Genomic DNA, 144,179 nt, shown 5'->3' on the forward strand with positions numbered 1-144,179 from the left:
ATGGAGAACTTAAAGGGTGAACCCTGCTCACACTTTGAGCATTCTAATACTGGGAATTCTTTTAATTCTCTAATACACCAGCTAGACCTGGGGTACACAAATGAACTATGTAGCCCACAGCCCCCTTTTTTACCCACTTTCATCGGCAGGGGTTGCAGCTCGGTGATTGATTATGCCCTAGTTTCAAATAGTCATTCACGTTATTATTATTATTATTATTAATAATGGAAATTTGTATACAGAGAGCGCAACTAAACCCGAAGGCATCAAGGCGCTGGAGATGGTAACCAGAGAGCTCAAATATCAACCAGAGGGGGAATTAAAGATAGGCTTCTTGGAATAGCCAAGTCTTGAGTGCCTTACGAAACTGAATGTGAGAGGAAATCACCTTGAGGTCATTAGGGAGCGTATTCCAGAGTCTGGGCGCAAGGAAACGAAAGAACCTTCCTCCCCATCTGACCTTGGCAAAACGGGGGACAGCGAGCAAGTTTTGCTGGATGAGCGGAGTGTTCTCCCGGGGACATAATGGGCCACCAGGGCACGAATAGCCTCCGGTCCAGATTCATTTAGGGCACGATGAGTAAGGCATAAAGCCTTAAAATTGATCCTTGCCTGCATGGGAAGCCAATGCAGGTCTTTTCTGATGGTGGTGCCCGAGGAACGTTTGGGAGCACCTACAACAAACCGGGCTGCTGCATTCTGCACGGTCTGGAGGCGCTGGATGAGACCACTGCTAATGCCAAGATATAGGGCATTGCAGTAGTCCAGTATGGAGGCAATGACTGCTATTGCTACCTGTTTGCGTGACTCAGGGGAGAGGTAATGAGTAATCTTTCTTAAAATCCTCAGGGCATTGCAACAGGTGGACACAGTCCTACTGACCTGCTTATCCAGAGAAAGGGAGGTGTCTAATATGATCCCAAGGTTGCGAGCAGAAAACGTCGGCATAGGACAAGCCCAAGAACAGACGGCCACCAATCCATAGACCAGATCTCACTTTTGCCCCCAAAAATGAGGACCTCCGTTTTCTCGCCATTCAACTTAAGGACGTTCTTGACCATCCATCCGGCGACCGCCTCCATGCAGATTTTAAAATTATACGCAGTTGAGCTCACAGATTGGGAGATGGAAGCCATAATCTGCGTGTCGTCGGCATAGGAGAGAACTTCCAGCCCAAAGGATCTTATAAGCCTGGCGAGAGGGGCGACGTAAATGTTAAAAAGCGTCGGGCTCAGTGAGGAGCCCTGGGGGACCCCACACTTCACGGCCTTAACAGGTGACATGTACTCGCCTAGCTTGACCCTTTGCTTCCGTTGATCAAGAAAGGAAGCAAGAAGATTGAGTGCAGAACCCTTGACTCCCAGCTCACTGAGTCGGTTAACAAGAATAGAGGGGGACAGGGTGTTGAAAGCCGCCGTAAGGTCAAGTAACACCAGTAAGGTGGTATGACCGGTGTCGACCTTAGAGCGGATACTATCGACCACTACTGTAAGTGCCGACTCAGTGCTGTGGGTCCTCCGGAACCCATGCTGTGAGGGATCAAGAGAGTTGGTACTGTCAAGGAAGGCACTCAAGTGGAGGTTGAGATGAGTCTCCAAAAGTTTAGCAGGGGCAGAGAGAAGGGAGATGGGACGAAAGTTCTTTAATGTCCCGGGGTCCAGGGTAGGTTTTTTCAGAAGGGGCTTGACGGTGGCCAATTTCCAGGAGAGGGGATAAATCCCCTCTGAAATGGCCAGGTTCATCACCTCCATCAAAGGGGGAAGGATAGTCTGTCTACAGTCTTTGAGGACCTTTAGAGGACATGGGTCCAAAGGTGATCCGGACTTAAGCTTGTCCAGCAGAGAGTTCAAATGAGTAGAGGTGATGGCGGGGAACTGGGAAAGAGAATAGGAAGGGGTGGGGACAGAGATATCCGGGAGGATCGAAGAGGAAGCAGAGAGGGGACTGGAGTTATGTAGTTCCAAGTCTGTGTAGATATCCATGATCTTCTCATGGAAGAAAGTGGAGATTTGGTCACATAGAACCTGTGAAGCTGTTATGGGGTCAGGCATCTGAATGAGGGAAAGGTTATCCACTATCTTAAATAGATCACTAGATGATTTAAGGGAGGACGTGAGTTTGGAATTGTGAGCCTGTTTATCTCTAAGTAAGGCCGCTTTATAGTCTTTGAGAAGGGCTCTATGTTTTTCCCTCTCTGTAGGATCAAGATGTGTCCTCCAAAGCCTTTCCTGCCTTCTGCATCCTTGTCTAAGAATCCTAAGAGATTCGGAGTACCAGGGAGCCGAGGGACGTTTCCTGGCAGAATAGTGGGTTCTGGCCGGGGCGAGTGGGGTGACAGCCTCCGTCAAGGAATTGGAGAGGTCAAGAGCCGCCGTGTGGACATCCCCAGTGGAAGAAAGCTTGAGTGTGGCCAGATAAGAGGCAAGGGAGTTATTAGTAATCTCCCCAAAATTCCTTCTCAAGACCCACTTGGTGTGATGGGGCTGGAGGCCACTGGGAAGAGGAGGGGAAAAACGAAAAGGGACTGCAAAATGATCTGACCACGACAGAGGGAAAGGGGTACCGATAGAGAGTCGAGAATCATTGCTGAAGATTCCATCCAGAGTGTGGCCGGCTAAATGGGTAGGCCCAGTCCTTAACAGAGGAAGATCATAGGAGGATAGGGCGTCCAACAAATGGGAAGTGTCAGGGGAAGTATGCTTTTCCAAATGGAAATTAAAATCTCCTAAAATGGTTAGGCAGGGCCCATCAATGTAGGGCTCTAGAATATTAAGGAATTCAGAGCAGAACGCCGACCTAGGACCAGGAGGTCTGTAGACCAATATCCCAGTAAAGGAGATAGTGGGGGAGGGGATAAGGGTGAAATGCATTGCCTGTAAGTGCTCGGATGGGGAGGACAGATGGACAGTCCGGCATTTTATAGAACTGAGGTAAAGTATCCCCAGGCCTCCTCCCACACGGCCCACTCTGTCCATCCTAGCCAGCGAGTACCATTCAGGAATAGCATTTATCACATCAGGCTGAGAAGATTCTGAGGCCCAAGTTTCTGTAATGAAGGCCCTGGTGGGCTTTTCCTGTGAAATAAAGTCTCTGAAGGAGATATTATTTTTGACCAATGAGCGGGTGTTCAGAAGAAGACCCGTGTAAACAGTGAGAGAAGGGGAAGGCCTCGTAGGGGGGGAGCGATGGATAGCCTTATCCAGCGGAGTAGACATAATGGGCTTCTTAATACAGCCACATACAGGAGTCTTGGCAAGAATTTCAGGAGTAAGGGAGTAATGGCAGGGCAGCCCAGGGGGTTTTAAGGCTCGCAGGACAGTAGATAGATATAAAGGATCACCTGAGACATTATGGCTGGCCCCTGGCGCATCCTTGTCGCTGAAGGACGCAGACGGGCTGGACTCTGGCTCGACTCCGGCGCGAATGCGGCGCGGCCACTGATCGCGTCCGCTGCGCGGAGTCATAACCAATTGATTAAATACTGGCGACATGAGCGCCTGAAGCACGAGTGCCCAATCAAAGATGGCCGCTGCCGAAATGCAGCGCCCGGGAGCCTCAGCCCGTAAATCGGCCGATAGCCGCCCTGGGTGCTAGGCAGTAATTATCAAGTGTTGTCTGTGAATCAAAGTGCAAATTCTGCAGAGTCCCTCACAGCGCACAAGTAAGTATTAAAATATAGGAAGCGCCACGATAAGCTCCGTGGACGCTAGGAGGAGGGAGGGAGCGGACACAAAGGGCAAAGAGCAATGACACAGTAAAATAATGACAGAGTAAGAATACGTTTTAAAACGCTGTCATAACAATGCCTCCCGGCTTCCACCTCAGGAGATAAACGAGCAGCAATCACTCAGATGCTCTCGTAGGCTGCTTAAATACTGGCGACTAGAGCGCCTGAAGCACGAGTGCCCAATCAAAGATGGCCGCTGCCGAAATGCGGCGCCCGGGAGCCTCAGCCCGTAAATCGGCCGATAGCCGCCCTGGGTGCTAGGCAGTAATTATCAAGTGTTGTCTGTGAATCAAAGTGCAAATTCTGCAGAGTCCCTCACAGCGCACAAGTAAGTATTAAAATATAGGAAGCGCCACGATAAGCTCCGTGGACGCTAGGAGGAGGGAGGGAGCGGACACAAAGGGCAAAGAGCAATGACACAGTAAAATAATGACAGAGTCGGAATAAGTTTTAAAACGCTGTCAAAACAATGCCTCCCGGCTTCCGCTTCAGGAGATAAACGAGCAGCAATCACTCAGATGCTCTCGTAGGCTGCTTAAATACTGGCGACTAGAGTGCCTGAAGCACGAGTGCCCAATCAAAGATGGCCGCTGCCGAAATGCGGCGCCCGGGAGCCTCAGCCCGTAAATCGTCCGATAGCCGCCCTGGGTGCTAGGCAGTAATTATCAAGTGTTGTCTGTGAATCAAAGTGCAAATTCTGCAGAGTCCCTCACAGCGCACAAGTAAGTATTAAAATATAGGAAGCGCCACGATAAGCTCCGTGGACGCTAGGAGGAGGGAGGGAGCGGACACAAAGGGCAAAGAGCAATGACACAGTAAAATATTGACAGAGTAAGAATACGTTTTAAAATGCTGTCAAAACAATGCCTCCCAGCTTCCGCCTCAGGAGATAAACGAGCAGCAATCACTCAGATGCTCTCGTAGGCTGCTTAAATACTGGCGACTAGAGCACCTGAAGCACAAGTGCCCAATCAAAGATGGCCGCTGCCGAAATGCGGCGCCCGGGAGCCTCAGCCCGTAAATCGGCCGATAGCCGCCCTGGGTGCTAGGCAGTAATTATCAAGTGTTGTCTGTGAATCAAAGTGCAAATTCTGCAGAGTCCCTCACAGCGCACAAGTAAGTATTAAAATATAGGAAGCGCCACGATAAGCTCCGTGGACGCTAGGAGGAGGGAGGGAGCGGACACAAAGGGCAAAGAGCAATGACACAGTAAAATAATGACAGAGTAAGAATAAGTTTTAAAACGCTGTCAAAACAATGCCTCCCGGCTTCCGCCTCAGGAGATAAACGAGCAAACGTTATGTTCTTGGTTGTAATACAGGCGACATTGCCTTAAGTGTCCATTTTCCTATTAGTCTCTCTATAGAAACTACCGAAAAAAATAGTAAGAATGGCGATGTAATTGACAACCTTCATAACTATGGAATATCTCTAGCAAAAATTAATGGTTATACCATAAAATGGAATAGAATTGATCCCACGGCGTTTTTTGCAACCTTGATAACGAAACAGTATAATGATTTTATGATTTGCCTTTCAGATAGTGCTGACTGCGCCTCAGTAGTTGTAGCCTTTCAGATGATCTCAGATGAAATCTGTAAAGCCTTAACTAGGACAATAAGGAAGGGCTCGAAAACAGAGGGAGAGGGTTGGTTTGACTCAGCTTGCAGTAAAGCGCATGCAGTCTTAAAAATAACCCTTAAGAAAGAATCAAAAAACGTACTTGAGATTAGAAAGGCGCAAGCCTCCTATTATTCCATAATTAAGATTCGGAAAAAGGAAATAAAGCAGGAAGCATGGCGAGTATTACATCAAGCATGCATTCTGAGAGATAACGTTGGATTTTGGAAGGCGGTCAATGCCCCTTTTTTCATTGAAAGGAAAACAGATTCTATAGAGATGGCCATAGATGAAGTAACCTGGGTCAATCACTTCACTGCATTATATAAGAAAGATGAACAGGTAGGAATTGGGCATGGCAATAGCTCAGGCATGGAGGGGACCGAGCCGCAGAGTTTGTTTCTTTGGGTATTGAATTCACACTATCTGAAATTGAATCAGCAATAGCAGAGAGCGCGGTGGGAAAAGCCCCAGGGCCGGACCAGATCCCAGTAGATATCTATAAGTCAAATAGTAATCTATGCGCACCCCTCCTGACCAATGTTCTTAATAGTTGTAATAAAATGGGGTTTATTCGCACCTGGCAAGAGGCGGTCGTGGTCCCAATATTTAAAAAAGACCTATTTCCTTGTTAGATGCCCTAATGAAAGTGGCAGGAAGAGCCATTTTAAATAGGCTACAATTATGGGCTCAAGAGACAGGCGTTCTTTCTAAATTCGAGTATGGCTTCAAGGCGGGACTAGGTACCGTGGAGCAAGGGTTGAACCTAGCAATAATAGTAGGAAAATAGGTGGTGGCAAAAAAAGGCAACTTATTTCTAACATTTGTCCACCTGAGTTCGGCATTTGATTGTTTGAGCCATGAAGTATTGTGGGATACTTTGGTACGACTTGGTATTGAACCCAACTTGTTACATTTTATTAAAGAATTATATCGGGGCGGAGGCTAAAGTGCACTTTGGTACTAAGGGTGAATGTACATCTGTGTTCCCCATAAAGAAGGAGTCCAACAGGGCTGCATTCTTGAGCCTTTTTTATTTAACCTTTATATCAATAGTGTGGCTAAGCACCTAACATTGGATAAAACGGATTTCCCCCAAATTAAAGGCAGCCCTGCCCCGATATTGTTGTACGCAGATAATGCGGTTATCATGGCCAGAACTCAGGTGGGTTTACAGAGTGCGCTAACTAATTTTTCGAACTACATGGGAGCTAGAGGCCTAAAAATCAATATTGGAAAAACTTTTAACATGTGTTGGTCGACAAAAACAAATGTTCAATGCAACACCTTTTTAGAGAAGTCAAAGATAGAATCGACAAATTTTTTCTCCTATTTAGGGATAATTTTTAATAAGAAGGGAACTTGGGCATCAGCGGCAAATGCGAGGAAATTGTCCTTTTCTATTGCAATCGGAGCTGTGAGACAATTTGCAAATAAAGTGGGAGGGCGTCCAGTACACATTTTGGTAGACATCTATAAGTCGAAATGTGTGTCCACTGCAATATACGGTGCAGGTATATGGGGGATTGTCGATACCCGAGACATCCAACTGTGTGAAAATGCCTTCCTTCGCTTTCTATTAGCCGTTCCTAACTCGACATCAACTTATGTATGTCACAGAGAATTAGGCTTGCCCTATGTTTCCGACCTTATTAATGTAAGCCCTGTGCTATTGTGGCATAAGGTTTGGACATCTGAAGAAACTGGATTTTACATGGAAAAATTACAGGACTGTCTTGTACTTCAGGAGGCGTACAAAATCAGGTGGCTTATGTATGTGAAGGATTGTCTAACAGAGATTGGTCATCTTGATTACTTTGAGTCCCCCACAACTTTAACTTCTATCACTAGGAAAAAGCTGAAAGAAATTTGCCTCGAACTGCTGGAGAAAAAATCGCTGGCAGGTAGAGGGAAGAAAGGGGTCCGTAGTACAGAATAAACTAATCTCGCAGGGACACGAAATACAGCAACATTTAATTTCTACACAGAGCTGTTATTCTAGGATGCTCCTAACACGCTTCCGGGGAGACAGCTTTTTTAGACTTGTTACCTTTCCGTACAAATATATGGTCAAAAAATTTGATCTTGTGCCCCTGTGATGATGTGTCACAACAGTCTACAATTCACTGTGTTTTATTCTGTAAATTCTATTCGCTCCCCGGAAAAAGATATTTATTGAAGAAATGGGGATTGAGACAGTGTAGACCTGCTTTATTGAAACCTCAGATGTTAGAAGATGAAATGTCTATGCACTTATGGGCCCTTGCATCAAACAGAATTGCATTCGCAAACGGTGCGAATCGCAAAATTCGGCCGTTTGCGAATGCAATTTCTGTTTTTGAGATGCATCATGTAAAAATACACTTTTCGCAATTTTAGAATTCGCAATTGGATTAGCGATTTCTTAAAAATTCGCTCATTTAAGGAATCGCTATATTTTATCAAAAACAGTGCCTGCATCAAAAATCTCAAATTGCGATTCTCTAAGAAATCGCATTTAAGAATTCTTAAATTTAGAAGTACTGAGAGCAGGTGGTAAATTTTTTGCCTAAAACATGTGAAACAAATTAGGAGGGTACTTAAGGGGTTCCATAGTTGAGCAAGAACTCTTTGAGGATGGCAGCAGTCATTGTCCTGGCACGTAGGTGGAGGTTGAGAGCAGCAGGAAGGAGAAGTAGGATGCTTAGTGAAAGAATATTCAGATTACGAATCACTTTGTTTGGTCAGACACAGGCTGAAATATATGATAAGTATAGGCTTAATGCTGACTCCATTTTAGATCTCATTGCTGAATTAGACCCTATTTTGCATAGACAAACACGTAGGACCCTAGCCATACACACGCATGTGCAGGTGTTATGTTTTCTACACCTTCTAGCTTCAGGGTCCTTCCAGGGAGTCATAGCTGTTGCTGGGGGGGGGGGGGTTTCACAGAGTGCACTATCTAGATTTTTTAATGATTTCCTAAATGCAATGCTGCAAAGGATACAGCATCACATTTTGTTTCCAAAAACACAGCAGGAATTGCTGGAAACAAAGTTAGACTTCTATAACATGGCTAATTTTCCGCATGTCATAGGCTGTGTAGATGGCACACATGTTCCCATTTGTCCCCCATCTGTGAATGAGTAAATTTTTCGCAACAGAAAGAGTTATCATTCTTTGAACATCCAAGCAATTTGTAATTCAAAATCACTCATCACAGATTTAGTTGCAAGTTACCCTGGGAGTGCCCATGACTCCTACATTTTCAAACATAGTGCCATCCATGCTCGACTGCTGTCAGGAGAATTTGGAGATGGATATTTGCTTGGTAAATACTGTTATTTTTGCAAAACATTTCATTTTGTACCATGCAGTGGCATGATATGTTAACTGCATGTCTACCATTTTACCACCCCATAGGTGATAGTGCATATGCTGTGAGATCATATATACTCACACCATATCTTACTCCAGCAACCAGCAAAGAACAGCACTACAACCATGCCCATATATCCACCCGCAATGTGATAGAGAGGACCTTTGGTGTCATGAAGTCTAGGTTTCGAATACTGCACAAAACTGGTGGAGCATTGCAATATCGTCCTGAGGTGTGCTGTAAAATAGTTGCAACATGTGCCATTCTGCACAACATAGCCACCAGGAGAGGCTTAGAACTGGATTCTGAGGATATGCTACCAAACATTGACAACCAGCCACAACAACCACATGCAAGACTTCATGGACCAGATGCAGCTGAAGGAAGGAGAAGGAGGGCAGAAATCACTGAACATTATTTTTAAAAGAGGTAAGAAGCATGTCAATTTTGAGCAAATCTCAGTTAAATTTATTTTGTAATATACATTGAAGTAATGAGAAACACAGGACACATTAATGCATGTTGAGTTAAAGGATAGAAATATGTTGCTTTGACTTTCTGCAGTCTCTGGGCTACATTTTCATTTTGTCAATCCTTCTAAAGGCAGTCCATTTATTTTATTTTTTATTTATTTGAACTTTTACCGCGCACAGCTACCCACAGTGGGTTTCCCGGCGCTAGGGACAGACTGGAGAAGAAGATGTCAAATAAGCCAGCATACTGGTACCAGCTACTTATGTGAACAACAGCGTTTTCAGTGCTCTACGAAAGCGAAGAAGACTGGTCTCTAATTTAATGGCTGTGGGCAAGGCATTCCAATATTTGGGACCAAGGTAGGAAAAAGAACGTCCCCCCATCCTTACCAACTTAAATCTTGGTATGATGAAGTTCCCAATTTCCGAAGATCTTAAGGTACGTTTGGGCCTGTAAGGTTGCACCAGCTTTTGTAGGTATGTGGGTGCAATGCCTTGCTTGATTCTAAACATGTAGCACAGTGTCTTAAACTTTATGCGGCTAGAGATCTTAAGCCAATGAAGATCATGCAAGGCAGATAATGCCGAAGTTCTTCTAGGAACATTCTTCAGAAGTCGCGCAGCTGCATTTTGAACAACCTGCAATACTTTAACAGTGGCTACATCAGCACCCAGATATAGTATATTGCCATAGTCCAGGCGAGATGTTATCAATGCCTGGACAACCGTCCTACGGGAGGAAATGGGAAGCATCCATAAGATCTTTTGTAGCCACCTAAGAGTAGAAAAACAGGTTGCTGTGACCTTAGTGGCTTGCTGCTTCATTGTTAGCTTGTCGTCAATTTGGACACTCAAATTACGTACAGCATGTGTGGGTGCAGGGAGTGAACCCATCTCATTTGGCCAGTGCTGAGGGCCCCAGAGGTTCTTATTTTTACCCAGAATGACCACCTCTGTCTTCTCCCCATTCAGTTTGAGACAGTTCCTCTGCATCCAGTCAGCCACAAGAGTGAGGCCCGACTTTAGTGCAGAGGGGTTATTCTCGTCTCGCCCTGATAGGGAAAAGACGATCTGGGTGTCATCCGCGTAAGAGAACAGAGTCAGCCCCGCCTGCTCTACGATGTTAGCCAAGGGTTTTACATAAAGATTGAACAATAGGGGGCTGAGTATTGACCCTTGGGGGACACCCCGCGCTGATGGACAGACCGCTGATGCAGCCTTAGGGGAGAACACTTGAAAAGTTCGCTCACCAAGGAAGGAGGCCACCCAGGCTAAGGCCATACCAGTCACACCAAGAGACCGCAGAGAGTCAAGAAGGATGGAATGTGACACGGTGTCGAAAGCTGCGCTCAAATCCAACAGGATGAGCGCCATAGTTTCACCCTGATCGACACCGTGTCGGAGACTCTCTGTTACCCCAAGAAGGGCAGTCTCGGTCGAGTGGCGGGACCGGAAACCCGACTGGGATGAGTGTAAGAAGCCAGAACTTTCCACCAGTTCAGTAAGCTGGGTATTAATGTGTCTCTCTAACACTTTAGAAAAGATGGGTAACAAGGATATGGGGCGAAAGTTAGCAGGATTCAAAATATCAGCACCAGTCTTCTTTAACAGGGGCACTACCATAGCGTGTTTCCATGGCTAGGGGACATATGCCTCAGTAAGTGAGGTATTTAACAATTTAACAAAGATCTGATGGATGGAGGAATCTAGTTGTTTCAGTATTTTCACTGGAAGTGCATCGCACGGAGAACCAGAGCGCACACTATTTAGACAAGAAGAAAAAGAAACATTGTCTAGTGGCTGCCATACAGAGAGTTTGGCGCCGTCATCGACACTAGCAGATGACTGAACAGAGCCAGATGCAGAAGATGTTACCACCGATGACGGGGTGAAAAGATCATAAATCATATCGACTTTCTTGATGAAAAAGTCAGCTAAGGATTGACATTGAACCGCATCAAGCGCGGGGGGCGCAATAATAGAGTCTGCTCCTGTCAGTTTTTTTACAACTGAGAAGAGCACCTTAGGGCAGTTTTGTGCATCTGCAACTATTTTTTTAGTAAAATCTGCTCTGGCTGTTTTGCAGCTTTTATGATAGCCCTTCAGAGCTTCTCTATATGCTACTTTGCGAGTAGGGGAATAATTATACCTCCACTTTCTTTCTAGAGTCTTACATTGAGTGCGAAGGCACTCAAGCTTGTCGGAAAACCATGGTGCAGGAGGATGATGAGGCATAGTTTTCTTGGATGTCAAAGGAAGCGTGAGATCAACAGCATTATTTAACCACTGACCAACTGCGCAGTTTAGTGCAGAGAGAGGTAGGTCAGTGTTAGGAAGTGTCCTCAATAATTGTTTATTAAGTTCTGGCATATTAATTTTCCCCCAACTGCGTGACCGTTTATCTGTACCCTTTCTGGTCTGTGATACCATCCTGGTAGTATCTAGTGAAAAAGGAACAGCAAAGTGGTCGGACCATTCTATTGGACGTGGTTTCTGAGAGCAGTCCAACTGCATGTTTGACAGGATGGGATCTAATAAATGACCAGCATGGTGTGTAGGGGCAGAGTTCAGTAGCTGAATGTTAAAGACTTCAAGAATAGAAATAAGCTGTTTACTAGACGTACAATCAGAATCTTCAAGATGGATATTTAAATCCCCAAGAATCGTGAAGTTGGCTGCTCTAAGCAGCAAAGGGGCAAGGAAATCTGGCAGAGAAGAAACCCAGGAATTAGCATTCCCAAGAGGGCGATAGATTAATAAACCTGTCATTGTAAACTGAGGACTAATAGTTAACCTAAACAGGGCTGCCTCGCAACCTTTAAGAGGAATGTCTTCAAATTTGCAGGTGTACTTAGATTTAAAGATCATGGCTATCCCCCCCCCCTTTGCCTGAAACCCTATCCTTTCTTACGATGACATAATTAGGGGGAATTGCAGCGGCAATATCGGGGCCAGAACTGTCATGTAGCCAGGTTTCCGTAAGAAACACCGCATCCGGTTGCTCATCAGTGATGAAGTCAAAGATATTATACTTGTGTTGTGGGAGAGATCTGCAATTAACACTCCAGAACTGTAAAGAGTAGTGTGAAGGGACAGTTTTTAATGAGACAGGCCTACTGCGTCTGCAGTGACGCTTGAGAGATCTGCAGCTCGCTGGCATTCCCAGAGCAAATCCGCATTGGTGACATTTGAATTTGGGGAAGGGCAGTGTACATACAGTGCAGTTCTTATTAGAAGTACGGCGCCATAAATATAGTTCCTCTGCAGAATAGGAGAGGGCCATAGTGTGAAAAGAAAAACAAAACACAAGTTACTCACAAATGTAAATAGGGGACTGGCCATTCATTTCCAAAAACTTTATTTTCTTCCTCTCACACCTAAAGCTTTGCCTATTACATTGCTCACAACTGTAGATGTGTTTGATTTTTGTTCAAGATGTCTTGGGCTGTGGCGTTCAACTACTGGAGTAGGTTTTGAATTACAACTGGGTTTAGCACTCTCATCACTATTGCCCCCTTGTACTGACTGAAGCACACTTCTGTCTGGTTGCATGACATCCTCAGTATTTTTGAGGGACATCATCCCTTCAGAAAGCTTAGTACAACATTTACTTAATTCCTTCTGCATGCAGACTGTATGTTTCATTATTTTAGCATTGCTATTGCACAAACGATTTATTGCTCTGGTGTAAGTGTGCATGCTAGACATTAATCTCAAGTGCCTATTGCAATTGGCAATGTTCTGTGCCTGTATAGCTTCACACATGGTTTCCATGGCTGTTGCCATGCGGTCCAGTTTATTAGTTGACGCCATATGTGCACTTTCAATCACATTTGTCAATTTACTTAGACTGTTACTCATTGTACTGATGTCTTGACTGATACAATTGAGTTTGCCCTTCATTACCCTTACATCTTTCCCTTGCAGCCTTTGGACTTTGAGAAGCTTCATTTCTACTACACTGGCATGGCACTCATCTTGTGAGGATGACCTCTGGTTTGCTGAACGTGCCCTTCTTCTATAAAATTGTTGCAGTCTAGAACGATGACTTCTCTGTGTCTTTTCATTTGCAGTTATTTCAACAGTTTGCTGCTTATGTGCATGTGCATTGGGCTCTTCTTCAGTGTCTGAGTCTTGCAGTTGCTTCACTCTTTTCGTAGTTTTTTTTTTGGAACAGTGGATGATGAAGTCATATCATTTTGTGCTGTTGTGTTCTCCAAATCAGTATTGATAGTGTTGTCCAGATCAATTGTTTCACCCACATTTTCTTTTTCTAAGAATAAAAAATGTATGTAATGTTTACTTTCCAATTTAAGCAAATGTTGGTCTATTCTGAAAATTTACATTTCATTTCAAATAAACCTCCATTATGCTTCCAATCGTACACTGACAATTGTGATGTTTGATTTTGCTTTTGAAAAACATGTTTCTAAGGATGTACCTATTCATATGTTGAAAAAACTACATCTCCCTTAATGCATTGCTTCATTGCCTTATAATGAGTATTTGACCACCCGCTTTATATGTACTTAAGGTTACATGCTGGGGAATGTTTAAATCCTTCTTTGAAGATTAAAAAGGCAGCTACACTCTAACACAAATTTACTAGAACAAATGATGAATCTTACACACTTACCTTGCGATGTGCCAGCATGCTCAGAGGTGTCTATTAAGCATGGGCGTAAAATCCGCTCCGCTCGCGGATTTTTCGGATTTTCGGCAAATTCGCAATCCGCGAACGCTCGCGAATTTGTCGTGAATCCGCTCGCGGCAAATTTTTTGCTTGGTTGCGGCGCGCGGCGTGGTGCACGGCGTTCACTTTCCGTCATTTTAGCGTTTGCCGAGTTGTTTTTCTTTGCGAGTGACGCGCCATTTTAGATCTTGCTGCGTGTTCCCGCGGGAGTTTGTCGCCCGCGAATACGTACTCGCGGCTTGCCACCTTGCACAGCACACCTCGCGAGAGTTCGCAATTGCGAACACGTAGTTGCGGCGGAAAGGAACAATCTCGCACTTGCGAAATAGAGATTTTGCAATTTCGCACAAGAAAATCACCAGCAAACAGGATAAACCTTCAGAAAATTATGATTTTTATCAGAATCACTCCTCAGGTTGACATTTGCATGGCCTTTTTTTTTGCAAGGTGTCCATTTTGGGGGGGGGAGGAAGGAAGTGCCCCACAGTCTCCAACTTCCTGTTCCTGTCCAGCAGGCTCCTCCCAGTGCTTTGTCCATCTCCTGGTCACTTTCATTTGGATCTGGAGCTGGAAGGATTACTTTTTGTGGGTGCTGCTGGATATTTGGATTTGAGGCCTTTTTGACTGTCTTTGGATCACTTTTGGATTAGAAATCAACTTTCACAAGTAAGTTTGTTTGGGGCATTACAGTTGCTGCAAGTACAATTTTGGAACTTTTTCAGAAAATTAAATAAATTATATTGTGGGTAGCCACAGTATCCAGTAGGACCAGGGTTGGTTATGGGTGCATGATACAACTGTTTTGTTGAATTTAAACACCATTGAGGCCATGGATGGGCTGGGATTGTGCAGATTTTATTGTTTTTTTGTCGTTTTTTTGGGCCTGCTGGTGTGGCCCTTTGCCCAGGGGTGGTGAGTGTTGCATGGGCCTAGTCTTTCTGTGGGGTGTCTTCTTGAATTTAAACATAATTGAGGCCATGGATGGGCTGGGATTGTGCTTATTTTATTGTTTTTTGTCGTTTTTGGGGGGCTGCTGGTGTGGCCTTTTGCTTGCCCAGGGGTGGTGGTGGTGCATGGACTGAGTGTGCCTGTGGTGTGGTCTCACTCTCTTTGATGTAAACATCATGGATGGCATTGGATTGTGGTGATTTCTGGCTGTTTTTCTGTTTTTTGGGGGTGTACTGTTGATGTGGACTGGCCATGTGGGTGGTGGTGGTGGCCATCTTGAGTGCTGGCTGGTACAGGCAACATGTGCTTGGGGTGTAAGGGGGCCATTTTGAGGAGAGGCAGTGTCTGAGGCCTGCACTTATTTTGCCTACTTTTCATCCCTTATGCCCAGGGGTAGTGAGTGTTGCATGGGCCTAGTGTTTCTGAGGGGTGTCTTCTTGAATTTAAACACCATTGAGGCCATGGATGGGCTGGGATTGTGCAGATTTTATTGTTTTTTTGTCGTTTTTTTGGGCCTGCTGGTGTGGCCCTTTGCCCAGGGGTGGTGAGTGTTGCATGGGCCTAGTCTTTCTGTGGGGTGTCTTCTTGAATTTAAACATAATTGAGGCCATGGATGGGCTGGGATTGTGCTTATTTTATTGTTTTTTGTCGTTTTTGGGGGGCTGCTGGTATGGCCTTTTGCTTGCCCAGGGGTGGTGGTGGTGCATGGACTGAGTGTGCCTGTGGTGTGGTCTCACTCTCTTTGATGTAAACATCATGGATGGCATTGGATTGTGGTGATTTCTGGCTGGTTTTCTGTTTTTTGGGGGTGTACTGTTGATGTGGACTGGCCATGTGGGTGGTGGTGGTGGCCATCTTGAGTGCTGGCTGGTACAGGCAACATGTGCTTGGGGTGTAAGGGGGCCATTTTGAGGAGAGGCAGTGTCTGAGGCCTGCACTTATTTTGCCTACTTTTCATCCCTTATGCCCAGGGGTAGTGAGTGTTGCATGGGCCTAGTGTTTCTGAGGGGTGTCTTCTTGAATTTAAACACCATTGAGGCCATGGATGGGCTGGGATTGTGCAGATTTTATTGTTTTTTTGTCGTTTTTTTGGGCCTGCTGGTGTGGCCCTTTGCCCAGGGGTGGTGAGTGTTGCATGGGCCTAGTCTTTCTGTGGGGTGTCTTCTTGAATTTAAACATAATTGAGGCCATGGATGGGCTGGGATTGTGCTTATTTTATTGTTTTTTGTCGTTTTTGGGGGGCTGCTGGTGTGGCCTTTTGCTTGCCCAGGGGTGGTGGTGGTGCATGGACTGAGTGTGCCTGTGGTGTGGTCTCACTCTCTTTGATGTAAACATCATGGATGGCATTGGATTGTGGTGATTTCTGGCTGGTTTTCTGTTTTTTGGGGGTGTACTGTTGATGTGGACTGGCCATGTGGGTGGTGGTGGTGGCCATCTTGAGTGCTGGCTGGTACAGGCAACATGTGCTTGGGGTGTAAGGGGGCCATTTTGAGGAGAGGCAGTGTCTGAGGCCTGCACTTATTTTGCCTACTTTTCATCCCTTATGCCCAGGGGTAGTGAGTGTTGCATGGGCCTAGTGTTTCTGAGGGGTGTCTTCTTGAATTTAAACACCATTGAGGCCATGGATGGGCTGGGATTGTGCAGATTTTATTGTTTTTTGTCGTTTTTTTGGGCCTGCTGGTGTGGCCCTTTGCCCAGGGGTGGTGAGTGTTGCATGGGCCTAGTCTTTCTGTGGGGTGTCTTCTTGAATTTAAACATAATTGAGGCCATGGATGGGCTGGGATTGTGCTTATTTTATTGTTTTTTGTCGTTTTTGGGGGGCTGCTGGTGTGGCCTTTTGCTTGCCCAGGGGTGGTGGTGGTGCATGGACTGAGTGTGCCTGTGGTGTGGTCTCACTCTCTTTGATGTAAACATCATGGATGGCATTGGATTGTGGTGATTTCTGGCTGTTTTTCTGTTTTTTGGGGGTGTACTGTTGATGTGGACTGGCCATGTGGGTGGTGGTGGTGGCCATCTTGAGTGCTGGCTGGTACAGGCAACATGTGCTTGGGGTGTAAGGGGGCCATTTTGAGGAGAGGCAGTGTCTTAGGCCTGCACTTATTTTGCCTACTTTTCATCCCTTATGCCCAGGGGTAGTGAGTGTTGCATACTTGCATGTCCCTAGTCTTTCTGTGGGGTGTCTTCAATGTAAACATCATGGATGGCATGGGATTATGCTCATTTTTCTGTGTTTTGTCGATTTTTTGGGGTGTATAACTGAACTGATGTTCCTCTGTCTTCCATTGCTTTTAGGTGCACAAGAAGACTCAATAGAACCACCAGTGCCAGGAAGAAGTCCTGCAGTGGTGTGTGCAGCATAACGTCACGCGACGTCACGTCTGGACACAGAACCCTCTGCAACTCGTGCAACTGCTGCCTGCTGACCTGCTCTGAAGAAGATGGCCCCAAAAAAAGTAACCCGTAGCTCCTCTAGCAAGAAAGGTGCCAGTAAGGAGCAGAAGAAGCAAGTTACCAAGGACACTGGTGTGCCGCCCGCCCCTTTTTTTGGGAGTAAAAAAAAAAGTATGCCTGCAGCAGCTGCAGCGGGATCTGCTGGGGACCAAGCTGGCAGCAGCACCCCCGCTCCATTGGGCTCAGTGCCACCACCACCACCACGCCAACTTAAGTCCAAGCCCTAGAGTGCTGCAGAGGCAGCCAGTATACTTCTTCAATCACCATCGACCAGTGATGTTGGCTCATCGCAAGAAAGAAGCAGCAATGTCCCTCAATCAACACAGGTTGTTGTAGCTCATCTGACGAGTGTTGAACAACCACAGCCGCAACAACAATCACATGTGCAAGTACAAGCCCAAGTACATGTGGAAGGAGAGGCAGCGCAAGGAGATGCGCAAGCAGAGGTGCATGGAGGGTCACAACAAGTGCCCACAATAGTTGTTCCTCCCGAAGTAGGGGCACATCAGGAAATCGACAATCAAGGCGAGGTATCATTTGAGGAAGCCACTCCTCCTGATGATCCTTCATTGTCTTCCACACCCCTAGCAAGGAAGAGATCAAGGGTGGTGTCTACATCCTCTTCAAGCACACCTCCTTCTGATGATACGGATCAAACTTGGGAACAAACAAAGGTAGTTAAGCGTAAAAGGAAGCTCGTCCAAAGTCTCAGAGTTATGGAGTGTGATGAGTCTCAACAAGAAGTGGCGGATACTGCTGCTGATGAAGACTCTGCCAACGACGACCCAGTCATCATAAAGGTCACTGCAGCCCCAGCGGGCATGCAGCAAACAGACATTTTGACCCTAGCCCGAAGAGCTGCTGAGCGTGATGATGATGTTGTCGATGAGGAGGCAGTGGAAACACCACAATCATTGGAGTTAAGTAGTACACCAACTCGTCCCGCTTCCATATTTCTTTCTGGCAAGAAGAGACCTCCGTCAACCTCGACCTTAATTAGTGGCGGTGAAAGTGCAAAACGTACAAAAGTTGGGCAATCCACATCCTCCACTTCATCTGGCATTAGCTTCATGACCACCACCACCAGTATCGCCGCCTCCTCCATGTCCCACAGACACTTCAAGTCCCCAGTTTGGGACTTCTTTACTGTTTGTCCAAAAAATCCAAAGTTTGCCATTTGTACCCTTTGTAAGCTTGCAGTTAGTCGTGGTAAGTCAGGTACCAACTATGGTACCGGCGGCCAGAGAGGTCATCTTGAGAGAAAGCACACTGTCAAATGGTTTGCGCACCTAGATGCGATCAAGAAAGGCCAAATTGAAGGAAACGTTGATGTTTCATCTGATGATGACGAGCAGGAAGAAGACGTGTCAAACACTTCCCTTACACCCAGTACCCCTGTCAGCAGCACACCCAATGTGAGGCACACTAAGAGTGTTGGAGCGAGTGAGACACCAACGCACAAAAGTTCACCAGCGAGCAAAATTGGGTCAACGAAGTCATTATCAGCCCGTAAATGCTTGGTCCAGGGCAACATTAGAACAATGCTTACTTCAGACGTGCCATATGAACGCAACCACCCACTGACGCGTCTGTATAACACTAAGCTGGCTAAAATGCTAGCTGTGGACCTTCTACCTTTTTCTTTTGTAGAAGCGGTAGGTTTTCTTGAATTAGTGGCAACGCTCTGCCCTAAATGGAAGGTTCCGAGCCGGTTCTATTTTGCCAGAGTTGCGGTTCCAGCACTACATGAAGATGTGCTGCAGGCGATTGGGGCAGCTTTGCAGAAGAGTGCTGTTCACACAATACATCTGACAACAGACATGTGGACCAGTGGCCCAGGCGATGATTACATGTGCATCACTGCACACTGGGTCTCTTTTTCAGGTGTTAAAGCAAAGCTAAACGCAGGTGTTGACCCGGACCAAGTTTTCAAAGCTGCTCGGAAACATGCAACACTAGCCATGTTTGGCTTGGATAAAAGTCACACAGCAGAAAACCTTTTGGAAGAGTTTAACAAAAAGGTCTTGACAATGCTATCCCCCCTAAAACGCAAGATTGGTTATGTTTCCACGGATAATGGCGCCAATGTAGTTAAGGCCATGTTCATGGGTGACCATGTTAGAGTGCCGTGTTTGGCGCACTGTATCAACCTGGTAGTTCAAAAATTCTTGAGTGATAAACAGAGTCCAGCGTTCGAGGTAATGGCCACCTGCCGCAAAATGTGCAACCATTTCAGCCATTCTTTTAAGGCCTGGAAGCATCTGCGGAGACTGCTACTTCAACGTAGAATGCCAGTGAAAGCACTCATCCAGGAGGTGGCAACACGTTGGAACTCAACCTTCTACATGCTTGAGCGTCTGTATGAGCAGTATACGGTACTCGATCACTATTTCTTCACAGAGGCTACATCTCAGAAGGAGGACCTGCGGATGAGTGCGGCGCAATGGGACATAGTTAAAAGCCTGACAGACATGCTTCGTCCTTTTGAGTTCTTCACGCGTGCAGTCAGCCAGGAGGACTGTAATTTGGGAAAAGCTATCCCATTGTTGTGCATGCTGGAGCACCAACTGATGGCGGTGTCTTCTGAGTTTGAAAAAGATGAAAAAAAAAAAAACATTTCATTTTGTCTGAGAAATTATTACATCGCCTACGTGGTGATGAACGTCTTCAAAAGATCAAGTCAGATCAGCATTACATTTGTGCTACTATTCTGGATCCACGCTACAAAAAGGCGCTGGCAGGCGAAGCATTCTTTCCTTTTGCTGATGCAGATGTTGAAAAGTACAAACATTGGTTAGCCTGGTCAGCCAAGAGGTTTGAAAAAGAACGGCAGGTTATTGAAGGAGAAGCCAGTACATCAGCATCAGCATCAGCAGGCCATCCCCAGTCACAAGAATCCACTTCTGAATCTGCACCGGTGGCTGGGGCACAAGTGACCTCTCAGCCGTTAAAGACACCGGCAACTGGATCATCTGCACCACACACAACAAAAACAGTGGCTGTTGTAGAGGATTGGCTAAGTTTGCTTGGGTATGGTTCTCGAAAAAATGTCACAGCCACAGCAAAAAGTAAGCAAAGTGGAGGAACCGTTGATGACCTTGAGTCGATGGTGCAGGACTATATGAATGACTCAACAGTGGTCTTTCTTAATGATGAGCCATTGCAGTATTGGCATGGCAAAAAACAATTGTGGCCACAGCTCTACAACCTGGCTATAAACTATTTGTCTTGCCCACTCGCAAGTGTGTCTTCTGAACGTGTTTTCAGTGCTGCTGGTGGCATTGTAACTCCCAAACGGAGCCGCCTCTCGCCCAAAAATGTGGAGCGGCTGACAATGATCAAGATGAATCAGCACCTCATACCACCAGATTACAAAGTACGAGAAAGCACGCCGCATGAAGACGAGGAGGACAGCAACGTAGATGAGGGGATTTTTTCTCTGTTCGGTGCCACTGACCTCATCCAGCCTGAATTCGCAGAGTATGATGACGAAATCTTGTTCTTATTCCCTGACACCGAGCCCTGAAAATGAGACAATCAATCAAGAACTTTCTTTTTCGTCCTTATTCACTTTTATTCCTGTGTGCTTTGTGTCTCTCTTTCTTTGTTTTGCACAGTTAATTTAATTCAAACTTTAATCACCTAATCCCAAAAACAAGACCATCATCAGAACTGTCTTCACTTGTTTGCTTATTGATTTGAAGGTGCCGCAGTCTACATTCCTCAGGTTCACAAGTTCTGAAGAACATGCTCCTCTATCCTCCTCCTCCAGACTGCGATTTCCCTCCAAGCAGAGTGCTGGATTACGCCCAATGAAGAAAGACTCAGCACTTGTGGGGGTGTTGTACTTCTTTGCGGGTGAGTTGACGGATTTGGGCCCATTGCTGTGAAGCTCTAATAATGGACAAAAGTGTTTTGGACCAAATATGAGGTGGAAATTTCTTGCCGTTTTTGCTGACTTGCTTGCCTTTGAGGTGCTCTTTGGCGGGGTTCCGGGGGTTTGTGGGTAATTTTTGGTGTCTGTCGAAGCACTGCTGCGACAGTCTAATCTTGATTGCATTTGCTTTTCAGGAAATCCGTGGTGGAAAACAGGAGTTATGATGATTGATGATGATGACCTAGCTGAACAGCGCCGCATTTGGAACGAAGGCCGAGAGATATTGTAAGTATGAGATTTAGCTTTTTCGCTGTTTGGGGGTGTTGTCGGGTGGTTTTTTGCGGGTGGGTTGGCAGGTCTTGCCTGGGGCATTCCTGGGAAGGTCTAATACCGGATAGAAGTGTTTTGGACAAAATCCATAAGGAACAGCCTTTTTTTTGCTATTTCTTCTGACATCTTGCTCAATGTAGCGTTTTGGGGGGCTTCCTGCTGTTCGTGGGTGGGTTGCGGCCGGGGTCTCTGTCGAAGCACTGCTGCGACAGTCTAATCTTGATTGCATTTGCTTTTCAGGAAATCCGTGGTGGAAAACAGGAGTTATGATGATTGATGATGATGACCTAGCTGAACAGCGCCGCATTTGGAACGAAGGCCGAGAGATATTGTAAGTATGAGATTTAGCTTTTTCGCTGTTTGGGGGTGTTGTCGGGTGGTTTTTTGCGGGTGGGTTGGCGGCTCTTGCCTGGGGCATTCCTGGGAAGGTCTAATACCGGATAGAAGTGTTTTGGACAAAATCCATAAGGAACAGCCTTTTTTTTGCTATTTCTTCTGACATCTTGCTCAATGTAGCGTTTTGGGGGGCTTCCTGCTGTTCGTGGGTGGGTTGCGGCCGGGGTCTCTGTCGAAGCACTGCTACGACAGTCTAATCTTGATTGCATTTGCTTTTCAGGAAATCCGTGGTGGAAAACAGGAGTTATGATGATTGATGATGATGATGACCTAGCTGCACAGCGCCGCGTTTGGACCGAAGGCCGAGAGACATTGTAAGTATGAGATTTAGCTTTTTCGCTGTTTGGGGGTGTTGTGTCGGGTGTTTTTTTGCGGGTGGGTTGGCGGGTCTTGCCTGGGGCATTCCTGGGAAGGTCTAATACCGGCTAGAAGTTTGTTGGACAAAATCCATAAGGAAACACCAGTTTTGGCACTTTTTGTAAGTTAGGGTTCGTTAGGGTTAGCCCTAGCAGCAGGATTGCATGTGTTTCGGGGGGTTCTATTGCAACGCGGTTCTGTTGTTGTAGAGCACTGTTGGAGCGATGCTGGCTATGGATACTTTTGCTTGCTTGCAAGTGGTTTGAATACAATCCACGGTCTGTATTTGGGCCTACTGTTACTTTCAAAGTACGTTTTGTAACCATTTTTCTGCTAGGCATCGTTTTTGGAGATATGATTGGGGTTCTTCTACATTTTTGCGACTGGCTTTAGTAAGGGTCTTGGTGGGAGCATTGCTGGGAAGGTCAAATTTTGTTCTAAAACACAGTAGTACACCTACCTTGAGGGGAAAGATCCGCTATAATATTTTGGCCATACTTATTGATCCTTAAAAAGGTGACTCAGACAGAGCACGCAATTTCAAAAATATTGTACTGTCTATTAGGGAAATCAAAGTGTCACTTTTTGAACCACACAGCGTACATACCTTTTATTTATTTATCAGTGGTATTGTAATAGCACTTCCTGTTTTCCGTTCAATAATTACAGGCCGGGTTTCAGTCAACATCCGCCAGGCATGCAGTGGACAGGGTGTCTTCTGTCAGTGGTCACCACATTGATGGACGAAGCGTCAGCTGGAATGGAGGAGTTGTTTGCTGCATGCAACTTACTTACCAAATTCAACAGGGCAACTCCAACAACATACGCAATACAGATACAGTATCCATTGTTGTCTTTTATTCTATGAGTGTGACTGCATGTGCTTACCTTTAGTTTGTAACCAAAGATTGTCTGTATCTTCAATTATTGTTTGTCCATGCTCTGCTTTTTTTTTCTTCTCTCAACAAAACCTACCCAAAAAGAAACCCCCATTCCCATCCATTTTACAAACCCTAACCCTCTTCCCCCGGGCTGTGTTGTTTTGCTTGATGTCTGACTAAAATGACATCAATAATTCCACACACTTGCTGGGGAGGATAAGGTCATAGCAGCAACAGGCTGGTGAAGGAATACGAGGATATCTTCTAGACTTACTCAGCTTCAGTACTATATCTTCTAGTAGTAGTAGCCAATGTCAAATAAATTCAACGCAAGTACTAGTTATACTTGCAAGCAAATACTTTACCATTTGTTAGGCTACATTATGGCACTGTTCTAGTGTACTGTCACCTGCTATTTTCTCGATCGTACCGTAACCGTTGTAATGCTACAGTAAGGAGGACAAACAAGGTTTCGTTTTCTTTTTTTCCATAGGCATGCAACTGCCACTGTGTCACACCACTAGTACCACCGCAATGAGGAAATGTCACCCGCCCAGGATTGACAACGTTAATCCCCATTTCACCTGGAGCCAGCCCTGGGCCTAGCACTAATTTCTAACACAAATTACAGGTAAGATAAGCGTTTGGTGGGAGGTAGTATAATGGAGTATTATTTCGGAGTAGACAAGAGATTGACGGTTGTACTACTAAAGTCCTACGACTGTTCAGGAAAACAAAGTTACTGTTACACCCCCGCCCCCCACCCACCAGACTGAAAAGCAGTAAAAAACAGGTATGGTCAGATAAAGTTTAAAAATATATTTATTTAGCCCTAACAAAATAATCTCCCTCACCCACCCTAACCCCAACGATTGTCTTTGAAACGTCCCAAAACGATCCCAACTCCCAAATCCCACCCCCCAAAAGTCTATAAAAAAAGGGCAAGGGACACTCCACTACTGGAGGGTGCTGGTGCTGGTGCATGATGCGGCATGGGCATCATACTCCTTGCGGAGGGTGGCAAGCTCGGAGCGGAGGCCCTTAACCAAGTTCTTATACTTTAGGACCTCCTGCTCCAGGTTGGACATGCGGACTCGTAGGCGGCGTTGGCGGTCCTTGCAGCTCCTGTGGGGGGCAGCTGGTATTTCGGTTGCTTGGCGGTGGCGGTCGTCTTTCTTAGCCCGGCTCGGTCCCGCTGGCTTAGTCACGGAGGAGGATGCAGTGGTCACAGTCGAGGATGTCGTTGTTGCCCCGCTCGACTGCGTGTCCTCCTCCTCCTCCAGGGCCACCAGCCGCCGATATTCGGCGACTGTGGCCTCCAGCCTCCGTTGCCGGGCCAATCTAGCCTGCTCCCTCCTTGTTGTTGATTTGGAAGGAGCAACTATATGAAGAAAGAAAGACATAGTCTGTAACCAATGCTCCTTATTAATAACACAAAGTGATTGAGCCGAAAGTTGGGTCACAGAGTACAAGTAGCAAATTGAAAGCACAGTACATAACTATTGAGGACAGTATCTATGTAACCTCCCACTTCTGCATCCTTGCTCTAACATTAGTGGTAGTTTAATGAACAAATTCTACGACCACTATGGACTTCCATTACAGTCGACTATGACAGTACACCAGTCTTATTCTTCTTCTTCTCTCTTGTTTAGGGAAATTGGTACGTTATCTTATGCAAGCCGGCAGAATGACATGGACAGCACAGTGAACTTGCACCCGAGAAAAAAAGTTGCACACCATGATGAGTGAGACAGACTTGCGTTACTGTACCGGTCCAGTACATGCAGGTGGTGAAGCTATTACTTTTCTATTACGGGTGGCACTGAGAATACTCTGTTACAAGGGCTACTGCTTAATTAATTTACCTTTCACCCTACAGTGCAAATGAGTACTAGAAAAGGAAAATGAAGAAGCTAACTAATTTGATTATCTATCACTTCACATGGGACGTATTTAATGACAGATGAGATGACTTTAGGTGCTTTGCTTAATATTGAGTGAACAGTGATACACCCACACATGAATGACGTACTACAAGTAAACTAAAGTTATTAAGAGAGGTACGGAGTGTCCACCGTAATAACCAGATATATGCTGTGATTGCAAACGCAATACAAAGTACTGCTACTATTCATGGTAGTATTGGACACATTTACAATTTCTTTTCCTTGCCTTCCCTGCACTGGAACGGACGTGCGGGTGCGGTGGTACATGCTCTTCAAGGTAACACTTACTTCACCTGGCGACCATCTACTCTCTCTAGATACACATGTGCTATGTAAGAGTCAGAGAATACCATGCTCCAGGCATCCATTCAGTCAAAGTATACGCACACATACAGTTTCTGTTTCACCCACCCAGGCTGCTGTCCTTCCACCCATCCTTGCCTCATCATTGACCCAGCCATGCACCATACCATATTCTTTCCTTCCCAGCCACCTCGGGGGCCAAGCAAACACATATCGTTCTTCTTTGCCAGCCATCATACAAGTTCGCGTCCCACTTACTTACACCCTTCTTTCGCTTTTCGTTCATCCCATCCATCACGTTCGTCTAAGAACTTATTGGGATTCTTCTCACCAAAGACTTCACAGCTAAGTCGAAGTACATTTCGAGGAGGCTACTACTACCTGGTTGATTTGTAATTGTAATACACCCGTGCAGAAAGCACACTATGCAGTCTTCAATCTCAATAAGTAAGGAATATATAGCTTACCTGTTTCCGCCACCACCGTTTGATCCCCCACAGGACCGTCCGCCGGCTCTTGCACCGCCTCCTCCCCAGAGGCCTCCGAGTCCTGGTCCAACACAGCCACCTCCGCGCTGGCCCCGTCACCAGATGTTACACCTACAAAGTACATTTAAGAATGTTAGAATACACCACTCACTACTATATAATATTTGGTCTAGGAGAAATGTTAAAAAAACAGAATACAATGTAATAATTTGTGACTGTCTACTCCATAGTAAAAATGTCCCATTTTCCAGGGAAGGCTGTTGTCTTGCTGCACTTTTATGCACAACTGATGAATGCTTGCTTTTGATTTTTAACACGCACCACTTTTTCTCCTAACAGACAGAAGCTTGACTCCTAAGAACACGACCAGGATCAAGTTCAAACCAGGTGAGAGCTCGGCTCGACCACAAGAAATGTGTCCAATTAATCGTCAGCACTAACCACTTTTCCGTTTTCAGTTAAATAGTTTTATGACAAAGTAGATTTTAATAAATGTGTTTACTTTTAATAAAGCTTTTAAACTTAAATAGACTCTGTGGTTTTTGTTCCTCTAGACTAGAGTGGATGAGCTAAAGGTTTTGGAATTTTTGCAAGCATGAGTGCCTCTGACACTTCTTGACTGTGCTGTGACTCCGTACTACTCTCTTGTCCTGCGTACGATAATCTAGAGATCATTGGGGATCTATAATCGGTGACTTCGGGAGCTGAATGACTCTGCCACACTATCTAGTCAGTAAGGAGACAGTGCATAGAGGTATTGCTGAATATAATGGGAGTCCAATGGAATTGCCAAATGTCCAATCTTAGTTAGCTACACAGACAGACTAATAAGAATAGTCTAGTAATACCACAGGGAGTCATATTCGAGGCAGGATAAGAATTTATATCCAGTCTACAAGAAGATCAAAGACGATTTAGAAAAAATCGAATGAGGAACGCTAGGAAAAAATAGGTACTGTTTATTAAAATGTAAACTTACTGGGGCCAGCAAAGGAGCCCTCGCCTGCCCAATCCTGGCCTGCATCCTCAGCACCCTCCTCCTGTGTCCTCTTGCCCTTGGGGGGAGCTGATGTACAACATGAAAGAAAGAAAAACCAGAAAACATGGATGAGATTTTTCAACCAAATCAAACATTTCAAAAGAACAATAACAAAATATTTTGGAAAAATAGCAAATAGATAGACAACTATTCCACGGGATCTATCTCATGTGGTATACTACGTTATTCGTATTGCCTGATTTGCGGAACGTTGACTTAGAAGTTCCTATGTAACTCAATAAACAGACTACTAAAGAGGTTTGCCTAGGCCTGGCACTGCAGGCAGCAGTGCGCAACACGCGAAGTGACAGACAAAGTCCATCCTGCTTGCAGATCAGTGAATACTCAAACTATCAATCCACCCGCCACCACCGCCACTATTTCTTCTTATAGCCATGTGTCTAAAGGAAGGACTGGACTTCAGTCTGTTGGGGCTGATTTAGAAGTCCCTTGCGGAAGTTGCGGCTCATTTTCCTCCATTGTTGCGTGCCTTTTGTGACGCAGCGGCAGAACAAAAGACTCGCCATGGTGTTGGTGCGGCGTATATATTAAAAAAAAACACATATGGGCATATGGGCGATGCATCACGTTGTAAAGCCCTGCGCCATCAGGGGGCGTTCCGGCGCAAGGGAGGGCGTACCTGCGCAGGAACGAATCCTAAAAGTGGCTGAGGGAAATCTACAAGATGTCAATCAGTCACTTTTAGGACAATGATGCATGACTCAAACCCTGCGCGCTTGAAGCCGACGTACGGCTTGATGCAGCATTGGGGAGATAGGGTACAACAGAGCATTGCTGGACCTGCGCCATCGTAGGCACGCAACTCCAGCAATGCGCTGCCTTTACGGCACAGATGCGTAAGGCTTCTGTGACGTTTTGGGCCAATGGGTGGTGGTGGCATGGCACACAATTACTGCCGCATCCCTGCTACTTTGCAGGGATGCGCCGGTAATTGAAAATATGACCCTTACTGTCTAGCATTACCCAGTTCTTTTCTTTACACTACACTCATACATAATTTCTCAGGCCAATGAAATGCTTCTGAACACAACATACAAAACAAAGAAGCATAGTAGCAAGCAAGGCTACTGAGAAGGAGAGCAGTGCACCTGAAATGCATAGAAGATTTTGAAATATAATTTACCTCAATGTAATCGGCAGCATTATTGCTCTTGGTAAAGAACAAAGATTTGCAAATAACAGAGCAGGATAAAACAGAGTAGTAAATGTACTACTACTACTACTCACCAAGCCCGGGGACCTCTACGCCGAGCGCGTCCAGCAAGTCCCGCTCCCGGTCCATGACATCGGTCCAGCGGTGGGTGGCCTGGTTATATGTGCGCCGGACCCCAGAGATCTTGTACATGGCCCGGCACACCTTCTCCCACCGCTTGCGACGCTCCCGGATGCCATAGCCAGTCGCGATCTTGCCGCCTCCCAGGATCGTCTTGGGGAGGCGGCGCTGGACGTGGAAGATCAGTGCCGCCACTTCCTCCGCGCTGAAGATCTCCCTCGGGACCACTTGCTCCCCCCTTAAACGCCCGCAAGGGAGCCGGGCACGGGGTGCGGGACCCTTCCCCTTCTCAGGGTGCTTCCCGGCTCCCTTTACCATGGTCTGGGCAGAAATAGAGTTAAATGATAAACAAGAAATAGAATAGTGAAGAAGAAAAGAAAAGAGTTTAAAAAAGTAGTTTAAAAGTAACTAAAAGCTGCAGAAAACACAAAAATATAGAGCTAGAAAAATAGAGGGATAGATAATAAGTAAAATTAGATCAAAAAAACTTCAAACAAGCAAAGGATGGCAGAGATTGAGAGAGGATAGAGAAAGCATGCCCAGAACCATAGCAATGAATGAGAAACAAGATGGCCGCGCCTGTTCACGACCGCGTGGGTAAGTTCGCGCGAGATTTTCCTTGCGAGTACGCGCGAAATTGTACTAGCGAGCAGCACACTTTGCGAGATTACACATAGCGGGCGGAAACGGAATTACGTCACGCCAACAAGATGGCCGCGCCCGTGTACGACCGATAGGGTAACTTGGCAAACGTATAGCTAGAAGCGCCTCGCGAACACGCGCAAGATCACGCGAACATACACGTCGCAAAAAAAACAATTTTGTATTCGCACGTATTCGCGGCTTCCGAAATCGATCTCGCACGGATTCGCGCCCCAAAAAACGCGCGAAATTGCAGAAAAAAACGATTTTAGCTAAACTGAAAGCAATGAGCAGGTGCAAAAGTTCAAACTTAACATTAGTAACATTCAAGGTAGTGCTTCCTGATGGGCCCCTCCAGAGTTTGCAACTATTCTATGACCCTGCTATGACCCAAACAGCAGGCTCATAGAATAGCTACAAGTAGACCATAAAGGTCCTGTGAAAAAAAAATTTCACTGCAACAAAAAGCAAATTACAGATAAGGAAGGAAGCAGGTGCCAGCCAGACTGGAACTTTCAAAATTACTGACACATTAATGAAACACAAATTAATTGATGGCAGTTGAAGAAGGGCAGGTGTGCTTGCTTTTTTCAACCACCATAATCTACAGTGATAAATAAACCTAATGGGTGGCAGTGAGGATGTACCAGAGGGTGGCATGGGTGTCCCAGAGGGTGGCAGTGGTGAAACAGAGGGTGCTGTGAACCTGTGATGATAAACCAGACGTAGAAACAACATAGTCGCGGCCGTTGCGAGCCGAAAAGTAAGTTCGCAATTGCGAACTTGTCCCAAAATCGGCGCGAACGCGCGCCAACACAAAAAACGGGAAAATCCGCAAATCCGCTAGAGTTCGCGGATCTTCGCGGATTGCGAATCCGTAAATCCGCAAGTTCGCATACGCGAGATCCGCTAGATCCGCCCATGCTTAGTGTCTATGTCAATCACTCCAATGACTGATTCAGTGACCAGGGTCCCCTCAACCATGTCCTCCAGGGGGGTATTTGGTTTGTCCTTTGGGGTGCCACCACCAGTTTTTTTTGCACTTTTAATCCTGTTAGCAATTTTTTCTTTGGCACGACTGCGTAAATCATACCAGCGTTTTTGAAGATTGGTGATGTCTCGGTGGGCAACCCCCACAGCATTAACTTTTGATTGTATAGCCAGCCACAGTCTTCTCTTCACTCCTTCAGGGACCTTAAGGGAATCTTTGCCAAAAAGCTGATCATGCCTCAAAGTGACCTCTTCTATTAAAATCTCCAGCTCCTGGTCACTATACTTTATTTTCCTTTTTCTGGCATGCGGGTCTTCCACAGCACTTTCAGTAGCCATTTCTCCTGCAAGAGCACACCAAAAACACTCCACCTCTTGATGCAAGCAGAGCTCCAACTGCCACAAGCCACTCCTACAGTTTGAACTAGGCTGCAGGTGTGTGTAATCAGTCTCCTGGCTTCCTGGGTGTGTCCTCATTGAAATGCATGAAAATGCGATTTCGCAATTTGCGAAATCGAAAATTGCGAATTCGCACTTCAAAATTCAAATTTTTCTTGCGATTCGGTAAAAATTGCGATTTTTACCGAATCGCAAAAAAATTGCGATAAAAATGATGCATTGCGTTTTGCGATTCTTTATTTGCGATTCGCTATTTTTCGCAAATAAAGAATCGCAAAATGTTTTAATGATGCATGTGCCTGAGTGTGTCAATTTAAAAAAAAAATTGTTTAGATGCAGATTAACTATGAATTAAACCCTCAATAGTCTAGCATTCTTGTACTATTTTATAATAATGGATTTTTTTAATGAGGATTGATTTTTTTGCTGTGTATTCTATTGTGATTTCCTTTTGCTTTTATGATTTTAATAGTGAAATCGAATAAAGCTATCTTTGACTTTGACTTTGACTTTAACATCAACACATACGTGAAATGAGAACAGTCCCAGCAAAAATTAGGAACAATGAATGGAATGAGAAATTTTGCTAAAGCAAGTATTTTAGGTTAAGGAATTATAAGGGCTAGCTAATTCATGATTCAACCTTAATACCGTGGTACACTAATCTTATTAAAAACATTATGATTATAATAACATGGTGGGACATAATATAGCATGTAAGGATAACTGTTTTATTTTCTTAATACATTTTTAGGGCCTTATTGCATTAAAATAGGCATGATGTTGAAAATTGTACCTTATTTTAAAAATGCATTACCTACTTGCGGTCACCAGTAGCTAGTTATAGTTAGGACCTTGTTTCAATAGGAAAGGGATTTTTTCTTTTGCCAATATCTTTGGTGTTGTTTGACGAATCTTCGCAAAAGTTTCAAAACTGATGTGACGGTCAGGTCAGCTGCTGTGTTGAAAGTTTTGGGGTGATTCATCAAGCGGGGATGGAGAAAAATGGGGGGTACCAAAATGCATTTTCTCAATGTTAATTTCCATAGGAAACTTTAGACACGGCTACAGCCCGAACTGCTGTATGGAATTTCACCAAATTTGGCAAAAAGGTAGCGCCTGGATCAGAAAGCACTCTTTTTGTTAAATGGTATAAATACGTTCAGTAGTTTCTGAGAAATTGAAAGAATTCCCAGATATACAACTCGGGCCGTGGAGAATCCGCAAACCCTCCCGATCATGAGCCTGCGATCTGATTGGCTGCCAAAACTTTAAACCAGGAAGTATGGCAGCCCTCTTGTGACTCAGTTGAGTGGCTGTGTAAGTACTGGTAGGGCTCTGTCAATGTGTTTGTGAATGGTTGTAAGGGAGTGGCAGTGGGTGTATAAAAGATTCTATAGGGGTGTGAGTGGGTGTGTCAGAGATGATATGGATGATGTCATCACTGACATAATCAGTGATGTTATTTGAGGTATCATCAATGATGTATCTGACCATGTCATGAGTGATGTAATATGTGAGGTCATAAGCAGCGCAGTGCGGGGGCGCAAGTTGTAGTAAAACCTGACCCTAGCTATAATGTCCCTGTAAGCTTTGTTTTTAGTGAATTTCTAAGGTTTTTTAAATTCTATTTGCTAACTACAACGTCCTGTGTTTTTTTCAGTGAATTTCCAAGGTTTAAAAAAATTCTATTTGCTATCTATAACGTCCCTAAAACCTTTGTTTTTTTTGGGTGGATTTCTAAGGTTTTTTAAAAAGCAGTCATGCTTGCAGAGTGGTGGAGAAATTGGGCTGAGCCTCCAACCAGCTTTCAGTCATTCCACTTCGTAGGACTTACAGGTGGTACAAGGAGGGCTTCTTGGCCCCCAAGGTCCTCTGGAGCAAAGGGGACTTACTGGAGGTAACTGGAGGTGTAGTTGGCCCCCAAGGACGCCCCTCTCACCAGGCCAAATTCAGCAACGGGAACAACATCCCCCAGGGCCCGGCCAAATTGCCTTTTTTCATATTTTTTTTAAGGGAGGGGGATGAGTGGCCCCCTCCCTGGCCATTTAATTTTTTGTTCATGTTTAAGGCAGGGGGGGCTGCGTGGCCCCCCTCCCATGATGATTTCCACTCCGGGGACCTGATCCCTGGGCCCGGCCATTTCTTTAATTTTTTTTTTTTAAAGGAAAAGGGGCTGAGCATCCCCCTTCCTGGGCCATTTTCTGCCCCCGGGACCCCTTCCCCCAGGGCACGGCCATCTCCCTGGGGACCGCGGGGGACCCTCGTTCCCGGCCAGCTCCCGCCTTGTGCGGGAGCCAGCATTACTTTTTTCACCCAGGGAGATGCTAAGATGTGGCTCCATGGGGGTAATTAGCAAAGTGTGCTCGCTTTGAACAAGCAAGAGCAAAGTGCTGTTGGTTGTTGTGCTCTTGCTTGTTCAAAGCGGAGCACGTGTTTGCTATGGGATGGCAGGAGCACTGCTCTGCTCCCGCCATCCCATGGCAAACTGCAGTGTCCTAGGGGTGAGCACATTGCTTAAGCCGGCCGTGGAGGGTGGCGGTCCCCAGGGCCATTTACGGCTCCAGAAAGGGGTCGCGCAGCCCTCACCCCTTTACAAAGTCGCCCCGGGATGTGGCAGTCCCCGTGGCTGCATGGGGGACGAGAGCAACCCCATGCATCTTATTTGAATATAGCCCGGGAGGTGGTGGTCCTTGGTGCTGTGTAGAAGGGCTGGAGGCCCCCCCCCGCATTACAACTGAAAATAGCCTTGGGGAGGTAGCAGTCCCCCTACATAAAACAATTAGCCCTGGGGAGGTGGTCCATGCATTTAATTTTTTATTGCCTGGCACTTGCAGTTACATATTTCTTATTGTTTAAGTTATTACATTTATGTTTACTTTTTGCATTATATATATATTTCTTACAGATATATTATTTTTTAAAGTTAGTTTATTTTAATTTTAAATATTTTTAAATATATCTACCATTTTAATATGGGTTTATATGTACGGCTCTATCTTTCTTTTATTGTTTGTCCATCACCACAGATTGTGCTTGAAGTATCGGTGAGGTGGAGACCGGACCCCGAGCCATGATGAAATTGCCGGAAGTGATTGGCAATGAAACATTTTGTCCTTTCTAACTGAAATGGTCTAAACCATGCAATTCTTTTAACTTGAGTGTGATCACTGCGATCAATAAAGTAAGTAAAACTGCAAGTGAATCACAACTCATTTTAGCTTGGAGAAGCAATTTTCTTCTTTCATACCACAGGGTCCATTTGGTTAAAAAATGACACTAGCATCAACATCACAGTTTGTTTCTTCTTTACAGTTTCTTTTTCACCTATTATAAAATTTGGGTACAACCTTTTCCTTTCCTTATGGTTATGAAAGTTACCAATGATGATACAGTGAGCAAACTGGTGGGTACCAACCAGCAGCTCCTTTGCTCTTGCTTACGTGAGGTACACTCTGACTATTCACACCCTTTTTTCTGGTTTTGTCTATGAGATGAGATGATGTCCAGTGGGTTGACAAACATTTTAGAATTAGGACGCTAGGAACTGGGTACGATTGGCATTCTGGTGAAGCCAGCCTTTGGCAGAGATATAGACAGACTGCCCCTGGTATCCTATAAGTGCACAGTGTTCATTCATAATCAGGTAATTTTTTGTATGACAGTTACTTTAGAGGCTGCCCTTGCAGAATTTTTCAAACATGGAGACTGCATGTGGCCCGGCTTTGTTTTTACTCCTTGGAGAGGACGAGGAAGGGGGGGAGTTGGGGTAGTATAAGATAAGGGTAAAATGATGGAAAAGAAAAGGATGAAAGAAAATGAGAGGATACAAGAAAGGAAAGGGGGAGAGGATGAAGTAACAAATGGAGTAGGAGTAAAGGATCAGCGAGAAATAGAAACAGGTATGAGTAAAAAAGGCAAAGAAGAAGAAAAGCAAGGGGCCAGAAAGGAGGAAGGAGATAAGGAAGACAGAGAGACAGAAGAGAAGGAAGTGAGAGAAAGATGAAGGGGTAAGGAGAGAATGAGAAAGGAAGGAAAGAGAGGAGGTAGGAATGGAGATAGAGAGAAAAGAAAGAAAGACGGGTCGATTGGGGAACTTTGAGAGCCATAGGCAGTGGTACAGTCATCATTAGTGCAGCATGTGCAGTGATACCGAGGCCCAGGGGTGTGATTGGCCTACTGAACCCAAATGAAATCTTTATTTTAATACTGACCCTGAGGTCCACTTTCCTTGCTTGCGTTAGGGCCCATGATACCAAGGCTACAGCATTGTTTAATGCGCAAGACTCGTAAACATGGTAGAAAATATTAATTAAATCCACCAAAGCCAATTTTTGATTAATACGAAGTGAGTTAATGCTAGCAGATCCGATCTCTGTCGGAGGATTCTGACCAGGTATTGATATCTGCGTTTGGAAGTGAAACGGGTGTGTATGAGGCAGGCTTGACTGAGCCCTTGAACTGCTTTATGAAGATGGGTGGGATTGACTGCTTGATTCATTCCCCACAGTGGAAGTGCAAGGATCCCTTTATTCTTATAACTTTCAAGCATTTCAGCACATATTCAGATATTGTTTTAATCAAATAATCCGCCCACATGGAATGGAGTCTTATTTCCGACCTATGTGAATAAAAGTAAAAGTTACCATTTCACTCTTCTCAAATCATGGCACATTGTTCATTGTAACACTTGGCGGCATTTGTTCCTTTTCGCGCTTGACTATTCAGGTTAACAACTTACCACGAGTGGTGCCCTCGAAGGCACTGCGCCGCTGGGCATTGACATTACTCTGCAAAACAAATCTTTATCAAGTGCAAAATGTTTTACATTTTTCTATTGGTTGGGCTATGACGACCTTTAGCCCCAGCCAAGTTGAGATAAACTTAACTGTGTTTTGAAAGTTTAGTATGCAGTAAGTCTATATGTTTTGTCTTCTTTGTTTCGTGTGTTATTTTAGTCAACACCTAAGACTAACCTCAGACTTTCACAGTGACTGGTGGCAAATACATTACCTTCTGTATTAATTTAGAAATCATCAGATCTTGCTTTAATGAAAGAAGATCCACTCGCATAAACAATCATGCTTCAGTTGCTCTGCAGCCTCGTATATCTATACAGAAGATGACAGGAAAGGAAATCCAGAGGTAAAAAAAAAATGATGGTAAAAACTTCAAAAATAGAAACCACCCTGATTTCGCAAAAGAGAGAACAGTGTTTCAAAATACAAATGTAATCAATATGAGATATCATGATTTAATAAACTGAACCATTTGAGCTTCCGTTGCAATTCTCTAGCCAAGTTCTCAACATCAGTAATGATCAAATCTATTGAAAGTCTTTGCATATGGAAGGATTTGTTGATTTAAATTAATATGAGCATCATTTCCTCAGATGGGGATTGGAAGATGCAAATGAACTTAACCTATATATGGCGTTACGACTGTTACTCTCCGCACGTGTACTTAGTAGTCCAAGTGAACACTCAAGTTCTAATGCACATCCACAAGAGACATTCACACAATCAAACAATACCACAACAGGAAATTCAATCTTGGGCCACAAACCCTTCTGTTGTGTTCCATCCAGACTCCTGAGGCGTGAGCCGGGAGCAAAGACAACGTTTTTAAAACAAACTTGAATTTTCTGTTCGTAAATTTTATGCAAATTGTTCTGATTTGTTTCTTGCTTTGGGGGACTGAATTTTAATTACTTCTCTTACCGCGTTGGCTTCTCGCAGTAGCTGCACTCTTAACATCACTTGGAGCCACTGCTCGGGGCAAGGAAGGGACTTTGGGCGCCATCTTGGGTGAGGAGGATCAAGCGAGGTCGCTGGCTAGTGGCTAGTGAATCACCTGGCTGACACCCCGGGGCTCCTATAAAAGTCCATATTGAGGCGTGTGCGCAGCCACCAGACTCCCGAGGCGTGAGCCGGGAGCACAGACAGCATTTTTAAAACAAACTTGAATTTTCTGTTCGTAAATTTTATGCAAATTGTTCTGATTTGTTTCTTACTTTGGGGGACTGAATCTTAATTACTTCTCTTACCACGCTGGCTTCTCGCAGTAGCTGCACTCTTAACATCACTTGGAGCCACTGCTCGGGTCAAGGAAGGGACTTTAGGCGCCATCTTGGGTGAGGAGGATCAAGCGAGGTCGCTGGCTAGTGGCTAGTGAATCACCTGGCTGACACCCCGGGGCTCCTATAAATGTCCACACTGAGGTGCACGCGCAGCGGACGCGCGCAGCGGGCGCACCGCTGGCGTGCCGCTGGCATGCCGAAGGTGCGCCTAAGGCAAGTCCGTCTGCGCCCGTCATAGCCAAGACCACGCCAGACGCCAGGACCCCTGCATTTTCAAAGGGCGAACCTCTCTGTTACACCCGCGACAAACTTCTGGGTCTGGCCACTAGATGCTTATCATCACCGTGGGCCTTTCAAGAGCCATTTTTTGAGTGTAATCACTGTATCTTCAGAGTTAACTCGGAGATGCATGCTATCCGTCCATCTAATTACACCACATTCAATTTTCTTAGTCTAAATTGCCGCTCTTTGGTGAGTCATCATGCGGATGTGTTTGATCTTTTAATGGCCGAGGCCCCGGATGCCCTGTTTCTTACAGAAACCTGGCTAACCCAGGACACTGTGGCGGAGCCAGGGCTTGCCCTTCCTGACGGTTACATGATATATCATGTCAACAGAGAGGGGGGCAGGGGGGGGCATCGGGGTAATTGCTAAGGCAACAGTCACGGTTAATTTCGTAAAGGAAGACATCATGGGTTGTGAGAGCACTCTGTTTAAATTAAAGTTGAGCTGTAACCTGACTTTGTCTGGCCTTTTAATTTATAGACCCCCCGGTCCTTCAGGGAATTTTTGCGAAGATCTAGTAAATAGAATTGGATGTATGGCTAGTAAAAAGGCCAACTTTACCATTCTAGGGGATCTCAATCTGCACCTCGAACTAGAGGACAAGGTAAAGATCTCTCATTTCTTAGCTGATTTAGAAGCCTTTCAGTTGCCTCAATTAGTCTCGGAGAGCACACGTGTGGCTGGGCATTTGCTTGACCCCATTTTTTCAAATTTTGCCTGCCTAAATATCCTCCCCCCGGTCCCGCTAACGTGGACTGACCATTCAGTCATTCCATTTTCTCTACTGTGGCAGAGTAGAGCTGATGTGCTCCGCCCGGCTGCTGTAGTAAAACGGCCATGGCATAAGCTTGAGCAGGAGGAGCTCGCTTAGCGATTAGCGGAATTTAGATCTCAGCTTCCTTCAGACATCGAGGAAGCACATGCGTGCTTTCAGGACTGGCTGATAGCCGGTCTGGATAGCTGCATCCCGGCCAAGCAGGGAGGGAAGGGCCGTGGACCTTCAAATCCTTGGTTCTCTGACCTTTTAACGCATGCAAAGAAAGGGTGCAAGCAGTTGGAACGCGCCTGGCGGCGCTCCTATGAACTATCGGCTAAAGTTGTATACCGTAAGGCAGTAAAGGATTACCATAAGCTTATCCGTAAAACACGGGCAGAATTTGTAGCTGACCAAATCCTGACAAGCTCTAACCCCACTAAAACCATCTTTAAACTGCTTAAAAACATGAAAACTGCTGGTCAGGCCAGGGCTTCCCCGGTAATTTCTAATCAGCAGTGTGAGGCCATGGCACTCCACTTTGTGGGAAAAGTGTATCAGATCTATCAAAACCTCTCCTCAGGGAATACCCACACAGAAAACGCCGGGTTAGCAGGGCCAGCTAATGCGACGAATAATGGTATGGTGACCCTGCCATTGTTGTCGCCGGAAGAATTTCAGATTATAAGCGTCAAGATCAAATCTGGTTCGCCGGCTGACCCGTCAGATTCTACCTCTCATCTCCCCAGTGGCCTTGGAACTGATCAACCTCTCGCTGAAGTCAGCCTTCGTTCCCAGGGCGTGGAAGCACGCTAAGATCATTCCACTGTTGAAAAAGCCATCCCTAGACCCAGATGACCCAGGCAGTTATCGCCCAATATCACAGCTCCCTTTCATGGCGAAAGTGGTAGAGGCCCACGTAAATGCCATCCTATCCAACTACATTGATGATCATAACATCTTCGACCCATCTCAGCATGGGTTCCGCCCCCGCCATAGCACGGAATCCGCTCTTTTAGCGGTCACGGAATCCATTCGCAGTAGGTTGGATGCAGATGACTCAGCGGCCTTGATCCTATTGGATCTAAGTGCCGCATTTGATACGGTGTCCCATGAGATTCTCCTTCATCGTCTTTGGACGATTGGTATTAGGGATGCTGCCTTGGAATGGTTTTGGTCCTTTCTGGCTGAGTGGTCGTTCCAAGTGTCTGTTCCGCCGTTCCACTCGCACGAACATGCTTTGGGTAGGGGGTTCCTCAAGGCTCCATCTTGAGCCCCCTTCTGTTTAATCTGTATGTGGGACCTTTGGCGAAGGTGGCCAGAGATAGGGGGCTGTCCCTGGTGTTGTATGGCGACGACACCCAGTTGGTGATTGCCTTCTCCAAAAAATGCAGGACCAATCTGAAAAACTTCAAGGAGGATCTAACAGCTATCTCGGCCTGGATGAAGGCTAATTACCTTCAATTAAATGTCAGCAAGTCCGAGATCTTGTTGTATGGGAAGGACCAGGGACTCTGGTCAGAGCAATGGTGGCCCGATCATTTGAAGCCCGCACCGGTGCCGAAAGAGACGGTGAAGAACCTGGGCGTCTAGTTCGATACCGGTCTAACATTTGATAAGCAGACAAAAGCTGTAGCTGCAGTCTGCTTTGGGCTTCTGAGAGGATTGAGACCCTTGCTTGGTTTCTTTCCTCCCAGAGTACGTCAGACCATCTTGGAGGCTTCCATCTTGGCGAGGCTTGATTATGGCAATGCCTTATATCTTGGTGCTAACAAAGCTAGCATCAAACGCTTGCAGAGGGTCCAGAACGCAGCCACAAGTATGTTAGTGGCTCTCCCTAAATCGCACGCTGTGGCCCAAGTTCTTGTGAAGCTGCACTGGTTGCCAATTGAAGCACACATCCAGTTCAAGGTGCTCTGTATTGCGCACACAATCCTGAGACTTCAAGCCCCTGAGGGGCTATTGGGCCTACTGAAGCCATACCTGCCTAGTAGAGTTTTACGATCGACTAATCAAGGTTTGGTCTGTGTCCCCCGTGTTAGTAAAGCAAGGGCTGGGGGCCGGTCGTTTGGCCTCATGGCAGCCAAACTGTGGAACTCTTTTCCAGTAAGTATTCGTGCCATCCCCAATCTTCTGACATTTCGCAAGTCCTTGAAGACTTGGCTGTTCCCCACTCTGTGATATCCTTCACTTGCTGCGCTCTCTTGCTCCGGTTAGGTTTCTGGTTGCGCTGGGACGCCTCGTCGCGGAGGCAGCCAAGCGCATTACAAATCCTGTAATAAATAAATAATGAAGCAGCATCCATGGAGCCATTTGTCTAGTTAAGAGATTGCAGTTCTTCCTAGAGCAGTGGCTTGTGATGTCCAAAACCTTACATATAAAGAAATCAAGACTTGTTTCAGGGATATTTTTTTACTTTGGCGTTCAAGGGGTTCTGCAAGCTCCATTAGCGGCTGTTTATCATACACCACAGCAGGATGGGCAACGTAAAGAAAGCTGGTGACATCTCAGCAGATCCTCCTGTCTGTAAGAGACCACAATCATCTAAAAAGAAAGCACTGTATTTCAATTCTCCATTGCCTGCTTCATAACTATAGTTTCTCAGCCTGCTCCATCAACTCCTTCAAGACGTGGTTCAGACTTCTATGCTTGAGGGGGAGTATTATTGAGTGGTCTCAAGGAATTGGTGTTTAATATTCTCCTCGAGACAAGAATATCTAGTACCTCTTTGTGGAGTATATCATGGAATATTGCTGGTCCAGGGAAGGCATGGCATGGCAGTTCGGGCTGGCCTGTTCCCATGAGGCACAGGGTCAGACTGATTTGCATATGGCCATGTCTGAACTGGGGTGGCAGAGTGGGCTAAGGAACGGTGATGGATTAAACCCAGATCTGTTGACTGGGTGTGAGTGTTTCATTGGTTCAGATGCTCCGTCCATCACCACCCCCTTTTGTACCGGAATATATGGCTAGCTGTTGTACGCAGTATGGCTGCTAATGATCTGCAGTGCTATTATAGTCATGTTTTGGGCAAATGTAGGCCACTGAGCAAATGCTGCTTGATTACTTTTTCGCAATCTTCATACATGAAAAAATAGTCTTTAAGAGTACAGTGGCAAGTGGGTTCCAGTTGTAGGTAACTCTCTGTTTTAAAACTGCTATTAAAACTCTTACAGTAGCAGAGTTATTTTGCCTGTGTCTGAAAACTGAGGGGCATATTTACAAGCCCCAATCGCCACCACAACGTCACTCTTAAAGACGTTGTGGTGGCGATAGGGGCTTCGCCTTATTTACAAGGCAGCGTTAAGCCACTTAACCGGCCTAACACTCCCTTGTAAATAAGGCACCCTTTCATGCTGTACCTAGAGTGAAAGGGGATAGCAATGCGTGTGGTGGTGGGCATTCCACTGCAACACCCATTGATATAGACGCTGCCACCTATTTACAATGGTGGCGTAAATAAGAGGAAGTGCCAAAAGTAAGACCAGGTTTATAGACAGGCAAAACGAGAAGCAATGCTTTATTTCTCCTCGTTTTTGCTGTTTCTATGTGTGCTGTGTTGTGTAGCACACACAGAAATATCAAAAAGCCATTGTATGTTGATGTGCAGAAAGGTGTCCCTTCCTGCACATCAACAATCATTGAAAAAAAATTGACGTTTTGCATCTTCTATGTGTACTGCATTAAGCAGACACACAGGAGTTACAAAGCGCTATTACTGATTGTTAATGTGCAGGAAGGGGCACCTTTTGCCTTCGCTACCTGGCACCTAGGCTGTGGAACTCGTTGCCCAGTCATCTCAGGAGTCAAACGAATGGTTCAGGAAGGATCTAAAAACTTGGCTATTTGCCCACGGTCCACACTAGTCTCCTACCCTTTGCTGTAGCCTAGGTTTAGCTAGCGCTAAGATGCCAAGGCATACACACGTTTTATAAAAACCCCTCTGCGGCTCCCAAGCGTCGCCAGACCCCATGGTACTCTGCAGCCCTTCGGACAGTGAAAAGTAAATGAAAAAAGTTTGAGCAACAATGGCGTCGAACGCAAGCGTTCCTAGACAAAGAAAAGTATAAAACTGCCTTAGACTCCTACCATAAAAACATAACAACCGCCTGGACAAATTATATAGCCAACCAACTTGTACAAACTTGTACAAACGGATAACACCTCCAAAGTCCTCTTCCAAATACTCAACACCCTTGTCAATCCTAAAGCCTGCAACTCGGAAGATGCACCAACCCAGTCTCTCTGCGACAACATTGCTGAATACCTCTCACAAAAGATTGACAATATATACAAAAGATAACCTCCTCCTCCGCAAACACATGCCTAACCTCCATTACTGGTCCTGCCCCAGCCCCACCCAGCCCTTTTACCTTAAAAGAATTCCCTCTGCTCACCATCCAAGAAACAGAAAAATACGCAACTGCCCCCTGATGTGATCTCTAACTATAGACCCATCTCACTTCTCCCTCTCCACAGCAAACTGTTGGAAAAACACATTAATACACCCTTCTCAATATTCATTGAATCTTCCAACTGCCTTGATCACTCACAGTCAGGATTCCGTCCTAAGTACAGCACAGAATCAGCCCTGGTCAATGTCATAGACGACATAAGAATGCATGCGGACGCTGGCCAAGCAGTAATCCTCATACTGCTCGACCTGTCCGCAGCGTTCGACACCATCTCACACCAGATTCTGCTGGAAAGATTACAAACCATAGGAATTCAGGAAACTGCCCTAAACTGGCTGACGGACTTTCTCAAGGGGAGAACCCAGACGGTAAACCTTGGTCCCTTTAAATCCAGGACCACCATGGTATCCAAGTGCGTACCTCAGGGCTCCTGCCTCAGCCCCTTATTATTCAACGTCTATGTCGCCCCTCTAGCAGCACTCCTAGGGAAAATAGGGTTTACCCCCATTTCCTACGGGGACGACACTCAACTCCTCCTCACCTTTGACAAAAACACCCCTAACATCGGAAACACGTTTGCAGACGGCATGAAAATAATAACATCATGGATGAGTAGCAACTTCCTGAAGTTAAACGCTGATAAAACAGAAATAATGCTATTCAAAAACGCAACAAGCAGCTGGCTACCCAGCTGGTGGGCAGAGGAACTAGGTCCTGCACCTTCCCCAAAGACAGTGGCCAAGAACCTCGGAGTTCTAATAGATAGTAAATTCAACCTGGATGAGCACATAATCGCAACCAAACAGGCTTGCTTCCATGCACTCAGCATGCTTCGCAAAGTCTTCCACTGCCTCCCCTCTTCCACACGCAAAACCCTGGTACACGCCCTGGTACTCAGACGACTAGATTTCAGCAATGCCCTGCTGATCTCTGCTAAGGAAACCTCCCTGAGAAGTCTACAAGTGGTACAGAACACAGCAGCCCGCCTAGGAACCAGTGCTCCCCATCGCACCCCCTCAGTCCCCCTTCTGCACAAACTACACTGGGTACCCATACACAACAGAATTCAATGAAAAATTTGCTGTCTGGTGTTCAAAGGCCTAAATAAGATGGGACCAGTATACCTGGCGAATAAACTGGTCAGATGCACCCCATCATGTACCCTTTGCTCAAAAGTGAAAGGTCTTCTCACCGTTCCACGCATAAAACAAACCAGACTAGGAGGCAAAGCTTTCTCTAACCTAGCCCCTCAAATCTGGAACCAACTACCCTTAGACATCCGACAATGCACTAACTATCTGACCTTCAGGAAAAAACTCAAAACATCACTTTTCTAGTTCTTAGTCAACACCTCTTCACGTCCTTAGCGCGGAGATACCCCAGCCGGGGTGATTCATGCTCTCTATAAATGATATAAATAAATAAATATTTCATTTAATTTCATTCCCCTGCAACGCAGACACCCTTGCACTATGGTGCAAGGGTGCCCATGTTGGCGATTAGCTGCTAAATTAGCGCCAGCGCAGGGGGAAACGCTGGGCTGCACCGTATTATTCTAAATACAGAGCAGCCCTGCATTTCAGAAGTGGCAGAGCCTGTCGGGGTGGGCGGAGTTGGTGGAGTGCCACTATGCAGAATTCCATGGAGCTGCCTAAAAGTGGAATTCTGCTTCGCTCCGCTCTGCTCGCTCCCTGCATGCAGAATGATGCAGGCCGCAGACCTGGAGAGTTCCTGACCCCCAGACTGACACCTGCATGGCTTACCTGGTGTGTTCTTGCCGTGCCCAGGCTAAACTCCTCCTCCTGGTTGTCTCTTCTCCTCTCCAGGCTCGTCCGCGCAAAACAAAACCCCTACGCTGTATGTCTTGGGAGGACGGCGCATGCGCGCACACACTCGCATGCACAGTCATCCCAAGATGTACAGCGTAGGTTTGCACAGACTAGCCTGGAGAGGAGGAGAGAAGACAGCCAGGAGAAGGATGGCGAGAACGCACCAGGTAAGCCGCAGTGGCCTCGCTAGGTGTGGGTAGCAGGGGCTAACTCCGCCACGCCGTGGAATGTGAGTTTTCGATGAACTCTCCATTTCCAGCGGAGTCCAGAGTTGGCCAAACTCCGCAAACTCCACTGGCGTAGAGGAGTTCAACACCCACACGTAGCTTTAGGCCAAGGAGGCTAACGCCACGCTTCGCCACTTCTCTCGTAAGTATGCCAGAGTTTCAAAATGGTAATTCTTTGTTTTTTTTGTGTATAGCTCCCCCCTGTTTCAATGTCTCTACTCTGGAGAATCGTATGATGTAAAACCTAACATATGGATGTTTGCGTATTTGAAGATATTTCTACTATTTCTACTCTGGAAATGATGAGGGACTTTAATGAGTAAGAAGTTTCCCAACCTTGATACTACTGCCTAAATGGAAAATTGTTCATTTGATATCTATCTTTTTAACGTCACATTTATCAGGATTGATACCAGCATCATGGCTTTGAGTAATGTTTGCCATGAATGGGGACTGAGAGCTGTGAATTGTCCTCTGGGCATGGATTCTTCAGCTGTGGATATTTTCTGTGGAAATAGTGAAACACCACTAACTGTTATTTAATATTTCCAGCATATGATTTGGAGTGTGCTGTGTTCTTTGAATTCCCACTTCATACTGAATGTGACCATTTCTGTGTTTTATCCTACATGGCCAGACTCCAATTTATTCAACAATTTGTTAAATTTAATGCTTCCACTCTTGTAGTTAATAGGTCTATGAATAGAATTGAGTAGATGCTGCTGTGTGAGATTTTCAGTCTTAATGTCTAAAAGGCATTTATGGGGCCGAAGAGAGCCCACATCCACTGGGTCTGCACTAGCCAGCCCATTGCATTTCAAGTTCTCATCACCAGGCGAATTTTAACCAAAGATGCTGCAGTAAACATAGTGGGTGCAGTTTCAGTGAAAAGGTGTTGCCAGTCAGGCCTCTGTGTCATGGCACCCAGGTCAGTATGTTTTATTAATATTTCAGAAACAACCCCCTGTTTGTGGTTTATTCCTGAAAACCTGTCCCTGGCATGCAGGGAGCTTTCTGCCTGTGTGTAAGGGACATGTATACTTTTCTCCTATTCCCAACAACAAGGCCTCACAAAGCGCTCCAGACAAGGAATAATCTGCATCACAAGAGAACCCGTAAAAGAGCAGATCTTCCAATTCTGAAATACTAGTAGGTCTTGGGCGCAAGGGCAGCTGGCTTAGGTTTTCTGACTTCAGAACTGGCTGAGGCTCTGCAGCGGGGAAATATATTAGTTTCCCCCATCACAGAACCATAAAGTGGCTGGAATGGGATGGACAGAGGATGTCTTCTTTTCTTCCACATCTTCTAAGTGGTCTTCAGTAAAGGCATTGCTAAAAATATGGTTGCAGGATTATGAGGAGTGAATGATTTGCTAAAAGCAATTGCAGCACATCTTTTCTCTGCAGATGGCAGACACGGCTTCAAGACAATGACACAGCAATATTGGCTTGATTGGAACTGCAGCCCATTTAACAAGGTCTACATATGTTGGATTGATGAGCCCTGGCCATGCGCCTGTGTAGTTTTAGTTGTAATTTGTAAAGCAGCACTTGGGCAAGCAATGCGCTTTCCTCCTCCACTGCTTACATTTCCTAATAGATGTTGGGGTGTTTCACCTTGGGATTAACACATTTGCTGGGAGTGATAGCGAACCTGATAAACTGCAAACAAAATGTTAAGCACCTTCCAAACCAATGAATTACACTTGTTGATGAGTGCCAATTAGCATGAAACCCGTGTCCAAAGATATCCGGCACTCACAGTGCCAGCACCTGGGGATAACACTAGATTGACTGTGAGCATGAAGAGTAGCACGGACTGCATCTAACAGAATGCTTTGCGAGATCTACAGCAGGAAGGAAAGCAGTGTCCTCCCCTCCCCATTCTTTACATTTCCTAAAAGATGTGGGGTCGAAAAAACCCTAGAGATGCACTTGTTCTTCTACTGGTACAGGGCATGATAAACTGAAAAAGACTTGGAGCACCCCCAAATCATTGAATCGTTCCTTGCCAATAAGTGACAATTAGCAAGAAGCACATTTTCAATGATATCCAGCACTTGTAATGTCACCACTGGATGGCGAACACTTGACTGATTGTGAGAATGAACGCTATTGAGTACTGCATCTACTGGATTGCTTTGCTGGATGTGGTGCAACAACCCCAGGACACCAAGAGTTTACACCCTACCAAAAATTCACAAAGACAAGATGCCCCCACTAGGAAGACTGATTGTTTCGGGCATCGGATCCATCTTGGAACCTCTTTCGCAATTTTGCGTCTGGTTCTTGAGACCAATTGTACAGAGGTCGCCGACATACCTAAGGGACACGAAATATGTACTCTGTATCTACGAGACCTGAAAATTAACATCACATATGACCTCTTCATAACAATGGATATAGAGGTGCTCTACACCAGTATCCATCTGAGACACACTCTTGCTGTAGTGGAACAGATCCTTTTGAACATGGATTGGGAGTTTATGACTCCGAGACATTTCATTATGGAATGCGCAGAGGTGGCACTAACTGAGAACTACTTTAAACTTGAGGAGGTCATATACCACCATCAAGGGCACGTCCATTGGCAGCACCTTTGCCCCAGCATGGCGTGCCTTTATGTACACCAGTTTGAGGAGGACCATATCTTCAATCAAAATAACCCCTTTGCAGTACAACTAAAAACCAGGAAGCGCTATATAGACAACGTATTCATCGTATGCATGGGAGCCTAGAGGACGCAACAGCTTTTGTTTAATGGGTTAATACCGAGGATGAGCACCTCAGATTCACCCATTCTGTCAATAAAAAACACGCTATCTTCCTAGATCTTGAGATTAAAATAACAACAGAAGACATCTGTACTAAAGTACATAACAAACCAACTGATAAGAACAGTTTACTTCTATATGAGAGCTACCACCTAAAGGCTTTGCGGCAAAACCTGCCAGTCGGTCAATTCCTCAGAGCACGGAGAAACTGTTCTAGTATAGAAACATTCGATGAGCAAGCAGAAAAACTCGAAAGAAAGCTCCTGGATCTACACTACCCCAAAAAAATGGTCAAAAAGGCTAGGAAAAGGTCTAGAAACAACCATCGGGAAACCCTTTTTGAAACTACACCCAAAGAGAAAACAGAGAGAGTGGTATGTGTAACTACATACACTCCAGTATCGAATAAAGGTCCGAGTATCATACGGAAGAAGTGGCATATGTTAAACAGTCCACAAAAACAATGGGCACCCCCACTTTTCGTGCTCAAAAGGAGCAGAAGCCTACGAGATGACTTGGTCCATGCAAAAACACAGTCCCAAGAAGGAGTAGAACACACTACACTGTGGAACCATCAAAGACCCATAGGACATTTCCCATGTGTGAGTTGTGTGGCCTGCGCACTCACGTACACTACTAAACAAGTAAACATAGGCACACATAACCCATGGAAGTGGAAGAATTTCAGTAATTCCAACACTGAGAATGTGCTATATTTACTGAAGTACTCATGTGTGTGTACGTGGGAATGACCACTAGGAAAGTGAAGACCCGTCTCAACAAGCACTGGAGTACTATCTGCTGTAAAAGGTCGAACACCAAATTAACGAAACATTTCTTGGAGCAAAACCATAAAGACTTCGAATTGAAATGGGTGGTCCTGGAAGTGATGAGGAAACAAAAAACGGATGTCAGTAAGAACATTCAAAACAATGGGTATACCGCCTTCGCTCACGGGGAAACTGATGTAAATGACGAAATTCCTTGGCTGCAGATGGAACGATGAGAGCACCCCAAATATTTTTGCCTCTTCACTAGATGAATTCCCAACTACCTCCTATGTCTGCCCTAACTTTACTGTACTTTGACAAGCGTTTTTGCCTTCACATTACTGACCTTATGTAAGATCTATGATCTACCAACGACTGATGCAGCTCGGTCGGATCAAATTGAGCAATAAATCCACTCTACATTTACCGCTGTTGCAGAGCCTTTCAGTGTAGATCCTTGAGCCATATAGGATCATTCACGAAAGTAGAGCTCTTCACAACAACTGCCACTTCCATCTTGCATTTTACTAGGTCCCAACACTTTTCTGGGAACCACTTGTTTGCATCAGTGGTATTACAAAAATTAGCTAGTGTTACCAACGCATAATCAAGCTAGTGAGTGCAACGTTAAAATGCACGCTGGTACTGACTACTTGGACCTTCCAGTTCCCAACACCCTCGGTGCACCACTTGGTTGCATCAGTTTACCTACAAAATCAGTATATGTTACCATGACATGAACGAGCTATCCAGCACAACTTTAAAGGACACGGTGGCACTGACTTTCGGTACCTTCCCAACACTCGCTGTGTACCTTTTGCTTTTGTTTGGCATGAGTGGATTGCTATTACTAAATCAGCACACTTTACTATGACACGATCGACCCGTCAAGAGCACCTCTAAAGTGCCCATTGGTACTGAGGACCGGAGCCTCCCTGCGCCTTTATTATTATTTTTCTTTTTCTCATTGTTTATGCTTACAGAGGAACGCCCGATTTGGCCTCAGTTCTACAAATTTACATATCGGAACGAGAACTAGGCAGTGCCTGACCTCCGTAGATAGATTGGTACACATGTCCGGGATGCACGCTTACATCCACTATGGGCTCCGCCCCTGACCGCGCTCCGAACCAGGCTCTTCCCTGTTAGCAGCTCCTTTTTAGGTTTCGCCTGGCCGTAGCACGCAGTGCTCCGCCCAGGCAAAAACTTTTGTTAACAGTATGGATGTTCGTCCCACCTCTGTTTCCCATTGGCTAGCTCCATAAATGGACGCTAGCCATTGGCAAACAGATGCGTCCGTCATCCTGCGAAGCGACTCATGGGCGTTTCTGAGAATTTTTCTCATCCGGCCCCTTTTGTCACGTCAGTGCGGCGGTGGGCGGGGTTTATTTTTTATGCTCGTCGAGGTTTGTTTTGGCCATGCCGCGGCCGACCGAAGTCCAGGTGAGTTGCTTTCAGCCTCCATTCCCGTAACGTAATGCACTGCATAAAATCGGGTCGGCTCGGTTAAGATTATACTGCGAAGTCGATGGTTTTTTTTTTTAACAAAAGCTCTCTCTCAAAGTCGAGTGTTCCCGTCGGTTGCTCCCCCCCTCCCGCTCTCCGTGTGCCCGTTACCTTGATCATACACTGTCACTTTTATTTTCAAAAATGGCTAATGCGAGCAGCGTGACTGGGGCGAGCCTTGATGCAGGCAGGATTGCGCCCTTCGGGTTCTGCTCTCGCTGCGGCGTATTTTCATTTTTACAAAGCAGAGCGCGCACATCTGAAAGGCGAGCTGGCGTTTCTGGTTTCTTGAGATGCCTTGCCCATTGATCCGCCGTGTTTGTGAGGAGAGCGATAGTAGTGCCACATAACGCGAGTGGTTTGAAGAGGAGATGTCTGGGAGTGATGAAATCCGCTTTTTAAGGTTAATCCAGGGTGTCAGCTGGTTGAAGGGGTGCTCCTAGAGCGGGGGTACCTAGTCCCACCCATTCCGGCGGGCAGCGCTCTCAGCGCGGCTCCCGCTGGACCAATTATGGCGGCGTTTGCCGCTCACCGTGCTCGTCATTCCGAGACCTCTGTAAAACACATCCCGCCGCTTCCGCCGGGCTGCCGGGTTTGGGGGGATTGCAGGCTATGCTTTTAATGGGCAAGAAGCATAGCATTTATTTGCAGGGGTGTCCTAGCTGATGAGCACCTTGAGAGGATGAACCCTCTCGAGAGTGTGACCGGACTAAAGGGGAGGGAGGCCCTTCAGACAGAAATAGCCTCACTCTTGAGTGAGAACTACCCCAGTACCGCGTCTGAGCTAATGCCCGCCGAGGGCCCGTTTTTAGGCTTCAGTCCGAATGAACGTGGTAAAGGTTGTCCTACTGTGGCTCTGTGGCAAAGACCTTGTGCCCACAGAGCAGCCATTAGGGCAGGGATAGCTTCTGTTGAGGTTTACTGAGAACTGCTCCAGGACAGAGTGTGACGTATTGCCCACTGAGGGACCCGCTGTGGAGTGAATTGCCCCAGAATGGAGTTGAGACTTTGTGGCCGCGGAAAGGCTCTTTTCCCATAGCTGGCGTCCACTTTTATGAGTGGAAGAAAGAGAAGTTACCATGTGCCCAGTGCTGGAAGCTTGTGGGCTTTTTTCCCTACTACAAGCACCTACTGCCAAGGCCTACCTGGAAACCTCCCTTGCAGTTCTCAGGGATCCATAGGGGGTTCTTTTACAATTTGGGTCATTGTACTTTTATTCATGTTACGTGTTTTCTTAAATTATTGTGACTGATCTTGGTGCCAGGTATGGCCTGTGTGAATCGGGTGGAAACCAAAACTCCTATAAATTGAATTTCCATTGTATTTCTCCGCCTCAGTGTGCTGGTAGCTGCATTGCAGGCTACACCAGGATCCTGTAGTGTCTTTCACTTATCTTTAATTTTACTGTCCTAAGCTTTTTGTGTAAAATAACCAGCCGGGTTAGGATGTTTGACAACAGCACCGCTTTCAGCCACACCATTTCAACCTGAGGTTCGCTTGCGGCATTGGACTGGGTGCCGGAACTGCAGTTTCCTCATCCTAGTGAGAGTGGGCGAATGCAGGGCACACGCAGAAGCCTGCTGCACTATTGCAAATAGCCTGCATCTACCAGAGCTCGATGCTGCCCTAGCACTTTGCCACTCACACCTTAAGAATGACCTTGTTTGTTTTAAGCCTTAATTAACTTCAGACTTAGACGGAAAGGTTAAGTGCTAAGCTGTTCCCATTGGACGGCTAGAAATGCGTTTGAGTTCTTGTGGCTGCAGGTTGGCTTTACGATGGGGTATGCAAGCACTGACAATCTGTACACAGGCATGGAGGTATATATCTGTAGGGTGTTACTTGAAGAAATAATGCATTAAGATATTGCCATCCGATTTGCGTCTTCGAGAGGTGGTAGTGTTAAAACAAGAATGAAGTTGGGGACTGAGCCAAGCTAGTTGTCAGAGGAATCAACTACATGGGTACTACCCAGAGTTTGTGGAAATGTGAGACGCAGTATGGAACATGGCAGCCTTTTTTGGGATCTAACAGCCATCGTTGATTATGGGAAGGGCAGCTGTGGTCTGAGAGGTGGGGATATTTTAGGGCTGGAAATGGGCAGATTGTATGTGTGGCTGGCTCTGGGTGTGTGTGTGTGGCTGGCTCTGGGTGTGTGTGTGGCTCTGGGTGTGTGTGTGTGTGGTAGTAATTGCTGTCTGCCGAGCTCGCCCGTAGGGTACAATAGGTCTCACATTTGCGAGAGTTTAAGCTAATGGCAATGTAAATGACAATGCCATTTATTTATCTGTTTTCAAAACCAACACATAAATACAAATTTTGTCATTTACAATGCCAATAGCTCAAACTTTTCCAAAGGCGAAACCATTGCATTGTAAAACATTGAATATACATGTCCTAATTTTGAAATACCATGCTCTGCATTTAGGGTCTACCATGGAGGTGATTTATAAGTATGAAAATAGAAGGTTTAAGCCTAGCAAAAGGTTTATTTTGCTGCTCGAAATGGCAGTTTAAAACTGTTTTATAGTGCTACTTTAGTAATGGGCACAATGAGTACTGCAGCCAACTGGTAGGTTTTAATTTGCAGACCTTAGATAAAATTAGGATGATGTTAATTTTACTATGTTTAAAGCGAGAGCACAATCCCTTTACCACTGTTTGGCAGAAATAAAATGTACATAGTCCCATGGCCAACAAAACGGGGTCAGTAAAAAAAAGCAAAACTCTGGGGTGACCATACAGAAAGACCACATTTCCAACACTGAATAACACGTCAGGTGTTATTTTTAAATACAATTATTTTTATTTTGCACTTCTTCAACATCAAAAAAGATTCCCTTTACACATTTTTTAGGTGTGGTGAGATTAAGGGATTTACTAAGAAACATACAAAGTCCAGCCAAAGCTGTACTTTAACCTAGTCTCGCCATTTCCAAGATGAGCAAGTCTGGCCATTGAGCTACACCCTCTCCCAGATACCCTCCCATTTTCACTTATTGGCTGTGTGCTAAACAGAGCAGCACAAAGTCAAATTGTTTTTTTTAAAGTAGCACTAATGAAAACATTTCTCCTTCTTAACACCAGCCTCAAGGAAGCTGTATTTTTTGGTGCAATGCACTGTCTACCAATTTTAGCTGAGAGGGCCTAGGAGCATGGGAGCACCCAAGTACCAACCATCGGATCCCCCGTTAATGCAAAGAAATGCAATCAGCAGAGCTGTGTGCAGGTGCGCACGTGGCAGACGTCCGCGCCCGATAGAGAGGCGAGAGCTGTGGTGACTCGAAAGCGACGTCTGAGAAAACTTTGGCAGGGCCTGTGAACTGTGGATGGAGATGATCTAATTCCAGATGCTCTTAGGTCCTTGCACAGCCAATGCTGTGTCAACATTTTGTACATCATATCAGGACCGCAGCAGTATCACCTACACATGGGGCCTTCACAGCAACCCAGAGAAGATGATCGCCCTTCTGCCAACCAGCAACATCTCTGGTCCATGGAAGCTTTGAGTCTTTGTCACCCCTTTTTCAGTAGTGCACCAAGACCCATGCCAATCGTGCTGAGGTTCTCATATCTTCTGACGGGAGCTTGAGCAATTGAATGCTTGCCTCTACAGTCGTTCCTGAAGCATTGGGGGCTTCAAAACCAAGCACCATATTCCCAAGCTCCCCCATTACGTCAACCTTCTCTCAAATCCTGGTACTGTAGGGAAAAGTCCCTGAGCTGCTCCTGAGGGCCGGGCACAGCTCCGCCAGATCCACTTGGCCGGGCTTGGCTCCGCCGATCCCCGCAGCTCCAGCAACTAAGGGCCGGGCTTTGCTCCGCTTGTTCCCCCGGCCGGGCTTGGCTCCGCCGGGCCCCTCCTACCCCCGTGACCAGCAGCGGACGTCAGAGGCAAGCGCCAGGAGGCGCATAAAGGCTCCCTCGGTGCAGAGTCCGGGGGGAGTCTCACCTGTTATCCAGCTGCTCCTGAGGGCCGGGCGCAGCTCCGCCAGATCCACTTGGCCGGGCTTGGCTCCGCATATCCCCTCAGCTCCAGCAACTAAGGGCCGGGCTTTGCTCCGCTTGTTCCCCCGGCCGGGCTTGGCTCCGCCAGGCCCCTCCTACCCGTGACCAGCAGCGGACGTCAGAGGCAAGCGCCAGGAGGTGCATAAAGGCTCCCTCAGTCCCTCGTCCCACGGGACGCGCGCGGGCGCGCGCTGGGAGATGCCTGGGACAACGGCGGGGCCGTCTGCGGCCGTCCTAGGCAGACCGAGGCAGGGCAGGGCTCCCCCTCTAACGAGTGACATTGTTCCACATCAGAAATCAATAAGGTACTGTGATCATATCTCGGTTGCATAATACATTGAAGGACCATCTTTGACTGTGCTTTGCCAGCCTCTTCCTTATTAAAACATCGCTATATTATGATGGGGAAAAGAAAGGCAATGGATGGGGTGGGAGCCCCTGTTACTACAATTAAAAAAGGAAGAAGTCTAAGAAATCATCACATGCCGCTACTAACTGTGTAATGTCAAGTATTGAAACTATTGTTGAAGATTGTGAGAATATCTTACTGCCTGCTACTCCCTCAAGTAATGTGGATACTTCTGACCCTTTGGTGGAAAGTCTATTGCAGAGAAAGAGTAAAGTCATTCCAGCTATCTTCACCAAAAACTTTAAACCTAAGTGTTTACCGGATAATACACGCTCTAACCCTCCTAATCCCATTGAGGTAAATGTTATAGAGGCACACAAAGGGGTAAATGTTAATGCTATCACTGAAATGTCAAATGAGAACACAGACAGGTCCCCGTGCCACATAGAAATGGAAGTGGGTATTACTTGTACCAACCGATTTGCGGTGTTGGAAGGGGAGTCAAGGGAAATAGGTGCGGTCTTAATGCAAAGGTTGGGGGAGGAAACAAAGGATAGGAATAGTCCAGATGGATGTTCTAGAAGCTTGAACTTTAATCATAGGCTAATGGGAAAAGTAAAAAGCCTGGAAAGGGACATAGCCCAAATTAAGGAAATGATGATGGACCTCATAAAATGGAAGACTCCATATAATGTAATCTCCCCACACTCAGTGCCAGTACCTAACCCTGTCAAAGCTCCCATTCTACGATTGACCCCAATAACTCAGACTGCAGAGGCGGCATCACCTAAATGTACACCACGAACTGCCCCACTGTCAGTCGGCAAAACTGCAGGAAACTTACGCACCATGCATTCAGCACAACCACCTCTTGCTAAAACAACAGCTAGGCACAACACCTTAAGTTCGATCCCCACAGTAGCAAAACAGAATGACTTATTACTACAACGTAGGGACCTGCAAGGCCATGACACTCACTATGGAAATAGGGATAGACTATCTACTGAGAGCACAGCGGCAAAATTCCCCTGTGCCACTGTTTACATGACTGGGGTTACTAAGCGGGAAGCTACCAGTAATTATGAGAATAGTGATTCCCAGCCGCGGTGCGTCCATTGGGGCGTAGGGGCGTAGCCCCACTAAGCCTGGACGCACCGTGGCAAGCACAAGAAATTCCCAAACAATAATAAAGCGCCGCAGCGCTTCAATCCTGACACGGCGATGATGGAATGCGGAGTGCATGGGGCGGGGCTGCTGGTCTGCTGCAGCTTGAGTGACAGTCTGCAGCAGACCAGCAGCACTGTGCGCATGAGGAAGTTAGGGCTGTGACTTGCCCGAGCATGCGCGCCAAACACCAGTGAAGGTCCGCAACTGAGGGAGGACCGGGGGTGCTGCTTCAGCCGGGCCCGGGGTTTACTTAGGGCACCAGGGCGAGTACTCAGTATGCCCCCCTAGCCAATCCTGGCGCTGCATGCAGCGTCAGGATTGGCTACCTGCATATCATGGCCAATCACTGTGTGACTTCAGCATGAAGCCATGCAGTGATTGGCCATTCGGGACGCGCGCCGTGACGTTCTTTAGTTTGAGTCATTCACTACTAGTAGTTTCTGTTTCTTTGTAGTGAAGGACAGCGGCCAGCTCGAGTCGTCGTCGCAGCAGCAGTCAGCAGACGTCCGACGGTCCACTGTCCACAGGCAACAGAGTCACGACGGTAACACTCGCACCTGAGGGAGAGGAAATTGCCCTGACGTAAATTGAGGTAAGCGCGCAGGTGTAGAGTGAGGGGACAACATGTGGTGTAGTGGCGAGTCGACTACTTTTAAAAATGTACAGCTCGCCGACCTGCACCTTAACCATGTAGCAGTAGGAGCGTGAGGTAGCAGTGCAAAGCATCGAACGTGGTTGTACAAACACTCGGAGGTCGCAAAGGCTGCAGCGGGGACTCGGACTCTAGTCTAAGCCAGTGGTTTATTTGTAAAAAAAGAAGTGCCGGGGCTCTCATCAGAAGGCAGTTTCGACCGGCAAATTTCTGCTATCAGCACTGCCTAACACATTGCCAACAAACCCTACAAGTGGGATGGGGGAAGTGGCGTAATGGCCAGAGCTGCCGAATTTGGGGCTGGGGAATCAGGTTCGAGCCTCGGCCTGGACTCAACATCCTGTGATTCTGGGCGAATCACTTAATCAACCTGTGCTCACCAAAAATGAATGATTAGGTGCTGTTGTTCAGCCAGCTCATATTAAGCACAACCAGGAGGTCGAACATAGCAGAAGGAAACAGACTAAACATTATTCCTAATTGATTTGCGCATTCATTCGAGGCTAAGAGGAAGATTAGATATATTTGTGCTACGTTATTCTACATACTGAGCATCATCCACATGTGCTTCCTCTTTTGTTCTGTTTTTTTTTGTTTTAGCTCAGCTCGATGTTCGGAATACAATACAAGTTTTGCTTGTTTCACGATTTGAGTTTTAACTTGTGGTGATGGTACTGATTTCACTCAAATGTCACTAGACTGCAGGTTAGCAAGAGATGAAACCAGGAATTCACACGCCTTGTGGGGATCTTGTTGACTTCCGAATCCAGCCATAGTAAACACTTCAGTGTGTTTCTGGAATTGATCGAAGTTTGGCAGGCATGAAATATGTGAGGCCTCAAAGTGTAAGTGAAATTAGAGTCACTCTTGCGCCTGTCTCGTGCTATCAGATACATACGTAACATTAATCTATGTTCACCCACTTTATAGAATACATAAACTAAAACTGGAGTGAGGTTTAAAACGGAGCTCCTACAGAATACGCCACTTATGCATATATGGTGCCCAGTTACCAGGAATGCTATTCCCTCCCCGTGCCCCACTCCTACCAAAGTTGCTGATAGCAGGGGTGTACGTACCTCGCTGAAATGAGGAATTACAAGGGGGGGGCGAGATTTCAGCACCTGATTTACTACTTTCTTCCATTACTTTCATCTGAACATTTCGCTGCTTTCAGCTGCTGAAGTGTCCTTGTGAACTGCTCCTGATCTCGTAACGGGCCCAAAGATGTGTCATGGACGTGTTAAACTTAAAGCGAAATGTTTATGCCACGAGGGAGAGGGGGGCAGGAGTGGCTGCCCGTGTAGAATAGGGCAGTATCCTGGCTCATCAACAGCTCACACACTACTACCAGCAGCATCATGTTAAATCACTTCTTACTGGCACAGCCTTTTAGTTTTATTTCATCAGAGGCCTGCTGCGCAACACGCTGCTCTCTTCATGACATCCATTGAAAATCGCTGCAGCTGCGCAGTATGCCTGGACGGGCTGCAGCGAGCACAGTGATCCCATTGGTCCAACTCAGGACACACACTTGATGATTTGTCAAGTAGGGACGGGGCGGGCTAAATGTATAGTTTGCAACTAAGGGGTCATCATTGGTAGCGTGTGATTTATGATATGGCAGGGACCCTGGCAGTTTCTAAGCGTGTGCCTTCATAAGGCGGGCTGCTGTGATGCAATATCAGCTCTTCACCGGTGTGCAGCCAATATCGCATGTAGACCCGGCCCTGAAAATTAAGTGCCGGTGCTGACCACCGGAAAGCACCGGCACAAATTAATCACTGGTCTAAGCTATCCCTGCAGGGCGGGTGCTGCTCCCAGGAATCTTCAGGCTGCTCACGGTTAGTGCCACTCACGCTGGTTTACATTGTGGGTGCTCCCAGCGTGAGGCGGAGTAAACCATTTATTTACGCATGGAGGTGGAGGCCGGAAGGTAAATAGCAAAAATTAAATGAAGGAAGGTGGGTCGAGAACCGTTCTCTCCCCAGAACCACTGTTCCTTGTTATGACGGAAACGTTTCTGTATGTGGTTGAGTTTAATTGTCTTGCAAACCGCTATGTGGCTTCAAAGGCTGCGCTGTTTCCTGGGGCGTGTAGGATATGCAAGGTACATGTGAAGGGAAGCAATATTCCTTGATTTTCAACCCCGTGTCGTATGACCTCTTCTTGTTTGGGTAGAGGCTGTGAGCAGGTGAAACGGTAGCCTGCGCGCCTCTCCTGGGATCACGTTGAATAAGAGTGAAGGGAATGCTTATGCATCGAGAAGGCAAAATTATCACATTATTTCGACTTTAGCTTATGTTTGGGCAGCTGGTACCAGGTACTTTATCTTTATTTGCATCACGCTGCAGCACTGGCTCTAATTTCACCGTAGGCTGTTGTGGGTTGTTCTAATCTTATGGCCTGTAAAGCTATCCGAGGAGCGAACTTTAAAAGAATGGCATTTTGTTCCAAATGGACCTTGTTATACCCTGCACGGCTTGCATCAAATGTTTCCAGCAACATCAGCTCTATGATTTTGATGTGGGCATCAACGAGGGGACTGGCCTGTCACGCTCTTGTGCCACATACTTCGTACTTTCTGGGACAAGATCTTCACCTTAATCAGCGCAAAACTAAAAGTCCACATTGAGCCTGACCTACAAGTGGCATTATTCAGAATTTCAACCAACAACCATCATTTTCACATGAAGACAACAACACTACTTATTTATTGGATTGTTGGTTGCTAAGTTATTAACGCTGAAAGGATAGAAATCTACTCCCCCACCCCGACGTAAGAATCCTGGGTAAACAAAATGGGCCTAGTAAAACAGCGGGAGGAGCAGTATGCACAAAGGGTGAGTGCACTTAAAACAAGCATTTGCAATGCACTAGGTCTTGCATTTATGCGAGTTTGAGCTATTGGCATTGTAAATGACAATGCCTTTTATTTATGTTTTGGTTTTTAAAATATAAATAAAAAGCATTGCCATTTACAATGCCAATAGCTTAAACTTGTGTAAATGCGAGACCTATTGCATAGCAAATTGTCTGGTGAATTATTTCTTTGAGTGGCAGAAAGTTGTTGAATTCTATGTTGGAGAGAGCATGTTTTGGCTTGGAGTTCTGCAAAGGTGAGATGTGTTTTGAAACTTCTAGATCTTTCATGAACATAATGCCATTCTATATCCAGAAGGGCCATAAAATGATTTTATTATTTTTAATTCTCTTATTGTGCAAGAATGCTTGTAAGCTTGATTTGTTAATGGTATTTTCTTTTGTCTGTTTGGAGTAGAGCAGTAGCTGTATCGAGTAGAGCAGTAGCTGTATCAAGTAGGATGTGAATTGTCTGAACTGATCTGAGCGGTCTCATTTTAAGAGTGAGGATGATGGGAGTCGGGAGTATCAAGTCCATCTTGATATCTACCCAAATAGGGTGGGTAGTTGAGGGTTTAGAAAACCGTAGAGAGACCCACCTTATCAGGGAAGGTGGCTTACAGTTGTCCCAGTTGGGTAGTCTATATCCTCTAGACTTCTACCCTGAGCAGAGCTTTTTATTGAGATTCTTGTTCTATTCCCATGCCAAAGAAAGGAACAGCACTTTTTATCCAGATTGGGAAAGAAATTAGATGTCTGTTCGGCATCATTTTGGAGAGGAAAAGTTCAGTTGGTGTGATTATAATTTTCAGTTTCCATTCTCCCCCACCAAGATATATACTTTGGAGACCAGTACTTCAAGTGGTCTTCAATATTGGATAGGATCTTCTCTTTCTGCCTTACCGACTTAAGTAGGCCACTGGAGAACCAAATGCGCAAGCACTTAATGAATTTAGGTTGCTAGTGGATGCACACCTTATTTATGAAGCCTTGGAGGCATAACATGCTAAGTGGAAAAATGTCTGTTTTATCTCTGTTCAGAGAGTAACTGTTCTTGGATAATGTCTAGAAGGACTAGAATAGATTTTTCTTCATAGGCACAACAAAATAAAATATCATCCACATATGCTGCCACTTTGAGAGTGTGTGATATATAGTTAAAGGCAGTAATATCTGGGTGGTTATTGATGTATTGTAGACGTTGGTCGATAGCTAAAAGAAATAATAGCTGTGAAAGAGGACAGGTTTTGCGGTTGCCTTAATCAAGGTGGAAGACATCTCATCAGTTCTATTTCTTGTGAACCATCATGCCTAAAGCACATAATCATTCTCATGAAATGGTCCTTAAGAGTGAACGTCTGAAGTGTGGCATTTAGATAGGATCAAGAGACTTAGTCAGAGGCGGTTGCCAAAGCTGGAGAAGAAATTAACATGGACCATTTCATTTGTGCGGCAAAATATTTCAGTGTTTTCACAGGCCGTTCAACCTTGTTCTAACAATATCATGACTCCTTAGATAATATATTGTGACTTTTTTAATGATCATTTTTTTTGGCGTTGATTGCTATATATGTTTTATATGTTTTATTTAGGACATTTTATATGTAACGAAACTGGTGCTCATGTAAAGCGCTCTGACATCCGACGTCTCTGGTCTAGTTCGCTATTTAAAACAAAAAATAGAAAAATCAGTTGTTGGCCTATATATGGCCTTAGAGCTGAGATTTTCATGAAAGTCTTATAGTCTGAATTCCGCACCTGAGCATAATAGGACAGAATGTATGAAGCTCTGTGGTTATACTGAATAAGCAGCTACCTATGTTATGCCATCTATTAATGTAATAACTGCACTTTCACAATTGCTTTATTAACCTTCCTGCTTTCTCAAATTTGCTTGAAAATGCACGATTTTTCTTCTTTTTTTTCAAAATTTTCTTGGGGGGGGTAACCCCCCAAACCCCCCTTTTGGGGTTCGGGCTCGCTCCCTGCGCTCGCTCGCTACGGTGCTGTATGCAAATCACTTTGCACCCCACCACTAGCAAATGTCACCCACCGCCCCTGGTGATTCCCTACGTAATAAGGCCATCCATTGGCTTCGTCATGTTAGAGGGTGCAGGTCAGTAATTAGGGAGGACATGATCAATGTTAAAAGACTTTCCTTGCCCAGCTCGGCAACAGACTGCATTGAGATCGTGTTTGGTAATCAAACAATTGCTGAGAACTTAGTAGCCTTGGAGCATAGGACTTGCCCCCCCAGGAATTGCAATATTCAAATTAGACCGGCACCACTATGGTTTAATCATTGGCCAGAGGATCAATCAGGCCGTAACCATATAGATTGACCATCAAAGGGTGATTGTTTGAATAGTGCAATCCAAAAATATGATACACAAAATCTCGAGCATCAGATCAACTGTTCTGCAAACATTGTAGACAAGGAGGGTAGGGCGGTTAATGATGAGGCTACTCCACCTAAGGATGGGAGTTCCAATGAAGTGCCAATGGTTGAAAGGTCCCTAATTACGGCTGTAGGAGGAATAGCTTCAGATACAATTACTAGCAACACTAATCCAAACACTAAAACAATTATACTGATTTCCTGGAACATTGCGGGTCTCCAGAAAAATATGTCAAACCCGGAATGGAGCGAATTTATAGATACGTTTGATATCTGCATGTTTCAAGAAACATGGAGCACATCTCCCCAATATAAATGTGGTTATTCTACCCACTTTATTCCGGCCATTAGTACAGGGAGAGGTCGACCTTCGGGGGGTTTACATATTTGGATTAAAGTAGCGCTTAACCTGGTGGTTACTGCTAACGCTTTGCCATCGCAGGATATACTGTATATTTCTGTTAAGGGCAACCATTCGATAAGTTCTTTTGAGCTGTTTAATGTGTATGCCCGAGGGTCCCCGGAAGGACAAACCTCATCCACCACAGCCTTACTTGACAGGGCACTGGCAGATATCCCTTTATTATCCAGTGTCATCATAGGGGGAGACTTTAATTGTACCTATGAACCCCTAAGTGCAGATGATATGATGGACATGAATGAAGATGATTGTAAATAGTCTATCCCGCTTTTGACCCTAGTCCCAATCAAAAAGTGGACACCAAGAGCGATCCAAATAAATGCCCTAACAATAGAATATAACTTACGTGCCCTGAACGGTAGGACAATTTCGGACCCAAACGGTGCGAATACTTACAATAAACTTAGTTGTCCATCCCAAATTGATTATATTCTACTTGACATTGGCTCTTGGAACAGACTAATTGATATGGAAATTATACAGTCGCAGGATAGCGATCACAACCCGCTTTGTATGGAAATAAAATGGGGGGTGGAGAAGAAATTCTCAGATGATCCATTAATGATAACAAAAGAATTAGTCCCATCCAACTGCAACCGCAAGCTTAAATGGAGCAAGGTGTTGTGTCAAGAAGAAAGTCTACTTTATATTAAAGATCTGGTGGAACTAGAAACCTGTGAACTTGTATCTCATATTGGTGTCCATCACACCAATCAAAATTTCAGTCTTACAGACTCCTACAACACCCTAATGAAGAAAATTGGTTCCTTTTTTACAATAAAAAACACAGGGGGATTAAAAAGGAAGAATCCAGTAAAAGCCAGCACTCCATGGTTTAGGTACAATGTAGGGAAAGGAGAAGGGCCATAGCAAATGCTATTAGAAGTAAGGATACCATAGCTGTACGGTTGGCTAGAAGGGAATACAATCTGTGTATTAAAAGGGCCACGAGGGATTGGGAGGAGGAATATTGGCAGGAACTTAAGGTCGCAGCCGGCTTAAAAAACCCAACCTTGTTCTGGAACATGATAAACAAACTAGACAAAAGAGGTATGGAGCCCCTCGCCAACCACATAACTGAACAGCAATGGCACTCACACTTCTCCAATTTGTATTGTGGTGAAGATGAGGCAGATCCACCGTGTAGGGTAAAAAATAACCATGGTAATGAGGGGTCTGTATCTGTAGAACCCTTTACAACCACGGAAGTTCTTGATGCTATTAGGAACATAACCCCCGCAAAAGCGGCAGGCCCGGATGGGCTACCGGGTGATTTATATATACATGATCCCAAGTTATGGTCAGACTTTATTGCCCCCCTTATGAATTTAATCCTCAGTGGTCATTCTGTACCCGACTCCTGAAAAGGTGCGGAAGTGGTTACCATACATAAGAAAGGTGATAGGGAGGATCCTGCCAACTACAGGCCGATTAGTCTAATCGACGCTATACAGAAAGTAGTTGGCAGGGTCATTGTAAATAGAATGGACAGATGGCTAGAGGAGGGGAATATACTTTCCCACTTCCAGGCGGGCTTTCGTAAACACGTGGGTCCAATGGACCATGTTTTTAAGTTTTGGGCAATATATTGGAAAACAGTAACTGTTATGAAGGGGAATCTCTACTTGGCCTTTATAGACCTCAAAAGCGCATTCGACTTGGTACCTCGTGGCAAACTCTGGAGGGTGTTACAGGATATGGGGTTCCCTCATTACCTCCTGGAGATCATAGTCAAACTCCATGAGGACAGCTATGCCAGGATTAGATGGGGAAGACAGTGTCAGCTAACGGGGAGGGTGTCTGTGAACAGGGGGGTACGCCAGGGCTGTGTGATGGCTCCGACATTGTTCTCCCTCTTTATTAATGGGGTGGCAGACCATTTGAGGGAGTGCAGTGTCGACGCCCCAGTCCTGGCAGGGGAGAAAACACCAACTCTCCTCTTCGCGGATGACACCCTCCTGTTGGCTAAAACCCCATCTGGACTACAAAAATTATTGGATAGATTTAGCTTGTTCTGTCATGAACGTGGGTTGACCATTAATACGACCAAAACCAAGTTGATGGTGTTGCCCCACTCCAAAAAAGCAAAGAAAATTAACATCACTCTTAATTGGACATCTCTTGAGGTGGTTGAGGATTTTGACTACCTGGGAATCAGAATTAACAGCAGAATGAAGTGGGACTCCCATGTGGCTAAGATGCTGTTAAACCTCAAGAGAGTTTCAGGTGCCATTCTAAGGAGCCAGCGAATGTCAGTCAGCAGACCTATCGCCCCGGCTCTTGCTGTTTATGAGGGGAGGGCGTTGCCCTCTGCGACCTATGGGGCTGAACTCTGGGGCTGTGAGAATGTCCCAGAACTGGTAAGAGCAGAGAACAAATTTATAAGGGACTTAGTTTCCCTTCCTACTTCAACTCCGCTGAAACCCCTCTTCCACGATATGGGCAAACGTTCCATCCAAGATATAGTTAACCTTCGCCCCTTGTTGTTTTGGGTGCGCCTGAGGAGGACCCCAGAGCTAGCAAACTATGCTTTGGTGATGGATGAACTGATTCCCTTGAACACTGCGAATAAAATACAGTGGTTAAATAAACTGAGACAAATGGTTATGAAACTGGGCTTGGCTGAATTCTGGTCTTCACAGTCTCCCCCCCCCAAAGCAAGTAATTAAGAAAATTTATTGGGAGTGGGTAGATGCGATGGAACAGAAGAACTTGAAATGGGGATCTCTAACTACAAAGTTCTTAGAACACAAGCCAAGCAGAAAGTTGGAATTAGAATTCCAAGAGATAGATCGGTCTTCCTAAAAATGAGGTATGGGACATTACCCCTAAATAAATTCACTGAAAGATGGAAAGGATCAAGGGTCTCGAACAGTACTTGTCCATGCTGCCCGTGTAAATCAGAATCCTTACCACATTTTTTGTTTGGCTGTATGGCTTATAAGAGGGCAAGGTTGAGATGGTTGAAACCACTTTGTATAGAGTTGGGGATCAGAGATTTTCGGGTTGCCCTACGTATCCTTACAACTGATACAACATCCCTTCTTATTGTATGTGGAGTGGCAAAATATCTATCATGTGCCTGGCTTATCCGTACTAGGATGTTAAACATTAACAAAGTATAGATTTTATACATACTGTCACCGATTCATATTCATTTTAATATTGTTGTACTTTAGTATTGTCATCAAATTGTTTTTATCAATGTAAATAATATTTGTATTGCCTTTTATTATATGAATTGTACATTTTTACTAAATATGTCTTTCTTTTTTTAGTATGTATGTACTTTTATGATATGACAATATCGAATAAAGTATTACAACAACAACAACAACAGCAAAGAAATGCAAAGCATCACAAAATTGTATGTGTGCTACCTTTAGAGAAATTGTCCAACACCAGAGTGCAAGGGTGTGTGCTTGACGTGAAGCATAGGTTTTATAATAGAAGGGTACCTTGCACTACAAAAATACTTTGCTTAGACAAAATTTAACACATTTACCACTATGTATGTGTGTTGTACCATGCAGCACACTTGCAAATTTGCAAAACTTTTGAGAAATAAAAACGTCTGTACAAGTTAATGCCAACCTCAAAGAGGCATATGTTTTGTCTCAAAGCTCTGTCTGCAAATATTAGTAGACAGAGCTTTATGTTTAAAACCGTAAGTGGTTGCATGGCAACGTCTGTGTACCACTCATGGTTCACCCCTTTTGCACAAAGCAACACACAGCAGTTCTTGTGCTACTTTGCATAACTAAGGACTACTTTCCAGTGCAAATAAAGCTTTGCACTGAAAAGTAAATTCCACATTAACTGTTTGCCAGGTTTGCATCACTTTTGTGACGCAAATCAAGAGCTAATTGATAGCAGATCTGCTCTCATATCTACTAAGATATAGCGCTGTTTTTCTCTATCTGTGCACGAGTCCTGTTTAGGCTGTCATGCACCAACTCACACATCCCTCTACATAGAAGAACAGTATGTATTTCATGTCAAGCATTAGTTTTGTACTGGAAGGGCTTTCTTATTTTGTATGTGTGCTGTACAGTGCAGTCAGTGCACGTTGGAAAAGTTTAGAGAAACACTTTCCCTTGTTAACAGAAGCCTTAAAGAGGCGATATTTTGTGGCGTAGAGCCCTGTCTACAAATGTGAGTAGATAGAGCTTTGCATCAACACCCCAGGGTGATTTCATAGGCACAGCCATGTACCACCCATGGTACATTCCTTTGATGCAAAGCAACACAAAGCCAAACTTGAGCTACTCTAGAGCTAATAACATTTTAGGCTGGAAAAAGTAAATTGTACATAAACAGTTTCCGGAGTTTGCAGCACTTATGTGCCCTGTGTGTTATACATCTTGTTTCCTGCCTCCTCTGTATATCACTGCATCCTACCTCTTTTTTTTAAGTTTAGAAAGCTTTATTGAGCAGATAAACCAAGTAAAACATCATTACAAAATCACAATCAATACAAGGAAATGGCATTATATAATAAGAAAGTGAAATATAAAAGGAGAAAAACCCCCAAAGGGGAAATATAAGCAGTATACTAAGAGAAAAAGCATTTTTGGAGATTTTTTGGAGATGGAGCAGGAGAGAGAAAGGGGAAAAAGAAAGAAAAAGGAAAAAGGAGTGAAAGAAAGACGAGAAGAAAAGGGGGAAAGAAAGTAGGAGGATAGAAAGAGGGAGGAAAAGTAGAAAAGGGAGAAAAGGCATATTAGGGTAAGCGTCTGGAAAGAAAATCAGTTAAGGGTAACCATAACAGATCTCTTTTGATTAAAAGGGAAGTAGTTGTAGCATATGCACGATCAAGTCTGTGATGATGACATAATAAATTCCACCAGGCAGTAGAAGAGATCTTTGAAATATCTTTCCAGTTAGATGTGATTTCTGCAAAGAAATAGCTATAAACAAATCTATAAAGTTGCGAACATTGCGTGAAACACTCCAAATAGGAGAAGAACCACCTAGAAAAATATGAACAATATCAAAAGTATGATTTGAGTTAAGAATTTCATTCAGTTTGCACCACATATGTTGCCAAAGAGAAGCTACCAAGGGACATTGGAAAAACATATGAAACAAGGTGCCATCAGGGTGAGAGCAAGACCAACACTGACCAGATTCTAGGACCTTGAACTTAAAAAGGTCATGTGGGGTAAAAAAAGTCTATTATAAAAGAAAAAAAGGGTCTGAGTGGTGCTAGCGGAACGAGAAACTGTGTGGATTTTAGACCAGATAGACTCACAAATAGGAAAGGAAAAATCTTGTGCTAGATCCTTTTCCCATGCAAGTTCAGGCTTGAATTTGGGGCAATCAGGAAGAGGTCAGGAGAGGATCTTATAAATGGCAGCCGCTTTGAGTGGGGAAGTGAAAACTAAAAGAGTGGAGTCAGTTGGAACAACATCAGATAAGATGGTATGAAATGAGGAAAGTATAGTTAAAGCTTTGGTAAGGTCAGAAAATTGAGAAGAATGAGTGTTAGAAATATGAAATGTGGTGCACAGAGTGGGTAAATCCAATACAGAACCATTGACACAGAGATCGTCCAGATACAGAATGCCCTTGTCAATCCATTCCTTCCAGAAGAGGGCCTTGTTATTAACCTTTAGGGAAGAAGTATACCATAACGGGGTAAGGGAGTGTAAGTGCGCCTGAGAAAATGTAGAGCGAAACAATGAAAGAGAGAGAGCCCTAGAGAGCTTGAAGATGGGGAAAAGAAAACGTTTAGGGGGTTGAGACAAATGAATAGCAGCAGAAAAAGGGAAAGGCGATAATTGGGCTTGTTCTAAAGCACTCCAGGCAGTAGGAAAAAGGGGAGGCAGATCTGAGAGAAAAGGCCAGATTTGTTTTAAAGTGAAAGAAGAATGAAAGCGAACAATGTTGGGAAAGTTTACACCACCTAGATGCTTTGGCTGTTGAAGGCGGGAGAGGGATAGCCTGGGTTTGCGGTTATTCCAAAGGAAACTAGTGAGAACACGATTGATCTGAGTGAAAAAATAAGCCGGAAGAGAAATAGGTAACATAGAGATGTAAAAATTAATTATAGGGAGAAGCATAATTTTAACAGTCCCTAACCGACCCCACCACGATAGGAATAAAGGGGACCATCTCTCTATTAGAGTATCAAGCTTGGAGAGAATGTCTTTAAGATTAGTCTTAACAGAATCTTTAATGGACGAGGAATATAAGATACCTAAGCATTTGATACTAGTAGAGCTCCATGCAAAGCCGGAGCCTTGAAACATATGAGGAAGACAGAACTTATTTAGGGGTAATACTTCAGATTTATCTATATTTAACTTATAGACGGAGACAGAAGAATATTCCGCGAGTAAAGAAAAAAGCGCTGGTAGAGAAATAGCAGGATTGGACATATAAAGTAAAATATCATCAGAATAGGCTGTGAATTTGATGTCTAATGATTTATAAACAAAGCCGGTATAAGAGGTAGAAAGGCGATTCTTCTCAAGGAGGGGTTCTAATGCTAAAATGAAAAGAAGGGGAGACAAGGGGCAACCTTGTCGAGTACCCCTGTGTAAAGGAAAATAAGGCGACTGAGAACCATTGACCCAAATGGACGTGGAAGGGGAGGAATATAATAATTGTATGAGTTTAATGATATGAGGGCTAAATCCATGCCAACGAAGGGCCCCAAACATAAAGTCCCAATTAACCCTATCAAAAGCTTTCTCAGCGTCAAGAGTAATAACTGCAAGAGGAGTTGTCATTTTGGAAGCAAGATGAATAATATTAAGGAGAGCTCTAGAATTATCTGTGATTGATCTACCCTTAACAAAACCTGACTGGTAAACATTAATGAGATCTGGGACAAAAGTAGATAGACGAGAAGCTAACATTTTGGCATAGATTTTACAATCAGTATTGATTAGGGAGATGGGTCGATAATTCTTACAGAGGGAAGGATCTTTATCTTTTTTGGGAAGTAAACATAGCATAGCCTGGGTAAAGGAGCCTTTGGATTCACCAGCAGTAAGGAAAGAAGAGATCAAAGAGGAGAGGTGAGGTATCAAACAAGACTTAAACTGAAAATAAAAACGAACAGTAAAACCATCGGGACCAGGAGATTTGTCTTTGGGTGAGAGAGAAATTGCTTGTAAAATCTCTTTCTCGGAGATGGGAGCATCCAGAGAAGAGAGGTCAAGAGTAGAGGAAGAGGATTTGGGTATGTTGAGAAAAAAGGAATCAATTTAAGAAGGGGTCGGAGTAGATTCAGTTGTGTATAGAGTGTAATAATATTGAACAAAGCAATCGAGGATCTTGTCATCAGTACAATGGCGAATCCCAGCAGTATCTGAGATAACAGCTATTTTAGATTTTTGTTTTTCAATTTTAAGCTAATTGGCAAGCGACCTGCCCGCTTTATTGCGACTGCCATACATTTTGGAATTACATTTTAAAAGATGATTACAGGCAGAGTCACAAGAAAATGTATTGAATTGGAGTTTGGCTTTAATAAGAGAAGAAAGGGCCTTAGGGGAATTAGACCTATAGAAAATGTGTTCAAGGTATTTGATTTGTTTAAGGATAAGGGACGATTTAGATAAGGCCAATTTCTTTTTACGCGAGACAAAATCAATGATGAAACCCGTGGCCAAAGCCTTAAAAGCATCCCAAACAAAGTGGAATTGAGAGGTGGAATCTAGATTAGTATGAAAAAAATCGTCCGTAAAAAGGGTGAATTGTTCAACAAACTGAGGGTCCAAAAGAAGAGAGTTATTAAAGCGCCAACGGCGAGAGCTAGGAAGAGGGGCCGGAAAATCAATGTCTAGAATGACAGGGGCATGATCGGAAATCAGAATGGAGCCAATTTCAACATTTGTCATGAATTGAAACATGTGTTGGGTGAGAAAGATATAGTCTATGCGAGAATGTCAAGCATGAACAGGGGAGAAAAAGGAAAATTCCAAGGTGTCGGGTGGGAGAGCCTCCAGGAGTTGATTACGCCTCTAGAGGAAATTGCACGATAAAAGGACTTTTGCATTTTGTTAGGAATATACCTGGTCTGGGATTTGCGGTCCAAAAAGGGATCCATTAACTGGTTACAATCACCTCCAACAATTAACTCAACATTGGTGTGTGAGGAGAGGAACTTAGAGAAAACATTCCAAAAAACAGGATCAATCCATTTGGAGCATAAACATTGCAAAATGATAAATCAGCATCATTAACTTTGACATCCAAATATAACCATCTACCATTTGAATCGGAAATCTCATTCTTTAACTGAACCGACAACGATTTATGGAACAAAATGAGAACACCATTCTTGTTATCAACAGACGGTGAACAGAAAACATCACCCACCCACTGCTTGCGTAAAGAGGAAAGATCTTTTTGTAATAGGTGGGTTTCTTGCAATAGAGCAACTTGGCATTTCAGTCTGGCCAAATGAGATAAAACCCGTTGTTTTTTAATCGGGTTACGAAGGCCTTTCAGATTCCAAGAAATGACTCGAAGACCATTCATTTAAAAATAAAAAGGAGAGATACGAATGAAAAAGAAAATACCAGGAAGAACACAAAAACCCATAGCGCAATGTGAGGAGAGAAGAAAGCAATAGAGAATGGAGACAATAAAAAATGAGCACAAAAAAGATGCCTTAAAGATAAAGAAAGAGAGAGGAGAAGAGACAGTAGAGGAGAAGTGAAGTGAGAGTGGGAGAACATGGCTCCCCTGTGAAAAAGAGCGAAGAGAAGGATTGCGGGAAACCAAAAGGGCTCAGCAATACAAAATAGATAACGTGAAGAGCAATAGAGTGAGAGCGGGAGCAACAGGAAAAGACGACCGCACAATAAAATAAGACGCCAAAGGCTTGGTCTCAAGAACACTTAGTTATGAAATAATACAATCAGAGAGGGAAACCAAACATGACGAAAAAGAAAACAAATGAAGGAAAACTTACCAAACATATCTGAAGGGAAGGGCAGCAAACTGGAGCGCGTCAGACGAACAACCGCACAGTACAGTGAGGGACGCAAACAAAACCAAAACACTTGGAGAAGAGACCTGAAAAAACAAGATGGGAGTACAAAATCACATTATATTGAGGAACAAAAAGACCAAAAGTCATACATCAACAAGAAAAGACATTAAACATTAAGAACTGCTGTGTTCCATGGAATCTTCTTTGTGGGTATCGATTAATTTCCGAAGGTCCGCTGGGTCGTCGAAGCTAAAAGTTCTTTCTTTATAATTAACCTTGAAAAAGCACGGATGTATGAGGCCATATCTTGCATTCATGGAACGAAGCGTGGGTCTCAAATCCAGAAATTCCTTGCGTCGAGCCGCGGTCAGCTTGGAGACATCCTGAGTGAAAAAAAGTTTGTGACCAGACCAAAGAAGCTGCTTATGTTGCTTAGCAGAATGAAGGATAGTCATGAGGTCAGAGTAAAGGAGAAAATACGCAATGATACCCCTGGGTTTCGAAGAGTTGGAAGACGATTTGGGACCAAGACAATGCGCCCTCTGAATGTTCACATCAAGGTGTTTTGGCAGACCAGTGACAGGAAGCAGTTGTGTTTTCAAGAATTGGATAATGTCAGAACCCTCTGAATTTTCCGGAACACCATAAATGCGTAGGTTATTGCGCCTATTTCGATTTTCCAAATCCTCAGAGGTTTTCTTAAGAGATTCGACTTCCTTAGTAAGGCTAACAACCTTCGCAGCAACATCTTGAACATCACTAATCTGTTGTTCAACGTCCGTTACCCTCTTGTCCAGATTGGACCATTTATCATCCAGTCTCTGAAGAGTGGTAGTGGTATCTGCCATAAAGGGGCGTATCAGGCGTAATTCCTCCATGACATCCTCAAGAGTAACAGGAAGTGGAGATTTAGTTGGTGAAGGAGGATCCTTTTTAAGGTGCTTACCGGGGGAAGCAGAGTCCTTGCGCGTATTAGAAGTAGAGTTAGAAGCTTTAGGGTGGTCCATCTTGACTGATGTTGAGAGAAACAATGGGAAACAAGAAAATAGGCAATGCGCAAAATATGAAATAGAAGAAATGCCTCAAAAAGTCACAGCGTTGAAGTAGAATAATTCGAGATGTGAGGAATGAGGCTTAAAAAGACAGGCACCAACAGCGAATAAAGTGCGCACAGTACTGAGTGAAAGAATAAGCCTTGAAAATCAGTGACGCACTTGAAAAGTGAACTGAGGTGGAGAAAAAAAAAGCAAATTCAAGAATCCACCATATCATAGGCGCAGAGGAGCCTCAAAGATCCATCAAAGGAGGCAAATCACAGAGAAAACAAGTCCAGAGGACCAAAGTCAGGCATAAAAGATCAAATTTGGTGAAAAACAGGTGAAATGAAAAAACAAAATGGCGGCCGTAATGAAGAAATCAGCATATTTGTATTTTCAGGAGAAAAAGGGCTGCGCAAGTGAAGAGAAGCATACCCAAGCTGGGAGCAGCATTTCCGCCGCCAGAATCAGCCGTTTTCATCAAAATTCACTGCCAGGAAACGGGACCTTCATAAGTAAAGCGCCACCGAAATCGCGGAGCTCAGGGGGGAGCGGCCATCTTGTCCGCCGCGTCGCGCGCCCTCTCAACTGCATCCTACCTCTGATGTCAGCAGCTTGGGTCAGGCTGTTATTGTTAGTGGTTCCTTGGCAGCTCGGATGTCTGGAAGACCTAGGGCAAGTAGCTTGCTTCACCTTTTTAAAGAAGAAATTTCATTAGCAGTCTAATCATTTTTTCAAATATCTTCAATTAAGAAGTTTTTTGGATAAAAAGCTTTCTCAAAATCCAATAATGTTTCAAAAACTTGCAATAGTTGAATCTATCAGAAGGAAAATGAAAATTGGTAATTTATACCAATCTTTCGTATCCCAACTTCCTGATGATTTAGATGATCAGAACAATAAGTGGGCGATAAAATTTGGAGTACCCTGTATCGACTTAAAATTTCCATTGGTATTAGCTACTCTTCGCTCACAATGCTATATGGCTATGTTTAACCTGTATTATACTCCTGCAAAACTTGTTAGATGGGGGGTTGTTAGTGGGAGTAAAGGTTCGTTTTGTGCAAGATGTAAATTTCCCTCTGCAGATTCTCTCCATATGTTCTATAGTTGTCCGGAGTTATCTCCCTTCATTAACCAAATTGAAACTTTTCTCACGCAGATCACTCAAATTCCAGTTAAAATTTCTGCTGAAATGGTTATCACCGGTTATGAATATTCTACGGCCATTGAAAAAACAAGAAATTTGCAAGCTTTTCTTTTTATTTCTATGGACATGGTTAGACTTTGTGTTACATCACTCTGGATAAATCCTGAACCTCCTACTTTTTGTCATTGGAAAGCCAGGATGTTGGCCTGGTATAAACTTGAGACTTCAGTTCAGCCTTTCAGAGGAAAGAGAAGACGTCTAATTGCTTCTAAGAACTGGGCACCATTTGAGAAATGGATCGCAAATTAATTATTAATTATGATCATTTTCTTTCATTCTGTTTGCTATCTCCATATAATTACCTTTTTTTATGTTGTATGTATCTTGTTTGTAGTATGTATTGATGGTCTATCTTTCCCACCACCATGGGATAAAAGGGGAAAAACTTAAAAAAAATAAAATAAAAAAAAAAGGATGTCTGGAAGCTTATGAAAATACACTGTATTTTGGGACCCTTTTCCCTTGCTCCCTACAATGGAAATGTCATAGGTGCCTGAGGAATAAAAGGAGATACTATCAACTACAATTACAATTGAACAATTACAGTGTAACTCATCTGGTCACACAGTACATCTCAGAGTCAATAGATGGGATTAAGTATGGATTTATTCCAATTTCAAAGCCAGACTGATATACAAACATATCAGGAATATATTGTAACAATGCAGGATAAATACAGGCAGACCAAAATGATGAACAACGTTTAGCCTCAGCAACATCCAATATACAAGAAATTTGGTGATTGAATGCACAATTTCAAAAACAGGATCTGATGATTCGTATAAGATTGATGGTCCTCTTGCTTGTTATGTATAAAGATAATCTAAATGTCCTGACATAAACCTGCTCTAAACCATGCTGGAATGAGCAGCACTAACTAAATCCATTAAAGGAGAGAGGTGTTAGCATAGCAGAACTTATGTAGAAGTTTTATAAAGGAAGAATATTGCATAGCATGTAGCCACACAACAGAGATGTTGCAACGAGGTCTGAAACTCTCTAAATCTAACAGGAGTCTGAACAAAACGGAAGTACGATCATCAATTAAACTTGGAGAATCGCATGTCATCTAGTTGCCATCTAGTTGCCATCTAGTTGCCATCCAGTTATTATCTCTCATTTCATCCCACTTTTCAGTTATCTCCCGCAGCTTGCTCAGCGCCATGATGCTCCCTTGGGAGCGAACGTTAGCGCTTTATAAGTATACATAAATATCAACAAAAAAAATGTCATATGTCATTATTTTCCACCTTCAAACAGTAAAACTTGGCAAGTAGACTTGAAACTCCTTTCCTTTTGTCCATGCATCAGAACATCTTTGGTTTCCTCCTGTCTCACAATTCCGTACAAATAGAAGTACTCCCTTGTTTGTTAAGGCTTCTCGTCTTTGCTGAAAGATACTCCTTTCGAGCCTCACTATCTCTTTCACACAGTATGCCTTTTCTCTTTGTAAGATCACACATTTGCATCTGCAGAGAAGAGCAAAACATTGCATTTAAAGCAAACATTCGCGTTGAACGTTAAACATTAAGAAATACAAATGCTTTAGGCCTTTGGTGAAGATAGTGTGACAGGCATCTCAATACATGTTTAAATGCATGATTACAGATGCATATATGCTTATAACATAGATTTAGAATACTATTTAATTTGATGCTTTTCTATTATAAAATAAATGCAGAGTATTATTCAAAGGAGTACACAAATATATAAGAATTAACAATATTAGTCAAACCACACAAATGCAGATATATGCTAGAACTGCAATTCGTTATTACTGTAAGGAAAACGTTAATATGGACACATATACATATATATGTCAAGAATACACAGTAAATGCTCGTTCTGTATCTGTTCAAGTGCACTGCATTATGATAATTATATTAAGTCACATGAATATATGAGGCCATCTATAAACATACATGTGGCCTGATCAAACAAAAGGGTGGAGACAAAATTACGCTGCTTCACTCGTCTTCCAGGTCTGTGAGGAGGGGTGTGAGCTGCATGACATTGAATATTTCCTGCAACTTGAGCAATTGCTGAATCGGCCTCTAGAGAGTGCATCACAAGTTCTCTGCAAATTGCAGTCACGCTGTACGCCATCTCAGACCTTCCTCCATGCTTCTCCTCCCAAGTGGAGGTACTCTGTCCAGTGGATAGAAAAATACCATATTGCGTGGCATAACGGCTGCAGTTTCATCTCTCTTTGGACACCACACAACAGTATTGAACAGCTGTGGGAAATGGCCACCTGATCTAAGGGATGTCCAATTTGGTACATCCCTCCACTTATAGAGAGACACAGCAGGGTACTCCTATACCTTTTCAGGGGAGAGATCAAAGATCCAGTTGCATCCACCTTAGTCCTGGAGTCAGTAACACTGCGTGAAGAAATGAAGAAATCTTCTAGACTGGAAAAGCACACCACAGAGATTTTGCCACCATTAGGCATGGGCTGAATCTTAGAACATCAGAATGGTGGTGCAGTCTCAGCTGTCAAATGTGACCCAAAATTAAGAAATATGCTTACGACTAATCATTTTGTTTTCGATACCTGCACAAGTGCCACCAGTGCCTACGTAACGTTTGTTATTGTGCTTGAGTGTCCTCCATATATTACAGTATTTTACCTCTATGTTTATTTTGTACGCTTTTGTAACCTGCACACGTCACTTTTTCCTCCTGTAATGCACCGTTTGCTACCTCTTGTATTTTGTTGGCTCACGATTGTCATTTTTGCGTCATTTAATGTAACGTTTGCTTTTGTATTTTGCTCACTTGTAATGTTCTCATGTATCAGTTCTGTTCCTATTGTGAAGCGCTCTGACACCTTCGGGTAAAGTCCACGCTATATAGAAACGCATAAATAAAATAAAATAAAATTGGCTCAAATTAAGCCCTGTCTCTTTCACGGCACAGGATGGCAACCAGCGAAAGAGCTTTATTTTTTGTATGAATTAGATTTTGTTCTACATGATGAGGCAGGCAGATGGCAGCAGCTGTGTTGTCATTGCTGGTCTCTTTGCTAGATGGGATCAGAAGAAATACACAGTTTGTGTTTTCTCTAATCCAAGACATGTATGCAGTCCTTCAGAAAAAGTGCAGTATATGTTGCGCGGCTGATCAGGATTCCAGCCCTCAAAGCAGGGGCGTAACAGGTATTTATTTATTTATTTGCGAGTTTGTATAGCGCTGGAATCGACTCCATCTGGAGTATCTCTGCGCTTTTGGCCGGTTTACAGACACAGGGGAGTAAGTAGAGCTGGAGTTAGATCTCATTTTTAAACAGCGAAGTTTTAAGGAGTTTTCTAAATTTGAGGTGTACAGTACACTGTCTAAGAGTCAAGGGGTGTCGGTTCCACAATGTGGGTCCTGCTACAGATAGTGCCTTACCTCCGTGCCTAGCTTTATTGGCACGAGGCACTACCAGTAGGTGGCTTGTGCTAGATCTAAGCAGTCTGGAAGGGATGTAGGGAGTGAATTTCTGCCTCAGGTAGGTAGGGCCTTGTCCAATTATGCTCTTATGAATGATACAGCATATTTTGAATTTTGCCCTTTGTCGTATGGAGAGCCAATGAAGTTGGTTTAAAAGAGGTTTGGATGCCGTTCTTGGAGGGGCATTCGTAACTAGGCGAGCCGCCGTGTTCTGGACTACCTGGAGTCTAGCCAGCACGCCCTCGTTAGCAGAGAGAAGCAGGCCATTGCAGTAATCAATACGGCTCAAAACAAGAGCTTGCACTAGGGTTTTCCTGAAGGAGTCTGGCAATAAAGGAAAAACTTTTCGCAACATGCTAATGACATGAAAGCATGAGCCTGCAACGAAGTTGCTGTGTTGTTTAAGTGACAGATCCTGATCGAGGTGGATCCCCAGGCTTTTCACGACCTGTTTGGGTTCTGGGACCATACCAAGATCAGAAGGCCACCAATCCGGGGTCCACAAAAGTTTGGCCTCTCCGAATAGCATAACTTCAGTCTTACTGACATTGCACTGTAGATAGTTGGTAGACATCCACTGTGCAACGGCCTTCATGCCTGCAGAGAAGGAGTTCCTTAAATCAGCAGTGAGAGTTTTAAAGGGGAAGAGGAGCTGCGTGTCATCCGCGTATGACACGGGGATGAAACCAAATTTGCGCATCACTCTTGCCAGGGGTACCACATAGATGTTAAAAAGTGTTGGGCTCAGACGTGAGCTGTGTGGCACCCCTTTAGAAATCTCAACCTCCGCTGATCGATAAGCACCCATGGTGACAGTCTGGGTGCGATCGGTAAGGAAACTCCTTAGCCAGTCCTTAGCCAGTCAAGGCCACGGACCCTAATGCAAGCAGGAAAACAGGGTCCCTATCACCTGTTTTGGTCGTTTAAAAAAACACTAATTGGGATGAAGTGGCCCATTCACACTCCTGAACGCTGGCACCACTGTACCCGCTGCACTATCGATAGCTACATCCTTCCCGAGAGTCCTGGCCGGGAGCTGATAGTTCGGACAATACAATTGTTCTAGCTTTACTTTAGGTGGTGACTCTTTCAATACTCTCTCAAGGGCTGTCAAGAGTCAACTACTTACTCACATAACTACAGTCGGAAGGCAGTACACAGGCCTGCTGAGCAATCACCCTACCTGGCTGCACCAGGGGCAAGAGGTAAGGCCACAAACATCTACAGTCCAGCGCACGCACTTTGGCCATTAGAATTCGGGGTATATTTACAAGCCCCTATCGCCAGCAAAACATAACCTTTAGTGAAGTTGTGGTGGCGATAGTGGATCCACCTTATGTACAAGGCATTGTTAAGCCGCTTAGCACAGCCTTGTAAATAAGCCACCAATTCACGCTGTACTTAGCGGGAAAGGGAAGGACAAGGGGTGTTTTGGTGGGCGTTCCATCGCAACACCCATTGATTTTGACGCTGTCCTCTATTTACAACGGTGGTGTAAATAGGAGGCAGTGCCAACATTAAGACCAAGGAAAACCTGGTGTTAAATAGGCAAAACAAGGAGTATTGATTTATTTCTCCTAATTTTTGCTGTTTGCATGTGTGCTGCTTTGTGCAGCACACATGGAAACAGCAACACACCAATGATTGTTAATGTGCAAGTCTTCCTTCATACACATAAACAATAAATTGAAATAAAATGACATTTTGTAACTTCTACGTGGGAGTTACAAAATGGAGAGACCTTCCTGCACATATACAACCTTCCCTTCAACCAGACACCCTTGCACTATGGTGCAAGGGTGCCTGCGTTGGCGCTAGGCAGCTAAATTTAGCACCAGCGCAGGGGGAAATGTAGCCATCTTGTCTTAACTACAGGTTTCCCCACTTTGTTGTGAATATGGCCCTTCATCTATTGTTATTTATGTCATCCTCTGTCAGTGCAGTGAATGCTTGGCCGTGTAAAGAGCGCAAGTCCTAAATAGTGAGGGACGTAAGCATAAGCAATTTTAAATAACATAGCATTACATGTCGTCATCGGAAGTGATGTAAAAACTCAAACATTAATAATTTAAAAGGGAACAGGCCTTCTGTACAGTCAAATCTGAGCTGATGTCTTTATTTGTGGACATAAACTTGTATATACAATTTATCTAAACTAAATGCAAAGGTAGGTTTCTTGTCTGTGAATGCATAGCAGTAAATGTTTCTTACAATAAGAAACTCTACTTTTAAAGCATAATTATTTTGGTATTAAACATTTGATCATATGCATATTATTAAGTAGCAGAGCTATTTATGTACCTTATGTGCACATAAATATAAATAAAGGGCTTAAATATTGTTTTGTATTTGGAGCTCATGAAGTTGGTGTCAGGAATATTTGGTTATTATATTTTATGTAGCGCTACCTGGGCCCACTGCTGGGTGACAGCGCTTTACAGACAAAATGTACAAAAAATACAGACATTGCAATATTTGAATCTAGTAAAGTATATAGTAAACAGATGACTGAAGTGGGGGGGTCCCCTGGTTTGGATGGCTACCAATCTTTTAATGTTGCAGCAGAACCCTCACAATCCGGAAGAACTAAGGGTGGCCTTATGACAGCCATCTCTATAAAAGATGATAGCTTAAAAACTGATACAATGGTGTCGTGCCCTTGGTTCCAACTACTAATAATTAAGGATTTATTCTTAATCCCCTTGCTTTTAATTAATTGGTATTACAACATATTTGACCCTCAAACCACAGTGGTTATACAAAAACTACAAGATGAGATTGTCAAAATAACAAATAGTATATCTCCTCTTTTCATCATGTGGGTAGGCGATTTTAATTGTTGTTTATTTAAGTTTAGCGGTTCTAGAGTCAGTGGCCTGGAAGATTTAAACGGGCAACCACTTGCACATTTTAAGCATTCAAAGCAAGGGGAGGCCCTAAATAATATTATAATTATTAATGACCTTTGTGTTTTAGATATGCTCAGTTTCTCAAGACCCTCGAGTATTCCTACCTTCCATGGAGTGGGAGGCCAGATGAGTGTTATAGATTTTGCATTAGTCTCTAGAAAATATATTCATCTTATTAACGATTTTCAGATCCAGGTCAATCCAGCAAGTGATCATAACCCACTTGTCCTGAGTTTGTGCCCCGTGTTCAAGAGAACGCTGGTTGTAGAACATCCAATTAAGTTTAGTAAGAACAAGGGGGTTACCCTAAGGTGGGACAGGGTGGATGCAAAACTCTTAGAGAAGGAGATCTTTAAGATGAACATAGAAAAAATCGAAGCTTGCCTACCGCCCCTAAATGAGCCAGATGTAATAATTGATAGCTTCGAATCTCTTCTAACAAATGTGGCCTCCCACCTTTTGAAACCTATGGGGGGGAAAAAGGGTAACACACATAAATGGTTCGACTCCGAATGTTCCAAAGCACAATCTAGCCTAACAAAAGCTTTAAGTCTAGTGCCTCGCGATAGGGGTTTGATTAGAATAGCAAGGAAAACTTATAGAGACGCCATCACCAAACGTAAAAGTGAACTGAAAAGACAGGCATGGGACGATTTGGGTAGAGCTTCAGATTTAAAGGATAGTCGTTTATTTTGGGAGGTCATAAATCGTCCTTTTTTAAAAAGCGATGAAAAGGACACTTTGCAGACTCACATTCCAGGGGGCACATGGGAGGCTCATCACGGGGGAATTTTTAACCCAAAGGGGGTTCCTCTTGTAACTTGTCCTGAAGGGCTCCCGGATATATGGAGGGAATCAGCAGTCACACTCAGCCTCTCACTGACCCTTTCTGAGGTAGAGGCCGCACTTAGAAAGGGTATAGCTCTAAAAGCTCCAGGGCCGGATGCAGTGCCATTGGACTTTTTTAAATATAACACTGATGTGTGGGTCCCGCTTTTATTACTCCTGTTTAAAGCAGTTGTGGTTGGTCGCATACCGAGTTCATGGCAAGAGGCGGTGCTGGTCCCAATATTTAAAAAAGGCAACAAATGTGACCCTAGTTGCTATAGACCAATATCCCTAATAGATGCGTCCTGCAAATTAATGGGTAGAGTGATCCTGGCCCGTTTAGAATCCTGGGCTGAATCTAACGGTATCATTGTTGAGTCCCAATACGGGTTCAGGAGGGGAAAGGGCACTAATGAGCAGTGCCTAAATTTGGCGCTGATCATGGGTAAGTACATGAGAGCCAAGCGTGGTTGTATTCACCTGGCTTTCATGGACTTATCCAGTGCCTTTGATACAGTCTGTAGGGGAAAATTATGGCAGATGATGGAGTCTACGGGGTTTGAGGAGCCTTTGGTCACTTTACTTCGCAGACTCCACGCTGCTACCACAGTAAAGATTAGATTCGGGCCCACTGGAGAGATGACAAAGCCCATACCCTTGACTGAGGGTGTCCGCCAGGGGTGTATACTGGCTCCTTTTTTGTTCCTGGTTTATACCAACGGGTTGGAAGCTTTTTTGTTGGAAACCTGTGCAGATTTTCCCCAGGCAAACGTATACCGATGTTATCTTATGCGGATGACACGGTTTTAATGACCCTAACTGCAAATAACATGCAAATTTGCCTAAATGCTTTTGAAATCTTTATGCAGGGGTTAGATCCAAGGGTAAATTTTGCCAAGTCCTTTGCTATGGTCTGTGGCCCGAAAGGGGTAAAAACCCGCAGGCTTGTGGTAAAGGACTCGATTATTGCGAAAGTTGATAGCTTCAACTACCTGGGGAACCTATTCAACAAAACCTTAAGCTGGGATCCACTCACATCAACGCGTGCACAAATAGCTACCCAAATTGTTGAGGCAATCTTTCGTTTTTCCAGCAAATTGGGGCAGAGACCGGTTGCAGAATTGAAATCCCTATACAAAGCAAAATGTATCCCGGTTGTAACATACGGTGCGGGTGTATGGGGTACGCAATCCTGCAACAATATCCAAGTAATAGAAAACAAGTTCATAAAACGCCTCTTATGTGTTCCAACAAGTACTGTTAACATCTTTTGTCACACTGAGGCAGGCTTAGAATTTGTGAGTGACATTATCCACGTCTCCCCTTTACTGCTTTGGATTAAGGTTTAGTGCTCCGATGACCTGAAACTAACCAAGGAAATACTATTAGACTGCCGTAAGCTTGAGAAGTATGACAAGATTCCATGGTTATCATATGTTAAGGATACCTTTCATAGGATAGGTTTGGGCCAGATCTTTTCAAATACTGATACTATTGGCGTCAATACAAAGCAATTAACTAAAGAGGCCTATCACTCAAACTTAGGCATGCTGCGAAGCAGCGAGAGTGCGGTCTACCATAGGGGGAGGTTGTATCATCAACCTTATCTTACATATATTAGGCAGACACAATGGCACTTTTACTTAACTAGGTTTCGTCTGGAAACGTTACATTTTCTATTTGCATTCCCACAACAGGCGGGCTGGTGTGAGAGTTTACCCTTTTGTGCTTGTAACAATAGAGTTTCTCAAAACACCCTCCATTTAATACTTTTTTGTTCCTTGCACAAAGACCCAAGGAGTAGATTTATTAGACCAATTTTGTTATCTCTTGGATCTCAATACTATAAAGAGGGATACGAACATCTACTCTCACTATCCACCCCAGCAATATGCAATGCTGTTCTTAGTTTTATCAAAGTAGCACTTAGCATCAGAAACCGATATTAATTAATGTCATGGATTGTTGACTCCCTTAAATGCGATTAGCCTGGAGCTGGGCAATAATATTTATTTATTGTATGTGTATCGATAAATTGTCTCTTTTAACATATACAAACTTTTTTATATTGATTTGTAAACCATGTATTGAAATTTATAATGTTTGAAAGACAATTGCATGGTTAAATTGTATTATATGCTATGTTATACTTTTATGATTCTGTTTTTATGAATCGAAATAAAGTTTCAAATTCGATTCGACTGAAGTAATCAGATGGTTGAGAAATACAGTGTGGATTAATGAATCTACTGCATTTCCAGTCAATGTAGTGCCTTCCCGGTAAACAAAGTGACTTTGTTCTATATAAAAATGGCTAATTATGGCTGAAAATTGACAACATGACGCATGAAGGCACAGGCAGTTGTTTGTGATACATTAAAATAAAGTGACAGAAAGCCACAGTTTTTACCATGTGTTCATTTTACTAGGCTGCTCTGAAGTAGTCTTGCATGCGTATTACAAAATTAACACAAATTTTATCACAGAAAAATTCCAACAGAACATTTTTGAGTTCAGATTTACTTTTATAAATCACATGTACACTTTACCAATGCTCAGAAGTAGCCTGCAAATGGCAATTGTGCTTTCCGAAAACACAAATGTAATCACACTGAAATGCCAACAGAACTTTCCTGATGTCTATTTTACTTTTTATAAACTACCCTAGTCTTCTACATAATAGTGCAATGTGAGAATTTTTTTAAGAGACTTGTGGCCCTTTGTAACCACTCTTCTGTGCCATTCATTTTAAAAGACACGATGCTGCCAGGTGGAAGATGTGTTAAAACACCCCAAAGGTGCATTACAGCAAATGCGATGTTGCAAACAGCATTTACTGGGGCTCAAAGTGGCACTACCAACATCTCCGTGTCTCCTTCGGTCTTGGTTAAAGGGGAACGTCGCAGCCGCGGCCGGTGACGTGGTGAGGGGCAGGGTGGGGGGCAGTAATGTATGGATTACGGAGTTTAACAGGTAAGTAAACATATAAATAAATAAAACGAATTTCATTGCCTGCACTGCATCGCATTTGGTGATGCAGTGCACGTAACGAAATTTGTTTTATTTATTTATATGTTTACTTACCTGTTAAACTCCGTAATCCATACATTACTACCCCCCACCCTGCCCCTCCCCACGTCAACACCCGGCAAGTACCCCCACCACCGGCAGCGGCTGGAACGACGTCTCCTCTTTAAAAATAGTAGCGTCCTCCCCAACCCAGTACCATGTAAATGAACCACGCCATACATGGAGCTCAGCATTGCATGCCTCTTCTCTCTAGAGTGTAACCGTTAACTGAAACGTACTGCGTCATGAATTTTAATAACCACACCCAATTACTTACATCACTAGACTACGAAGTCTGTTAGGGACCAGAGGGTTCCCGTGCTCTATAATATACAAGACACTAAAACCGCATCCTACCCCTGACTTTTGCCCAGCCTTGCCCCCCTGAGAGTCACATCTAACAGTTCTCATCATTTGCACAGCCTGAAGATAGGTCACAGAGGTGCTGTTGTACAGGGTGTGACAAGGAAAGAAAGTGCCCAGTTGTCTAGGCTACTCAGCTTGGCTCAAATCACCCACTGGAGTGACTCTCCTGCTTGAGAGTAAGCACAAGGGCAAGGCAAGCTCAGAAGAGGCAATGCTTCACCTACGACGGCCATATGTATGATGCAGCAACAAACAACAATCAACGCTGGAATTTAACATCATCATTTCTCAATGTAAATAACCGGCAACAAAAAATACATTGGTCATTGTTACTGCTGTTACAATGGGTCAAACTATCAATTTCTTCAAGCACCCTAAATTTGAAACATGTAACAATTATATACCACACTTTTCTTGTTGGTCTGAATAAGATTTAATAAACTGTGGCCACAGTAAAAATATTCACACATGAAGTCTCAATCTACCACAGCCAATCATAAAAAGGAGTTTTTGCAACCAAGTGTGCATGTTGTCTAGCAACCCCACTTTTTTCTTCTGGATTACCTTCTCTCAGAAATATTTTGTTCAAGCAGTCAATAACACTTTTAGAATTTGGTATGCTAATTGGCTCAACTTCTACCCACCTTGACAAATGATCAATAAGAACTAAAAAATGTTTTGAGTTATTGGGGAGAACATGAAACGGTCCTAGAAAGTCCATTCCCAACTTTTGCCAAGCTCTACTAGGAATAGATACTTTAGACTCCACAAGGCCTTCTAAAACTAGTACCTTGTCGCTGGCATTACAACGTGGACATTGTTTGACAATTTCATCTATTTATGAATCCATTTTGGGCCACCAGAAATCAGATCTTACTTTTCTTTTGGTAATGGTGGCACCAAGATTACCCGAATGTGCTGCTAGGATGATTTTTTCTCTGTAACACAATGGAGAGACTAGTTTATCACCTCGGACAATTATACCATTTTCCATTGAGAGTTCAGTATTATTTTTCCAAAACATTTGAAGATCAGGAGAAAGACACTTCTCTTAAGGCCATCCTCTTCTTATAAGAGAGGAAACGTCTTTAAGAACAACATCATTATCTAGTTCTCTGATCCAATCATCTTCTAGAAACGATATGGATTCTTGACAGACGTTAGCTACAAAACACTCCTCTACTTCTGTCTCCCAATCTTGTTCATCATTATCAGAAATAGGAAGTCTAGAAAGGCAGTCTGCCCTACTATTTCTTCCCCCTGGTATGTATTCCACACTAAAAGTGTATTCCAGTAACTTTGTGGATAACCTTGCCAAACGAGCTGTTGTGCGTTTCACATTTTTACCATTTAGGATATCGACTAATGGTCGATGGTCCGTTTTGAGAATAAATGACCTGCCCCACAAATATGACTTGAACTTTTCTACACTCCACGTACAAGCTAAGAGTTCTTTTTCAATGACGGAATACTTCCGTTCAACAGGACGGAGGGTGCGAGAGGCGAACCCTACTGTGTATTCTTTCCCTCCAAAACTTTGAGAGAGAACTGCACCCAGTCCGTACTCACAAGCATCAACTGTGACAAAAGTTTGTCTACCTTCAACAAATGCTTGTAAGGCCGGAGCCGAAAGTATATGTTCTTTAATAATTTGAAAACCTTTCTTACATTCTTCTGACCAATCAAAAACAGCCCCTTTTTTTAATAAGGACCTGAAACACTCAGTGGTTTTTGCAAAATCTTTCATAAATTTAGCATAAAACTCACATAAACCAAGGAAGGACATGAGTTGCTCTCTATTTTGGGGAGCAGGTGCTTCAATAATACTTTTAATTAAACCTGGTCTAGGTTTAATACCATTTTCTGAAATGATACGTCCAAGATATTCAATCTCCTTGGCTTTGAAAATGCATTTACTCTTCTGCAGTGTTAAACCTCTATTCTCGAGCACATTGAAAACTTCACTAATAGCCTGGTTATGTTCACTCTCTGTTTTAGTGAAAATGAGAATGTCATCTTGAAAGACAACAACGTTAGGATTGTGGGCAAACATTTCCGACATGAGTCTTTGAAAGACTGCTGCAGCTGATGCTAGTCCAAAAGGAAGACGACAAAATTGAAAAACACCATCGGGAGTGACAAAGGCAGTGAGATGTCTGGATTGAGGGTGTAATTATACTTGGTGATAGGCAGCTTTAAGATCAAGTTTCGTAAACCACGAAGATGACCCCACCTTGGCAATAAGATCCTCAATTCGTGGCAGAGGAAACCCATCAACCCAAATGGCTTCATTGAGAGTGCGTAAATCCACACACATTCTCAAATCGCCTGACCTCTTCTTGGCTAAAACAATGGGGGAAAGCCAGAGGGTGGACTCAACTTTTTCAATAATGCCTTGATCACATAGAGTTTTTAAATGTTTAGAAAGGTCACTTCTGATGCTCAAAGGAACATTGCGTAACTTATGCTTGGTAGGAACAACATTGTCTTTAACTCTGATAGAGTGTTGAAAGTTGGTGATCTTACCAAGACGGTCTTCAAAAATTTTACTAAATTTTTGTTCCCAATTGCAACTATCGATATGAGTGTTGGATGTAGAATCAGTTACCGAAGTAACAGATACATCTTGTTTAAACTGTTTGTCAATGAAGACTGGATTGGCTAATCCAGGCTTTATTGTCAAGCCAATTTCAGCTTGGTGGATAAGACCAAGTACATTAATACCTCGCTTGGCCACATACACTTTTCCTTTGATGGTCACTCCTAAGACATTAATGTTAGCCCAGAAATATCCGAGTAAATCAATCCTACTTCCTTCAAAAGCTACAGTAAGGACATCCGGAGGAAATAAACATTTATCAGGCCAATAGTTGGTATATTTATCTTGTGATACAATGGTGATGCGTGCACCTGTGTCTACAAGCAGTTGAACATGATCTTTCTCAATGACAACATCAACTTCAGGATCGGAAATATGTTGAAAATCTCCCTTTTCATCAGAATCTTTGACTACAACAACATATTCCTGATGCAAGATGTCCTCGTGTGAAAGATCACCTTCGTTAGAAAAATTGTCACCATTGTCACTAACGTCATTGTCATTAATAACACATCTAACATTTCCTCTTATATTTCATCTTCTACCTCTCATACAAATTTTGGCAAAATGTCCCATCTTACCGCATTGACCACATTGCTGATTAATGGCGGGACAGTTCTTAAAAGAAGAGACATGAAAAGATGAACCGCATCTATAACAGAACATCCTAGAATCAAATTGTCTGTTCTGTGCAGAGAATCTACCACCCATAGATATATTAGGCCTTCTGAAATTGCTACGTGGGACAAAAGGAGTTCTAGTAGCAGAAGTACTAGAAACAGCACCAGAGACTGTGGTGTTAGATATGGCTGTTTCTAGTTGCTTAACATCTTCCATGGAAGTTTCTATACTTTTAGCAATATCAATTGCTTTATCCAAAGTGGGATCTTTGCATGTAAGTAATTTCTTTTGAATCTCTTTGCAAAAACATCGTGCAACAAGCTGATCTCTGATGAGTTGTGACGTGAAACTGTCAAACTCACAATTTGCGGCTAACATTTTTAAAGCAGTTATAAAAGTATCAATGTTTTCATCACTCTTTTGCATTCTTGTGAAAAATGTATACCTATGCACCACTAAATTCTTAGTTTTGGTAAAATACTTTTCTAATTTTGCTATAGCTACTTCAAAATCATCTGGAGCTTGACCTTCAGGGGGATCATATGGAGGTAAATGGTCAAAAACATTTTGGCCTTCCACTCCCAAATGGTAATACACAAGGTTCTTTTTTCTTTCTGGTCTATACCTTTGGCCATCAATTGCACCTAAGTACGCCATGAAAGACCTAATCCATAATTTCCATTCTAATGGAGGATCGCCAGGTAGTTGTAAAAATGGTGCAGGTGGAGTGACACTTTGCATGTTGTAACCAGAAGTGTTTTATGTATTAGTGAAGTGATGGTAAAACTTGCTTGAAGATCTTGTGTGTGAATAACAGTAGAGACACACAGTACAAATTGTTGAGAAAATGTCACGGGAAACAAAAACAAGTCTGAAGAATAGGAATATGGGAGATACGGATATAGTGTAGTTCTCTGCTTTCTCTATATGTAGTTTCTTTATGGCAATGAATAGTGCTGGTTATAAAGAAAATATTTTTTTTAATTTAAAATGGCCACTAGATGGCAGAATAGGATATTGTAAAGTGATGAAAATCCCTTAAATCCCACGAAGTAAAAATTCGTCGATCTGATGTCAATAATAAATGTTATAATTAGGAAACATGATACGCAAAAACAACTGTGCGTATCAGTGAAATGTCAAATGAAAATGAGCAGTAGTTGCCAAGTGTATCACAGAGTAGGTAGAAAGTGGTGGGAAATAATGCGCTTATGTCCTTAGCGCGGTAACTTGTATTGTTGAAGAGTAATTTGTCACTTACTACAGGTTTCTGGTGATGTCTGTGGGACTCAACATCACGTTTTCTTGAAGTTGTAGCTTGAAATGGTTGCTTCAGGGAGGTTAAAACGGCAGCTTCGGTCGATGTCGGTTGCTATGGAGACATCAACAAAGTAAGGAGGTTAGAAAATGGCTTCTCAGAGGGTAAGTCAATGCGTCAAGACGTGAATCTGGATTGTGATAGGTTGAAGATGTGTAGATGACGGTTACGTCATTTAGTTGTGGTTCGACCAAGTCATCATTTGTATGGATGCAGCGCCGGAGAAGGGTCTATTGAGTATCGAGTGAGAGATCGTAGCGTTTCTTTTAAAAGTCAATTGCCCTCTTGTTTGCTTTCGTGCTTTTCTCCACGCTGATACAGGCAATATATTAGCTTTGAATAAGCAGAGCTGTTTAGAACATTTCTTTCTCGCTTAGCTTTCTCTTTGAAAGTCGAGTATAAATTAAATTCCAAAAACTGCTCAGTTTGTTTTACTGTGATAAGCAGATGGTTGATGACAGCTTAAGAACGGGCACGGCTCTCCAGTTGAATTGTAGTAGAAATATTGAAGATGTACTCACAGTTGTGCGCAGTAAAAAAATGGCTGAGTAATTGTGGAGGAGCGAAGATCGGTACTTTGGTGCAGAAAGAATTCTTCTCAGTGATGTGAAGGTGCTGTGCAGCAGGATATCCCGTCCTCAGTCGCCAGTGAAATGATGAATGCTTTACACAAGGAAGTTAGACTTTGTAGTTAGTTTATTCAGAGATAAGGAGAGCCGTCCCAGTAGACAGGCGAAGACAAGGATAATAACTGTCTGCGGGAGAACCCTCACAGGGAAACATTCTGGGTGACATAATGTAGTTCCATGTTGCACAATACACATCACCACACTTAGCTTCCAGTTGTAACTTTTTACCTAAAACAGTGCATCTCCTTTTGTGTTCCCAACCCTCCTGAATTCTCCCTAATTCTCAGTAGGGGTATTTGTTGCTCTGCCATCAATCAAGACACAGTTATTCTTGGATGTTGGTTCTTTAGCATAATATGTGAGGCAGCACACTGAACAATCGCATATTGGCCTTTGCCTTCCTTTACGACCTCTCTTCAGATCAAGTGTAATCTGTTATTCATCAACTTCTTCCCTGGTCTGTGAATGTGACAACTCTGAAAGAACCTAGATATAGTTCCAAAATGTGTCTTCAAAAGCAACCAAATCCTATTCCAATGTTACCTCGACCTAGAAACTACCTTAAACACTCTTCAAGGTGCGGACAGCACCACAGCTACCTTTAGGTTACCAAAGACCACACTATATTATCATCTTAGCCCCCCCTTCAAACACAATCAAATGTGTATTACCCATTGCAGATTTGCAACGCGGTCCATGCAGACATACCAGACCCTGGGCCATATTATCAAGAACGGCGGTAACATTATCGCTGTTTTAGCGGCAGGAAACTGCTGCTAAAGCGGAGATAAGGGGCTTGATAATATGCCCTTGTGAATTCCCATAGAAGCCCAGGTTCACACCAGAAGCTGGGCTTCTATGGGAATTCACAAGGGCATATTATCAAGCCCCTTATTGCTGCTTTATCGGCAGTTTCCTGCTGCTAAAACGGCGATGTTTTCGCCGTTCTTGATAATGTGGCCCCCTATTTTGATTCCCATCTGCACCTACTGTTCCCTAAAGAATTTTGTTGAATTACCATTCCCAGACAATCTTTGGCATTTTAGCCCCTCAAGGGCATTCTCTCATCAGCTCAGTCGGAAGTAAAGGTCTTTGAAGACAAATTCCTCTAATCCACCACAACGCACTAAAGGGCAAGAATTTCCAAAACACCCAAATATATTCTTTTGAATCCCTAAAAAGAGCATGGAACCTGTCACCATCAAACACCTTAAATTGTCACATTATCTATAATCCCTCTAAGTTGAACAAAAACTTTACGGATGGAATCAAAAACTACATTTGTCCTCAACAGACTCCTTCTTCCAAAACTCTTTATGCAGGGGATTGTAACACAAACAGGGGGAACAGCAATTATGTGTTTGGTGGCTCCATGCAGAAAATGCCATACCAAAACAATTTTAAGCTGATTTTACATGTCTTACATGCAGCAAGACCAAAAGACTAGACTTAGGGGTTGTTTCACAGTTTCTTGGATGTGTGCAGGCCACCAAATACTATCTGTATACCAGTCCGCCACCATCCGCCACCATGGAGATCTGTCCATCTGATTCAGAGTATGGCAGTTTGATGAACGAAACTTCATCAAACGTTCACCAATTCTAATGCTTTTTTCTTCGCCTGTCGATGGCGTTATATTCCAAACAGGACAGACCGAGTAAGCAAAGCCATAGCTCCTCCTACCGTATTTAGAGCGACTTTTTTGTCAAAGTAAGTATGGCAACTTTAACCTTCACACCTGAGCTGGCAGAACAAATATAAAAATATCTAAACCCTGTTCAAAACTCCAGTAGGTTGATTCAAACAACATAGCGCCGATATAGGCAAAACTCCCCGCACACCTGGTTGACAGTTACTTAGCACACTGGTTAATAGTTACTTAGCACACAGGAAATGAAATAAACCAGAAAAGACATATGTTGGAAAACAGTTTGCTCCAGGTTTTTTTCATAAGTGAAATATGCCAACGTGGTGGGTTAACTTACGTGCAATACGAGGGCAGGCAGCGGTAAATAACCTGAGCTGCCCACCCACCTTATGAGCCAAACAGCGCCGTGGGCCAACCCATTCAACGCTACCATTTTTAAATCCATAACCGCCATCCTGGATCATTACTCATGCATTTTTAGGGGTCAAGTGGTACAGGGCAAGCTCCCTGTTACTCCGGTTCGTAACTGCCCGAAGGACAAACGGGATGCTGTTGCTTACATCCCAGGGTGCTGCCATATATACTCCTGGGCTTTGACATCAAGTGCCCTTACTGTGCTCACCCAGATGGTACTTCTATGTACCAAACTGCCTCCTGATCGCCCTGTAACTCCGACAATGCCCTGAATGTGGCCACCATAATATTCAAGGCCTCCCTACCCTGTCAGGCTCCCTAACCTCCTGCAACCGGCAGTTACTAGTCCTTCTAGCTGGACCAAGTCCATATCCATCTCTGGTAGATGTACCACACCCAGTTTAACCAAAGCACCTCTGCTCAGCCTGCTTGCACATGGCTCTATTTACCCTTCTGGGGAATGTTCGATGGCCTACCTGGACCTGGCTTCATGCCATTCCCTATGCAGGATTATCTCGCCAAACAGCATCAAGGGTCTGCCATATCTCATAGTGCCCCTTGAATTTCTGGGTTCACCCAAGGTATATTTAATTGACTTGATTAGCGTGCAGTGCCCCCAGTGAGGTGAGGTAATTGCCACCCAGGTGAATTTGTAACTGTTGGGTGGGGACCCAACAGTTACAAATCCCGGGGTCCCGGGTGGGGACCCACCCCGGGACCCACCCCGGGACCCACCCAGGGACCCACCCAGCTAGTTTATGCTGAAGCTTTGTGATCTAACTGTGCCAATGCATTCCGGTGAGACCCAGCACTGCTATCCTATCCGAGTGTGAGAGGAAGCCTCAAAGTGGCATATGTGTATGTGTTAATACGTTTTTGCTTGTGGTCATCACTATTCAACTATCTTTCCTCTACTTACTGTTGTTTGAAACACTTCATTAGCGGACCCCTGGGGATCAGTTGGGAACTACTGTTCTTTTCATTAACCACAGTTCTGCGTGATGTACAGCTTCGGGAAGAAATAGGGCCCCTTGGGGAGGAAAACTACTTCTACTGCCTTGGGGAGAGTGGAGTATTGTGCCAGATTGTACCATTGCATCGCTCGTCCTGGGGCTGGAGGCCTAGCCTTCCAAACCCTGGAAACTTGTTAACCTGGACCCCCCCCCCAGTTTACCTAGGGTTTTATGATGCTGTGTTGCCGTGCTGATGCACCACTCTGGCGTGGTTGGCACTGCATCAAAATTCTGATCCAGATTTTGCCTGAATGCAGACAAGAAGAAAAGCTTTATGCTGGGGAAAATGTTGGGCAAATAGATGCTCAAATCATTACCAGCCCTCTCCTGAATTATAGAGATACGAAACATTTTCATTAAACTTTGTAAGCCATTGTACTCTAAACCTGTGTTCCCCAAACCCTGAGAAACCTGACCCACTTTCCAGGGCAACCGACATCCATACCACCTGGCTGTACTGACCATGAGGTAGTTTTAACTTTAAGTGAAGCATCTTGTGGCACGGACTCTTGCTTGACTGGTTTTACTGAGAGCACATTTTCCATTGACTGGGCACTAAGTTTGCACAGACACACAGTTTAATTGATGCAACTGTATTGAGCCAGTATGATGTCATAATCCAGTTTCAGTGGATATTTGTCTTTTGTGCATCACCAAGTAAAGTGTCTTGCTTTGTTTTCACAGTATTCAAAATATTTGCTGTTACTTTTCCTTCTCTGACTGCACCATAAAAGTAGTTGGAAGCACAAATCCCAGTGTTGAGATTAATGAAAATGTAAGCAGGATTTGTCTGGTGGCATGGCCTCACATCCAACCACTGCATTTGACGCGAAGCACTCGTACCCAGTAAAATGCAGCAAATGGATTTGGTGCATCCCACAGCCAGTAAACTTATTAGTGGGCACAGAAACATGCATCGTAGCATGAGACTCAAACTGTGGGAAACAACCATTACAGCGCGGGTTTTACCACGCGTTGCTTTTACATCGCATGTATTACAAAGCATGTGATGTTACAACGCGTGGTAAAACCACGCATACCATTACATCGCATATACCATTACATCGCATGCGCTTTTACAACGCATGCGATGTAATGTGTAATGGCGGCGGCGGCGGGGGCGGCTATTCACAACGACGTAAACTCAGCAGGAAGGAGGAAGCAGGATCCGTAGGCGACGTTGGAGAGGAGACAGGTAAGGGGTTTTGCGCATGGGGTGGGGATTACTTATGTAGGGTTTAGGGCAGGTTTAAAGTAGTGTGGTAATGTTTGTTTGTGTTTTTTTAAAACGTTTTAGTATGTGTTGTGGTGTTGTGTTTATTTAGTGTAGTGTATTAGGGAGGGTAGTGTAGTGTTTATGTAGTGTAGTGATTTAGGTTTTAGGGTAGTGTAGTGTTGTAGTGTATGTTTATTGTAGTGTATTAGGGTTTAGGGTAGTGTAGGGGTGGGAGTAGTGTGGGTAGCGTAGTAGTGTTTTAGGGTTTAGGCTAGTGTAGGGGTGGGAGTAGTGTGGGTAGCGTAGTAGTGTTTTAGGGTTTAGGGTAGTGTAGGGGTGGGAGTAGTGTGGGTAGCGTAGTAGTGTTTTAGGGTTTAGGGTAGTGTAAGGGTGGGAGTAGTGTGGGTAGCGTAGTAGTGTTTTAGGGTTTAGGTTAGTGTAGGGGTGGGAGTAGTGTGGGTAGCGTAGTAGTGTTTTAGGGTTTAGGGTAGTGTAGGGGTGGGAGTAGTGTGGGTAGCGTAGTAGTGTTTTAGGGTTTAGGGTAGTGTAGGGTGGGAGTAGTGTGGGTAGTGTAGTAGTGTTTTATGGTTTAGGGTAGTGTAAGGGTGGGAGTAGTGTGGGTAGCGTAGTAGTGTTTTAGGGTTTAGGGTAGTGTAGGGGTGGGAGTAGTGTGGGTAGCGTAGTAGTGTTTTAGGGTTTAGGGTAGTGTAGGGGTGGGAATAGTGTGGGTAGCGTAGTAATGTTTTAGGGTTTAGGGTAGTGTAAGGGTGGGAGTAGTGTGGGTAGCGTAGTAGTGATTTAGGGTTTAGGGTAGTGTAGGGGTGGGAGTAGTGTGGGTAGCGTAGTAGTGTTTTAGGGTTTAGGGTAGTGTAGGGGTGGGAGTAGTGTGGGTAGCGTAGTAGTGTTTTAGGGTTTAGGGTAGTGTAAGGGTGGGAGTAGTGTGGGTAGCGTAGTAGTGTTTTAGGGTTTAGGGTAGTGTAGGGGTGGGAATAGTGTGGTTAGCGTAGTAGTGTTTTAGGGTTTAGGGTAGTGTAAGGGTGGGAGTAGTGTGGGTAGCGTAGTAGTGATTTAGGGTTTAAGGTAGTGTAGGGGTGGGAGTAGTGTGGGTAGCGTAGTAGTGTTTTAGGGTTTAGGGTAGTGTAAGGGTGGTAGTAGTGTGGGTAGTGTAGTAGTGTTTTTGGGTTGGGGTAGTGTGAGGGTGGGAGTAGTTTGTTGTGTAGGTGTAGGGATAGAGATGTAACTTACCTTGCATACTTTTACCATTAGTATAGCTTTACCACGCATGCCTTTGCGTTGTAATGGCATGCGTGGTAAAATCATACTCGTGGTAAAAGTATGCGATGTAATGGCATGCAATGTCATTGTCATCACGTTGTAATACCCGCGTTGTAATGGTATGCGTGGTATTAGAATGCGATGTAATGACATACATCCCAAACTGTTATAGCAATCTAGCAATCTCCTCCTGCAAATTACACCGACACGTTATTCGCTGGCAGTGCCCAATTTGTGCCCCTTGGGTTGGTTACGAAATACTCTGCTGCTTTCTGATAATCAATGGTCACCTCTATTTCACTGAACCTAAACCTCTTTAGTATAAACCCCCACCCAATAATAAGGGCACATCATCTCCCCCAACTAATGAATACTCTTAATTGTTAAATGAGCCCTGCTCATCCTTCAGGGACTGTATGTGCATTAAAAACAGCACTGCTCATATCAGGGACCCTTAAAGCAGGAGCAAGCCGACCAAATTGGAGGCCCTCATGCTACAGCACCAACACTACATGGCACGTAGTTTGACCATATTTATCCATAATGAGATTACACATGTTAAAGCTTTCTTCTATGCGTCAGACAAGGTCGGGCAGGGACATCTTGATGTGGCCAGGATGGGGGACAGACCTTTGATAGTATCTCCAGATGATTTACCTTTAGCCAGTGCTTAATTTGTGCTAGTGGTTTCTGGTGCTCAGCACCGGCACTTAATTGTCAGCCCCGGCTCTAGAGACAGCCCACCACATGGTGGCATTGTCTTTTTTTAATTTTGAGGTGAACACAGCAACGATGTTTATGAAGTCAATATACACTGAAAACTAATAAAAACTGCCTCTCGTGCCATTATCATAGCTTTGTGTAGCTGGAAATTGTCTGAATAGTCACACTTGTAGGATGTCGATGCTTAGGGGTTATGTTGGTCCTGTCAATGTCAGCAGTGGCAGGGGCAATGCACGGTGCAGACAGCAGTAGCCTTTCAAGAAGAGTTCTGGTACTTAATTCTTTCCAAATTAGACACTGCCTTTAGCTGAAGTAGGTCTTCTTACAAAAAGAAAACGTTGGGGGACCCTTTGCCCCCTGCATCACATGTCAATTGTAAACCTCCTACCTCAAGCTTCTTGAACTTTGGTTATTTGGGAATACATGGTATAGTGACTATATTGACCAGTTCTAGGGCACTAACTGTTGGACATTGGATGGGACACAAATGTAAATGTACATGTATTTATATAGCGCAAATCACCGACACGGTATCTAAGCGCTTGCTTAGGGAACCCGTCCTGGTATTCCCCTGTGAAATACCCCGGCAGGGTGTCCACAAGGTGAAAGCCAGGCATCCCGCCGCGAGGGGCCGTAGTGGAGATTAAGCAAGCTATTGCCCAGAGTCGCAGAGTGTGACCCCGTGAGTCGAGTAGGCACCGGAGCGAGAATTGTCGAGTCCGTGGAATTTTTTGAGCCCGAGACCCGCCGAGGCGGGGAATCGAACCCTGGTCCACGGCCGATCTCAGCCGGGTTACCCCAGTTCCACTGCCCCCTTTAAGGCCTGTTGCTTTGTCAACCCCATCTTCCAAGTCCTCTAGCATTGCAACCCCAGGAATCATTTGATTGATTAGCAAAGTGGTATGATCTAAACTGCTATGACTATGTGGCAGCGGAGGAATGGCCACGCTGCATGGAAATCAAATCATGTGCACCTAGTTCCAACTTGTGACATACCTGGCCCCAGCCCCCCAGGCACTGGAAAAGCATGGGAGAGTGCCGAAAGGGAGGGGGGCTCCTACAGGGTCCCAATGAGTGGAGCAAGGGTGCTAGTCACAAATGCAGCACTAAGGGGCTACCCTCTTATGAGGTGTTTGTTGAAGAGCAACGCAATCCCCCAGCAAATAGAAAGTAAGTTAAAAAAACATTTATATGCACAATCGTTACTCACAATGCTAATAAATGTAACTTTTTAAAGAACAAACGAAATGCAAGGTAGTCATTCATGATGTCTGGCCACATCTTTCAATATTAGACATCAATCTTAAATACCTACCTATGTCAGTTGTACAACCCCCTCCAACACTTCCAGGACATTCGTGAACTAACATTTGCGTTTCATTGTTCACATATACATATTAAACGTAAATTATTGAAAACATTTGATACTTTATACATTTCTAAACTAAATACAATTTAAGATACAAATTATTTGTAAGTCCTTCTAGGTTGGACACAGAGCCGCCACACGTAACTTCGGACAATCAATAATTTGTTTTACACTTTTCAAAACATGAAAGAAATAAAAATGCTAAATAAAAAAAAGAAAAATATACACATTTGATGGATAAAATTATACCAATATACCCAAAAGTCCTATAAAGTGAAGTGTTTATATGTTTAAAAAAAAAAAAAACAGACTTTGAATAGCGCAAAAAGCACTAAGAGCCAATGTAGTCTATGGAAGCATTAGACAGGCACCAAGGCACCATATCAGGCCGACTGCAATGGAGCATGCGTAGGATATAGTAAAAGGGTCATACTAGTCAAATATTTTATCTTCTGACTTTAGCATTTTTATGGAACTCAAAATACTCCAGACAGACAAGCCAGAATATATTTCTGCCACAGTAGCATCTTTGCCACGATGTCCCGCTAACAGATCTGGAAGTCTAAAAAAAGTCCCAACTATTCAGGGTTTTTTAAACTCCTCTTTCGTGTCACTTATAAGGCTGCCAGGACCTTAGGGTCAACACTTCCGGGTTAGGACTTCTCCAGAGATCATCAGTGAGGGCCAGTCCAGGTCCAGCTGGAACTGCTCAACAGGTCACTTCAGGAAAAAGGACATTTACGCATTTTCTTGGTCCCTGTAGCCATACGAGACATTATTCAATTGACCCTTTGAGTCCACTTTTGTATCTTGGGTACAAGAGGAAGTAGACTTAGTACTTCAGGGCAACACTCAGGTTAGAGACAGTAGTCTCTGGAGCTGATGACGTCTGGCAAGACTTATTCTTTAGGAGAGACTGGGTGTTGACTACTTTCAGGAGTGAAAATACTAATGGTACTTGTAGTTGTGGTGGACACAGGACCAGATGTCTCATATGAGGATATCTCCTCTGCAACCATGAGGGACCACCCCAAGTAAGATGCCCTTGAGTCTGTTCAACTGGTTAGCCCTGTCACTCTCAATCAACTTGGGACATTCTGTGTCTGTAGCTCCACCTTACAACTCTGCCCATCGTCTCCTTTACTAGCTTCAGACATAGCTGAAAACATACATATGCATGCATCAGTTACAGAGTATCAGGGAATTTAGGACACTTACAAATATGAAAGTGGTACAATTATAAATTATTTTCACTTCAAAATCTGTTTAATGCACATTGAAATAAAGATTAAGAAATCCAGGATTAAGAACGTGAAATACTGCTTGCCTATTGAAAAATGTAGTGGCTATTCTAGTAACCTTTTTTCTAAATAATTGTTAATGGTCTTACAGTTATATAATGTTGAGAGTATATATGTTTTACATTTGTGATGGAGTTACCCAGCAAAAACTAAAATAAAGGTGGTCCCTACTTTTTGCGGACTTTGTAACTCTGTACACTTTTCCACAGATAACCTGGTTCTAAGTGTCTGTGCTACCCCACAGTACCTGTGGGTCACTCTTTGTCGATCAGGAACTCACTCCAGCCGAGGCCAGCAGGGCTCAGGCAGGTCCAGTTCCAGGTCCAGGCAGGTTCCATTGAGGCAGGTCAGCTTGGGAGTTGCAAGGATGCCTCTGGAGCTTGTTATGTTCCTGTAGCTCAGAAAGGAGGTCAGTCAACTGATGCTTGGAGTGACTCAAGCTATCCTTGATGAAGGTAAGAAGGTTAGTCTTCCTTCTCAGACAGCAAGGCAGTCCTCATTAGCACTGTAGTCCTTCTGTAATGTCCACAGATACAGGAGTGTTCTGAAGAGCGGTTCTGAGGGCTCTTTGATGACCGTCTCACTTTTTATCCACATGCTAATCAGATCACTTCCTCAGCCTTTCATAAATTGAGACTCATCAAAAAAATCTTCCCCTTCCTTCCTGACACAGCTGGTAAAACCCTGGTCACATCCCTTGTATTGTCCACATTGGACTACTGTAATGCTCTATTTCTTAATGCACAAGAAGGAGTATTAAATACATTGCAAATAATACAAAACTCAGCTGCCAGACTTTTGGGAAATATACCCAAATATCAATCCGCCTCAAACACCATCATAGAGTTACATTGGCTATCCATCAGAAACCGAATAAAATTTAAAAATCTCTGTATTGTGTACAAAGCCTTGCACAATCTGGGACCAGCCTATCTTGTCCAAAACCTGATCCCCTATTGTCCGTCCAGAACACTTCGTTCCTCAACCTTAATTGATCTTGTGGTCTCTCGTACCAAAACGGTTTCATGGGGTGACAGAAGATTCCTGGTGTCAGCTCCAAGGTTGTGGAACACACTGCCCCACTCGATTAAAGCCAGTCCTTTTCTCTGGACCTTTCGTAAGCAACTTAAGACCTGGCTCTTCACTCATTAGACCCTGCTCCCACTTCTCAGGCTAAATATAACAGATATCACAGCGCCGAGACGCCTAAGGGCCTTCGTTTGCGCTTTAGAAATGTCATTAATAATAATAATAATTATTTATATCTGGTGCTAGCCTTTGTGTGGGGGGATCACCCAGTCTGACCCCCGCATCTGATTCTGGAAAGCTCTTCCCTTCTACTGTCAAGGCTCCAATTAGTCAGGACGACAAAAGGTTGGTGTCAAGTTCCTTTTTGTGTGCTGGAGAAAAGTCTTTTGAAGTACAAGTAGGGTGGGGCACAACTCTACCCTCAGCCATTCAATTCAATTCAATGTATTTAGGATTCCGAACTCCAATGTGTTCCACATAAAGATATACAAAAATGAAAAGAAAATCCGATATATCATATCATATCATACTGTTCTTAATAACATAATAAAATACAGTCCGGAACATAGTAATTATAATTTCACTGTATAATTAAAGTTAAAAAACATTATTCAAAAAAGCAAGAATTACTTCCTTTAATCAGACTACCTAGTGTACAAAGTGCAAGTGCGCATTAATAGAAACCTTTACACAACCAATTATGAAATGGTGCAAAACTGCTTAATACTTTGTCCCAATAAATATTCTGACATCCTCCTTTATACAATTAAATTACCCAAATTCAATGTATAATGCAAAAAATATGCTACACTGCAGGGAGGGGCCATGTTTGGCCTATCAGAACTAAACATGTAAGGGGGGCGGACAAATAGCACCTAATTATACATTATACATCTTGCCCTAAGTTCCAATTTATAATGTGCAAAATATGCTGCCCATCAGGGATAGTGTTTGGCATACCACAGCTAAGCACTGCATTATACATCTCTCTAAAAATGTTTTTAAGAATTATTTAAAACGGTTAAGTTTAAAACATACTAACAGTAACAGGCCTCCTCTGCAGTAGTGATGGTATACTTTAGAAATAAAGGTCTTAATAAACAACAGCATAGTTGTTGTAATAGGGGACAAACAAAAAACACATGATTTAAATCTTGCACCCAATTTCTGCATAGATCACAAAGTCTGTTCTCCCCAGGTAAGCCCTCCCAGGCCCCTGTTATAATTCGCAAAGGGAGCATATTAATTCTTAACAACAAAATGGTTCTGCGCACTCCATGGGGGAGATTCCATACAATGTACGGCTGTTTTTTTTAATACATACACTATGTGCCCTGAACACAATGATATATCTCTCTTGCAACTGATTTCGTATATTATTTTTTTAATTAGGGTTTTCAATACAGATTTTGGGTGAGGGCATATACCACTATGCCTAATTTCAAATAAATCTAAGACTTTCTCATAATTTCTAAAAACAATGCTTTTCCCCTTTAGCTGAAAAACACTTCATGCCTTAGCACAGCCCGAATAGAACTTACATAATTTTCCAATAAAGTATTACCCCACCTTAAACATGCTGCAATGGTGAACACCTAAGTTGAGAGAAGCCCAAATTCAAGCCAAAGGGTCGCTACACTGACTGCCACTTCAAATTACAGATTTAGGTGCCAAATGCGCCCGTACATCTTCTCAAATAAATCCCACTGCTGTGCACCCACCAATTTGAATGCATAACTCGATGGTGGGATTTAGATTTTATAGACAGATAAAACATTGCACAGTGTCTTTACCCACAACATTAGTATAACCTACCAAGTGCAGAGGCTCTGGATATTGCTTTACTTCTTTACTGGTCAATGTGGTCACTGCTGGAGCGCTTGCTAGAGAAAATTCTTCCCAGATACGGGTACTGCTTCACAACCTCAAGTTTGCTTTTCCCTAAAAATCAATGAATATTTTTTCTAACCCTACATCCCCAAGACCTGAAAAACATTATTTTACTTTTTAACATATATATATATTTTAAAGGGATCATCAGAGCAGTGACCTAGCTCATTAAGTTGCCCTTGCAAACCTATTGGAGTTAGATCCAATAGGATAGGGTAATTCGCATAAAGTAGACAACACAATTCCAGAGGACCTAATTTAGGCGAATCTCTTTTACAATGCCCTGCAGGGAGTGGCAGATCATTGATGTACAAAAAACAGAGGAGAGGGGTTAATAGGCACCCTTGCTGCTGCCCATCAAGAGTTACCACTGTACTTGACAGGCCCTCATTGCCTCCCATAAGCACCTGTGTCCATGTAGAGGAATGCAACCCAATGATCAATCTTAACAGATGCCCCGGAATCCCCATTTCGACAAGTTTCCTCCACAGCATCCCCTGTCAACCCAGTCGAATGCTGTGGAGAAATCTATAAAGGTGGCATAAAAGGCCATTCCCTTACCTAGTGGATATTTTCCAATCAAAGTTTGTAAAACAGAGATGTTATCCAAAGTGCCACTATGCTTAAGGAATGCCACTTGTTCTACTGGTACAAGATCATTACCAATTAAATCATCCATACAGACACTCATATACCCACTGATTCATCAATACACCTTGTTATATATCCATTTTAGAAACACTCCCAGCCACCAGATGATATAATCAGTGATGTCATTTGATATGTTACCAGTGATGTCATCAGTGATGTCACTGGCCATGTCATGAGTGATGTAATATGTTAGGTCTTAAGCAGTGCATTGCGGGCTGGCGAGTTATAGTTAGCTCAGCAAAGTATAACTGCTGATTTTCTCTGGTTTTGTATGAGTGAAATGTCAGCCTAACTATAGAGTCCCTGTAACCTTTGTTTTTTCAATAAATATCTAAGGTTTTTTTAAATTCTATTTCCGAACTATAACAGCCTTGTAACCTATGGCTTGTTCAGTGAATTTCTACAGTGTTTTCAAATGTTAATTCCTCACTATAACTTACCTGTAACATTTGTTTTTTCAGTGAATTTCCATGTTTTTTTAAGTAGCAATGGTCTTTGCAGAATGATATGGAAAGGGGGCAGGGTATCTGTCCAGCTCTCAATAGTCCAGCTGAGTAGGACTTATAGACAGTACCAGGACGGCTTCTTGGTCCCCAAGGTCCTTTAGCATCCAAGACAACTTTATTCCCCAACCAGTAGTGTGCCAGGAGACATGTTTGCAGAGTGGTGCAGAAAGGGTGTGTGGTCTCACAACACCTCTTAGCAAACTGACTGTGTATAACTTGCTGGAGTTAATGAGAGGGATACTTGGCACCCAAATATCCTCACTAGCCAAGGGGACTTCATCCCCCAACTAGTACTATGCCAGGAGGCACGTTTGCAGAGTGATGCCGAAAGGGCGTCCTTGATGATTGCACAGGGAGTGCCTGTATGATTCTATGAGTGCCGTTGCCAAGGACAGAATGCAAATATTGGGTGTTTTTGACAAAGTGTTAAACACATATATAGACATATTTGACACAAAGCTTTAGTGTAGCTAATTAGTAAGATACTAATATAACTTTCCCCTTTGTATTCATTTGTCGAAATAACTACATCAAAAATGAATTTTCTTTCTTCACAGCAACACCGGAGATCGCAATTTCATTAGTAGTCATGAATACAAATGGAAAAGTGTAAAACAGATATAGACATATTTTACACAAAGTTTGAGTCTAGCTGTTTAGTAACATATTGGTTTAACTTTATTTTAACAACATATTTGTAAAAAAACAATAGTCTCAAAAAATAACTTTCAGCATATAAACACACGAACATAACAAAACTTTCAAATAAACATCAAACTATACATTGTTACCCAAACGTATGAGGATTCAAGAACTGCTGCACGAGTAGTGCAATGCACAATGTCTGATAAGACCCTCTTTAGAGGGACAAACAAAAAATATTCATGTGGGACAACTTCCATGTTATGTATACAACAAAAGGGGGGAAGGTGATCCAATTGGATCAAAAAGGGCAGAAGTACCACTCAAGAGGAGTGGAAGGTCCAGCCTCGGTCCGTGCCTTATGAAAGTATTTATCAAAATAGAAGGACAAGGCTTGCACCGCCTACCCGACGAGGAGCAACGCCTATGATGAAGCATGACACCTGCAAAGGTGTGTGAGGCAACTATATCCAACAAAATGGATACCCAGTGGTAGGCTTGCACACGCCAACTACCACTCTCCCTCTTCCTTGTGACCAGTACACTAACCCCTTCTAGGAACAGCCTTGTCCTTCTATTTTGATAAATACAACTTCCATGTTATACCATCAAAAGCAGAGGGACGGGAGGAGGATCTTCACGCGCACCCAAGATGGTCGCGTGAGCACAGGGCTCCCGGACCCTCGCCACCTCCATCGACTATCCTGTACTTTATCCTGGTTCGGACGACGGGTGTTTACTGGCGCAGTTCTACTGATCATTTATCTGTTCCCAAAAACTTTTTTGGACTTCGAGGTCCAGAGCTACAGATCGCCGCAGATTTCTGGCCTGCTCCAAGGTGACGCCCCGAGCTATCTTGTCTGGCCTGCCGTCCAGTAAGTGAACAACAACGGATTGCCTGACTTGTATGGGCTGGCGACCGCTTTCGGTTTCGATTCCTGTCCGGAGATCAACCTGACTTTGTTAGCTACGTAGACGGCCGGACGTGCCTATACTTTTGGTCTATCCGCTTCTGATGCCGACCTGTCGTGGCTTTCAGTTTTGAGACTGGCACCATCTTCGCTCTTTTGGTCCTGCATTTGCCACCGCAGTCACCATTTTCACCCGACAACAGGCGACCCGCACGGGTCCAGGATCTAAGATGGCCATCAAGCCAGAGAGCGAGAGGCGCAAGACTAGACCGGGCGTTCGAGGGAGTGCTCTGCAAACGAACATTATGGACCGGTACACCCTTACTAAAGGATCGCCGGGCGCAGCATCTAAACCCTCGACGGCAATGCCGGAGGACTCATCGATTGAGGAAGAGCCCTCGTTGCGAGATCTCATGGGCGCCATTACCGGTATGAAGGCTTCATTGGGACAACAATATGAGGCCTTGACTCTCAAACTGGATACTGTGTCGATTGATGTCAATCTGATCAGGGCGGATTTGGCGAAGACAAACGAAAAGGTCAAATCCCTGGATCTCAAGACCACTAGCCTGGTCACTGACGTCTCTGACTTACAGGCTGAAGTCGGGAATCTGCGGAAAGCTAATGACTATTTCTCTGGGCGCCTAGAGGACTATGAAAGCCGTGCCAGGCGCAATAACATCCGCCTGATTGGGGTCCCGGAATCATCGACTGCTGCCTCGACGGACTTATTGGTGGAGGACCTGGTGCTGAATCACTTGGCGCCCAAGGGTCTCAGCAAGTTTTTCGCTGTCGAGCGCGCACATAGGATCCCCGGCGGTACACCTAAATCGGGTGCTAACCCACGACCCATCATTGCGAGGATCTTTCATTTCCGGGACAGAGACGCTATCCTGCAGGCTTCAAGGCAGTCTGGTCCCATTGCCTTTGAGAACTCAACTGTCAGCTTCTATCCGGACTTTACACAACAGGTCCAGAAACAGAGGCTGGGGGTCCAAGGGGTCAAGAAGAGACTCCGGGAAAGGTCTATGAAGTATGCCATGCTCTTCCCGGCCCGTTTGCGGGTGGTCCATAGGGATCGTACTTTTTTCTTTGACCATCCTGGGGTCGTGAGTGACTGGCTTGACTCGCTGCCTACGGATCAAGAACCTTTTGAGGACTCTGGCAGATCGGATCGAGCGGACGGTGGCCCGACGGAGCAGGAGTAGATGTTGACTTTTACCCCGTACCCTTCATGTTGGCTTTGAACTATGCTATGCTGTGTTATTAATGTTTGCAAGTAATAGTCCTTTTGGGGGTGGGTGGGGGGTGAGCGGGTCCTTTCTCCTCCTGGGTTTCTTTTCGTAGATTAGTTGGGTGGTTGGGCGACAGGCACACTGCAGTTTATGGGGCTTTTTGGTCTTCAGCAGGGGTGCGGGGTGGGGGGTATAGTTGTTTTGACATTGTTGGGGGGACTGGGTTGTTGGTTTGAATTTTATTGTTATTTGCAAGGCGAAGAAAAGGCAAACTCCTGTTTTATGCAGTTGCTTTGGGTGTGGGGCGGGGGAGGGGCTGAATTCAGATATTGTGTTGGAACGTGAACGGGTTGGGGGATGGGATCAAGAGGAGGGTGGTGCTGCAATTGCTGAAATGTTTGTCTCCTGATGTTGTCCTACTGCAGGAGACTCATTTGCTCGGCAACAAGTGCTACGCTCTGAATAGGCGTGGTTATCGCCTTGTGGCGCACTTGGGTTTCACTTCGGGCTCCAGAGGGGCAGGCATTCTGGTTCGGACCTCCCTCCCCTTGGCCATTGATGATGTCATACTGGATGATAAGGGACGATACGCCGCCATTGTGGGGCGCTGGGAAGGGAAGGTTCTTATTCTGCTTTCCGTGTACGTGCCCCCGGGCCTCCAAGCCACCACATTCGCTGATCTGAGTGGACTTATCCTGGGTCTCCCCGAGGGTCTGCTTTTGGTTGGGGGTGATTTTAATGCGGTGGTCTCGGGGATGTGTGACCGTCACCCTCCCAGGGAACTGCCGAAGGCCCAGACTTGGTTGAGTGACTTCCTAGAGACGCTGGGGCTCACTGATTGCTGGCGCTTGCTTCACCCGGGGCAGTTGCAATATACCTATCATTCCGGTGCTCATGGTAGTCTCTCGAGGTTAGATCATATATTGCTGCCCTCGGCCCATGCCTCCCTCATACGGGAAGTTAAACATCTGGCAAGGGGTATCTCGGACCATTCTCCGCTTTGGATGGTGGTTGATGCACGGCAGGGTTCGGCGGGCCGAGTGGCTCCAATTAACCCCTGGTACTTGAAGGACCCCAGGGTCAGGGCTGAGCTGGTTAAAACACACGATTGTTATTTTGCGGAAAATGTGGGCTCTGTTTCCTCCCCAAGTTTGCTTTGGGAAGCTTACAAGACTGTCATTCGTGGCCAGGCCCTCTTGTTGATTGGTAGCGTGAAGTTGGCCAACCGTGCTGAGATGGTTCGCCTTGAGGGGGAGGTCACAGCCCTGGAGGAGTGCTTGGAATCTGAGGTCACCGCTGAGGGGTTACATCTATTGGAGTTGAAACAACATGAATACAGGGCTCTGGTTACGGAAGCTGCTAAGGAAATGGGAAGGGAACAGCAGGGCCGCCTGTATGACGTGGGTGATAAGGCTGGGAAATTACTTGCTTGGCTGGATAAGAGGGAGAATGCGAGTCGTGTCGTCCCTGTGATTGTTGCGGAGAATGGAGAGTGTTGTACTGACCCTGCTGATATTGTCACATGTTTTGCCGATTACTTCCGCGAGGTGTATTCCCAGGTGTCTGATCGATCTGAGCAGGATTCCCACCTGCTATTGCGGGATATTGCACTTCCCCGATTGTCTGACATTGATAGGGATGCTCTGGATGCGCCGCCTACTGTGGACGAGATTGCCGCTGCTGTCCGTTCGGTCCGATCCGGCAAGGCTTCGGGCCCTAATGGGCTCCCCATTGAACTATATAAACTACACCCAGACACGCTAGCTCCACATCTGCGCTCTATGTTTCTCGAGTCTTTGGAGGTGGGTTCTCTCCCACCAGACCAGAGACTGGCCTCTATAGTCGTCATCCACAAAGATGGTAAACCTCGGGATCGCTGTGCCCCTTTTTTAGACCCATTTCGTTGATTAATGCGGAGCCTAAAATTTTGGCCAGGCTGCTGGCGACACGTTTGGCGACTGTCATTGGGACCTGGTTCACCCTGACCAATCCGGCTTTATACCGCAACGCAACACGGCGCTTAACCTCCGAAGGTTGCATGGCGTCTTGGCACGAGCCGAGACGCTACGTGAGCCCGCCATCTTGGCGTCCTTGGACGCTACAATGGCGTTTGATACGTTTGAATGGCCGTATTTGTGGGCGGTTCTCGCCAAGTTTGGTTTCGGTCCGGAGTTTGTTCGGTGGGTCAAATTGCTTTACTCCGGTCCCATGGCTCAGGTGGTGGTCAATGGTCGGGTCTCTGCACCCTTTGCACTAGGCAGGGGAACGCGACAGGGCTGTCCCCTGTCCCCCTTGTTGTTTGCTCTCGCCTTGGAACCGCTGGCGGCCTGGCTGAGGTGGGAGCCGTCCCTGAAGGGCATTAGATGGAATTCGGGGTTTGAAGACCGTGTATCTCTCTATGCTGATGATATTCTGCTGTATCTCACATCTCCCCGTAAATCCCTCATTGTACTGTTCGATGTCTTAACGTCCTTTCGCAAAAACTCGGGTCTTGTCATTAATTGGTCGAAGTCCTGTGTATACGTCCTGTCGGGAGACGCCCCTCTTCTGCCGAGTGGTTGTCCTATCGCGATTGTGAGAGATGCCTTTAAATACCTAGGCATTTTTATCACTCTGAAACCTGAACTGCGGTTTGACCGGAACTTGCTGCCCCCTCTTCAGCGCCTTCGGGCAGATGTTGTCGCTTGGGGGAAACTCCCTCTCTCTCCCCTAGGTAGGGCGGCATTGTTTAAGATGATGTCACTGCCCCGCTTCCTCTATGCATTGCAAAACACACTTGACGTTGTCCCGGCTAAATATTTCCGTGAGGTTGAGAGTTTACAGAGACAACTGGTGTGGGGGGGTAGGCCCCGGATCGCCATCGCTAAACTGTCGCTCCCGTGGTACGACGGTGGAATTGCTTTGCCTGATATCCGTCGCTATTATTGGGCGTCTCAATTGGGGGCAATAAATCACTGCATGTATGGCCCTTTGCCGAATCCGGCCTTCGAGATGGACAAATGGTTGTTACCGGGGGGTGACTATAATAGAGCCCTCTACTCGAGAATCACCCCTCGAAACGTAACGGGCCCCACTAGGACGGCTGTCCAGGTGTGGAGACATGCTACCATGGCGCTTGGGTGGACTGATAAATTGACTCGTGCCACCCCACTGTATGCATCCGATAGACTTGGCTCTCTCTGGCAGTCGAAGGGGTTTGATAGGTGGGACTTGATAGGTATCAGCAGAGTTGATGATGTTTGGACTAAGGGGAGAATGAAGACGTTTGAGGAATTGAAAACCGAGTACGCTCTGAGCGATCGCGAGTTTTTTCGCTATGCGCAGGTCCGCCATGCGGTGCTCTCGGTCTTCCCTTCGGGTGTGGAGATTCCGGAGTCGTCCCCGCTTGAAAATAGGGTACTAGACGGACATGTTCCTGATAGTACGATTTCGCTTATTTATAAAAAACTGATCAACTCCAGGTCTGATCTCCTGTTTCGCCTTAGAGAGGTCTGGATTGGTGATGGGCTGGAGCTGGACGATGAGGACTGGCAGGTGGCGATCTCCTCCCCTAAAGAGGTGGCCATCCAGGCGCGCCTTAGATTTGTGCAACTTAAAATCCTGCATAGAGTGTATGTGACTGGTCCCCGTTTGGTACACATGGGCTTTTCTGTGGATGGTTTGTGTCGGCGTGGATGCGGTCTCCTGGGCACCTTTTTACATATCATTTGGGAGTGCCCTGAGATAGTGCGATTCTGGACCAGTGTGCACGAGGTGATGAGTGAGGTTACGGGGGTGCGATCGATGCCAGAGGCTAGGAGATGCTTGCTGAATGTATGGGAACCGAACGACCACTCCGTATCGCAGCTTCAATGGGTGACCTTGGGCAATATGATCGCCAAAAGAGACATCGCGCAACTGTGGGGCGCTCAGGGACCACCCGGGATTCGGAGGTGGAAACAAAACATGGACTGGTGCATGTTCAGGGAAAAAACTGTATATACTTCCCGAGGCACCGCCCGAAAATGGGGGAAGATATGGACTCAGTGGAACACTTACCGTGGCGATATATGTACCCCCCCTCTCCCTGACCCAGATGTTGAGCCTACGTCCCCGTAACCCGAGGGTTCCTCCACTTCTTACTGTGTATTGGATACATTTTGTTCCTCTGCCCCCCCCCATGCGAGACTCTTTCTTGATGGAAAATACGCTCATTGGTTGACCTTCCCCGCTCCCGCACCATGTAATGCAACGATTGTTTATATTGCTGTCTTCGCTTTTTCTTTATTCCTTGCAAGTTGTTTGTGTTTGTATTTATAAAATTAATAAAAAGTTAAAAAAAAAAAAAAAAAGCAGAGGGACGCTGGAAGATCATCTACTTCATTGGCAGCATCAACAATTCCTGGTCATAGACTCCCTTCTAAGGTGCAGACTACTGCAACAGAAATGGCTCCAGAGTTGTCAAGAATGCGAAGCTGAAGAACCCTCAACTTCAAAAGCAGCACAACAACACCAAAGCATTGAGTCCAATCTCAACTTCAAGATTTGGCTCCACAGTTTTCCCCGATGGCCGATGGCATCATACTGCATGGATTGTAGAGTTGTAGTTAGTGCTGGAGAGAAGTCCATAATGGCCCTTCACAAAGCTGGACAGAATAATAAATGTTGATGTTTTTGTTTATTTTTGACAATCATAGTTTTTCTACAATAGCAGGCATTTTTTTATCTTACACAATGGGCATCTAATATCTATCTGTTATTCATTTTATTATCTTCCAATTTATGTAACACTACTTACATATAACTTGCCGTATACACAAGACAAACCTTCCAGCTACAAATAAATATACAGCTAACTTTTGTCAGTTATCATAATTTACATTTTCATTTTTTATTCATAAGGCAACAGTCTGTGTTTAAATTTTCAAGTAAGTGCATCAATAACACTGCTTTTTACAGAACACTCTATTATATTTTGTAATCTCCTTTTAAAACTATCAACTGTAAAACGTGTCTTGTGGTGCAACTTCTCATAAAATCTCTTCATTTTCCCTAGAATCCTGCTCAGGACCAAATAAATGAAACTGCACATCACCAGAAACCTTTTCTACATCTGCCACACTACCATGCAAAAGTGCTCTACTTATCCCTTCTGTGTTTTAAACTTCATCTTGGAAAGATACATAGGAATTTTCTTAATATATCAATGGATTCCTTTATAATACTAGAAACACTACAACAATTCCATTTGTATACAGTACCTTGACTACGCATTCGTCGTACCTCTTCTGCAATACCTCATTCTCCATCTCTAGACACCATCACCTCTTTTGCTATAGGACTTCAATTCTTCATTTGAAAACATCATCCTCTTTAATCAATAGCATGAACTAATTTGTTATACTGGATATTGATTTCTTCATTAAAGAAAGCCTCTGTACAAGAAGTATGCATCCATTGTCCACTAAAAACTGTACAACAGTTACTTCTATTAACTAATCTTTTCTTCTGGTTTTGTCTCCTCATGCAAAACACTATTTTGTTAAGAGTCTTCATTCTATTTAGAATCAAAATGAAAAGCTTCCTCTTCAAAGCAAAGGCCTTATCAACTACTCTCACAACTTGTACTTTCTGTTTTACAGCATCTCTTCTTCTTTTACACATTTTTAAATGTAACTCTTAATTTACAAGGCCGTAACTATGCAATTATTGTAGCATTTATGCAGCACCTATGGAGCCATCTAAACACCCATTACAACCCATCCATGCTTTGAAATACTGAGGCATATGCGTGCACTAATGAAACACTCAGGCTCTACTCATGCACTCATGTAATTACATAGAGAGTACCATTGTGATAAACCTATCACCCATATTGTCTAAAGACTACATATTCCTCAGTAAAACTTGTAAATACATGGGTTTGCGGTTGAATACATCAATACTCCCTGGATGATTGAAGGAGTGCATAGGTGGTGCCTAGGTGATTCAGCGAGGATACAATTAGTGCCTGGATGATTCTCTGACTATGTCATACCTCCATGGGTCATTCCATATCTTCATACTTACTGTCTGTATGTTTGCATGAGTAAACCATTAGTATCTGGGTGTTTGGATGACTGCATGAGTAGAGTGTGAAGGATTCGACAATTGCGTGACCAATTGTTCAATAATTCAATGCATGCATAGATACTGGTAGGATGATTAAATGAGTGCAACTCAAGTACCTGAATGATTGCAAGAGTACATACATTGTATATAGGTGATTTATGCAATGCGTGGATAGTGCATACATGATGGTTTAAGCCCATGCATAGCACCTTGCCTATAGGATGAGTGGGTGAAAAGTGTTTCAGCGATTGGATGCTGCCCATGTCTTTCTGGTTGACTGAACAGGTAGTGCCTGGATGCTTACCTAACTACATGGGTAGTACTTGGAGAATTGAGTAAGTGCATCAGTAGTGCCTACCTAATTAGATGAGTGCATGACTAGTATCTGAGTGACCCTGTGAACAACACAGGGTCTTGACTCTTCACCCAGCAAGGCTAAGTCAAATATAAGGAATCAACAACACAAATCCGTCGGATTGTCTTTCCGAGAGAAGCATTGAGTGTTTAAAATCGCCAGGTGACTCAAGCACCGCTAGCAATCTATTAACCCGGCGAGGGTACATTTCGCTTGAGACCGGGCACTATGAGCCCCACCAACGCATGAATAAGCGTCTCAACACCAGTTTAAAGAGAACATTGTTTTAAACTTCTTACAACTTCCCAAGGGATTCCATATCTTTAGACAGAAGACATTTTGGTCCTGAGGAGAACCCCGCAATCAGGGGGTTCGAAACGCGTCGACCTTAATTGGCCCTGAGTCAATAATAAGGCTAAAAGGACTGTGTTAGGATAAAAATAAATCGAGTTCTTACTGTATATTTTCATGTAACATAGTCACACCAGGATGTGTAATAGGGTTCACAATATTGCTCATTGATATATTTTGTTTTGGCAAAGGGCCATATTATATGTTTTTTGTTATACATATGTGTGTGTGAATGCGTGATGAATGGACTAGTCAATAGTGGTTGTTGGATGTGTTGTAAATATGTACAGTGATTATATTTTATTGTAATTGATTTCTTATTGTATATTTTTGTATATGCACCTAAAAAAAGTATTTTTCAGAAACAAAAAATTAAAGTGACTAGTGAAATAAATAAATAAACAAACTAGTGACGTTAGAGAAAACGGGCCGATATGTTTTATTCATATAGGGGTGACTAAAAAAATGGTAAGTCAATTCCAGTACTGGCATTTGTGTTGTTGATTCCTAGTATCTGAGTGACTGCATGATTCCATTGTTTAAGTTTGAGAGATTGGATGAAATTAAGTATACTGTTGGGGTGATTGTATTAGTGCAAAACTATTGGCTCAGTAATTAAATTACTACAAAGGTACTATATGGGTGATAGGTTTACTACACTGGTATTCTCTATGTAATTACACGAGTGCATGAGTAGAACCTGAGTGTTTCATCAGTGCATGCGGGTGCCTCAGTATTTCAATGACCGCATGGGTTGTAAGTGGGTGTTTAGCTAGCTGAATATGTTCTGCGCAAATGTTATTAAGATTGCATAGTCACAGCCATGTAAATTGCATAACTCAATAGATAATACCTAAGTGATTAGCTGAATGTATATGAAGTGCCTGCATACTTCAATGACTACATAATTTCTGCCTGCCTGATTGCAAGAGTACATGTATAGTTTCTGGATAATTGAATAACTCCATGGATACTGAATCACTGATTTGATGGCTACCTGCGTAGTGGCTGGGTGATTCAGTGAGTGCCTGAATACTACCTGACTGAGAAAGTACCTTCATTGCTGTTAGATACATAACAGTTGTCACTATATCTCTGAACCTTTGGTTACCTTCTTCTTTTAGTATCAAACTACCTGTTTTGCTGTATACATGCTTTTCTTCTGAGCAATGTGTGAGTAAAATCTAGGTATTGCACTTGATATATAATTGCATACATTGCCCTCTAGAAACATACATTGCTTTGTTACTGAGCATGCACATGCATCAGTAAGTTTCTAAAATAGAAAACAACATATTTACATTTTTCAAAGCACAAAAAGTGTTGCAAATTGCATACCTACATCATTTCTCAAATACTTCTTCTGCTTCTAAACCATATACTCAGCATTTCTCAAACTAAAGTTACACTCAAAATGAAGCTAGCACAGGAACTCTTGAGGCATTCTGCACTAGTAATCCTTCTCAATTTTAAACTTACCATGTCTAAAGAAAAATACTACCCTCACCATATACATGAAAATGTTATCAGCCTCACTGAACATAGATCACCATGTAAATATATATGCAATCTCTTAATAGATGTACACAGTAGCGGTCGATGGTGGGAGTAGCTGCCGGGCAGTGACGTGGGGAGGGGGAGGGGCAGGGTGGGTGGTAGTAATCTATGGATTACAGAGGATTACAGGTAAATAAACATATAAATAAATAAAACGAATTTCATTGCACGCACTGCATCCCTAAATGCGATGCAGTGCCCGCAACAAAATTAGTTTTATTTATTTATAGGTTTACTTACCTGTAATCATCTGTAATCCATAGATTACTACCCCCAAACCCTGCACCTATCCCTCTCCACGCAACCGCCTGGCAGATACTCCCACCACCGACCGCTACTGGATGTACACCTTCAAGCCATCTTTCTCAAACTATATATCTCTCTGCATCTTTAAGCAAACACAAATGTCCCACTGTATATATACCTATGTGCAAGAACAAAAAACAATATTTAACCATTTAAGCATATGCAAAGTGGTCATATAAGTTAAAAACCGCATTGACAAACACTTGCCAATTTATATCTAACCAGTATTATTTCTTTCTAATTCATATACATGCAGACAACATGTTCCTATCTTTTGTTTATCATTACACTATTCCTGTTTAATAATGTTACTAAAAGTACTACCACTCCCAGAAAGCAAAATCGATACAGAAAAATATATGTTGAAATAGAGAATAGATTTAGAAAAAAGTTAAAAACATGCACACGTTATTGTTGTAAGTTAAGACAAATAAATAATTAACACTTTAAAAAGTCCCAGCAGGACTAAAACATGATTCATTATCGTTGATGGAGAAGTCCTTCCTTCAGTAATTTGCAGGAAGCAATTTAGATCTTATTATCCACATTCATCTTAAAAATGTTGCCATTGATACTGCACACGATACAGATGGATCAGTACATAAAATTCTCATTGCTACACTCGTCGAGTGGGTGCCCATGTTCCTGCAAGTTAGCGCCAGCCAAGCTTTACGAGGTGTGACATATGCAGGGCATACAAACAACACATGACCATAAGTTTCTTCAGAGTCAATGCAGTTTGGACATTTGTCTTTGACAGTGGCAAACCATTTAGCAGTAAAAGACTTCAGGGGTAAGCAACCTGCTCTAAACTGAAAATACAATTTGCGGTCTAGCGGCTTAGAGATTACATCCCAATTATTCTCAGCAACCGGGCTTAGTTTTATTTGCAAAAACTTTCCTGTCAGTGTTATGGCATCACTTTTTCTGTTAGCTTCTTGTACAATCAGTTCCCAATATTTTTGCTTAATTAGATCTTTTGATGGGAACTGGGTGCTGTTAGGGGCTTCCCACAATGATGACATTCCTATACAGGTTAGTGAGCTTCTGATGTCACGCAACCAGATAATTTTATGGAAGCGACCAGCCTCCATTATACCTTTAAGGCCTTCTGAGAAAATGGCCAGTTCAGGTGTACACCAGATTCTACGCCATTAAAGGATAGGGCATATTCTTGCTATGTCTGGCATTGTTTTTCTGCCTAGATCATAACACAGGGGATGCATGGGTGTACTTTTAGGTAGGCTTGTAATCCCTCGAATAAACCTGTTCTCTGATGCAGCTAATGGAAACAATTTCTCAAGGCCCCATAGCTTGGCACCATACAGGACTGAGCTCAATATCTTAGAGCTACAGATCTGCAGCACCGGGGTAAGAGGCTTAGTCAATGATGTTTTAAATTCCTTGATCATAACACCGGCTAATTGCCAGTGTTTTAAAGCCATGGTATCGATGTGCGGCCTACAGCTAAGACCTTTATGCAGGGTGAGGCCTAAATAAGTGAATGCATCTACCTCCTCCAGGGGTTGCCCAGTCCATTACCATGCCACTCTTAAATGACCTGTGTTGGTTAAAGGTCTTCAACTTTGTTTTTGCGGTGTTAATTTATAGACCAAGCAATGAACAGAATTCTTCAAAGCGCTGCGGTGCACGCTTCAGGCCACTCAGTGTTTTAGATAATGTAAGCGTGTGTCCGCAAATATTAATATCAGGATTTTTTTTGCCTGTTTGAACCGTCTGTGGGAAAAGAAACAAAAAAATTAACTATTCCATTGCTAAAAAGTGAAAATAATGTGGGAGCTAGGACGCACCCTTGGCGTACTCGTTTCTCCGCTGGGAATGGATCAGTCTTATTTCCTTGTGCCCCCCAACGGCTGTGGGCAAAATCATTTTCATGGAGGCAAACGATTAGAGAGAGTAGGTCAAGGGTTAGCCCAAGCTCTTGGAGTACCCTCCACAATTTGGGACGTAAAACTAAATTGAAGGTGGACTTAAGATCAACAAAGGAAGACAGCATAAATGCTGCCTTTTTCAAGGGTCACCGTCCGCCAGTAAATTAATAGAAATCGGAAGACCTGATCAATAGTGCTTAGGTGAGCCCGGAAGCCTGCCTGGAGTGGGCTTAGGATGTCATTATCATAAATCCAGGTTTTAATTTTTGCTAAAACAATATGTGCTACAACTTTCTGAATTGAGTCTATAAGGTTTTTCGGCCTATAGTTACCTGGTAAGGATTTGTCCCCTTTTTTATATATAGCGATAATCTCCGCCCGCCAAGTGTCCGGAATCGGGGCACAATGGGCGATGGAAATCGATAGGAGCATTATATACTGGCTCCATTTGACCTTGTTCTGCAGGAAGATATCAGAGTGCATTTTATCAATACCTGGGGTTCTCCCACTAGTAATTGTGCTCAGTGCAATGCTTACATTAGCTAAGTTAAAAACTGTATCAGGTAAATAGGAGTGATCCCAAGAAGGATCATGGTCCTTGTTATCGTTATCTGCGTTTTGCTCTGAGAAAAACTTTACCCACATTTCAGGATCCATGTGGTTTTGGGGGAAATGCACTACTCCGCCCATGCCCCATTTTACCAAGCTCCAAAAGCATTGCATATTTCTCTCACTACTTGCGTCTTTTAAATCCTGCCATCTTTTCTCATCCCAGACCTTTTTTGCTGCCAAGATCGCCTTCTTATAAAGCTTCCTTGTGTGTTTGACTCTAGACTGGTCTCCTATTCTTATTGCCCTCACCCAAAGCTCTGCACCTTTGTTTGCACTCCTTGTTATACCATTGTGGCTGTTGTTGGTTTCCCTTCGCCTTGGGCCTGCGGGGATTTTGGAAACATAAGTATATTCTTATGAATAGAGTAGTGTGTAATAGTGTTATTTCCTTTGATGAGCAGGAATCACAATGAGAAGACACCATCTCAGTTAGAGTGTGTTCCGAATCAGAATTAATGGCTGATAGTATTTCTGGTCATTTGATTACCATTGGCCATTTGAGATGCTGCATATCATTGGTATCAGCGCCATGAAACCACCTGGTATACGTGCACTTAAGAAGTCCCTTTAACATAACATAATTTAACATTGGTCAATACCAGTTCTCCTGTGAGAGGAGAGTTGGAGGTTTGTGATTGCTCTTGTAGATCCTTAAATGTGAACGTAGTGCATAGTGGATTGTGGTCGCTCTCAGTTCTGTCCATCACAACCATATCTTGTAAGGTATGCCACATTTTTTAACTGATTAACATATAATCGATACGGCTTGAGTGGTGGCCATTGCTGAACGTGTGAACCCCTTGCTTGTCAGATCTTGCTCTTCCATTAACCGCTTATGCCATTATCTAAGGTTAGAACCTTCATCTGTAATGCTGGGTCTGTCCATCTTTTGATTGGGGGTATTTCTAAATGAGGAATACCCCACTGCTCAGCTTCCTCCCCCGCTAGATCGAATTCCCCATTATCGAGGGGCTCAAATTTTGTATTAAAGTCCCCCCTAAAACTATAGAGGCAGCCCATGAGATGTTATGTAAGAGCTCATTTAAACTAGAGATTATTTCTGACCTTCGTCTCCCGCTAAGCCCTCTAGCATAGCTGTTGTAAATAGCAATGTCACCATATGTGCCGCACCGCAGGCGGACAGCAAGAATGTCATTGCTCTCCGTTTGCAGTACTTGTATGGTCAGGCCAATGTCCTGCCTAACCCAGTTTGTGAGCTCCCCGAGGAGCGACCTTTATTGCCTTGGATGGCTGGTTTAAAGTAGTTTAAATATCCTAGATGATAATGTGGTTCAACTAGCCAGGTTTCTTGAAAAATACATATGTCGCAGTCCTCAACAAAGGAGTTCCACTCAGAGGACACTCCATTGGACCGCAGCCCAGCAATGATGAAATGACTAATCTTCGTGGTGTTTGAAGAGTGGTGAAGGCCCAACCATTGGGGCTGTGGTCCCTGAGGTGCGATCTGTCTCATTCGCTATGTTATTAACACAGGTCTTCTTTGTGAGAGAGTTTTAATCAGGGTATAGTGAAGGATAGTTAGTGACACATAATGGATTATTGACCTGAATGCTAGGGGCTGCTGGAGACAGAATAAACCTTCAATCAATCTCTTTCGATGGTGACCCATTGATTTGGGGGGATACATGGCATGATTGATTTATTTCTAATGCCATTTCTGGATGGTTATACTTAAAACGTATTTTAGTTTTGGCCAGGTGTTGGGTTCATAAGTCAAAAGCCACCAGATTTTCCACCAGATCATGGTGCATGAGGGTAAGTGCAATCACATCATGGGCATCCACAGGGTCCCCCAAACTGGATTGCCTTTTGGCCCCAGTAATATCTTTCCTTATGATGGACCGGCATCCTCTCACTCTCCGTATCCAATGGATACATTTGTTAATTAGAGAGCACTCATCCTCCATTTGTGGGCTAGGTTGGTTCTTAGGCACATCAACTAAAGAAACTGTCTTTCTTATATCTGGTCTCTTAATTACACTATGTGGCGCTTGTATACTATTTGTCGGGTGGTGTGCGGGCCTTGTCCGAGATCTTTCCACCTTACTTAAATTGCTAAGTTGCGCTCTGCCAGCCTTGTGTTGGCCTACCCCTCTATGATGACTAGAATGACTCAGAGAGGGGGGATCAGCTGTAGAGTTCCGGGCTATGTGTCCGCTGCTTAGCATTCCTGGATTGGGTCTGGTGTAATCCCCTTGTGGCTGCCTCATGCTACCTGTGCCCCCTTAATTGTTATTCTGGGTAACTACTTGTGATCACAATTGGTTCTTGTTACACTGGACATCTGTGTGTACCTTATCCAAGGTGCTATGTTCGTTATTTGTGATGCTAGCGATCTTTGTGCAGGTGCTTTGTGGGCATAGCTAGGTGAGTGACTAGTTGGGTTTATAACTGACCTATCTGCTACTATAACATCCACATTTGTACATGTGACAATCTGTGGCCTCTTTATTTGCACTAAACTACCTGAGGGGGCAGGTGTGTCCTCTGAATCTGCGTGCTCTAGCAGTGGTGAAAAGCTATTACAGCAGGAGAAGGAAGACAAATCCACTGTGGTCGCTGGAACATTACCATGCCCGCAGTCAAGCTTATTGTGATGCAAAGTGGATTTATCATGTACTTTGTTCCTATCCACAGCTTTTTTGAACATTGCTGGTATAAGACCAGGGGGTGTGAGACTTGGAGAGGATTCAGCATGGGTAGATTTAGGCAGGGAAGTAGTGCTGGGAGGGTCGAGAAGGCCCTCTTATTCTGCTAGGAGGTTGTCCCCCCGCTGCTGGGCTTAATGACTTTTGCTTCTTTTTTGCCTTTTTGAGGATGTTTCCTTTGATCCACCCTACATAGTTTTGGGATTACCCAACTCTACTTCCGGCCACTACTCACAAGTAAAAGAGAGCACATAATAAAAACAAGCTAGGGAACACAAGTGACGAAAGGCCTAGAGTATGTGATACAAATATTTGCTGCCAAGGGCACAGTACTTTGTGTTGCTATGAGTATCAGTTCAGAAGGAGATTTGCTGTGAATGACAGTGGGGAGGTGGCCCAGCCCAGCCTCCTCCGGGCTCTGATGGCCGTCAATTGGAATTTAAAGTTTACCATTACTTAAATAATGTCGTAAGTCCTCAACATTTAAGAAAAATGTTCTGTCTCTTTAACACCCATCCCCCAATACAGTCTTAGCTCAGTGTATCTAGCAACCCAATGGAACCAGTAGGTCACAAGTTCACAGCACATTCTAGAAGGACCATGCTGCTTCCAAATAAGATACAGGAGGTGTGCTTTACTCCACACATTCAAAATCATATCCATGTCTGTATTACATTTCTTTTCAAAAACAACAGCCAATAATAAGACTTCTTGCTAAGGCGTCCAAAACACTATCTAATTTTATTCACTTTCATGCTGACAAAGCATCCAATAAAATATTTTTTTTTATTTTTATTTTTTTAAACACCTCCATTTTAACTGCTTTTCCTTTAGAAAACTACCTCATTCAGCTCCACCCTTCTCCTGACTACATTTGCTCCTTGGTAAACATCCTTTACAACGCAACTTTTACCACGCAGTGCCTTTACGACGCAACTATTACAACGCATGTCATTACAACGCATAGCGCTGGGGGGCGCTCTAGGATAGGGAATAGATTTAATTTACTATCCAGCACATTCCCTACTATCCACGGGGACTGGAGTTGGAATAGTAAATCAAACTATTCACTATCCAGCACCCCTTAACGCTATGCGTTGTAACAGCATGTGTTGTAAAAACTGCGATGTAAAGGCATGCGTGGTAAAACCATGCGTTGTAATGTCATACATCCTTGCTCCTTCACTTCAAAATGCTTAGAGGATGGATTGTGGGCCACAGCTTTATCTATTGGGCAAAAGAGACTGCAAAAAAACAGAGGTATTGACAGAGACCTGGGTTTGCCAAATGTGCAGATTATTTGGTTCGCGAAGAGAGGTTTAAAGTGTCATCAGTTGCTGGCTTAGGCTAAATCCATTGTGGAGTCCAAAACTTCTCATCTCATGATTGTACACTGTGGTGGCAATGACCTAGGTACATTGACTTAGGTAGTGCTGGAAATCCTAATGAAAGAAACCTTTGTAGAACTGATGTCGCTTTTCCCTAAAACTGTTGCTGTATTCCTCAGAAACCATTGCATGGGCAGTATCTATAACAATAATTTGCGTTTTGACAAACATGGAATTTATTGAAATGATGGAGTGGACTTTACAGATGAAGGCAGCAGGGTATTTCTAGGTAACCTAAAACTCTGCACCCGGTCTTATGTGTAGCAGCCATATACACCCAAACACAACAGCTCTTCTCAGATCCGCCCTAGTACCCAAAATATTGTGGAGTGTTTTTCTAACGGGTTTTTTCTTCTTTAGTTTTTGGGGATCTTCAGGTAGCAAAATGGAAAACAAAAGAAGGCATTAAATGGTGACCAACACATCCAAAAATAATATATAAACAAATCAATTCTGAACATTGCCCTACACACATTACTATAGACATACTTTTTTTAAGCATGTTTAGCTCTTATTTTTGTACTAAGTTTCTTTAAAACCCATCTTTCAGAACTATTTCCCGTTTTTGCGTTTATTCAGGATGTTGAAACAACGTCGTTAACTGTGACAATTGAGCCTTTCACATAAAGTGAAAACACATACATGCACACACATTACAGTATTCTACACACTAGAGGTTTATTACTGTACACTTTAACCTATATTTTTGCTAGTGTATTTCTAGAACAACCATCTCTACAACCTATTTTCCATGTTCGCGTTGACTTCGGAGATCACGATGACGTCGCTCATTGCAAGCCCAGCAGTTACATCACGAAAGCAGAAAGCAAAAACAGGATTTCAATGGCCACCAACACTTCCAAAATAATATGTTAAAAAATCCATTCTGAACTTTGCCCTACACACCTTACTATATACACACATCTTTCAAAGTATATTAGTTTCTGTTAAAACCATCTTTTAGACCTATTTTCTATTTTCGCGGTTTTTTGAGACATCACGATGACATTGTTAACCCCGACGATCAAGCCTTTCCCATAAAGTGAAAACACATATATGCACCCATACTACACTATTTTACACACTAGGGGTTTATTATTGTACATTTCAAACTCATGTTTTTCTAGTGTATTTCTAGAACAACCATCTCTAAAAACCTATTTTCCATGTTTGCGGTGAGGCCGGAAATCGTGATTACGTTGCTCAACACAGTCCCCACGGTTACTTCGCGAAAGCGGACAGCAAAAGCAGGATTTCAACAGCCACCACCATATTCAAACATTATAACTATATAATTAATTCTAACCATACCAGTAGATAATTCACTATATAAATAACCCTACTAAAACATTTATCAATATCTCTATAACAATGCATACTAATGATTCATTGATATGTTTTTTTATATTTTAATAAATATTCATGACAACATTGATAGTCACGATGTCCCCACAATATTACACAGGGGGCTACGCTGCCAGTAGCGGAGTTGTCATGAATATTGCACACTATTACAAAAATCCATTTTGGACATATAATTTCTGTCACTAGCACCTTCATTTCTCAACCATGGGGTCGGAGTATCTCCACCCTGACCCCTTATGTGGGCTTTCACACAGATTTTCAGACACGAGAACCGTTACAGATAGATAAAATGGTGGCCACAACTTTCTATTCAAGTTGCGTCCAGCCAATCAGAGCATTCCGGAGATATCACTATAATTTTAAACTTACATTTCGCAAAAACTGCTGAACTGATTTACACCACATAAGCGAAAGGCACTTTGTTGAACCAACATCTACCTCCCAGTCAAATTTGGTGTAAGTCTGTTCAGCGGTTCGGGCTGTAGAGGTTTCTAAAAGTTCCTGTGGGAGTTACCATTACAAATGCAACCTTATTTTGTGCCCCAAATTCTCAGTCCCCACTGCATGGATCACCCCTAAACTTTCCCAATCAATAGTACCCATGTGACACTTTTTTGGCAAAATGTCCTGCAGATTGGTCAAACGACCCCAAAGTTATAGTTATTGCCAAGTCGAAAAATGCTTTTCCAATGTAAACTAGGTCCTAACTATAACTACCTGCAGGCGACTGCCAGTAGGTAAAAAGTGTGTGTGTGTAATATAATTTTTAAAGGTTTATTTTAAGATGTATTGGCTTGTACTCAATAAAATTAGATGGTTGCTCAGGGTGCCATGTTTTAGACATTTTGACTTGTGATTGTAGGCTAAGCAAATCTGGTTATTGATTTTATTCACACTCTAGCTCACAATTGTTTTATTACTAACAAATGCTTTTCAATGTACTTTTTATAATTTATAGAATTTAAAATAGTACATGTATTGATGTTTAATTTTGAATAATTGTGATTTTTTTACTGTTCAATACCTATGTGTAAACAAACACAATTTACATACTGTCCTTATATTTTGCAGATATGGCCATCTACAAGTACAGGGAAGATTATGAAAAAGGCAATTTCAAAAAAGAGTCTACAGAGCACTTCCTAATGTGAAAATCATGCAGGAAATGCACATCATTAAAAAGTACATACTGAAATGTGCCACAATTCAAGCCTTAGCTTTACAATTTAAATCAGAACCGTTGTCAGACATTAGAAATCCAACTGCCATCCCACCCATGTTGAATATAATGGCAGTGTTACATTTCTGTGTGATTGACTTCTTCCAGTACAGTGTTAGCAACTGCTATGGGATGTCTCAGCCCGCGTTTCTGTTATCTCCAGCCAAGTACTGGATATTATGCACAAAAGTATATATGACTATATCAGTTTCCTACAGATAATACTACTCTGAACAATATAAGGTTTGAGTTCTATGGTTTGGGGGCATAACACTGGTTTTTGGTGTTATAGATGGAACTCATGCTGCATTGGTGCCACCTTATGACCAAGAGCAAGTGTATTGCAATAGGAAGAATATACACTCTATCAACATGGGTGGTTTGCATACCAGATCTCTATATCGCCAATATGTGTGCAAAATTTTCAGGCTTGACCCAGGACTTCCTAGTGCTATGCAATCTGCATACCACAGCAGATGTCAGACCTTGCAGCAGTGAGGACATAGCTTGCTGGTAAGTGTAAAATTAGTGTTGTGAATATATTATGTATTTTAGGCGTCATGGCAATAGAGAACTCCATTAGCTGTGGCATTTCCTCTTATGGATGGCTAACCGGGCATTACCAAACCATATGGAGAAGTATTCCTTAGGCAAATCAGCATCTAGTGCATAGGGGGGACAGGAATGGTCAGATTTTATGCATTCGGTATTATACCCTATGGAGATAATGCCTTTGAACCAGTCCGAGACGATATTAACAACATATGGAGCGCCATTCTGGCCTCCCTCCTATCGTCATCAGCTAAGGGTCTTATGTCCTCATTCCATCCCTCTCTCAAGGATAGTTAGGGGTCAGAAGTGCGTGCTTGCAATGTGTGATAGAGTTGTGTAATATGTTTTTCCCCAGGGGTTCTAGCATCCACTTGGTCTCTAAGGGACTGTTCACAGGTAGCAGCAGCAATCAGTGTTTGGTGGGGGGGTAAGTGTGTATCAAAGCTGGAGACAGCAAAAAAAATGAGATTTAGGCTTTTGGAATAGTGCTTGAATTTCCTCAAAGGATATTGCCCAGTTTGGTAATCCCACTGCAAACCTGTTTCCTATATTCAGATTTTATGGTGCTAGTGAAGAGCCATCCTCCCAGTTTCAGGGGTGTTTCTTGTGTCAGTCTATGGTGCCACTGTGGGAAGGTGTAGGGGAGTTTTGCTATGGTAGAGATAGTGCATCAGGTTTGTATGTGGAAAGTAACTCAGTTCTACTCTTTATTCTGGTTCATCCCAGTCACCAAATATCAGGCCTTAATGAGGGTCAAGTGTGCCGCCCAGTAGACGAGTTGCATGCCAGCCATGCCCAATCAACCATCATATGTAAGTTGTATACATTTAGCCATATTTATCCTTGGTTGTCTACCTTCCAATTGAAAGGCACAGAATTTCACTCTGAGATTTTGGAAAAAGGGTTTTGGGAAGTGCAGTGGAATGTTTTAAAGAGTATGTAGGAACCTATGGATTAGATTCATTTTTATCAGTGATATTTTTCCTATTATGGACAGCAGGAGAATCTTCCTATTTTTTAGGTAATCGTTGGTTAGGGATGTTAGCAGAGGTAAGTTTGCATCCATGTTGCATGGGGTCAAGGACCATGTATATTCCGAAGTATTTAAAATCAGCGCTGAAAATATGGAGTAGTGATTGCCATGGTGCTGCTTCAATTTTGCCTGGTAAAGGTACCAGAGCTGATATATTCCAGTTAACCTTCAGGCCAGAGGCCTTTTCATAGAGGGACAGTACCTGGGAAACTCAATTGCTAACCAAATGGGGTGCTATAAGGAATATAAGCATGTGTTCTGTTTATAAGGACATGCAGTCCTCCGGTGCATCGCTCCACTCCAGTCCCCAGATTAGGCCAACCCAGTGTATCCACATGGCCAAAGGTTCTATGGCCAGCTCAAATAGGAGGGGGGGAGAAGAGGCACCCATTTCTTGTGCGTAGTACAATAAGTATCCATTTACTCTCACCCTCACCCATGGATGTGCATATAACATTTTTACCATGGACAAGACTTTTGGTCCTGTGTTGATGTGGCATGGGAAAGAGAGTGGGATGAATCGCCCTAGGGAGTTGAATGCCTTTTCAAAATCTAATAATAATAAGGCATGCGGATCTCACAATTCTTGGTGCCTGCTGATTATGAAACGCAACCATCGAATACTGTGTCTGGTACCTTGGTCTGACATGAAACAGTTATGATCTCAGGGAATCAGAAAAGTTATGGCTGTTGCCAGACAGTTTGCAACAACCTTGGGGAGAGTTTTGAACCCCACATTAATGAGGGAAATCATGTAGTAAGAGGAGCAGAAGTCCAGCTGCTTCCTGGGTTTGGGTAGGACCACAATTATGGTGCCCCTCAGATAGCGGGATAATCAACTATTAGGGATGGTCCCTGTAGCATGAATATGGGGACTCGGCATAAATGATCATTTCTGAAAGAATGAGGCTCTGAGCCTATTGGGACCTGGTGTTTTCTGTAGTTGAAGGACTGTTATGACAGCAGCTACTTCCTGTTGATCTGTAATGAGTGGTCTACTGCTTTCCCTCAAAGAGGGAGCATGGGCCACTTACAGTGCCTTGTAGTAAGCAGCGAACACATTCGCTACCCGTTTCGTGTTGGTTATAAGTGTGCCCATATCGTCTTTAATGGGCAAACCAGGTGGGCCCCCTGTCGTTGTTTGGCAGCCAATATAACAATTTGCCCGATGTATTATAATGTTCATATTTTTCTAGCTGAGTCTAGTAGAGTATCTTGTAGCTTTGAGGAACTGAAGTCTAAATCAGGCCTCATGAGTAAGCTGAAGACACATAGTATCGGTTAGAAATTATCGTGATGCATCTATTCAGTTCAGTATAGGTACCCTGGCATTAGTGGGTTTCACATTAGTTAGTTTCTTATGGTTGTTGAACACGTTCTGCCTTTTGACGGGTATTATAACTTAACCAGACCAGCGCCATTTTGTGGCCTAGCTTGCCTGTAGCACTAGTAAAATCCAATCGTTATAGTCGGTAAGGGCTGTTCCCCTTAAAAAATAGCATGACAACTGCAACAAATTGCTGCTCCTGCTTGTTAGGCCTGTAAAGGTTATAGGTGGGGGTAGGCCGGATAAGCACATTCCAGGAGGCGCTGTGCGAACCCTCCTGAGACAGGCAGAGGGAGTTACCCTCATCGACCTTGCTATAACGAGCTGAGCTAAACTGAAGCAAACAAACATTTTTTTTGTATGCCATATATGTTATTTCCATTTCAGCAACCTGTACCAACTTGTATTTTTCCTTCTTAGGTAACGGTTTCGAAATGTAACAGTATATATGTGATCTCTTGATAATGGGCCAGCAGTCTTCTCGGCGGACCTCGAGGGGTTAGGTCGCGAGAGGCTCCTCTGGCAGAGTTGTTGTATAATAAATGATTGTACCTTCTTCACTGCCAACTGACTGGTTATTGGTAATTGGTATTGGGGGCTATCAGTAAGTATAGCTCTATATGGTATTATTTATTTTTCGGTACTTCAGCATAGTTTGAGTATGTTGAAAGTTCTGGAAGAATGTGAGGTCCCCGGATTTGAGAGCTTTGCGTTCCAGGTGTAGTGCATCATTTTCAAGTGTTGTGATTGCATCAGCCTTTTGGCGCCATTGTTGATGGACATATGCCACCAGCCTGTCCCTAATCATTGCTTGAAGGATCCCATAAGGTGAGGGTTGAGTTCACTGACTCTGTAGTAGGTTGAAAATATTTGTCGATATCGGACAAAACCAGAGTGATTATTCAGCATTTTGCAACCACCACGGGCTAATTTGTCAACATCCACTGGGTCTACGCTCACATCCCCTCAGTTCTAGTGAGAGGGGTGAATGACCTGAAATCTCTACGGAGAGCAGCTTTACGTAAGAGTTGTGTGTAGTGTGTTGGGATAATAGTCAAGTCTGGAAAAAGTTTTCATCACCCCTGTGAGTTTGCCAACCATCAGATAGTCCCATAGTATTTATCCAACCGTGTGTGGTTGTAATTTTCAGGTACCAGACATCATCTAATTTGTCCATGATTGTGTTAAAGTCTCTTCTGATGATCAAGGTGTTGGGGGCTAAGCTGGCAAAGATCATGGTGTATGCAAGAGACCATCCAATAGGGTCAGTCAGGATTAAACACTGACAATTATCCATTCCTTGAAATGCATGACACCCGAGGTGAGGCTGAACCTACCCACGGGGTTCTGACACTGAGTTGATGACCTAGAAGGGGGTTGTAGACAAGCTATTGGGGGCAGATGTAGGCAGCGGGAAGAACCCAGATGATCTGCTGCTGAGCGTACTGACAGGGACCTCCCCTTCTAATACGTCAGAATCCTTCTGCCTTCAGCATATCATACTGAAAACACTGAGAATTCCATGATCGCAGCTGACTGGAATGTTGCTGCAAATCTCCGCTTCTTCTGGCTGTTTTGAACAACTACTGGGACATTAAAACAGCTTGCGTCCTGTACTAACAGGCCTTCAGTGAGAGGTGGCCATCCAGTTTGGGAGATTTTCCACTGGCCTCCAGCAATTGAGAACCAGCCCTCCTTCAAACAGTTGTCTCCAGAGCAGCCGCGGCCCATGCAGGTAAGAGCGGCGGGAGCGTTAAGATCGGTGGGGCAGATTTTGACAGACGATGAGGAAAAATTTATTATTTATTTAATTTTCCCTGTGGTAAGTGGAGTGCTCTGCAGCGTTGAGCCAAGGCGGCGTCTGCCTGATTGCCCAGTTGAGGGTCACTGAATGAAAGCCTCTAGGCTCCTTTAACCTGTTGGCTGTCTTGCTCCCAAGGGATCAACCTGTAACTCTGCATCAGTGGACTGGCCACACTTTGCTACTCCCTCTCCCAACCAAGGTCCTGGAGGAAGCCATCAATCAAGAACTCACAGAGTAACTGCAAGAAAACAACCTGCTTAATGCCTCCCAATCCGGCTTCCGATTCAATCATAGCACGGAGAGCACCCTTATCGCTGCAACGGATGACATCAGATGCCTCCTCAACCAAGGGGAGACCACAGCCTTGATCCTCCTCCACCTCACGGCAGCTTTCAATACCGTAACCCACTATACTTTCATCACTTGACATCTCCACATCAGCATCAGGGGTAACACCCTCAAGTGGATCTCCTCCTTTCTCACTGGATGTACAAAAAGAATCCACCTACCACCCTTCACCTCCAAACTCAAAAGCTTATTCTGCGGAGTCCCACAAGGTTCCTCCCTCAGCCCCACCCTCTTAAACACCTACATAACGCAGCTAGCCGACACCGTCCACACCCATGGACTTAACATCATCTCATACCCCAATGACACTCAGCTCATCCTCTCCCTCACAGAAGACCTCAACACTACCAGATCCAGCTTCTGGAACACCATGTCCAATATCGCCAACTGGATGAGGTCCAACTGCCTGAAGCAGAACACGGACAGAATGGAAGTGCTCTACTTCGGAAACACCTCTCCATAGGACCACATCTGGTGGACTGCCGAACTTGGCCCAATGCCGACCCCTCACACCACGCACCCAACCTCTGCATCGTCTTCGACAGCCAACTCACTATGAAGCAACAGGTCATCACTGTATCCTCTTCCTGCTCCTACACCCTTTGCATGCTCTGAAAGATCCCAATCTCCACCAGAAAAATGGTCACCCAAGCACTTGACTCCAGTTGGCTTGACTGCGGCAATACAATCTACGCCGGAACCACCAGTCAGCTCCTCAAGCCCCCCCAGACCATTCGGAACACCGCAGCCAGGCTCATCCTCAACCTCCCCAAGAGAACCAGCACAAACCCTAACCTAAGAACCCTCCACTGACTTACAATCCACAAGAGATGCCACTTCAAGCTGTTGACTAACGCCTACAAAGCCCTCCATGAGATAGGACCCACCAACATTAATCACCAACTGACATTCCACCGACCCACAAGGGAGATTTGCTTCACCTCCCTCTCCCTTACACAAATCCTCTGCATCGCAGTGGAGATCATTCCTTTTCCTACCTAGCCGCCAAGTTCTGGAACGACCTCCACCTGCGAACCTCCCCCTTGCTCACCAACTTCAGGAAGGGGCTCAAGACCTGACTCTTCGACTAAGGCACCAGAAACTCAGCCGCTGGAAATCCCCCAGGGTGATAAGCCTCGCTTTATAAGTACCACCTGATTGATTGACTTGTGTCTGCAGTGCTTGCAAATTCCCTAATTGAACTATTTGGCAATGACATCATCGAGGGCCACAAAACAAATCCTCTGGTACAACACTTTTGCCCTCCAAGACAAATCGGTTGTTGATTTGTTACACCCCGCAGGGGTTGGCAGGAAAGGGATGCTGCTTCCTGTGAAAACACTTTGTGGCCCAGCCCCTTTGCGCCTAAACTGGCAGCCCCAAGTGAAGACCTAAGGCAGATAGAAGGTACAAGTGAGGAATCTCTGCCACTAACTCGGACTGTGAATCTGAAGTTAGTCATGAAGGGGCTCTGCTACCTCCACAGGGCAGTTATAGCACTACGAGTACCCCACTTAAGGCTAGCTCAATGGCAGGACCAGCCAATGTAGACAAGAGTGAGGGAAATTCATTTCCGCCCAGCTTCGGTCCAGATATCATATCTAAAAATCACAAGGGCCTAAGGAATACTCTCTGTTCTCAAGGGATTCAAAAGGCAATGGAAATATTCTAGAGGTCTCCAAGACTCTCACTAGGATGCTACATGCAGAGACAAACAACCTTGGAGAGACAAGTAGTGATACACAAGATCAGCTGCCGATCAGTCATGCAGCTGAGGGTACTTCCAGTTGTCCTAATTCATTGCTGGTTAAACTTCAGTCAGTACGCTTGTCTAATGTACAAAGTGGTACTTTACCTACTGATGTTCCTGCTGAAGTGGATGATTCACTTCAAGTGCAACCCATCATCAGTACTTTCCAAAGAAAGGACCCTAATGCCTGTACTTCTCTAGCGCAGCCATTTGTGGTATAACCTCTTCCAGAGACATTTGAAATGGGTTTCTTGTTGACTAGGGTATGCACCTAAGCCAGGCAGAACCCACCACTCTAATAAGGGCACACACCAAAGATAACCTGTACTCATCCTCTGGTAACATGGCACAGAGCAGTTAGGTTTATCATCGGAGGCAATTTGTAAATCGTTTGCATCACACACTCACTCAGAAACCCAATGAACACACCACAAAAGACACTCCACACAAGATTGTATACACATCTAGTATATTATACATAAACTCAGATCAAAACAACATGAATCATAAATGCTTTGCACATTCTGCCTGAGTCATAAATAGTGTGGATGTAATGCCATTACTCAGATAGTACTTGTTAATATCCTGGACAATGTAAGGCCAAAACGAAATAACAGTAGTACATGTAATGCAAATAAATAGCATACCAATAACAGTAGGTACACATTTGTAAAATATTATAAAATACATCATTTCTTTTTATTAGAATGCCACATCACACAATATTTTTATATTTCATTCAAAAGGTAATACAAACAAATCACATTCTCAGAAAATGAGTTAACTGGTATGGATGATGAGAAATTAAAGTTGAGCCAACAAATGGTTAAAATCTTTTCAGTGTAACAGTCCATGAGTGGATTGGAAATATGGGACACAAGGTGGGTAAGATGAATAGTCCAGACGCTCACAGGAAGAGTTTCTTTTTGAGTCTCTAGGTGGTGAGTTATTCCGTGTTGTCCTCAACTATCCATATGAATGACTCCTCCTAAGGACCACTGAAGCGGTGTCCGTGTCAACTGGGCAGGTTGTGTCAGGAAGCCCCATGGGCAACAGGCCCTTGTTTCTGTGGAGCTGCCATTTGGAACCACAGTGGCAGCAAATATTACTTGACTACTGTAAGGGTCAGCTGATTTGGACACTGCTGTAGATAATGATATAAAGTCATTTTTCACCACACCAAACATAAAATATAGACACTAATGTGCCGCTCCAGTAGATCTTTTTAGGCCTTCTAGATCTCATTCTGGGCTGTCAGGAAATCCTTTCTGTCCATTAGAGGTTATATAATCTGGCCCAACTGGTCCTCTTGCTGTGTAGCAGCGGCCATCGGGTTTTGGCCAATTGTCCTAACATATATAGTCACCCATGAGCCTGACTCCCCACAGCAGGTCTTGCCCCAGCCCTTTCAAAGGGGTCCCGTTACCTTGACTGGGTAGCAACGGGTGTTGTCTGTTCTGGCTGCAGAGAAGTTGTAATGGCTGTGATGTTCACAGGAGCCATGATGGGGTGGCCACAGTTGATGCTGGTGTGGCGACACTGGGGACCTGTGGGGGTGCATATGTTTCCAACGGGGATAGGACCCTGCTGCCTGTATTATACCTAGTTTCTTTGATGGCTTGAAGCTTTGGTGATACTGAGGCAGAGTGGACACCAGATTAGAAGTTGTTGTTCATGATCTGGATAGTTATCTTAAAAAATAAAAAAACATTTTTATCAAATGACAACCTATTATTGATTTATTATTGATTTAAAAAAAAAATCTATGCTTCAAGATATTTGTGGCCTAATTTAGAGTTGGCAGACATACATACCCTCTCCAACAGAACAAATATCCACAACTGATCACAATGAGTAGCCTTGCTGTTTTAATATTATTATTGTTTTTATTATTGTTATGTTTAGCATACATTTATAGCGCCTGATTTCCAGTTAGGTGAAGGGTTACTCCTTCAAACATGATGATATGCACTGTTATCAATTCTGTAGGGCTATTCCTCATATTTGCACAGACAAAGCAGTCCAAGATACCCTAATTCAGAGCCTAAATGAGGGCCAAAGTGATTGTTTTGATTGAAAATGTGTTTTTACAGTTTGAAGCTGACCCAGGCTCCATCATCCTATGTCTTTGGCGCTAGGCTGCACACAGTGCACCAACGCAGGGAGATAGCAGAAATGCTCCATATTTATTTATTTATTTTATTTTATTTTGAGAGTTTTATACAGCGCGAACCAATTCTTTGCAGATATCAGAGCGCTTTACAAGTAAAAATACAAAGTAAAAATACAAATTAAAGAAGCGTATATACAAAGTAATATATGAGGTAGTTAGGTACAAGGTGCTAGTTACATAGGTAGGTCAAAGGACATGAGGTAGGTCACAGGTGTGGTAGTGTAGGTACACTGAGTATAGACAAACAATTGCGTCAATAGCATAAAGTGCAATAACAAGGAGCATATACTTGCTTAAGCGTGTTTAGAGTATTTAGAGTTTAAAGGTGGGCCAAGTTGAGGTGGGTGTGTGCAGGATGTATAGACCCACAGGTGCGACAGTAGAAGGGAAGTAAGGATCGTTGAGGTGGAGAGGGTAAAGTGTGCAAAGTCAACCAGGTGCGTCAACAATATAACAATATACATAATCAACCAGGTGCATCAAACATTATAACAAAATACAAAGAGTGAGCGTATACAATTACGTAATTCGATAATACGGGGTACAATAGGCCAAGGTCGGGCAGGACTTACAGAGCAGATTCATGAGTGATACGGAGTAATAGGTCATGTGTATTTTGCCATGAGGATCGCTTTAACTTCTTTCTTAAAGATTGTGTTGGAGGAGATGAGCCTTGTTTCAGGAGGGAGTGAGTTCCAGATCCTGGGTGCCATTCCTGAAAAGGAGCGTTTATACGTTTTTTCCTTCCGAAATCTTCGAGGTTTCAGCAAAAGATTGTTTGTGCTCCTAGTAGTTCGGGAGCCACCCGAAATTGTCAACTTTTGAGTGAGGTAGGCGGGTGAATTCAGATGCACAGCCTTGTGTGTCATGCATGCGATTTTCAGTTGAATTCTGGCTTCAAAAGGTAGCCAGTTCAGTGATTTAAAGTCCGGGGAGATATGCGAGTGTTTTTTTGAGCCTGTGACGAGTCTCGCTGCGGCGTTAAGGGACGCTCTTAGGGGTGCCGTTGTAGTTAGGGGGAGCCCGCAGAGGGCGGTGCTACCGTATTCTATGTGCGGGATGACTATAGATTGTACTGCAGTTTGGAAGTCTTTGGCAGGAAGGAAGGGTTTAAGTTTTATCAGGGTATTGATTTGGAAGTTCGCTCCTTTGGTTGCTTTGCTGATGTGCTGCTGCATGTTGAGATTGGTGTCAAGTGTTATGCCTAAAGATTTTGCTGAGTCTACTACGATGGGCTGTACATTTAGAGCCGTTAATTGCTTAAGCCATGTTTGAGCCGTGGATATTTTAGCGGGAGGTGAGATCAGGAGGAACTCGGTCTTCAGAGCATTGAGTTTGAGGTGATTCTCAGCAAGCCAGGATTGGGTGTTTCTGATCGTGGTGTTCAGCAGCATGATGTCCTTGGGAGATTGTATTTTGAGATAAAGTTGGGTGTCGTCGGCATACATGTGAAAGTGCACATTAGAAGCCTGTAGCAACGTAGTGAGAGGTTCCATAACTAGGTTGAACAGTGTTGGGGAGAGGGAGGATCCTTGAGGGACGCCTAGCGATACAGGTACCGGAGAGGACAGCAGGTTGTTGCTTTGATTCTTTGTGTCCGGTTGCGTAGAAATGAGGTGAACCACTTTAGAACAGTCCCAGATATGCCCATTCTTGTGTTTAACAGTTCGAGTAAGTTCTCATGTTTAACTGTATCGAATGCTGAGGAGAGATCCAGAAGGATGAGGAGACAGGTATCGTTTTGGTCTAGGATTTGGAGGGCATCGTCCACTATGTGAGTCATGGCAGTTTCGGTACTGTGCCCTGCTCGGAAGCCTGACTGATGAGCGTTTAGGAGATCAAACTTATCTATGTGTTTAGTCAGTTGTAGTTGTACGCATTTTTCCAACAGTTTAGCGAGAGTGGGAATGTTTGTAATAGGGCGGTAATTGTTTAGATCAGTGGGGTCTGCTGTTGGTTTTTTTAGTAGCGGTGTGACTTGCCCTACTTTGAGGGCGTTGGGGATGGATCCTTGTTGAAGAGAGCTATTGATAATCTTAGACCAGAGTGGGAGAAGCCGAGGGGAAAAGTCTTTTACAGCGTTAGCAGGAAGGGGGTCAGAGAGGTGATTGGAAGGTTTCAAGGCGCTGAGCAGTCTGCCAATTTCTTCTACGGAGTAAGTGTCAAAGGATGACCAAGTAGCATTGTTCTTTGGTTGAGGCACTGCTGTGTGTCGGGGGTTGGAGTACAGGATAGCGTCATTGAGGAGATCGCTTCTTATTCTCTCAGTTTTTTGGATAAAGAAGGCAGAGAAGTCTTCGCAGGAAGGAGTACATATCTTTGTAAATATGGCACATTTCTGCTTTCTTCCTTTCAGGCAAACAATACAGGAACTTTGCATGCTACCTTGCGTTAAGTGAAAGATTGGTATACCCCCCCCCCCAGTTTTAAAGTTCTTGCGAAGAAATTTCTAATTAAACATGTCTCCAACAAGTGAAAGTTAGTTAAAAAGTATAAGCACAGGAAAAACATAAATTATGTGAAATACACAAGACACAATAATCTAGATTTAACCGCTTCAGCGCGGCGCAGATTCCTGCGCTGTGCTGAACGTTCTATTGAGCCTATGGGCTCATGACGGAACGGTTCCGTCATGAGCACAGCTCAACCGACGCTCATGACGGAACCGTTCCGTCATGAGCATCGAAGGGGTTAAGGAAGATGGTTGTATGACGTTTCAACGCATGCTTTTACCACGCATGCCTTTACAACGCAGGTATTACAACGCAAGTCGTTACAACGACTTGCGTTGGGGGGCGCTGGATAGTGGAATAGTTTAATTTTCTATTCCAACTCCAGTCCCCGTGGATAGTAGGGAAGGTGTTGGATAGAAAATTAAACTATTCCCTATCCAACAGCGCCCTCCAGTGAAAGTCGTTGTAACAACTTTGGTTGTAATTCCTGTGTTGTAATGGTAGTGCGTGGTAAAGGTTTAGTTGTAAACGATGTTCCCCATGGAAGATTACACTTGCATAAGGGAAATTATAGAGGGACTTGTTTACATGTGAAATCCAACCAAAAGAGGCTAACAGGATATGTAATTCCATTAAGCATTTCTGTACCAAGTCCAGTAAAAGTAATACAGCGCAGCAGTAAATATAATAAAAGGATAAGGCAACATTGGCAAAACCAACTTTGCATGCTCAGGAGAAGCTGCAATAGGCACTTTCCCAATAAAGACTGCAGTCCCTTAGGCTGCTAATAGATGTCCACTGAGCAAGACACAAGTCTTTTCTTTAGTCATTATTAGAGGTGCCTTGAGTCAGACAGAAATGCTTGGTGTAGGGGGCTGCAGTACCTTAAGCATCTTCAAGGAGTCAGATCAGGAGATGAAACAAACCCTTATTCAGGCACAGTAAGAAAGGCCTGCTGAACAACTCAAAAAATGAGTCGTGCAACATTGCTTGCTAGACCAAGCTGGAGTGCCTTTAGGAGTTACTAGAGATACCCTGAGTCAGACACAATCATCCCATAGAATTCCACCTCTGACCCCTCTATCGTCTATCTAAGGATACATGAGAATTATGAACATATCAAATTTCCTTGAATGCGTTGTTCTTTTGAAAGTGGAAATAAGCTATGGCAAATGATCTAAACTGGGCTTTTATTTTGAACAGGCAGATTGTAAACAGGGTGGAGAAGCAACATATTTATTTGCATGGTCATTTGGTATACGATTTGTGCTTTATTTTCTGTGGCCTAAATAAATATCCCAAAGCTGGGCTGTGATGAAGAAAGTCAATATTGTATCCCTGAGTGCTGTTCTGCCTTTTTAAGTCGAGCATTCGAGACCTCTTGTACTTTAGTATATATACTTTAGTATATACGTATATGCGTATGTACTTTGTGGGTTCAGGAGATCTGCCATAGGACTTGTCTGCCTCCGCTTAGGGACCTTTTTTTCTGTTCAACTGCTTCTATTTAACTGTCTTGATAGAAAACGCCCAGCAGAGGTAAATAAAATACCAGAATTGCTTTCTGCTGAGAGACTTTCTTTTTTTCATTTTTCTGGCAACTGCCTTTTTTTAACTTTCTTGATAGAAAACGACCAGCAGAGGTCAGTAAAATACCAGAATCACTTTAACATTCTCTAGATTCCTGTCCATAGAAATTGTCTTCCACGAGCACCCGTAGACAATAATATTTTTTTCAAATATTGTATTTTCAGTGATATGACCACCGAAGAACCTGATTTTATATTAAAAACAGAGCTTTGGACTATACCATTTGCAGCTGAAAGGCAATATTTCTCTCCATGTGTTCCCATACCTAGCATGTCACGCAGTTTGGTGCTTACTTTCCCTCTGTGTTAAAGAACAGTAGATGTTTCAGCACTGAGGCTAATGTGCTGCATAGCTAAATACATATATGGTCCTAAAAGCGAGACCGATTGCATTGCAGATGCTTGTTTTTAATTTGTCACCCCTAATATTGAAAGGCAGTCACATGTAAATACAAAAATCACCTTCGTACTATGAAGCAGTTGTGAGTGAGGCAGTCAGTGTATCAGTAATGGAAGGGCGGGTGAGAAGATGAAATGAGGTGCCTGGGAGTAGGAGATGGAGTGAAAATGTGAGGCTGAACATGTGAAAGAACTGTAGAATGATATGGGATGGTAGCAAGGATATCTGAATGAATGAATGAAAATTGTACTTTTATAGTGCATGGTCACTCAAACAGAGCATCCTTGTGCTAGATCAAACATCATTCATCAAACCAACCGTTGCAGAATAAATGAATAAAGCTGAGAAAATGAAAGGAACAGAGACCCCCTAAGAAAAATATTGAGCTTGGTTAGGCGATGACACAAATACATTTTCAGACTCTTCTTACAGCTAGCATCATTAGTCAAGAGACAAAGAGAATCAGGACGTTGGTTCCAAGCCATGGATCTCAGAGCAGCATAATATTTGCCCCCCATAGATTTTGGACTGAACGTAGGAGATTTTAGTAAATTAGATTTTGAAGGTCTAAAGGTCCTCTGAGACCTATAATGACAGAAGCGACTTGATAACTATTTGGGGCCAGTAACCTGGACGGATCTAAAAAACAATACTAAGGGTTTAAATTTTTTTTTTTAATGGAAAGCCAACCAATACAATTTTTTCAGCGCTTTAGAAGCTGAGCTTTTTCGGGGAAGTCTGAGCATCAGCCTAGTTGCTGGGTTTTGGACAACCTGGTGCATGTTCAGAAGTTGCTTAGAAATGCCTAAATTAAGGCTGTTACAATAATCTGACCTTGAGGTTATGAGCGCAGCAGCAACCATGTTCCCTGCCACTAAAGAGAGAACATCTTAAAATATTCTTTAGTGGTTTAATCAGGGAAAACACATTCCCACAACTGAAAGAACTTGTAGCTTGTGAACTATGTGGGAGAGAGCGAATGCAATAGAAATTCAGAGAAAGAAAAATAGCTTCCTGACATTACCTGAAGAAGGATAGAATGTATTGATTCAAAATACAATACGATCAAAATACTCTGGATTAAGGACTTCACAAGAATACGAGGAAGCTATTAAATCAGGAGCAGGGAGCATTCCCAAAGCCACTTTATGTTTATATTGAAGTTTTCGTAAAAGTAGATCTCTCAGACAGCTAAAGCTGGCGGTAGAGGAGAGACCTGTACACACATCAGAAGTAGCTTACATAAGACCATTTTGATTGAAATTTTACGAGCAATATATTGGCCTTTTTTTCTTTTTTTGAAGCTCCGCACTCAAGGAAACCTGGCAATTACATACATTTCTAAGCATTGTACATCTCGGTAAATCTATAGAAAGTGATACAGGGCTCTCATTAGGGTAAGTCAAAATAGGTGACTGCCCTAGTGCACCATCAGCAAAGGACTGCAATACAGACCACTTATGCAGCAGCAAATTTTCGGCCATATGTAAAAAATATTTAGGACTTGTGATTTCCTAATTGAGAATTTTACCAAATCGCAATTAGGAAAACACAATTCCTAATATAAGAAATTGTACAAACTGCAGATAGAGATTACTAATGGGGCACAAATAGACCTACTCCTGAACCTTAATGAGGTAGGTCGCAATTTGTGACCCATTAGGAATTTAAGCCGTCACAGGGATGGTGGCCTGCTGGGGTCTGCAGACCACCCTGTCTGTTATAGCTTATACATAAATACAGCCTGTTTTCCTTAACCCCTTGCATGCTAATGACGGCCCCCAGCCGCCATCCACTATAGTGCTCGTGTGCTGATGACGGCTGGGGGCCGTCATGACCCCAACCGTGATCGGAATGTGCCGCACAGGCGCAGAATCGCGGCAGCATGCAAGGGATTAAAGGAAAATGGGATGAATTACAAAACATAAAATGAAATGTTTGAGGTCCCTTGGACCACTGCCTGCTCTTAAAAATATTTGTTTCTAAGTTCACAAAGGGTAAGGTGTCCCATAGGACCCCTTCTCATTTGCAAATGATTGCCAATTTGCAAATGAATACCACCTTCCTTGAGGTGTCAGTAAATAAATGAATGTTTTGCAACCATAATTCAGTCACAAACCATTCATTCATAGCACTGCAATTTGGTATTCGGAAGGGACGCCCTAAACAGGTCCCTTCCGAATACCACATTTCTAAACATAAATCGTGATTTGGTAACATGTTACTGAATCGCAAATTGTGTTTTGTACGTATGAAAAGTATTTTTGTGGTCGGAAACTGGACGATTTTCTGAATAGGGACGTCATTCCCAAAAGCAAAAGTTCTTTCCTTCATATGGCCCCAAGTTCCTCAACCCAGGGAAAGTGGAGTAAAATATCATTGTCCTCCAGGGCAGTAACATTTACCTTGCTGGCCCTGGTTGAGTGCATTGGTTGCACACATTTACCTTACTGGTGTTACTAAAGGAGCTGTAGCGCACTACATTAGAGAATCATTTCTGAATCATACTGTCTGTAAATGAATTAAAGCCCACAGGTAAAACAAAAGTTTATAAAGTCCAAAAGTCCAACAGGCTGGATAATAGATGGCCCTTTTGCTTGGAAGGCTGGTTCTTCATACTTACTTACACACCTAGAAGGGGTCCTCTCTTTGATTCGAATTCCAGTAGTTTTTCAGTAAGGGCATTTCTGGAATGTTGTTGAAGATTTGCCCTTGTATAGATTCCTTTGAAACGCGATCTATTATTGGTGTATGCTCTGTTAAAGTAGTGTGACGCTTTTATTAACAGCCTTTGATGGTTAAGGCGGTTTGTGGGCAATCATTTTTATATCGTTAAAAAATGTGCTATTAATATTTGATGCTCAAACCTACCTACAGGTATGCTATTTTTGTCTCCATGGATTGCATTTCTTTTTCTTTTGGTAACAACGCTTCATGCATGGTATCCTTTTGTTGGTTTGTAGCTAATCATCCCGTTTTTTTAGGTGTATTTCATTAAATTTGATAATGAGTTTATGGGCAGCCACTTTAATATCTCCATGCATTATAAAACACCAGAACCTGCGAAGAGGGAAACAAAAATATTCAGAACAGCCAGAGGCCAGGCTGATCTCGAAATACCAAAGACCAGCGTCATGCCACCACTAGTCTGTGAGTCACCGATTAAGCATGAAGGATTACCAGAGTAAGAACCAGTAGATAACAACACGATTTGAAACCAACCTGGTATCGAATGTACACTTGGGGCCGGGCGTAGCTATCATTGGTGCAGCAGGTGCAGTGGCACCATGGCCAGAGACCAAAGGGGCCTACTGAACACTGATTATTGGTTTACTTTCCACCCAGACAGTGGTCTAGGGCGCCATTTGTCTCAACAGTGGCACCGGTGCTTCACTTTTGGTGCAGAAGTTGGCAGGGGGATGCAGGAACAGTAGAACGTACTGCTGACAACAACTCAAAAGATAAAGGTTCATATTTATGAAAAAGTGGCACAGCACAGCAAGTCACCTTGCTTTGCTGCAGTGCGTCACTGGGAAAGGACAGGAATGAACTGTATTTAAGGTAATACAGAGCGTTCCTGTCCTTTCCGCTGGAGCACAAAGGGCTGCGTAGCAACGACACAGGCACCTTGGTGCAAGGGTGGCTATGTTGCATGCAGGAACTATTTTTCTGCAGGAAGGTTGCACAAAAACAATCTTGAGAGGCTTTTTCCTCTTTCTATATGTTCTTCAAAATGCAGAACACATAGAAAGAGGAACAATGAGGCAAAATAAATATATTTCTCCTCGTTATGCCTCTCCTGGGAGGCATATCTTATTTGGCACATTTTCAGGTTTACCTGTTCTTGTAAATCTGGGAATGCTTCAAAATCCATGGATGTTGCGTGGGATCACCCACTCATCACCCATGGAAAAGCCTCTCCGGCACAGAATAAAGCAACGCAGTGATTTGCGTTGTGTTACATTACTATAGATTTATAAAGCCACACAGGCATACAAGGCAGCCTTGCGTGCTTCATAAATCTAATTTTTCATTTCCATCAAGATATTGACACAAAGGGAATACTAAATATGCCCCTTGGTCTGCAAAATTGAGGGTTGGAGTGTTTAAGTTAATCTCAACCACTGTTAATCCATCAGTCCATCGTAATTTTGCACACCATGCCACCTCAGTTTGGACCCAACCATATGCAAATTAGTATTGATCCTGCGTAAATCGGAACCGTCCAACCCAAACGGCCAAGCCAGGTCCTCTCTGACCGGAACTCAAGCAGCCCAGGTCTGCTACAGTGTCCACAGGAGCCACTTCTGGGCATGCCTAATTTAATGTAGGTAGACAAATTAGGTCCCTAAAGGCACTTCACTCTGACTGTCACTTTAATTCCTTCAGTGGCATCTGAGAATCTCAGAGATTCTAATTTGAAATGTAGGTTGAGAAAGGCAAATCCGCTTCACAACGGGTTCTGGACAAAGGAAGGTGCATAAACTTCACATGTATTGTAAACGAATAGGACACGTTACAACGCAAATATTTACAACGCATGCTTTTACAACGTGGCTTTTACATCGCAACATTCAATATAACGCATGATTTTACAACGCATGCCATCATAATGCATTTTTAGAACCTACATTTACAAATCATGCATGCTTTTACAACGTGGTTTTTACATCGCAACATTCATTACAACGCATATCATTACAACGCATACCATTACAACGCATAATATGTTTAGGGCAACAGTAGTATAAGTGTTGGAGAGTTTAGGTGTAAAAATTATTATTTCCATTTACCCCAAAACCCATCCACCCTAAAACTTACAAAATCCCCATTACTTACCTTATAAAGCGTTGTAACGGCATGCGTTGTAGAGACATGCGTTGTAATGGCATGCATTGGTGTTGCATGCGTTCTAATTGCTTTGTTGTAATGGCATGCGATGGAATGGCTGTTGCGATGGAATGGCTGTTGCGTTGTAACAGCTGCATTGTAAAGGTAGTGCATTGTAATTACTGCGTTGTAAAGGATGTTTCCCATTATAAACTGTCTGTGTGTCTTTCAGTAGTAAATGTGAAGCTGTACTCTAAGTCCAAAGCTGACAAAGTAAGTAATTGTGCTGGTTGGTGCTCACTTGACCAATTTTCACAAACGACCCCTAGAAGGAAGGCTTTGACCGTATTTTTTGAGGAATTTGTATTCTTAAATATACTTTTGAGGGAATAAAATTGACTGGACTTACGGTTGATATTTATAAAAGGATATATCTCAGTTGTACCTTGATTTATACCTGCGTAATTGTACCTCTCTCTCAAATACTTACATTTACACAGGTTTAATTTAGCGCACCTGGGGCACAGAGTGTTATAAGGCATGGTTAGACTTTTAAGTGTGCAAACGTATGCGTTTGTGAGCATTCACAAACTCTTCTCTGATCATGTCCCACCCTGGAAATGCTCACTAATGTGATGCAGCAAAGTTCTAGAAAATAGCCTCTTTGCAAGGTAGAAATGGAAATGGAACACCATCAGCTCTGGTGGGGATGTACAGGAAGGGCTTTCTCCTTCGTAAAAATATTTTCATCATGGAGAAAAAAAGGTGCAGTTACAAAGAGGTAAGAGATTCCCCAAGGTGGGATTACACTGCATTGAAGAAATACCAGCATCAGGAAAGTCATGTTACTTTCTCAGTTACATGCCTGGAAAGTTGTGCCTGGCATAGGTTTCCAGAAATATTAGTGATAATGTATTTGAATTCCCCCACATTTACAAAGATGCATTCAAATGGGAAAGAACATCTCCAAAAGTACTGTTCCTCTCTTTTCATGAATTAGGCATATTGTCTGCTGCCCCATTCTTGGTAAATTGGGATACTTGTAGGCTCTGTTGTTTATGATGACCCGTGCAAAAATTATTATTAATATGTTTAATATGTTTTTGTTGACATAATCATGATAACAAATATATAGATTAATTGTATGTTAATTAATTAATTTGATAGCATGACATTTGTAACAATGAATAATTAATTCATATAAATATGAGATTTAACAGACTTGAGTTATCGCTAATGTACTATTCAGATGTTGGAAAATTCTCCTAGGCCGCACTATTGTTTTACACTTGCTTAATTTGTGTCTATGGTAGCACGGCTTATTTTCTACAATCGTGGCCAACCCGTGATCAAGGAAGAGTCACAGCCAAAACATGTTGCATTTGTGTCATTAATAAAACGTCACAGCTAAAGCGGAACTGGAGTGTTTGTGTTTTTGGCTGTAAAATACAGAAAATATCTGTGGAGTATATGTTTACAAATTTATATATTTTAATTTACATGAATATTTCAAACTATTTATTTTTAATTATGTCATTATTTTGTAGTTGATGTGTATATATATATATATATGGGGACAAGACATAAGGAATATGTGGCAAGGAATGTTAAGGCATATTTCAGGTACAACGATGATCTATTTGTTGTATGGGAAGGAACAAAGGAAGAAGCTAATGATTTTGTGGCTGCGATTAACACAAACAACATACATCTACAATTCACTGCTACTATCAGTGATAGGAACATTCAATTTTGGGATGTAGAGATTTATATAGCAGACAATACTCTGGAGACAAAAAATGTTTAGAAAAAAGACAGCCGGTAATTCTGTTTTACACTCCAGTAGTTTCCATCCCTGACACTTAATCGAAAGTTTCCCCTATGGGGAAATGATCAAAATAAAAAGAATATGCAGTAACAAAGAAGATCTTCAGCTTGCCTAACATGAAAGTAAAAAGAGAGTCCTAGCACAAGGATATTCCAGTAAAACAGTTGAGGCCGCAATCAGAAAATCCAATGATAAAGAAAGGTCCCTTCTCCTACAAACTAAAAGTACTAGAGAGTTATGTTTGGACCAACCAGCATCAGAGACCCGGTTAATTCTATCATACAATGCCCAGCAGCGAGAAATTCGAAGAATCATGCAACGCAACTTGTCTATAATCAAAGCGACCCAGTAATTGGCGAAAGTATGCCTAATAGGTCAGGAGTAACCTATAAAAGAGCTCCATCAATGCATAATAGCTTGGTAAGCAGCAACCCGAGGTGAGTGAAACCAAAAAATGGTGGCTGCAAAACGGCTTCACTAAATGAAAGAGCTGCAAATCATGTCAATATGGGGTTAACACAAAATCTTTTATGTCAGCTTTTAGTGAAAAAATCCAATTAATTAACAAACCCTTAAATTGTAAGACAGAGTTTGTAATCTATGTTTTAGAGTGTTCCTGCAAATTGCGGTATGTAGGAAGTACCAAACTCCCTGCACACAAAAGAATATTGCAATAACGACCACTCTTATCCAGTTGCAAGACACTTTAAGGAGATGCATGAAAAAATCTTAATTACTTTTCTTACTATTTAATTGATGCTATCCCCCTTGACAGAAGAGGAGGAGACAGGGAAGGTCAGTTAAGAAAGCTGGAAACAAGATATATTTTGAATTTTGACAGTAAGATCCCAGGGGGTTTGAATACCACAGAGGATCTTTACACATGTCTTTAAAGTAAAAAGAAATAGGAAATGGCCAAACAGTCTGCAAATACCCACCAACAGGAAGGAAGATATGGGGATAACTGATAGAAATACTGAACTAAAACGGGCCGCCCAACCTACACCAACCGTAGAGATAGTGGTTTTTTAAGTATGTAACTATTAAAAGAAGGATAGGATAAAAACAAATCATCATGGTTTTAATTGCAAAATTTGCACTATTAGTTTAAGGGTATTGCCCTTTATCTACTTTGGTGACTTGTTTGCACAAGTATTTAAACACACATATATCTGGGTTTTTACCAATTAAGGCAAGAGACTTTTGCATTTCGGAAAACAAAGATGAATTTCCTAGAAATAACAATATGGAATTTAATATATGGCTATTTATGTAACATCAGAATTATGCATTTAAGCCACAATTTTCGAATTTGAATAGAAGTGTTTTTGGGCCCAGAGGGACACACAGATTGTATATGATTCAGAAGTATTATGAATCAAAAAATGAATATTTATATATAAATTATTTGGTAACATTTTCCATTTATAAAGATTATTTGTGTCTAATGTCCCAGGGCTTTTTAAACAAAATGTCTTATTTATCCATATTTATTGAACTATATATATTGTTTTAAACAAATGGTTAATGAAGAAATACTCCATTTAGTTTTTCTTTCATGCCTATTGCCGAAATTGAATCCACTAATTGCACTAGTCACTTTAAAAGGAGGGTCTGCATGTAAGAGCGTTGTCATGTGATCAAGGTCTTCGAACCAAAACGCGTAATGGCCGACTTCGATTAAAATAAATTTTAAGCACATACTTGGTGGTCGGTGCCTGCTTTTCTTCATTTCAAGAATTTTGGATACAGCAGGTTTTCTGGATATATATATATATATACATATATAATTTTTTTATTCCATCAACTTACATTTTCTGATGATAATCTGTTCCACAATAATTTGATAGTTTGGCTGGGAGTTGGCTGACCTCCTGAAACCAGCACCAGGGCCATCAAAGCTGAAAAAGCCCGATCTGGCAAGTTGGTAGCCGCATTCCTGAATCATCGCAAAACATCGCTTGACACCTTAAGTGACCAGTCTTCAAAGGGCAAAGGTTGCACCCAAGTCGCTGGACCCGGGAGTGTCATCTGAGTCTAGATTGCTCAAGCCCAAGGGACTGAAGCCTCCACCAAAGGATATCACTGACCCCCAGTATTCAGAGACTGGTAGCACAGCAGCAGCTGCCCTTCTAGTGACTGAAAGAAGACTTCGAGAGACCTCGACCTCTGTGGCTAAAGTCGCCCCACCTCATTTGTGGACCGAGGAATAACCACAAGGACACCCCCATTGACAGCATAGCACCCAGAGCATCTTTGAACATCCTCCATTTCCTGCATTCTTAGCATCCGGACCACTCCAATGGAGTCTATGAAGGACAAGCTGTAAAGTTCAGAACTGGACTAGAGGCCGTTTTGGTAACCAGGTAACTTGCCAAATATTCCTTAGTGGCACCCCTGACCTTTTCCTTGCAGGATTTGGTCATCCCAGTTGGGCCAGAGTAGCAGAACCCAGCTCTTTGAAATGTTCGGAAAGTTTTCAAGCTTTACGGTTCACATAGCTTGTTTATGGTTGAACTGAGATTTACATTTTCTTAAAAAATTTACATCTCTTGAACCCTCCATTGGATTTTGCTCTTCTTGGTTAATACAAATATAATCTATTTTTATAAATGGATGTCAGATTTCTTTATTGTTGCATCACTTTCTAATTTCTTAGTTCGGAACTTCTAAATGCTTTACACTAGTTCCTTTGTTTAAGCCTTGCTACTCAAAGCCACAGCTACCAAGGGTAGAGCTAAAGGTTCTGCAAACAAGCCAAACTGACCACAAGAC

This window comes from Lissotriton helveticus, chromosome 5_1, assembly GCF_964261635.1.
Source record: "Lissotriton helveticus chromosome 5_1, aLisHel1.1, whole genome shotgun sequence".
In the NCBI taxonomy this organism is placed as follows: domain Eukaryota; kingdom Metazoa; phylum Chordata; class Amphibia; order Caudata; family Salamandridae; genus Lissotriton; species Lissotriton helveticus.